We start from the raw sequence: 111,083 nt of genomic DNA, 5'->3' as shown, positions 1-111,083 counted from the left end.
ACCCTTTTAAAAAAACAAGCATATATATATATATATATATATATATATATATATATATATATATATATATATATATATATTGTGACAGGGTCAGACCAGATGGCTACTGGAGAATGCTAGAGGCCAATATATCAGCCCCAGGATCAGTAAGTCCCTTTTCCCCTGGTAGCTGAGCAGGGGTTACTCCCAGTTAATTAACACACCTGGAGCCAATCAAGGCCCTGCCCAGGACTTGTTAAAAAGCCTCCCCTCCTGAGAAAGGGTGTGGCTGGAGTTGTGGGAGTGAGGTGAGCTACCAGAGTGTGTAAGCAGGCAAGATGCTGTCAAGAGTCAGGAGGGTTTAGGAGAAGGAGCAGAACACTGGCAGGAGAGGACCTGTAGGTACAGAGACTTGGGGATGGAAAAACCCTGCCCAAAGAGGGTAAAGGACCTTTCCCAGGCCTGGAAGCCTAAGGGAAAACACCCTGCCAGAAGGGGAAGATAGAACTGGACATTTGGTTCGGCACTACCACACCTAGTGGGGCTGTCAGAGGTCAAGAGCCTTCCCTGGAAAGGAGGCCAGGAAGGGCCCCTCTCTGAGCAGGGTCCAGACATTAAGTCAAGGGGCACGGGGAAGTAACCTAGGGATGTTAGCAGCTTTCCTGAGGCCACCTCCCCCACCCCCCCACCTCCTACCGGCTATTCACTGGAAGGGCAAGAGCCCCAGCAAAGAGGCAAGGGCCTGTGAGAACCAGAGACAGGACTGGGAGTCAGCAGGGAGTGGCCATTTTAAAGAATCTGTATTATCCTCCCCTGACCTACCGCTAGAAGGAAGCACTGTCTCCACTGAAGTAGAGGAAGAGGTTTGTCACTATATATATGTATGTATCACCTGTCTGAATTTCATTTTGTTTGCACACTATAAATATAATCAAGTCATGATCCCTTTGTACCTAAGTTACCAGCAATTTTTAGTTCTATGATCCATTTATCTGTTATGTTGAGGTCTAATATAGAATTGCCCAGTGTTGGAGGCAGCATTTTTTGAGTTAGGAAATTGTCATCTATAAAAAATTTAGAAATTCCAAGAATGCATGAGCCCTCCATCATATAACACTTAAATTAAATGATTACAGGATAGAGAGGTATGTGAGGAGGTGCTTGTCCTGTTCCTTAGTGTGAGTGGATGGTCTGTAGAAGACACCAACTTATACACCATCTTGAGGTTTATCTGTTAGGACACCGGTCCATAAGCAGGCTAGATCATTTTCTTCTGAGTTGTCAGTGACTCAGAAACAGGTAATGCCATTTTTGCCAGAATGCCACTTGATCCTTCCTAGCTAGGTTAGGACCATTGATTTTAACATTTCCATTCATGCGACTCATCCCAGCAGGTTGCAGTAACACCAACCAGGTCAAATTTATGCTCATCAATGAGAAATTTCAATCCCTCTGGTTTGTTACTCAAGCTCTTACCATTGGTATGTAGGGAATTAAATAATTTCTTCTCTTCATGTTCTTTAGTTCCTTGATTAATTTTGTTCTCAACATCTCAGTTTGGTGCTAAATGAGTGCTCATATCTTCCCTCCTTTTACCCTCCCCATTTGGTAGTAGTTTTACACCCTCCTGACTGCTCTAGGCTGCCTGTCCCCAAGAATATTGGCTTCCTTTCTACTGAGGTGGGGACTCACCCTCCTCTCCCCACAGAAGTTGGACCAGAGTTCCACAAAACCAAAACCCTCCGCACTGCACCACTTACCTAGCCAGCGGGTCACTTCTGGAATTTTCTTCCGTCTTTCCTTTGCTCCTGGGACAGGAACAATCTCCAAGAAGATCACTTGGCCATTATTCAGCTCAAAATTCCATTTTCCAGCAAATAAAGTGCTTGTTCTAAAATTTTGGCCCAGCTCATGCCTAAGTATTGTCTGCGCAGTGATTAGGGATGGAGTAATCGAAAGGGCACACCAGCTCAGCACACAGGGCCAGCACAGAACTGCCCAGCTTTGGGCAGCTCCACGGGATACTTAATGAAAATTACCTCAGGAGTTAATGTGCATATTTTCAAATCATTTGCATATAGCTGTAAGTGGCAGCTTTTAAAACAGTGTTGACTTAACATTGGCAAATGGAGTCTCTTGTTCATCTGCAGGGTGGCAGGGAGGCAAGCTGTGTGAGGGTGGCACATGCCCACTGGAGGTGGGATTGTAATAATAGCACCTGCCTCTAACAAACCCCTACTAAGCATGTGTGAACTTGGCCAAATGTAGGCAGAGTTTCATGGGCAGATCAAAAGGCAGGTCCCTGACATCAGAGTATCTGCCCAGGCCAACACCCTCACCCCTCCACACACACACACAAATAGTCCCCACCCCCCAAATTTCAAATCCCTGTGCCAAAGCATGGCAGTGCTAGAGCTTCTCAATGAAATGGCTGCATGGATTTTTTACGATTGGCAAAACCATTTATTTTCCCCTAGCATCATTCTTGGAAATGATCCAACTATTCTAGCTGAACTTTAACCAAAGAAAACCAAAGAGTATCAACCTGAGACAGGTACCCATGAAGGTGCAAGGTCAAGCACTCAGACAATATAATATGCCAGAATTAACGCTGTCTGTGCAACCTTAATCCAGCCCTCTTGTGTGCATGCATTATAACAAAGTCTTTAATTACAGGTTCACATACTGTTTTTCCTTCATGGGTGATCAGCAGGGCTTAAAGCCAGGAGTTCCAAACTTTTCCCACTTGAGTTAAAGGATCAGCTTGTAGCAGAAGTAGACTGTTATCCTCCATTTGGCCTGACTTTACAGAGAGGAACATGACTTTGCCAGTGAGGTAGCTGTAAAATGTTGGGTATGAGGATTTCTCAGCTGCAGCTCTTCACTTCCAAGGCTCTTCCCATCTGATCTCCAGCCTGCATATCATTGCCCATTTACTATTGAACAGTTGATGCTCATCTCCGATTCATTCAGGACACCAGCCTTCATTGTCCACGTGTCAAATTTTCAAACAAGCACTGTCATGCTTGCTCTCATGCTGTCTCTCACACGTCAGCGACTTTCTCACATGCTCCCTCCTCAAAACCATCCTTTGCCACAAGGCTTACAAAACACTAGGGTTTTCTGTTGTGGCTAGGCTGCTGGTGTGCAGAGACCACTGCCAGTCATGCTGATCAACGTTGTTTCCTCCTACTGTCCATCTATCTGAAGCCATTTGTTGTATTTTGTCTTATACTCAGATTGTATGGTCCTTGGGGCAGAGACTGTCTTTTGGTTCTGTGTTTGTACAGCACCTAGCACGATGGGGGTGTCGTCCTTGACACGGGTTCCTAGGTACAGCTGATTGAGCAATTGATTTTTCATTTTGGTTGCTGAACTGAAAAATATGTAAAAAGAATTGGTTCATTTTGAACCAAAATTGAATATTTTATTGAATAACTTTATTGATAAAAGAATCTGTTTGCAGGGGCAGTGTGTGACCCTGACAGAAATACTGTCAGTGTGAGTAGAACCCATGCGCTCCAGGCTGTGTCCAGTGCCCCTCTGCCCAAGGCAGAGAGGCATGTGCAGTGCTCGCTCGCTCCCCACACACGTTGCTTTGACATTCTCCCTGAGTGTAAGAGGACAGCAAGCTGCTGACACTTAGCCCCTCTGCCAGCGTCGGACCAATTAAGTGTCACTTAAGCTTTGAGCTGGACCTCGGTGAAAGGGGGAATTTCACCCACAGTGACTATGAATAAAGCTAATCTCGGGCCGGCTTCTGCACTCAGCCACCCCACTGAAGTCCATGAACATGCTCAGGGTGTAATTCAGAGCAGGGTAGGATCACACAAGAGTAAATGTTATTAAAATAGCTCTGTGCATTTTGGGATGGCAAAGCCAGGAGTCCTAGCAGTAGAGTGCTGGCTCTTCCCATGCAGCTGGGGAGTGAAACACCCATTCACTGAGAAAGGGTCAACAATCAAAGACTGGGACTGGGGGCTAGAGTCACACAGGGACGTAGGTATCTAAATCCCACTGGGATTCACAAAACCCCTGCTCAGTTGCCCGCAAAACCCTGTAGGCGCCTAAAATTCTTTTCACAGTAAAGATTCCCTAGGCGCCTCTGTGCATGTACACTATAGCCCCCTGCCAGGCATTCAGACACCCAAGCCCCAGAGCGATACACGACCTGGGGGAAGACAGGCATTCCTCCGCCTAGCTCATTTCCAGGGCCTGATCCAGGAGGCATGCTCAGAACTCACCTACTGGTTTGGGCCCCATAGGTAAGCTTAGCCCAGTGCTCAGGGCTACTCACCTGAGATGTAGGAGATCCTGGGTCGTGAAGTCCCTGAGACGGTGTGGAAGAAGGGATCAAAACTGGGATCTGACACTGTCATGCTGTCTGGAGTGACTCATGAATGTGGGTGCCAACCTCGGGGCAGGCTGTTACGAGCCAGGGCACAAACCCCAAATTGGCAGTGTGTTCTATGATTAGATTTCACCAGCCAAGGATCAAGTGTGAACTCCTCTGGCACTATAACAACCTTAATATGGACTCACAGACAGCCGCCTTGAGCACTCTCGTCTATCTTGCCACCCAGGCAAGCCTGCCTTTGTCATAGATGGTCCCTTACACCAAAAATTACAACTATATTCAGGTTACTCCCATTCCCAAAGGACCAGTCACTTATCCCAGACCAAGTGCACACTAGATTTCACATCAATCCTATAATAAACTAACTAATAGTTTATTAACTAGGAAAAAGCAATAAGATTGTTATTTGCAAGGTTAAAACAGGCAAATATACAAACACATGAGTTACAGTCTTAGGTTTCAAAAAGTAATAGAGCTGCTGTAACATGGAAGCTCTATGTCCTTTGGGCTAACTCAGTCTAAACAGCTGGGGAGCCTTTGCTTATGCTTACAAATCTTGCCCTCTCCCTGAAGTCTAAGCAGAATAACAATTTATTTTTGTCAGGAATTTTATTCTCTTCCCCCAGAGTTCAAGCTGTGATGCGATGAGCATTTGTGCATGTCCCCTCTTCATGGGTGTGGAAAAAACAAACAGAGTGTTTTGTCCACTGTGTCTAGCCCTGGCTGGTTTTTAAGATCAGTTTCTGGTCAGTGACCTCTCTGAATGGCCCAGTTCAGCCTATCTTGTTCTAGTTTATCTGGGTTCTTATACTACTTTCATCACTGTAGTATCTGAGTGCCTCCAGCAGGGCATTATGCAACATGACTAACATCTGGCATGTGTCTGTTCTCATCCTTCCCCCTGGGGAGAAGGGTGTGCAGGGAGTGGCTTGTTTTGGAATTTATAGATATTCCAAAATGAGACACTCTCTGAACACACAGGTACACGTGTTGCTGTCTGCTAGAGGAGGCAAGGTCAAAGAAATGCAGCTTGCCCTTGGAGGAACGTAGGGATGTTTGTGGTCCTCCTTGATTCCTGGGGAGTTCATTGCACAGCCTTGGGCTGGGTCCCACACAGATGAGCGTTAGCCTTATGGCAGAGACCTCCACTGTGTCAGGGGAGTGAAGCTATTGGCCATGGTCTTCATCCCAGGGCTTTAGGTTCTCTTAAATGCCCTCATCCCAGGCACTCAAACACCTTGAAGATAAGGACAAAGACCTAGCACGTGGTCTGATCTTCTGTGGGACGCCGGCACAGGGAGTGCAGGACACGTCTGGTGTGCACACAGTATCCAGTGCAGCTGAGGAATCATGTTGCAGCATTCTGTGCCAGTTGGAATTTCCTAAGCACGGACAGCGTACTGCCCAGGTATACTGCAGTGTTGTAGCCCAACTGAGAGGTAACGTAGGCATGAATAGTGCAGGACATGTCATTCTTTGCCAGATGGGATGGAGTCTCCTAGTCAACCAGCTGTGGAAAAAGCATTTCTTGTAGATGCTGCTATGTGAGAGTTTGGCATCAGTGAGTAATCCAGGAGCACTTCCAAGCTATGGAGTGAATTGACCAGTTGTGGTTGTGAGCCTTCAACCAGAGGAGGCTGCTCTGTGGCTGAAAATGCTTCACAGTGCTTTCCTCTTCCCACCAGCATAGCATCAGAGAATCATAGCCTATTAGGGATGGAAGGGACCTCAGAAGGTCATCGAATCCAACCCCCTGCTCAAAGCAGGACCAACCCCAACTAAATCATCCCAGCCAGAGCTTTGTCAAGCCGGGCCTTAAAAACCTCTAAGGATGGAGATTCCACCACCTCGGTAACCCATTCCAGTGCTTCACCACCCTCCTAGTGAAAAAGTTTTTCCTAATGTCCAACCTAGACCTCCCCACTGCAACTTGAGACCATTGCTGCTTGTTCTGTCATCTGCCACCACCGAGAACAGCCTTGTTCCACCCTCCTTGGAACCCCCTTTCAGGTAGTTGAAGGCTGCTATCAAATCTCCCCTCATTCTTCTCTTCTGCAGTCTAAACAAGCCTAGTTCCCTCAGCCTCTCCTCATAAGTCTTGTGCTCCAGCCCCCCCATCATTTTTGTTGCCCCCACTGGACTCTCTCCAATTTGTCCACATCCTTCCTGTTGTGGGGGGCCGAAAACTGGACACAATACTCGAAATGTGGCCTGACCAGTGCCAAATAGAATAATCATTTCCCTTGATCTGCTGGCAATGCTCCTACTAATGCAGCCCGATATGCTGTTAGCTTTCTTGGCAACCAGGGCACACTGTTGACTCATAACCAGCTTCTTGTCCATTGTAACCCCCAAGTCCTTTTCTGAAGAATTGCTGCCTATCCAGTTGGTTCCCAGTCTATCTGTGCTTTCAGCCAGCTGGTTTTCATCCCAGAGCTGAGCTCCTCCAATCACTGGTATGTGATGGTGGTGGTGGTTTGGTCCTGTGTGGTGAAGGGTAACTAGAGCTGTGCTTTCTGCATCTTGCTGACATGTGGGTCCATGTCATCTGACCATTCACCTAGGAGCTCTGAGCCCCTAGGAGCAAAGAGAACTTAACCTTGTGGAACTGCAAAGGTGAGGGGTCTAGTGGTGAAGATGCAGTTTCCCCTCCCTACTCATTCTGTCCCTCTCCAGGAAGGAGTCAAACCACTTTCGCACATTACCCTGCATCCCTGCTACCTCTCCCAGGCAAGGTGGTTTTGGCAGCTAGGAATGCCCTCTTACTGACACCCATTGGAGCTCTTCATCATCAGGGGGTCCAGTTCTGCCCTCTGTAACTTCTGTGGGGCTGCATGGATGCAAGAGGACAGAATTGGCCTTCGCAGTCAGTGAGTGATCTGCTACACAGAGACTGCTGTGAGCCACTGTGAACCTCTACACAGCCTTCCGGACAGCCTGAATTTGTGTCCCTGGTTCAGTGGCCCCTACAGAGCTTTGCAGGGCACATTTGGTCATGCGTGGGTTCAAGACATGAGTTTGCAGACCCAGTACAGGCAGCCAGAAAGTGCATCACTGTCATCACTGGCTGGCCCAGCAGAGACAGGGAAGCAAGGGATGCCTTGTGCACACAGGTCCTGCGTCACATTCGGAGAGTTACAGATTCCAAGGCCAGAAGGGAGCATTTTAATCACCTGTTCTGACCCCCAGCACAACACAGGTCAGAAAACTGCCCCCAGATAATTCCTTGAGTGGATCTTTCCGAAAAACTTTCAACCTTGATTTAAAAAGTGTCAGTGATGGAGAATCCACCATGAGTCTTGGTAAATTGCTCCAATGGTTATTTACCCTCACTGTCGAAAATATGTGCCTTATTTCCAGTCTGAATTTGTCTAGCTTCAGCTTCCAGCCTTTAGATCATGTTATATCTCTCTCTGCTAGATGGATCAGCCCGCTATTAAATATTTATTCCTCACATACAGACTGTAATCACGTCACCCTTCAACCTTCTCTTCATTAAGCTAAATAGACTGAGCTCCTTGAATCTATCACCATGAGGCAGGTTTTCTAACCCTTTAATCATTCTCATGGCTCTGCTCTGAACCCTCCCCAATTTATCACCATCCTCCTTGAACTGTGGGCAGCAGAAGTGGACACAGAATTCCAGCAGCAGTTGCACCAGTGCCAAATACAGAGTCAAATTAGCCTCTTAACTCCTCCTTGAGTTTCCCGTGTGCGCGTCCCGTGGGCGCATTGTCTCTTTTGGACACACTGTCTCTTTGGGAGCTCACGTTTAGCTGATTATTCATCATGACCCCCAAATCTTTTTCAACATAACTGCTCCCAGGAGAGAGTCCCCCATCGCGTACGTACGGTCTCCATTCTTTGTTTCTAACTGTGAACATTTACCCTGGGCCGTATTAAAAAGCACATTGTTTGCTTGTGCTAGTTTACCAAGAGACCCAGATCCCTCTGACTCAGTGACCTGTCTTCTTCATTATTTACCCCTCCCCCAATTTTTGTGTCATCTGCAAACTTTATCAATGATTATTTTATGTTTTCTTCCAGGTCATTGTAAAAATGTTAAATAGAGCAGGGCCAAGAACTAAGCCCTTGAGGACCCGCCCGGAAACACACCTGCTTGATGACGATTCCCCATTTATAATTACATTTTGAGACCTACCAGTTTGCTAGTTTTTAATCCATGTAATGTATGCCATGTTAATTTTATATCACTCTAGTTTTTTAATTAATTTATCATGTGGTACCAAATCAAACACTTTACAGAAATCTAAATATATGATGTCAACACTATTCCCATTATCAACCAACCTTCATCAAAAAAATATTGAGTTAGTTTGACAGGATCTATTTTCCATAAACCCATCTTGATTTGCATTAATTACATTACCCTCCCTCGATTCTTTATTAATTGAATCCCATATCAGCTGCTTTTGGGGGGAATGTGTTGCTGTGTAGTGTTGAATTATACATATCTATTTATTCCTCACATATCTATTTGCTATTAAAAGTTTGGATAAAACTTCCTGCCTCTTTCTTGTTCCCCAAGCACTCGCACACTGGTGTAGAGTGACACCAAAATCTTAGTTAATTGATAATAGATTAAGACTAAAACAGTAAGAGAGCCATGGTAACAGTGACGAAAAGTGCAAACTCACAGTGAGGCCAGTCAGTGTGCTCTGACTGGTAGTGGAATTGCACATTGCCAGTGTATCTGTTCTCCTGACCCCATGGAAACAGGGCACCTCTCCCCATGCACCCTTCAATCCCAGGAATACATCGACGACTCGTCACCCACCCCATCTCAGCACTGTCCATCAGCTGCTGGACATGGTAGCACCGGGGAGAGTCCTGTGGTACTGGTGCAGGTCCTGGGGTCTGCAGCCTTCCAGCCATCAGTGCTTCTCAGTGGATATAACACAATTTGGGATCCTTCAGTACAAATAGGGTCAGTAAGGCTCAGCTATGTGACATGAATTGTTCATAACTGAAAAGAAATCAAGTGCAGAGCCAGGCTAAGAACCACCCCTTCCCCTCTCCCCCTGCACCCTCCCCCAACCAGTGTTGGAACTTTTAAAATAATAATGATGATGATAATGCAAGATGTCAGATCACCGGCTCAATCAGAATTATTTAATCAAACATTACTAGTCAAAGATTAATACAGCACAATTCAGAATACAGAAAGGAAGGTTTTGTACATTACCCACCCAATCCGAAGACTGGAGAAATGACTTCAGTTTGATTCACTCCTAAATCCCCAAAACCCTTTCTTTATATTTTGTTCAAGACAAAAATATTCCTTTCCCATGATTGATCTAACTGTGAGTTCTAGCCCAGATACCTCAATATACCCAACCAATAAGCTAAAGACAGCTGAACTGAGCCATTATTACAAAAACCACCTGTGACAAGTGATTCTTCTTGAGCTGGACGTCTATCAATGACTCATTATTTCATCAATCACAGAACACATCTGTGATAATAAATACCTCCTGTCAATCACCACTGGCCCCTCACTGGACATCTAGACTCAATAACTATGGGTCAGTGCAAGGGATTACACATAGTCCATTATTGATTACATAGATTCCAACAGTTGGTTGTCCATTAAGGTACAATCTAAGTATAGAGAACATTTCAGTTTGACAGGTATAGAGCACTAGATTTGTAGCTACAAACCAGTTTGGTTTAGACACAACAAGGATTTTGGTTAATATGTATAAAAAAAGAATTGTAGGGGTTTAATATCTGCTAACATCATGCTCTGTAAAGAGGACCAAACCTTATCCAGAAATCTTCTATCACTCTCCTAAGTAGTGCATACTGCGAAAGTAACACATGCTGTCTCCCTCATGAATCAGAGTAGCTCCAAATCATTTATCTGTGAGACTTCATCTGATTCTGTAACTTGTTAAAGAATCATAGGACTGAAAGAGACTCACAAGATCATCTAGTCCAATCCCCTGCACTTACAGCAGGACGAAACATTATCTAAACCATCCCTGACAGGTGTTTGCCTAACCTGGTCTTAAAAATCTCCAGTGATGAAGATTCCACAACCTTCCTAGGCAATTTATTCCAGTGCTTAACTATCCTGACAGTTAGGAGGTTTTTCCTAATATCCAACCTAAACCGGCATTGCTGTAATTTAAGCTCTTTGCTTCTTGTCCTATGCTCAGAGGTTAAGGAGAACAATTTCTCTCCCTCCTCCTTCAAACAACCTTTTATGTACTTGAAAACTGTTATCATGTCCACCCCTCAGCCTTCTCTTCTCCAGACTAAACAAACACAATTTTTTCAATCTTCCCTCATAGGTTATGTTTTCTAGACTGTCAATCATTTTTGTTGCTCTTCTCTGGACTTTCTCCAGTTTGTCCACATCTTTCCTGAAGTGTGGTGCCCAGAACTGGACACAATACTCCAGCTGAGGCCTAATCAGCGCAGAGTAGAATGGAAGAATTACGTCTTGTGTTTTGCTTTCAACACTCCTGGTAATACATCCCAGAATGGTGTTCATTTTTTTTTTTTTTTGCAACAGTATTACATTGTAGATTCATTTTTAGTCTGGGATCCACTATAAACCCCAGATCCTTTCCTGTAGTACGCCTCTCTCCTTCCTAGGCAATCATTTCCCACTTTGTATTTGTGCAATTGATTGTTGTTTCTTAAGTGTAGTGCTTTACATTTGTCATTACTGAATTTCATCCTACTTATTTCAGACCATTTCTCCAGTTTGTCAAGATCATTTTGAATTGTAATCCCTGTCCTCCAAACACTTGCAAACCCTCCCAGCTTGCTATCGTCCGCAAACTTCGTAAGTGTACTCTCTATGCCATTATCCAAATCATGTATGAAGCTATTGAATAGACCTGAACCCAGGAAAGATCCCTACAGCATCCCACTCAATTTGCCCTTCCAACTAAACTGTGGAACATTGATAACTACTCTCTGAGTACACTTTTCCTAACAGTTGTGTATCCACCTTATGGTAGGTTCTTCTAGGCTATATTTCTCTAGTTTGTTTATGAGTAGGTCATGTGGGACACTATCAAAAGCCTTACTAAGCTGAGATATACAACATCTACTGCTTCCCCCCATCCACAAGGCTTGTTATCCTGTCAAAGAAGGATATCAGGTTGGTCTGACACGATTTGTTCTTGACAAATCCATTCTGTTACTTATCACCTTATTATCTTCTAAGTGTTTGCAAATTGATTGATTAATTAGCTCCATTATCTTTCTGGGTACTGAAGTTAAACTGATTGGTCTGTAATTCCCCTGGTTTTTCTTATTCCCCTTTTAATAGATTGGCACTATATTTTCCCTTTTCCAGTCCTCTGGAATCTCTCCCATCTTCCATGACTTTTTGAAGATAATCACTAATGGCTCAGATATCTCCTAAGTCAGCTTCTTGAGTATTCTAGGATGTATTTCATTAGGCCCTGGTGACTTGAAGACAACTAACTTGTCCAAGTAATTCTTAACTTGTTCTTCCCCTATTTTAGCCTCATATCTTACATCATTTTCACTGGTATTCACTGTGTTAGACGTACAATCGCTACTAACCTTTTCAGTGAAAACTGAAACAAAAAAATCATTTAGCACTTCTGCCATTTCCACATTTTCTGTTATTGTATTTCCCCCTTCATTTAGCAACGGGCCTGTCCTGTCCTTGGCTTTCTTCTTGCTTCTAATATATTTGTAAAATGTTTTCTTGTTACTCTTAATGTGTCTAGCTAGTTTAATCTCATTTTGTCCTTTGGCCTTTCTAATTTTGTCCCTACATATTTGTGTTATTTGTTTATATTCATTCTTTGTCATTTGGCCTTGTTTCCATTTTTTGTAGGACTCTCTTTTGAATTTCAGATCATTGAAGATCTGATAGATAAGCCAGGATGACTTCTTGCCATACTTGCTCTCTTTCCTACACAGTGAGATAGTTTGCTCTTGTGCCCTTGATAATATCTTTTTGAAAAACTGCTAACTCTTTTGAACTTTTTCCCCTTAGATTTGCTTTCCATGGGATCTTACCTACCAACTCCCTGAGTTTGCTAAAGTCTGCCTTCTTGAATTCAATTATCTTTAGTGTGCTGTTTTCCCTCCTACCTTTCCTTAAATCATGAACTCTCATTTCACGACCACTTTAATCCAAGCTGCCTTCCACTTTCAAATTCTCAAGCAGTTCCTCCCTATTTGTCAAAATCAAATCTAGAACAGCCTCACCCCAGTAGCTTTCTCCACCTTCTGAAATAAAAAATTGCCTGCAATACATTCCAAGAATTTGTTGGATAATCTGTGCCAAGCTGTGTTATTTTCCCAACAGGTGTCTGGGTAATCAAAGTCTCCCATCACCATGAAGTCCTTTGCTTTGGATGATTTTGTTAGTTATTTAAAAAAAGCCTCATCCAACTCTTCCCATGGAGAAGAAATATACAGACTACTTAAAAAACAAACTGCTAAAGCCACCAAGTAGAAAGTAAATGTTACTTTTGCTACAAACAAATGCCAAAGGCTAATGTCCCATTTTTCATCCCTAGATCATATGATAAAATCATAGAATCATAGGACTGGAAGGGACCTTGAGAGGTCATCTAGTCTAGTTCCCTGCACTTATGGCAGGATCAAGCAATGTCACTCTGCCCCAAGATATATGTTGTTTTTAAACCAAGAAGCACATGTATTCAATATTTTCACAGTGTCTTCATTATAATGCTCTCGTAGACCTGGTAAAGAACAAACTCTTAACAAACCCAACAACCACTACCAGAAAGGTGATTTCTCCTTTATCAGGCTGCTCTTGAGACATTGGCAGCTTACATGCATACACATCCACATGCATCGCTCTATGGCCAATTAATTTCCCCTCCATCATAACTGTAGTCCATAATGTTTAACATTATAACGCATATCCTTTAAAAGCTCAGACACTGCCATCGTTGGAGTCTCTCTCTTAGGAAGCAGCTGGTGAACAACCAATGTGCACATAAATTTTCCAATATGACTAGAAATCTAGTCACATTTCTCTCGTTATACACGTGGTGGGTAGAGGTGGGCAAATAACTGATTTTTTGGTTTGCTGGAAGTTGTAAATTATTTTTAATTGTGTTGAATTGACCTAAAAACAGTTATTTGATATTTTTGACAAATTGAGAGGCTAAAAAAAACCATTTAGCCTCAGACAAAACATTTCACTTTGATTTTGAGCATTTTTATAAAACTTCTTAAAACATAAAATTGAAGGAAATTTGGTAACAAAAGAGTTATGTTTGAATAAAAAACCTGAAATATTTTCTTCTGCAAGTGTCTAAACAAAATGTTTTGATCTGTTTGGAATTTGTTGGGCTTTGTTTTCAACATGAAACTGACACAAATTGGTGCTATTACCTCACCCAACATGTCTCACTGAGGTGATGGGGGATCCTGCATTGGTGCATTGGCTTGAATAAAGAATCACATGCTTGCTCTCTTCCTTCCACACATAGGCCAGGGGAGGCTAAACTGACGACGATCCACCGCCGGACACCGGGGCCGTGGTGCCCCTGCCTCTTCCCATCTCTCCTGGGTGGTGGGGAATGGAGGCTGGAGGACCTGGCCGTGGCAGGACTTGGAGCTCCTCCAGACTGCTCTGGGTGCCAGCAGGCTGGCCAGGGTTCGGGGCTGTGCCAGTGGGCTGGCTGGTGGGAGTTGGGGAAGGGGAGGATTGGGACGGGGCCTTGTGTGGAAGGGGCGGGGCAGGGGGCTAGCCTTTCCGAAGAGGGAGTGCACATGCTGCCCATGGTTTAGTTGGGGCCCTACCCAGGCTCCTTAGGAAAGCAGAGGAGTGAAGAAGCATAAAGTTGCTCAAGTCTTTATATTCTCCCTATGGCTCAGTTTGCATTTTAGGTGCTGTCATCCCTAGAGGCTGAAAATAAAAGAATCAATTTTCAATGACTGAAATGTGATTGTCTTTGGACAGATGCCTTCCACCTGCTGCTGCCTGGAGTGCTCTGCAGAGGCTGCATCCCTGTCACTTGGAAAAATCAAAAGAACACAAACAAAAACGAACAGCCGCGTGTCTGACTGACCCTGCCGGGCTGTTCTGCTCCTGCAGAGGCCATGTCAGTGTGTTCGCTGACAAACCCTTTCATGGAACCATGCTGATACCGGTGGATATGCCTTAAGAAAGAAAGGCGCAAGTCTTACATTGCCATGTTGGCCCCTTGAGGACAAAGGATACCAGCATTTGCCAAACAGAAAGAGATAAAATCAAGAGAGGAGTAAATGCTATTTTCAAGATTCTACAAGTTCGGCAAACAACAGACAGTAAATATCAGCCCTTGTAAGCGTTAACGTATCGAACTCCATCTTTTTATAGCTACCTGGGGCCAGCCTTGCTTAAGCCCGTGTGTCAAACCTTCGTGTAGAGACACACCCATAAATAGGAACGGGGCAGGGGAGTTTGCTATCTACCACCTGACATGTGTCAGTGTAAGGGTCAAAAAGCACCATGTTGGGGACAGCCACATTCCCCTTTCTCTGTCCAAGGAGATAAATTCGGCCATTGACAGTGCTGCAGCCCATGAAGAACTTCTGAGTCAAGCACTCTTCATCCACTTGGGTCCATTCATCTGTGTCCATATCAAAGCGAAAGGCTCCACCTCCTATGGTGTAGAGAGCTCCATTCAGAGCTGTCACACAGAGGTCATACCTAGGGAGAAGGAAAACTGGTGAGCTCAGCAGGACACAAAAAGGAAGTTCAGCCGCCCTCTCATGCCTCCAGATTCCTCTAAACCGTAAACTACTGAACAATTTTTATGGATGTTGAAAATAGCTCAGTTTGATGGTGGTGAGTGGGGATCTCAGGCCCCTTCTGCAATATTCGTACTACAACTCTTTGGTTTATTTGCATCAGAAGTTAATTGAAATGTTGCTGTTCTTTAGCTTTCAATAGTGACCATCCATGTCTGGGAAAAAAATCACCTCTTCTAAATAGTCATTAATCTTTCACGGGACACTGTCAGGTAATTTAGGGCCTGGGATTTAATATGAATTGCCTATCTTTTCTTCTTTAATTCAATGTATACATTTTTTATTTTGCATTTAACTATCCCCCTCCCGCACTGTGGCCCCAAACAACAAGAATGAATGCTATGGCAAGAGAACTAGACAATGAAAGTGACTAGAACTGAGCAGTCCAGTGTCACTGTTCAAGCCCAGTGAAAGTAAAAAGTAAACAGTATAAATAAGCCAGGCTTTGGTGACTATATTTTAGTGTGTGGAGATTGTCCAAAATAGTAATTTTGTAAAAATAGCACAGTCTTTCTCAACAGATCTGCTCTCAGAGTGAAATTCACTTGTACAGAGGACAGTACAGGGCCTTCACAGCAGTGCATCAGCTTTGTGCTGGCCCTGCATAGGGATGAATTTCACCTTTTGTCATCAGATTTAAGGGGCAGCTGAGCACAGAGAAAACACTGTCTTTGTGACACCCTGTGGACTGTTTGGGTTTGCTGCAGAATGCCTTTCTGACTCATGAAGGCACCAGGGACATTTCAGAGGGCAGCAAATGATCTAACCCAAGTTTTGATAACTGAAGACATACCTGCATACTGAGATGACTTCATTTGTTCTCACAAAACGTGAAAGGAACATCTGGTAGGAGTGGAAAGGATCCTAAAGCCTTTTAAGGAGTCAGGGTTTAAACTTCTGAGAAACAAACATCAGTTTGCAAGAAGTCACATCACCTTCCCAGGACATTTAGTTAGTAAGGAAGGGTTAGCTCTCAGTGTACTGCTGGCCTGTGGCTGCTCATAATTGGTGGCCAGTCTTTCTGCCTCCACAGCCCAACCCTGGGGGAACCTTTCCCTCTTCACTTCACACACATTATGAGTGCTTTGATCCAGGTGGGCTTTGAGGGGTAAATTGCAGGGGTGGGGCTTTGAGGGGTAATTGCAGGGGTGGGGCAACTGCCCCAGCCTTATAGAAAGCAGCCAGTTGCGAAGCCACTGAGCGGCTAACAGAAGGAGGGAGTTTGCCTGAGATCTGTCTGAGAGAAGCCCAGGTGAGTGCTACATGAGGGGAGCTGTGGGGTGTGCGCGTGCGTGCACGTGCGCGCTAGCTAGAGGGGGGAGTATCTGAGAGACCAGTTGTGTGACTGGTGCAAGTTACAGCTGACTGTGTGGGTATGCTTGTGACTGGTGCAGTTACAGGGACTGTTTGGCAGTTGAGGGTGTGTCTGATTCGTTGTCAAGAAGGCTAATAGCATATTGGGCTGCATTAGGAGGGGCATTGCCAGCAGGATGCGGGAAGTGATCATTCCCCTCTATTCGGTATTGGTAAGGCTGCATTTAGAGTATTGTGTCCAGTTTTGGGCCCCCCACTACAAAAAGGATGTAGACAAGTTGGAGAGAGTACAGCGGAGGGCAACAAAAATGATTAGGGGCTGGAGCACAGGACTTATGAGGAGAGGCTGAGGGAACTGGGCTTGTTTAGTCTGCAAAAGAGAAGAATGAGGGGGGATTTGATAGCAGCCTTTAACTACCTGAAAGGGGGTTCCAGGAAGGATGGGGCTAGGCTGTTCTCGGTGGTGGCAGATGACAGAACAAGGAGCAATGGTCTCAAGTTGCAGTTGGGGAGGTCTAGGTTGGACATTAGGAAAAAGTTTTTCACTAGAAGGGTGGTGAAGCACTGGAATGGGTTACCTAGGGAGGTGGTGGAATCTCCATCTTTACAGGTTTTTAAGTTGAGGCTTGACAAAGCCCTGGCTGGGATGATATAGCTGAGGTTAGTCCTGCTTTGAGCAGGGGGTTGGACTAGATGACCTCCTGAGGTCCCTTCCAACTCTAATATTCTATTCTATGAATACAGCACGCAGATATCGCCAAAAGGAGGTTCTTCTCACTCATGTCCAGCCTAGTCAGGAGACTCCTCCATCTATCCTTTAAACACCCAAAGCACATTCTACAACCATTCTGCAACTGCTTAACCTCTTATTAAAACACTCCTTGTCGCTGTCAAGGTGACCAGTGTACGGTTTCATTAGCCAAGGGAGCAAGGGGTAAGCAGGATCCCCCAGGATCACTATGGGCATTTCCACACCTCCGATGTGATTTGTTGGTCAGGGAAGAAAGTGCCTGCCTGCATCTTACAGAACAGCCCTGAGTTACGAAACACACGAGCATCATGCACCTTCCCAGACCACCCCACACTGATGTCTGTGAAACGACCCCTGTGATCCACAAGCCCCTGCAGGACCATGGAAAATTAACCCTTGCGGTTTATGTACTCGGTTGCCAAGTGTGCAGGTGTTAAGATGGGGATGTGCATCCCATCAATGGTCCCCCTGCAGTTTGGGAACCCCATCGTAGCAAACCCCTCCACTATGTCCTGCACATTTCCCAAAGTCGCTATCCTTCGTAGTAGAAGTCTATTGATGGCCCTGCATACTTGAATTATGGCGGTGCCCACTGTAGATTTACCGACTCCAAACTGATTCCCAGGCAGGCTATATATCCCTCTCCCCTCCCCCCCACCAACCATTCCTCCCCTCACCACCTGGACAAAGAAGGTGGTAAAAGGGTGTTCTCTCTTCTTTCCCAGGCAGCATGTCTGTTAGGGAAGGCTCGGGATCTCTCCCCCTAGTTCTTCCCTTGTTGCTTGTTCGTTAAGTGACTTCATAGTCACTCCTGCTGTTAAAACAAATGTTTACCTTACATAAGTTTTGTGGGAAGTAATGAACAGGGGCGGGTATAATTATACGCCTCCTCTAGCCATTAATATTAATTTTATAACCATTTATATCACCAGATAGGGGTTTCATGGGGAGTTGTAGAAGTGTGTATTTATATATTATTTTAAATAAAAAGTTGTAAAGTAGTAAACTCAGGACTCACTTTGTTGGTCACAAGGCAAAGGAAACACGTGAACTAGAAGCTGTAACTGAATAAACGCTCCTTATCATTCCACCCAGCTCAATCTCTCTCTTCAACCGACCCTGCAACAAATACCTAGCTCTTTTATAGCACTTGTCATCAGCAAACCTTAGAGCACTTTACAAGGAAGTCAGAATATAATAAATTATCATAAAGTTAATTCTGCCTTTTAAAAAGAGAAACAGCTGTGATCCCAGGAAATACAGGCCAATCCACGTACTGCTGGGGAAAGTACCCTGGACATCAGCCTAACCCTTGAAGAAATGGACCGGATGGAACCGCTTGAAATGACATGGGTTACAAACAGAGACCAGCATGATCAAATGGATCACACCAGGCCAACCAGAGATGAAATACTAGCCCTACTGAAGGAGTTTTGCCCATTGACGTCAATAGGGCCAGGATTTCACCCCAGATCTCTTGGTTGGTGGGGCTGTGCATCTGAGTCTGTCTCTGTGAAATCATTTTCAGGGAGTCCCATCCCAGAGCAAGTTCCTCACCTGGGAAGCAGTGAGAAGGAGATGACATCCCAAACATCCTTCTCCATGTCCAACCTCTGCACGCCACCATACACATCTCCATTTTCATCCAGGCCACAGACCACATAAATCCTGGTCCCCACACTGGTGGCACCGGCTCGTTCCACAGGCCGAACCATGGGGCTCATGCTTTGCCACTGGGAGTCCATGAATGCCAGGCGCTCCACATCTGGGATTATTCCCTCATCTGTGCTCCCTCCAAGCACATACAGATGGAGCCCAGCCCCTATGGCACAATGGCTGTTGCGAGACTGCTTCATAGGAGGTCCTTCCAGCCAGTTGTTGTCCCAGCAATTATAGATCAGCACCCAGTCCACGCTGTACCACACAAACTCATCTCGGAAATAACCTCCCGTCACAAAAAGGAAGTTCCCTGGGGAAAGAATGGGAAGACATGTCAGGCAAAGACATCTCTCAGCCATCCTCATGCATATCCTGCTGCCCACTTTCCCTCAAGCAATTTGCACATTTAGGCTTCCTTCTTGCACTCTGATCTGTGTGGAGTCCCTTGCATCTGAGCAAGGTCTCCTTGGAGGTGTAGGGGTCTGCCCGTGGAGGTCAGAGTGCAGGCCTGGGGCCTTAATCTCTCCTTCAGCTTCTAATATGGATGAGTCATGAACCGTTTGCTGTAAATATGTGACACTCAGTATTTGAAATTTAGCTGCATTGCCTAGCTGTGGTTGATCACGTAATTTATATGGCCTTGTTTCTCTTCCCCGATAGGAGGAAGATAATTCTTAAAATCAGATTTTCTATGTCAGTACTGGAGTACTAATCTTAAAATGTGCATTCGATGAATATTCATTCCATTAAAACTTGATCACCCAAAAGCCATCACAAAATGGCTGCAAAAATAGACAGAGCTAATCTGTCCTTTAATTTGCACTAAACATCACACCAATTTACAATATTTGTTTCAGTATTTGCCTAGATGTGCTATGCTAACAGAACACAGTGACTCTCCCGTAAGAGCCTGCTTCTGCACTCAGTGACAACAGGGTAAATCAGAGGTCCGTGCAGTTAATCCAGAAGATCATCACTGTGACAGAGAAAGCTCTGGCTCTAAGATGGGAGCTACAGAACCATCCAGTCAATGAAGTTACTCTGTCCAGCTGGTGTAAGTGGGAGTAGAGTCAGAGCTTTAATGTTATGCCACATGGTCATCAAATCAGAAAGACTGAATATTCCCTATTTTCAGTAAAGTCCCTGTACACACCCCTAGCAGCCAGACCATGAAGATTAACAGTTCTTTGAACCAAAGAGAACTCTAGGTCTGAGTTAAATCACAAACAGCACTGGAGATTTTATAGGGGGAGAATCTGAGCCCACTGCAATTGCACTCCAAACCCTGACTTCCTCGGAGTTTGCCCAGTTCTTGCTAGGTACCATCTGAACTATTTTCTGCAGAGTTCTCCTGAGTACATGTGCATCTGCGGGAGAGTTACCTACTGCTGCCACTGCATACTGGGTGAGGTTTCTGCGCTGCAGTGGGGAGCAAAGATGCCAGGTGCCAGTTTTAGGCTGAAACTGAAACAGTTCTTGCTGCTCCTTGTCACGTTTCCCTCCCAGAACATATAGGGTCTCATAGCTCCTGCTGGTGTGAGGAGACAGCTCCATGTTCCTCCAGCTGAGTGGAGGGTGGCTGTTTAACTTCTTTATTAGCCTAGCAGAGGTATCTTTCTCTCCTGGGCACTTGCTGTGTTTCACCAAAACATCAAGGAAGGAAAGACTCAGGAAGGTAACCCTGACCTGCCCCACCAAGTCCAAGAAGTCCTTCTCCCTAGTTGCTGAGTCCTGCATTATCCACTTCATCACAGTATCAAAAACCACATCCTCTCGGGGAACAAAGAGTTCATCGTTTTGCAGAAGCTGCATCAGCATTTCTTTGGGAAGCTTCTTGAATTCTTCCTGAGACGTCACTTCCACCCAGTGCGTGAGAGCCACGCTGAGAGCTGCTGCAAGAAGCTCTGGACAGGTGAAATATTGGGCATAGGCCATCAGGCTCAAACAATTGGAAATGTGCAGCTCCCTCTCCAGGAACTTCTCACACATCCTTTTCACACCTTCAAACTGGAGGAAGTCAGCTGTTTCCAGCAGGCTGGTGACATTGTGCGGAGTTAAGATCACCTTGCCTGTGTGAGTGAACTCGAGAAGGGCTTGGAAAGTCTCTGCATCTACTCCTCGGATCACTATGTGGTTTTCGGAGCTCTCTCTAGTGCCCCCAAAAAACATGGCCTCAAAATACCGACTCTGGCATGATAGTGCACCACGGCTGACCTGGAAAAGTCTTTCTCCAATCTCAAGAATGGTGTCGGCAACTGGTTCTGCCTGAAGTCCCAGTCCTTCTGGCTCCTGTGTACAGTCCATGTTAGTTGTCGGCTGGAGAAGTTAAAATTAACACAGCCCTTCGTCACCCTTTGCTCATGTGAGGGAACTGGAACTGTAGCTGGGATAAATATGGGATATGCCAGGCTTGTCCTAAAAATAGACCATGCTTTCTACGCTCCTGTCTGGCTCCCCTGTCTTTCCTGCTCTCACTGAGCTTATTCTGCCACTACAATTTTCTCCTCTGAGACCCCTCAGCAGCTGCAGCAGTATGGCTGCAAATCAATACTGAGGTTTTGTGGATAGTTTATAAACCTAAAGAGCAAGGGGTAATTTCAGAAGCCTTAATGGTGAGTGACTGAGTGGAAAAACCCTCACCCCTAGACAAATTCCATAACAAAATACTTAATAAATACTTGGCAGTTACACAGCGGTTTTCATTCAAGGTTTTACAAAAATCCACTTAGCTGCCCGAACAGCTCCCTGCGTGCAGACAGACAACTGATCTCAACGCCCGATTATAGGCAAGGAGACTGAAGCACAGAGAGGAGAGGGGATTTGACCTGTGTCCCAGGGTAAATCTGAGACGTGGCGATGGATCAGGACTCCCACTCCCTGTTTTCAGAACAATGAAGTTAAAGGGTTTGACTAAACTACAGCGGAAGAGTTGTGTGTTTTTAAACCATCACTGTGAGGTGTCAGATCTCTCTGCAGTTCTGGGCAGCAGAACTGGGGTGAGCGTCGTTAAGTAAAAGCAAAAGGAGCCAGCCAGTGTTCTCAACGGCAGGAGGTCTGTTGTAAAACAGGAAATAGAACCCAGGAGTCATGACCCCCAGCCCTTTCTCTGAATGAAGAAGTTCAATCTGCAAGTCCATACTGGATAAACACAAGCAACCCACTAAACTGAGGCACAAATGAAGGTGCCTTGGAACGGCTCCAGAACCCACCAGTACCACCCTACTCCCTGAGAACAGTGTGAGCGTAGCTGCCCTCTTGCTGTCAGAACATGCTGTTGCTAGCTGTTCCATTAGCTAGGCTTTCATGGACAGGGGTATTTCTGCAAAGTGAATGTGGTCCAGACAGCCAGTTGCAGTAGAAAGTCCCCCTCTGTTCCTCCAGTCCAGGAGAAATAGTCTCCTAGCATAAGGTTCGCAATGTTTCTTTAGCTGTTAGGAGCCCTTTTCTGAAGACGCTGGTCCAGGAAGGCACTAGAGACTCAGCTGTCTCCTACTCTGAACCTCACCCTAATCAACCTGCCATTACGGACTGAAATGACCACGGGTGCTCTGATGTGAGTCTGCCTCCAGGAGGAGATTTGGTACCAATCCTTGAGACTGAGCTCTGCAGAACTGGTTCCAGGCTGTTACAGTTTGGAGAGATGGGGCTTCTGCACTTTCGCATTGACATGATCCTCTTCTATCCACCCAAACCCGCATTAATAACACAGGGGCTGCTCCAGATAGCAGTTGTAATTTGCCAGTCAATTTATGTAAAGAGCACAAGTCCCCAGCTGATATGGTCAGATTCTAAGATATGTGACCTGAGGTAGATTTGGCTGTTGCCAGTAGCACTGCCAAAGGCAATGCTATTCTCTCGGAGTGCTCAAGGGGCACCAAATTGATGGTCTATTAAGTAGGCCATACTATCCCTCTCTCTAAATACTTATACTGGGGCTCATGACCATGGCATCTGAGAACCTTGCAAAAGAAACAGAACCAGGTAGTTCTCCACACACTGATCCGCTCTCTTACCCTATCCATGTCAAAGGATCCATGTTGGATAGTGAGTACAGCTGGTTGGAAAACATGATTTCTGTTCTCTGGTCAATTCCACTACTTCATCATTTGTTTTCATCCAGAATTGGGACAAAGTTAATCAAAACTTTTAGCAGAAGAAGTTCATAAAAAAAATTGGCAATATGACTATTGAGTCAATATTAACCTGTGCCTGCCTGAGGTATCCTGGTACCTCCTAGGAACTTGTAGTTCATCTGGCTCATGTGCCCATTCTTCTGTAACTCTCCCATGATGCACCATGATGACTCAGAAGATCACAATTTCTCATGGGAGATGTAGTCTTGCAAAGGAGACTGGCCTATAGGAGAGACTAGGCAAATGATATTCCCAAACTACAACACCGCTGAAGTGCTGTAATAACTTTAACAGATATAGAATAATGTGGAACCTCCCTGAAACTAAATGTGGTGTTTCAATTTTTCATTAGAAAAATTGATACTTTTAGGGAAAACTGACATTTTCTGTGGCAAATGTTGATTTTCCAGAAACCACATTTTCCATCAATAAAACAGAGTTAAGGTCATGGAGCAGCAGTGATTCTTGTTCTTTCACTCACTCCCATAAATGTAGACTGAAGATAGGGGCAGAGGAAGTCTCATTTCCGGGAGTTTTCTCAGCAAACATAGGAGCCATCCTTACTGACTTCCATCTCCAACTGGAGTGGTGGCCCTACCTCAGGGCCTATATCTACATCTGATTTGGTCTTCTTTCACCTTCTCTCCCATGGTCCCTGCTCCACTAATTGTGCCATCCTTATAGCCCCTTCACCTCTCCTCATAAACATCTCTATACCTTCTTCACCACTACCATATATGGTTGAAATGCTCTTCCAACATCTATGTAGATTGGGCAGAGTTAAGGTTCTGCTGCACAATCCGCAGGATAGGGTTACTGAGATAATGGCAAGGTGCTTGCTTGTAGTTGGAAAAGGTATGTACTGTAAAGTAGCTTAACTTTTCATTTCCTTGCTTTGGTGGATTTACATCAGGTATATTTCCAAACAGGTTTTTTTTGTGTGTGTGTGTGTATTAGTCTATGTAAATCTGTAGGACAGAATCTGTCCTGTGGGTTTTCTGCAGAAACCCCTGTACATTGGTGAGTCCTATAAAACAGCATGTTATAAAGGTAAAATGCCTGTCAACTACTTAAAAGTATTACAATTACAGAAAAGAAGAACTTAGATGGCACAGCTTTGATCAAGAACTAGCAAAAGTTTATGAAAACTATAATCCAACACCTTACCTTATTTTATTCCTCTGCAAATAGCTGTTTAGTGGTATACCAAAAGGGAATTTCCCCTCCCTGAAGTTTTACTTATATAAAGACACTCCTGAATTAATCTGCCGCTTCACCTATATATATTTAGACTGTCAAAACTGACAAAAAAGGGACATTTAAAAGCCCCCACTCTTCAAAACAGAATCCATGCACCTAAAAACAAACAAACAAAAAAAACCCCAGACCAATTCAGAGTAATTTCAGTTCCTGCCTTAGCAAGGCTATGTAACCAAGTTCCAATTAAAGAACAAAGTTTACCTTCAGAGCCATGCAAATTCAACGTTTTCAAGGGAGCTGCTCCGACCTAGCTGTGCTTTCACATGTATGGGCAGCATAGTTATTACTGATTGCTGCATGAGTAAGAAAGAACTCTGGCTGACTTTTATATGCTATGTTGAGTTTACAAGACTGGCCTTTAAGAAATTACCTTTTAGTTATGAAATGAGCAAATTTCCTTTGAATTCACAAACAGTGAAACACTTCATAATACTATTTGTAAAGCAGCTTTTCAGGTTAAAATGGACAGGAGAGGCACAAGAGCAGCAAACGCACCTGTTAAGAGCTTTTATGTATTCCCATGCATTATGTATAAAAGTCTAGAACTACATAGTTACAAGTCAACAAGAAGAATCACAAGTGGCAATAGGAGTATGTGTGCAAGGTGAACAGTAGCCTAGGACTACCCAAGTGTCTGCATTTTAAAATAAGCATACAGGACAAAACAAACATTCTTTCCCCATTGTCCCATCTACCCTACAGAAGAAACCAGGTAACTTCGTTAGGTTTTAGGTGACTCAGCCAAGACTGAAATTTTCAGGGGCTGCTCTTAACACAGATGTCTCTAAGGAAGACTGACTTTACAAATTCCACCAAAGGCAAGGTTTGGGACAAGAGACAGAAACTGTATGATTCCCTTCTTAGCTCTGGAGTTTTTAAAAGAACAGTAACAAGTCCATATATAGTGAAATGAATTTCAGTGTAAGTATCAGAACAGGCAGGCAGATAAGAAATCACTAGTACGGAGTCTATGATGCTCTATGAAATGGTCCCTGCCTAGGAATTCCAGTGCTGAGAGGAAAGAAAACAGTATGGAAAACAGACCTGGCGAAGAGCTGTGTGAACTCAAAAGCTTGTTAGTAAGAGAGACAGACATTTGTCTAATAAAGGTCCACCTTGTCTCCCTACTATGAAAACTTGTTGGGTTTTTTGGGTTTTTAATTAGTCTCACACCCAATTGTGATGCATGCCTGCTGGCTACCACTACTGTTAGTTCCAAGCAGTCATTTTAAACCCAGAGAAAAGAAAGGGATCCTTGTACCATTTAAGACTTCAGTCTGGACAGTGACCACACAGCAGTAATGAAGTTTTTCTTTATTGAACAAAATTAGAACTTATTTTGTAGTTGTCATTCTGTGTTCCTGCTATCACCGATGGGAAACGGCAAAGTGAAAAGGTCAAGGTCCTTCTGTCCTTTATAAAATGAACATTAAAAAACCAAACAATCTATTCCCCAAAATGGGAAGGTTTCTCATACACAGTATATTATCTCCAATGATTGCAATCTTGAGGCTTCAGCAACAGTCCCAAGAAAACATTAGCCATCCTGCTGCTGAATGAAAGGGTTTGGAATAGCTTCCATTCCATCCTGTGGACAAATAAGAACCACAGATGTTCCTCTGCAAACCACCAGTCCCAGCTGACGGGTGTCCTCTGTTAGTTTGTATTGGTCATCTGGATCTGCAAGAAAACCATGCAGGGGGGACTCAGGGTTACAATGACAGCATAAAGAAAAAACAGAATTCAACCAGCTTGAAAGAAAGACTTACACAGCTCCCTCCACCCTCATCCCTGGGTTTCTCTGAACTATTTTACAGAGCATAGGTTAAATTTCTCTATCACTCTTCTAAGGTTTGATTTCTATGTGTACCTCTTAAAACACTCACTTTGTTACTCTTTTCTTTTTATATTAACTCATTTGCATATTAACTATTCTCCAAAAATCTTTACAATATTAGCAAGAGTGTGTTTAAATTTTAAGGCCCAGAGTGTTGGTTTTTAATCTGAGAGTGACATGAATTCAGGAATTTCATGTGATTGAGGGCTGGGCTGTATCTAATTATCCTCAGGATCTCTAGGTGTGTGGAAATCTAGATGTCCACAAAAAGATACCTCAAGCTAATAAAAAAATATCTGGAGAAGGATGTTATAAAAAAAAAAACACACCTTGGTGATTAATTAAGAATACTTGTTATGGCAGATGGGTTTTGTAATGAAGGAAATAATGACCACTAGAAGAGTAACTCATTAAGAACTATCGATTGTCAGGGCTGGTAGTAATAGTGACCAGACCAGAGATTCCTTTTTAGTCAGTCAGGTAAACTGAGGACTACAAAAGAAATTCCATCAGTAATCAGAATACATGGTAAAATTATTCATGGGAAAGTATTTTTCCCCTTTAATAATGAGTTTTTGATCTCATAACCCATACAAACCACCGCCCTGCCCCCCTCCCCCCTTCTCCAATGAAGATTGGATATTTTTCTAAAAGATTTGCTCTAGGAATTGTTTTGGGGAAGTTCTATAATACTATGTTCTACAGGAGGTCAGACTAGATGATCACAAGGATCTCTTCTGGCCTTGTAATCTACGAACTTTACTTTGAAGGACATGTTCAGATTCTTCAGATGGTAGAAAAAGCTCTTGTGAAACAAGGCACCTAAGAACTGATGTTCAGATGACAAAACAGCCCCCCCAATCCCTAGTTCAAAACCCTCTTCCAGACAGATTCTAGGACCAAATCTAGAATAGTCCAAAAACTACAGGAAGACAGATTTTTCCATACAAATTCCTCATTTACCCACCGTGAGTTATACCTGCACATCCCTAGCCTTTAGCCATAATGGACAGGCAGGGGGACAGTCTCTTGTCTGGATATTGCAACATCAAATGCTACTCTTTTCGTAGTCACCACACTTAGCAATTATTTTTAGCATTCCACAGATTTTTTTTAATCTACTTTTGAAAAATAAAATTTTAGCCTAGAACTATGGCCAATGGGACAGATGATATCTTGCGGCAACAAATGACTGTTCATATATTCTTTTGACCTTGTGTACACCCCCAGAAGTTAGGTAGGTCATGAGCATCACGCTGTATCAGAGGATATGCTAAAAAACAAAGGTAAAGATCATAACATAGCAGGAGTTTTATTTTAAAACAAAAAGGGGAGATCAGGTCAGCTGTTCACTTCCATAGGTAGTGGATCACCTGTTTGTGCTGATGGTAATTTTACAAGAGTGCCCCTGGGTTCATAAGACACCTACGACTGGAATTTTCACAGAAAACTAATGGGATCTCAGTAGGTACTGGACGTTTAACTCCATTAGGCTTCTTTGAAAATCTGAGCCTGTGGTGTTAATGGCATTTGGGACAGGAAGTGATGTCAGGCAATTTGCTGATGTGAATCAGTGTCACAGGTAGGAGGATGATCTGCCACTTACCAGTGACTCCTGGTTCTTCGGTTTTGAGACTAGTGTGTATTATCAATAAGTGAATCCTTAACACAAAATCAGCTTCTATAGTTACTCTAAGCTTTTAAATAGCATGGTACATACCTCTCATATATTCAATAGTACCATCAAGTACAAGGTTTAGAAGAGGGTCAAATCCTTTCAAGACTCCGCTAGCTAAAGACCACACACAAAAACAAACAAAAAAACAAAAACACACAATTAGAAATCAAAATACACATAACTTTTTACAAAAGACTGAAGCAACTGTGTCAAACATGACTGACAAGTTAAGGAGGAAGTACAGAGTCCTGGTTCTGAGCTTTGGCTAGGAAAAAAATCATTAGAGATTTTGGTGAGAGCACTTAGTTGAGTGCAAGGGGTGGAAACCAGATTGATGAGAATCTTGGGTTGAATTGGAGAAGAGGAACTTCAGACAGCAATTGTAGATAGGCATTCCATGAGCTTAGAGATGAGAGAAAGAAGGGAAATGGAGCAATAGTTGGAGAGGCAAGTGGGGACAAGGCTGTGTTTTTTAAGAAGGGAGAAACTGAGATTTGTTTTTTGAGGCAAAAGAACCAGATAGTGAGAGGTTAAGTAGAAGAATAAGGGAAAGGGGAGATAAGAAGTGATCTCCCAGGTGCTCAAAGATGCACTGGTGTTACTGGATCACGTGGAGGGATTATAACAGGAGAGCAGACAAGAAATACCTGCATCTGTGATAAGGAGAAGGAGGAGAAAGTTATAGAAGGAAAAAGGAAGGCAAGTGGAGCAGAGGGAGGTCACATAGGATTTCATTAATTTTCTGAAAAGAAATTGGCTAGAACCTGTGTGCATAAGAATGGCCATACTTGGTCAGACCAATGGTCCATCTAGCCCAGTATCTTGTCTCCGACAGTGGCCAACGCCAAGTACTTCAGAGGAAACGAACAGAAAATGTTGCCCATTCCCTTGGCAAACAGAGGCCAGGGACACTTCAGAGCATGGTTTGCATCCCTGCGCATCCTGGCTAATAGACCATGATGAATCTATCCTCCATGAACTTATCTAATTCTTTTTTTAACCCTGTTACAGTCTTGGCCTTCACAACATCCTCTGGCAAAGAGTTCCACAAGTTGACTGTGCATTGAAGAAAATGAAGTATTTCTTCACACATTTTAAACCTGCTGCCTATTAATTTCATTTGGAGACCTCTAGTTTGTGTGTTAAGAGAAGGAGTAAATAACACAGTCTCTCTTACTTTCTCCACACCAATCATGATTTTATAGACCTCTATCACCTCCCCCCTTAGTCATCTCTTTTCCAAGATGAAAACTCCCCATCTTATTAATCTCTCATCATATGGAAGCTATTCCATACCCCTAATAATTTTCATTGTCCTTTTCTGTACCTCTTCCAATCTGAATATATCTTTTTTGAAATGGGGCGACCAGATCTGCATGCAGTATTCAAGATGTGGGCATACCATGGATTTATAACAAGGCAATATGTGTGGAGAGTGCAGTGAAAGGAAACAGTTGAGAAGTGAGTCAACCATGGCAAAAAAGCAGTTAGGATGGTGGATGTGGGATTCGTTATACTGCAAATGCACAATGATCTGCACACCAGCACAGTTCAGTTTGAAACTTACCTTCCCTACCACCTTGAAATTTTACTCGAATTGTTTTGTCTATGTATTTCGAGAGATCCAAGATGCTCTCTTTCTTCTTCTTCTCTTTATCCTAGGAAAAAGAAAGGAAATGGAGTTAACATAGCCAAAAAGTAAACCGGAACCATCTCTTGGTTACATGTTTGAACAGTGCTTGCCACAGTGAGGTTCTGCAATGTAAATAATTAATAATACATTAATAGTTAGAAGAAGAATGGTGAAAATGTCTCTCGCTTAATTGCAAGGGAGTTCTTCAGTGTAAACTACAGTTGCCTGCAAATATGGATTAGCCCATAGTAACTAAAAGTCCCCATAAACAAACACACCTTTCTTTGGATCCAGATGGACAGCTGCATGAATGTTAGGCCATGCACCATGCGACCTGCTTCATTAAGTAGGCGCTTTGAATACAAGGCAGGCTAGGAAAAGCCCCACCCGACCCTGGACTCATCCCAACACAGAACACACCTGCCAAACGGAGGAAGTGTTAGAGAAACAGCTTCATCTCCAAACTGAGCCATGAAATGCCCACGCCTCGAGGCGCGAGCTTCAGGAATGACAGCAGTGACCTGCAGCGAGCCCCCACCTAGCATGTGCGGAACGTAGGCAGGGCCTTTCCGTGTCCTGCCCCCAGCAGCACAGCTGGGGACAGCGCGCCCTCCCCTCACCACCACCCCGCCCCACGGCGCAACAGGGGCGTCGTCACGGCACGGCCCCGCCGCGGCTCTCCAGGCGGACGCGCCTCCGCTCGCCCCCTGCGCCACCCGGGGAGAGCGCGCGCAGCCGAGCGCCTCAGGGGCTTGGCCAAACCCCCGCATCTCGCGCGCCGGACCGTCGGGGGGGAGCAGGGCACCTAGCGGGGAGCGGCCCGGCTCAGGCCGCGGGGCAAACAGAGGCGAGAAGGGCAGGTCCCTTCCCCGGGACCGCTCCTCCCGCTACTCACCGCCATCTTGCGCGCACCGGGCAGCTCTCCCCGGCGCTGCTCTTTCACCCGCCACTTCCGGAGTTCAACTCCCAGCCCCGCCCTCTGATTGGCCGCTTCGCCCGCTAGCCCGCCCCCCCCCCTTGCAGAGGCGGGACTTCCGGGCCGAGACCGGGTTGCTGAGTAACCTCTCCGGGGGGATCCGGAGCGGTGCTAGTCCCGGCTCTGCTCTGGAGCGGTAGGCGCTGCGGCGGCGCTCGGGATGGTGGCGGCACTGACGAGCCGGGGCCAGCCTGGCCTGTTCTTGTTCCTGCTCCTTGTCGCCCAGGTGAGTCACCCGCTCCGTCTGTCTGCTCGGGGCGCGCCTGGGGCCCGCTCCCCCTTCCTGGGCCCCCAGCGGCAGCCCCCGGCCCCTTCCCGCCGCCCCCCGCTCCGTCCCTCAGCCAGCCGTTGTGCGTGCCGCGCGCCCGGGGTTGGTGCTGTCGCTGCGGGACACCGCCTTCCGGCGGGCTCCCGGCCTGGCTAAGCGCCTCGCTCTTGGCCATGTCCGGCCCTCGGAGCCTTCGCGCGGGCTCTAGCTGCTGCCTCTGGCGCTGAGGCCCCGCGCCAAGGGGGCGGGCGGGTCCCCAGCTCGGCCCCGGGAACGACGAGCTCTTTGGCTTACGGCCTGCGCCCCGCTCCCCGCCAGCGGCGGGCTGTGCACGCCGCGGAAGGCCCTGTCCGAAGGTAGCCGGGCTTTGCGCCTCCAAACCAGGGGGGCTTGTCAGCGACCTGCTCCCGCTGCCACAGCTGGTAGCACTGGGCGCCTCCTGAGCAAGAGACTCCCCGGCGACAGACCCGTTCGGTGCCCAGGGTCTGTTCCAGACCCGTCAAAGCGGGCAGGACCTTGGTTTGTAGCGAGCCAAGAAAACCATATCCTAGCACTCCCCGGAGAGAGAAAGTAAACTCGTTGGCAGCCGCAAAACGGGGTTCGGGTGCAAAGACCGGCTTCTTCACTAGACTGCAATAATAAAACTGCGGTAAGGCTGTGGCTACACGGCCACTTGGGCCAGTGTAACTTATCTCACTCAGGGTGTGAATAAGCCACACCCGAGCAGTATAAGTTACACCAACCTAAGCGCCAGTGTGGACAGCGCTATGGCAGTAGGACTGGTTCTTCTGCCATTATAGCTAGCACCACTTGTTGGGGGTGCCTTAGTTAAGTTGACAGGAGAGCTCTTTCCCTTTAGCTTAGAGCAGCTATACTAGAGAGTTTACAGCAGTGCAGCTGCAAGGTCTCCAGTGTAGCCATAGCATTGGGGGTGGGGGGCAAACTGGGACTTCAGTGAGTTTTGCCCATCATGCCATATATGTTTTGAGGTTTCCCTGTTTTCTTAGTGTTGACAAAACCATGACTTTCTCATAGTTCCTGAAAACATAGTCTTCCCTTCCCACTTATGGGAGTCTTGTCCAGGTACTTAAGGGAAAATGGGGACTAAAATATTTAATCATGCATAAATACACCAGTGCAAATTTTTTCTTGGCATTATTATGTGTCCTGGAATTCTCAGCCTTTGTTTAATTTTCTAACAAGCACTTTGTTGCTTTCTCCCATGCTATTGCTCACATTTGGGAAGAGCTCTTGTCTGCACAACAAACTGGTTATCCTCCTACAAAACCATCTTAAAAATTCTCCTTTGCTATGATGCCAACAAAAAAATTTTTTGACAAGGTTGCTGGTGTGCTGAGACCATTGCTTATCATTCTGATCATAAGAATGGCCGTAGTGGATCAGACCAATGGTCTATCTAGCTCAGTATCCTGTCTTTTGTCATTGGCCAATGCCAGGTGCTTCAGAGGAAATAAATAGAACAGGTAATCATCAAGTGATCCATTCTGTTGCACATTCCCTGTCTCTGGCAAACAGCAATCCTTGCCTATGCTGGATAATAGCCATTGACGGACCTATCCTCCATGAACTTATCTAGTTGAACCCTGTTATAGTCCTGGCCTCCACAAGATGAGCTGTCAAGCAGTTCCACAGGTTGACTGTGCATTGTGTGAAAAAATACTTGCTTTTCCTCATTTTAAACCTGCTGCCTATTAATTTCATTTGGTGACCCCTAGTTTTTGTGTTATGAGAAGGAGTAAATAACACTTCCTTATTTACTTTCTCCACACCAGTCATGATTTGATAGATATTTATTAGTCATCCCTTAGTCATCTCTTTTCCAAGCTGAAAAGTCCCAGTCTTATTAATCTCTCCTCATATGGAAGCTGTTCCATACCCCTAATCATTTGGTTGCCCTTTTCTGTACCTTTTCCAATTAGAATATATCTTTTTTGAGATGGGGCAACCAGATCTGCATGCAGTATTCAAGATGTGGGCATACTATGGGTTTATAAAGAGGCAATATAATATTATCTGTCTTATTATCTATCCCTTTTCTAATGATTCCCAATATTCTGTTAGCTTTTTTGACTGCTACTGCACATGGATGTTTTCAAAGAACTATTCACAATGACTCCAAGATCTTTCTTGAGTGGTAACAACTAATTTAGACTTTCATTTTATATGTATAGTTGGATTTATGTTTTCCAATATGCATTAGTTTGCATTTATCAACATTGAATTTCATCTTCCATTTTGTAGTAGTCACCCAGTTCAGTGAGATCCCTTTGTAACTCTTCACAGTCTGCTTTAGACTTAACAATCTTGAATAGTTTTGTATCATCTGCAAATTTCTTTTTCTTTCGCCTTTCTGACTGGAGTATTTCCAGGCTGCACAGTTTCCTGCCTACAGTGTGTATTTTCCAGAAGACAGGTTGCCCAAGGACACTGTTTGTTTTCTCTTTAGTGACTGTTAATAGTGTAATTGCAACAGGTATGTTACCACACAGCACTTCCTATGCAAGTCTACTTTGTTCCTAAGGTGAAAAGCATTACGGAGAAAACGTTAAAATCAATACAAAAGCCTAAGCATGTATTAATAAACATATCAGAATTACCTCCAACACTAACATAGATTTTGGCAGGAACAGTCCTTCAAACTCCCACCCAAAGGAATTCCTTATGGTTACTAGTTCATCACAGTTTCAGCTCAGAACAAGCACTCAGTCCTTCTAACCCATCCCTGAGGATTGTCCTCTGTGAACCAGGGGTCCTGGTCATTTGCTGAGTCAAAAAGAGGGCCATGAGCTGGTTTAAAACCAACTTATTTATCCAAAAACACGCTTTCTTTTGTCTTTTGATCTCTAGTTGAACTAGTTATATGCATATCTTTCCTGGGTGGGGGGATGGGGTGACTTCAAAGGCTTGATAATGGAGGAAGTACATTAGCATCCACTCTCTCTACTAGATAAGGTACATACAGTGTGACAATAACACCTACAGTTGCATTTTGAATACAAAGATATTAACCCAAATTCAGTAAGATTCCCATGAGCTAATGATTCACTGTGCTGAAGCACTTAGGGCAAGTCAGTTTCATAGTCAACAGTGCACAAGGGAGTGATGTGCTCAGCCTCACATCTAACTAACTTTTACTGGGCCCCTTTTGCAGCTGGGTGAACTGGAGGGGGGCCCTTCACTGTGAGATCAAGTGTCACTTGAACCCACAACCATCACGATGGTTGTCAAGCACCTTAACCACTCAGCCACTGCACCTCAAAGGTGCTGCCCCCCTGGGGACTTGAACCCTAGCTCCTCAGATTAAAAGTCTGATGATATACCAGCTGAGCCAGACTTGTTAATGCAATAAAGTTTATCTGAATTCCATAAGTTTTGTTCAGGAAATTACATGATATTGTCAGTGTGTCACAGGGTCTTGTTATGGGTATTCAGAGAATAGTACAAAGTAGAATAGATATTGGTTTTAATTTAGCTAGTGTCAGAAGATCAAGACATAGCAGCAAGCCATTGAGAAGAGCAGCTGAAGATAAAAGTAAAAGGATGTTTTTTCTAACTACCAGCCTTGCAAATTCTCCCTGGGGTCCTAGAATCAAGCCCAATTCTTACCTTTTTATGCATCATCACTAGTTATAAATTCTGAAGAGTAAATTATGCTGTCATTAACTCAGTGCCTTCAGCAAGTAAACACACACATGTGATGTCAGCAGATTTGACTCAATGGATTTACTGAGTAAGATGATGCTGGGTTTTTTTTTAACATAGCCACTTTTTAGAAAGACCTGCACTTTAAAACTTGCTATGGTTGTGTCAACATGACCTGGGCTATACTTTTAGTGTTAGTAGTGCAAAGTTCCTCTTCATTCATTTTTTTTCATAACTTCCTCTCCCCTACCTTTTGTTCAATAGTTGTCAATCTGTCCTTCCAGGTATTTACAGAATGTCAATCAATACATTAATGAGATGCCATTAAAAATAAGTTTCTCTACTTAGCAGCTTCTGTACTAAGTTCTCAAAATGCCTTACAAACATTACTGAATTAAACTTCAAAATGACTGAATGTTCTCATTTTTCAAAGATGGGGAAAACAGGCACAAAGAGATGAAATTATTTGCCCCAGCCCCACAAGAAGCTTGTGGCAGAACTAAACATAGAACCCTAATCTTATTCATTCTAATCCTTTGTTTTTACTACAAGACTGTTGTCCCCAGTGAGTCTTCAATGGTTGTGCACCAATTCAAGATTTGAAATGGAACTTCTTTCAACTTCTGTTTGTTATTCTGTTTTGAAGCCTGAGACCTTGGACTTTGTCTGAGCTGAATTTTTAATAAATTCTGAAGCAATTTCTTCACCTTAATGCATCCTTAACTGAAATTTGCTGAAGACCATGCACAACAGCTAAGGACCAAATCATGGAAATAGTCCAAAACTTGTTATGGAGCAGTCTAGCTGTGTACCTTACCTCTGTCACACATGTGGGTGCGTGCACACTCCTTGCAACCCTTTCTTACTGTCCCTTTTGGCATCTCAAAGAATATTAATTATAGATGGCATGTGTATATTTCTTCCTTCTTTTAAACAGTGTGATAAGTCTCACTAACCTCTCAAACTGCAATTTGAGTGGTTTGATTAATATCAGCTAGAAATCAAGTACTATTGATTAACTGAAAGCATCAGAAATACTATATGGAAATAGGTTAAAAAGGAACAATAAATTAAACTCAACTCCATGAGTTATGGTAGGCCTTGGAGTACTTCTCAGCATGGGGATATGGCTTCAGTTAGGACAGACCTTTATGGAAATGGCCATTAAACCCTTTCTTACCTCATTGGAACAATGGAGGTAGCCCTTCCTATTGATGTACTCTGTGGCAAGATGGGCTGGTGCCAAAACAGGGATATGTGTGCTGTCTGTCACCCCACTGCAGTTTGGAAATCCCATTGTTTCAAAGCCATCTATGGTCCTGCAGGTTGCCAAGAGTCACAGCCCTCCATAGCAGGAAATAATTATTAGCCCTGCATACTTCCATGACAGCGGCCTCGCTCTGATTTCTCCAAATTGATTTCCCACTGATCGGTAGCAATGTGATGTTGCAAGTTTCCAGAGAGCCATCACCACTTGCTTCTCCACTGTCAGTGCAGCTCTCATTTTGGTGTCCCTGGAAGTCTGGGGTGAGCTCAGCGCACAGATCCAGGAATGTGGTCTTGCGTTTCTGAAAGTTCTTCAGCCACTGTTTGTCATCCCAAACCTGCATTACGATGCAATTCCCACCAGTCAGTGCTTGTTTCTCAGGCCCAGAAGCTGTGCTCCACCATCTGCAGCTGCTCCATGAATGCCACCAACAACCTTGAATTGGTTTTTGCTGTGTCCAACAGCAATCTGTCCTCCAAGGAATTGTCATGTTCTTGACTCATTCAGTTCTTGTGGCTCTGTAAATACTACAGGATTGTGCGCCCTGTGCTTGCATTGCTCATGACAGTCATGCACAGCTATGCAGGCTCCATGTTTCTGTCAGAGATGGCAGACAGTGAAGAGGGCCTCGCAGGTTTGTGGGATTTTGGGGGGGGGGAAACAAAAAGGTGTGAAAATTATGGGATATAGTTGCAAACTGGGAAATTGACCCCATACTCTCACCCCTGCCTGACTTGTTTTGGCCCCATCATGCACTGCCAAAACTTTGCAAAAGGCAGTGCACTAGATGATGGTGAGTTTCACAGGCGGATACCTATCCGAGGTGCACCACACTATGCATCGATACTCCTCAGGAATGCTTGTATGCATGCTGCTAACACAAGGAGCCAAGTATGCATTTGCACAAGCGTTGTACTAACTGCAGCAGCTGTATGCTGACATAGCTTAAGTCAATATAACTTTGTAGTGTAGATATGATCTTAGGCTTCGTGAATCTCCATGATCCAGGCATGGCAATATTCAGTGTCACCATGCCTAAATTGCTTTGTGAATCTCCTAATTTCTGCAGGGTGTTGTGAGGATAAATACATTTAAAAATTATGAGGGCATTCAGATACTACAGAGGATGCAGGAAGAGGGAATTAGACCCCTCCTCCCAGTCTCTCCCCTACTTATCCCAGCTCACATGGAGGAGAGGTGTGGAGCAGAGTACCTCCCGTCACCAATCCTGGTACACACACTGAGAGACCACGGGTCTGGAGCCCTGGTCCATAGGGCTCCAGGCATTAGTAAATTCCAGCTTGCCACCAAGTGACCTGCTAATAGTTGCCAGAACTAGAATATCAAGTCCACCCTAGCCCTACAGTCATGGGATTTGATTGGTGGAATTCGGGGAGGGTCCTAATAGGTTCCCTGCTTCTAGTTAAATGGAACACAGGGCCAGGAAGTTGTCCATGTGACTGCGCTTCCCCTGTTTAGGACTGCTTCCCTTGCACTACCTGCTCCTACAGCCTGAGTCTTGTCGACTGGTAACCTCATGGGATGTGCCTTACTGCTGACACCTGACTCTTAGTCTGCCTTCAGGCATATCTCAGACTTGATTTCCTGGGATCTTACCTGGCCTGACTTCCAACTCCTGTTCCAACCACTTGATAAGATGCCCATGTCCTGGTCATGACCATTTGCATAGACCACTTATACCGCAGGAGTAAGCCCAGTGCCAGCAGAATGGACCTGGTTAACCCTACGGGAGCACCGAACACATTTGAGTGGGCTGTCTGCCTTCGGGTGGACAACCCAGGTCTTGCAGAAATGGGTTGTCCAGCTGACCTCAGAGAGCCATCTATTGCAGGAGAAAGTCAGACAGTTGCATGCTGAAAATGCTGCACTCCAGACATGGTTCACGGAGCCCTGCTCCCCATACATCTGCTGGAACAGTTTGATGGTAACTGCCAGTGATTCTGGAGTTTTATAAACCAGGGCCGCTTCCTGTTCATGATGCATCCTCAATCCTATGCTACTATTGTGTAAAGATGAGCCTGGTTACCAGACAGCTGATAGGGGAAGCATAAGACTGGGCCTTCCCCTTTTTGGAGTGCAACAGACTGCTACTATAGAACTAGGAGGTCTTCCTGTACTTTAAAACCCTGCACTCTTTTTTTTTTTTTTTTTTCCCCCCCAGGGGATAAGGCAATACGCTGCGTTTATTGTAAATACAAAAATTGTAAAAAGCTATTACATTTACACAACCATTTACACCCAAAAGTTTTGCAAGCTGGTATAATATGAATTACCAGTTCTTATTATGCGTTACTCGAGTCAGCCCAGTGGCCAGCTGGACCTTTGTCGGTAAGCAATCTGATGCTCCTCAATGATAATTGCAGAACAAAAATATTAATTCTTTGGGTTTACCTTGTTTTTTATAGTGGTTAGTTTCCATACAATCCTATGAGTCTTGCCGTGTCACGCTGCCTCTGGATTTTGTATGCTAGTTAATTATCAGTCAATTGCAAGCAGGCATGACCTTTCCTCCTTTTATTTTTTACTTTATTTCATCCTCAGGGTGGATTTTTTTGTGCTTTTGTGCTGTTTATTTGCATTTTTTGGCCTTTATAGTCAGGATGATAGCTGCAGCTGGCATCTTTTTTTCCCTTTTTGTTGTCCGAACAGTTTAGGCTGGCATTTCTCCTTATTTATTTACACTCTACACACACATTTTGTACTTGTAACCAAAAAGCAGTTAAGATGTTTTTAGGTTTAATAGTTCAAAGTTTAGAAAAATAGCAAAAATGAAAAAACCTAACAAAATGGAGTTTACTTATGTCAAGCAATATTATACTCTAAGCAATAACCATTATTATATTTTATCTTTATTTTTAATTTACTTAAACAATTAAACAAGAAATTTGATTTGCCTATATGATTTTTAATGTTGGCTCACATTCCTCCCAGCCAAGTTAATGCTATTCAATGATCCGCACTGAGCTCAAATGATGAAGGCTACTACCCTAAGAAAGCTCTGAGAGAGGCAGAGTACTGTAGCCTCCTATGCAGTGCCACCTCACATCTGATACTGATTGCAATGGGGTGGTGCATCTGTATCAGTTCTGATGGGTCTGCAAGAAGAAATTAAAGATGAATTGGCTCAGTTGGAGACGCCTACGACTCTGAACGCCCTCATGTACCTGACCATACATATAGACCAGTGGTTTTCAACCTTTTTTTCATTTGTGGAACCTACAAAATTTCAAATGGAGGTGTGGAGCCCTTTGGAAATGTTAGACATAATCTGCGAACCCCAGGTTGAAAACCACTTTTGTGGTAATGACAACCTTTTGTGGATCCCTTAGACAGTCTTCAGACCCCAAGGAGTCTGTGGACCACAAATTGAAAACTACTGGTATAGACAATCGGTTACAGGAACAAAGGGAGGCAAAAAGAGTGCTGCAACTCTCCTATTCATGTAATGTTACCTCTTCATCGTATCTTCTGCCAAGCCAATGCAAGTGAATGTGAGCTGTTCACAGCTCACTGCTATAGAGCGAGAAAGACAATGCCAGCACCATCTTTGCTTCTGAGTCGAATCACTCTTATCTCTGCTTGTGCAACCGGGATATAAGCCAGCCCAGGTATGTTCAGGAAGACTGACCTGGGCCTTGTATTTAAAAAAAAAAAAAAAAAAAAGAGAGAGAGAGAGTTCCCCCGTGCCTTGGTCTTGACTAGAATGCACTCTGAGCTTCACCTGAGGGCTCCCCACTTGCAGGAGCTAGCCCAGCTGCACATCCCATGGCACTCTGGCAAATTCCTGTCCTGCCAGCTCTTATTGACTTGGGTGCAGCTGACTGTTACATAGATGAAGCAGTAGCTTGGATCCTGCAGATTCTCCTGCAACGCAAGGCCACTTATGACCTCGTAGTGACTGTTAATACATCCATTTTGTCTCCGAGTCCAGTAGCAGAGGAAACTACTCCCCTGGAGGCTATGATTCAGGGGCACTGAGAAACATTATAATTCAACATGATTCACACCCCACACTTTCCTCTGATCCTCGGTATCTTCTTGTTTACTTTCTACAATCTGCTCAGTTGTTGGCAAGTACAGGAAGGCTGTGTCTTGTTGGAATTTTTTATGCAGCACTGTTGGGGACTGGTAGATCCTGTCACGTTTGAATCCCGAGAGGCTCAGGTGAGGGCAGCCATCCAGGCAAAACCCTCCATCAGAGCTACATTGGCACTCCCCTTAAAATACAAACATTACGCTGATGTTTCTGAAAAGAGGGATGTAGAAACCCTGCCTCTGACCCAAGACTACGACTGGCCAATAGAACTGTAGTCAGAAACAAAAATACCATTTGAACGAATTTATGGCATGTCAGAACCCAAGCTAACAGTGCTCTGAGAATATCTTAAGAAGAACTATGCCTGAGGATTCAACCTTCACAGCCGCTGCACCAGTCTTTTTCGTCAAGAAGAAAAATGGCAGTCTTTGGCTCTGCATCAGCTATTGCGCATTGAATCAGATAACTATCAGGAACCCATATCCACTGCCCCTGATTCTTGAATAGCTGGGTCATGCAGGGGCTGCCTATATATTCACTAAGTTGGACATCCAGGGGCCATAAAACCTTGTACAAATCAGGGAAGGGGATGAGTGGAAGAGTGCCTTCCAAGCCTGATATGGCCACTACAAGTATTTGGAAATGCCTCTGGGCTGACCAATGCCCTGACAGCCTTCCAACATTTTATAAATTATGTATTCCAAGACCCATTGGATCACTTTTTAGTGGTTTAGTTGGATGACACATTTATCTTCTCCCACAATTCTGAACAGTGTACTGATCATGTCCAAAGGGTCCTGGGTGTAGCCTGACTATTTAGTGGTTATTGATTTCAGTCAATTCTGATTTAAAGAGCTGGGGGATTGTAGGGTCCTAGTTCCAGAATCAGGCACAACAGAATCAGTCTGTTAGAGCTTGACTTGTATTATTTTTAAGTATTAACCTGAAAGAAGAGTATGTTCTGTATAGTTTTCTTAACGAACTACCTTCTGGCTGAAGGCCTAAATTATCTCGGGGAGAGGTGGGTGATAGAAGCTGGAATGAGTTTAATCTGTACCAGTTGTTGAAGAGTTGTTTGCTTCAATGTTTGTGCTATGTACCCATATTTAAGATGCAGCTTGACAAAACCCTGGCTGGGATGGTTTAGTTGGGGTTGGTCCTACTCTGAGCAGGGGTTGGAGTAGATGACCTCCTGAGGTACTTCAACCCTAATCTTCTATGATTATAGTGGGTGCAGTATATACAAATGGTACTGTTTTGAGTCTCTCTGATTTCAGCCACTTTTTTTTTTTTTTAAACTAATTTGGTTCAACTTCTAAAAATCGCTTATTGACACTGAGAATTGTAGGGAATTGCTTCCCACTCCCCCTGTCGCCCATCCCAGTTGGTTTGGCGTAGGTGTTAGCAGTGGTGGAAGTATATTGTAAGAAGCAGGTGTTTTCAGTACTGTTTAAACCTGCTGCAAATCGGGTTGGACAATACATTGATAAAAGAACTCTCCAACCATTGCTGTTGGAGCCGCAGCAGTACTAGAATGGTGGGAGAATTGTGTAAAAGTCTCAGTATAGACAGCCTCCAAAACTCAAGTGGCTTAATCAGAGAAACTAATGCTAGTTTTGTTTATATATTGTACCCCTTTGTAATATTTGGGTGCCACAGCAGCTACCTTATTAAACGACTCTTTACAGATCCAAAGATAAGCATTTCCTCCTGCCCCCTTCTCTCTCTCTCTCTCTCTCTCACACACACACACACACACACACACACACACACACACACACACAAAATGAGGAGCTTTTTTCCATAAAGAGTGATTTTTTTCATTGGCAAGAAAATTCAGTTATTTACAGCTGAGTCATAAATTACTGGTTAGGGATGTGGGTGGCTTTTGTATACTTTATTAACCTGCAGTAGTAATCTGGCTTTGGCTCTTTGTCAATCTAAGCTGCTTTGTCAAGCTGCTTTCACATTTGGTTTCATACAAAAGATTCTCAAAACACAGGAAACATCTTCTTTAGCAGGTATTTACAATCCAGTGGACCTTCCAAAGTTGCTTCTTTCAAAAAGAAATAGTGGTTTTTTTATGATCACTCAACTCACATAGAAAATCGGATTTTCCACTTTGTGGACCTTACTACACTCCTTGACTTTTTCCCCCAGTCCACATTGCTGACTTCTTTCCTTGATGTTGTGAAGCAGAATCATATGACTCCCTCCTGCTTCTCTTCCTTACACGTATACCCTGTTTTCATCTGTTACTTTCCCCCTAAATAAAAAATTGAAGTCCTTTCTTCTTTGTTGCTGCTCCCACATGCCTAAAGTGACATAAGTCTTTTCTCATTAAGGCCATTTTAAGTCCCTTCCATTGTCTGTAGTCTCTGCCAGTGGAACCTCAGTTATTCAAACTCTGCATAAGCAAAAGTTTGATTATGTCTGCAGCATGAGGCTTCACTTGCCTGGTGTTGTCTGCATAGAAAATATTACATGCTGAAGTCCAAAAGAGGGCAGAAATTTTAAACAGCTGGAAAGCAGTTCCCTCCTGCAGAATGTAAAAATCCTGCAGTCTTCTAGCCTTTTGCAATATCTGATTCTCCAGATGAATTTTCTCTCTCGTTTTATTTTATCATTTAAAATTAGGGGAAGAGGGAAAACATGTGGAAGAAGTTGCCATCGTGTTCCCTGGAATCTTTATTGTTTGTTTTTTACAAGAGTGAGTCAGATTGCCTGGCACATCCCTTAGTGTGTAAATATATTTATAAATTTTTATGCGGTAGAGCTTCCTGTGAACCAGTTCTCCTCCTCCTCCTCCACTTTCAGATCCTTGCTTAAGCCTTACTACTTTTACCAAAAACAACAAGAGTCCTGTAACATCTGACGAAGTGGGTTATATATAGCCCACGAAAGCTTATGCCTGCAGAAATTAAATTTGTTAGTCTTTAAAGTGCTACAGGATTCTTTTTTTTTGCTGTAGACAGATTAACACGGCTACCCCTCTGGTACTTCTACCAAGTCTTCCAAGATTGACTGACTACAGCTCTGTCTCCTCCCACCCACTTACTTAATTCTTTGTTTATATTTTATCTGTTCAGCTTAGTTTGTAAATGCCTTGGCTCAGGAACCTGTCTGCATTGTTTTGTATTGCAGTACATAAGGAATAAATAATACTTGTAAATTGCACTGTTCATACTAACGAATTACATTAATATAAATTACCTTAATTGTAGCTGATCTTACTGGAACTGTGGTGGTGGTGGTGGTAACGGTCATCAAGTATAAGGCCAGAAGGGACACCTATATCATCTAGTCTGCCCTTCTGTATGACACAGGCCTGTATAACATTACCCAGCACCAGCACACTGAACCCAAGAACCTGAAATGAGACCAAGGTGTTCTAAGTGCAATTAGGGATGTAAAAATTCATTTAATTAAGAATCCTTTACATGTTCTAAAAATAGAACGTTTAAACAGTTAAAAGCTAGGGAAGTGCAGAACTGTAGTTGGGCAGCTCTCCATTGCAGGGAGCTCTCAATTGCAGGGAGCTGAGTCAAGCCCAGCTGTGGCTTTCCGCCGCCCTGGGTTCTCTGCCTCCCCGCGAGCAAGAGCTGCCTAGCTGCTCTCACTCAGGGGGAGCCAAGCCCAGCTGCGGTTCCCTTCCACTCTGCGAATGTGAGGGGGGCTTGCAATGGGCTCCACACCTCCCCCTGAGCAACAGCTGCCCATCTGCTCTTGTTTGTGGGGAGCCAAACCCAGCTCCCCTCTAGTTTAAACAGTAATCAGCTGTTTAAAAGGTTTAAATGTTTAAGCTTTTAAATCTGTAAGTGCAATGGGGCCCTGGTCCATGACCGGGACTTCTAGTTGCTATGATGATGATGTAAAAATCCAGATTTGTAATTTGCCAAGCATACATTGTGTGGTTGGCTAGAGTATAAGATTGAAATTGGAGAAATAGTTTACAAATCATTCATCTATATGTGGCTCTTAGCTGGGAGTCCTTATTTATTATCCTCATTAAACACATATTAGTCTGTTGACCAATGCCCTCAGTGTGATTGGCTTCAGCCTGTTAAAATGCCATTTTTTCACTCTCTTGGCCAGTGTTTACTGGAAGGACACAACAATGAAAACCTAGAAAAATTGTGTATCATGATCTCGGGGAAAACAGACATCTTTGCCTGCCATGTGAAAGTGACTGCTGCTGAAATCTGTAGGCATTAATGCAGAGCCAGTTTCTGGTGCATGAAGAAATTTCTCTGCCCCCCCACCAACATTATAAAACTAGGCATTATAAAATTAGGCAAAACCTAATCTCTAGTCCATTACAACTCTAGTTTATTTTATGTATGACTATTTTACATTAGGCGTGAGATTACTAATATACATTGACTGAAAAAGAAAAGGTCTGTTGTTTTCTTGCAAGTGTCAAATATAAACAAAATGGTTGGGCTGTCTCACTTTAATCTTGTGAACAGAGGTGTGATATATAGCATTCCTAGCTGTCCCTGAAATGGTGCAAAGGTTTGTACTCTGCACTAAAAGTGAAAAGGTTGCCATGGTTACAGTTTTATTGTTATTCTGCATAATTAAGTACCTCATGTAGCCATAGCTCTTTTCCTGTAGATAATCTTGAATGCAGAAGGTGTATAATGTCCAATAGACAACTCCAAGGCTCTATGGCAGTACCTACAAAGCCTCCATAGAAATCTATAGCCTGAACTGAGTAAGATAAGTGAAAACTATTAAGGCCCAGTAGGCACAAAATGGTATATAATGTGACTGCTGGTGGCTTCTTGGTTTAATTCTGTCTTGAGTTTCTTCTCCTCAGATGGAAGGTTTACACTTAGTTATGAAAAGGGTAAGGTGAATATTTGGTTGCACTTGGGGTATTGAAATCAAGGATGGTTTCTGGAACAGTGTCTTAGAGTGTCATATGGCAATACTGCTGATTTTGTTGGTGGTGATATTTGACACTAGGAGGTATTTGGGGGAAGACACTGTCATCTTGGAAGGTGCTGGAGGAAGGATTGGTGAGGTTGCAGGGTGGGAGAAGGTAGAACTGGCAGTTGATACCATTGTGGATTAAGGTTATTTTGAAATGGGGAGGAAAAATGTGAAAACTGCACTGTGTGGTGGGAAGAGCTGAGGAATTGTAAAACTCAACCCTTTCCAGAGTGGCTGTGAAAGGCTTTTGGGCTACCAGAAAAAGGGAGGCAAACTAGTGGAAACAAAGTCATTAGAAATTAATCCAGACAAGAGGAGAGCAGCAGGCTGGGTTCAGGGTGTTGCCCTGTGGAGCTGGGGGTGGTTTAGTTAGCCCACCTCAATGACCAATGGCTGAGATTATTTGCAGACTAACAGTGTAACTGGTGAGGAGCAGGTGTCAGCCCCTGTAATTTGCTGAAATGCATGGTTAGGCACATCCATAGGCTGGTCAATTGACCACTAGTTCAGATTGTATCCAAGCGCTGTTAGTGATGGGGCTGAGAAAACTCAAAGGCCTAGATGCTCGTTGGGGTCATTATCTGCAAACACAATATTCATGTTAATTGTATTAATTTCATGTGAATTGACAAATGACTTTCTATCCATGAAAACTCAGGCACTGGCTCTTATAACAACAAGCAAATGCCCTGGACGTACAGAAAACCTAGTGGTGGGAGGGTCCCAGTAAATTGGTTAATATTCAGTAGTGCCAGGAAGTGCTAAACATTTCCTTATCGAACTCCCAGCATGATCGGACTAAAAGAATGTTCTCTGAACCTTACTCACAAGGAGCATTTGACATAAACAAACCTCTTTCCCAGGAGCTTTTAGGACTCTATCTTGACCAGTTTGCTCAAAGTGGTCTAACTACTAATACAATTTGCAACTACCATAATCCTCTCTCCATCAAAATATTAGGAGCCACTACTAATGGGAGGATTTTGCTGTTTTTCAGATAGAGAAACTACAAAATTAATACCTACCTTTATAGGGGTATTGTGAGGCTTAATATTAGTAAAGAACTTTGGATTCTTCAAATGGAGGGTTCTGCAGAAGCCTAATGTTCTCATGGGAGCTTCATGATATTTCATAAAGGCTTAAAAGGCACTTGTAGAAAGTGGCCAATCCAAATGCTTACAGAAAAAAAGGCTATTTAAATATTGTTTTGGGGGTGGAGTAGAGGTGTGGAGGAGGGCGTATGTCAGGGATCAGATGGACAACAAGCACTGTGTTTTCATATAGTGGAGAGCCAAATAGCAGAAACTAACCTATTCTTTTTTTTCTCTTTCCGACCCATGTTTGCTTGACTGTATTTTTGTTCATGCTTCTGTTGGCTTTTTAAAATTATCATAGTTTTACTGAACAGTCCAAGAAAATTAGTGAAACAAAGTGTATCATGAGTCCTTAAGAGTAAGTGTCATTGTTAGCTAACATGTAGACCAGTATTTTGGTCTTGCTTGAAACGTCTTTTTAAATATTTTACAGACCTGTTTTTGTTCATATTGCCTGTGGGGAACTTTCTTATACTAACCTGAGTCATTGTCTTTTCAGAAAAGTTCTGAACTAATTTAGTAGATCTCTTACTGCAGGAGTACTTCCGGGCTCTTGAGGCAGAGACAATAGATTCTGGGTAATGTAAGGGGACGAACAAGATATTTCAGCTATCTATCACTTAGGGCACAAAGAGAACACCACCCGTTGATTCTGAGAATGTTGGGCCCCTGTCCTGGAGGGCTGGAGATGCTGGTAACTTGATGTGAGTAAGAAAACTGCTTAGGCAAAGATTGTAACTTCCTAAGATTGTGTTAGTCTTTAGAGAGCATGTTTTGTTTTGTTTGTAACCATACCTGTCTCTTTTTCTCTTGCTTAGTATCACTTGCATCTCTGTTGTTGTTTTATTACAAAACCATCTCAGTACTGTGCATTAAAGTGAAGTTGAGTCTTCAGCTAACTTAACAGGCTGATATTTGCTGCCTCCAAAGAGACGGTGCACCTATAATAATTTTTATGAGTGTCCAGGCAGAGGGACTGGAAACTGCAGGAATATGTCTCTGGGGAACTTGGGAACTGGGGTTCACTGATTATTACTTGCCAGGGAAGGTTTAGACTAGCAGTCTTGAAGAGTTTGCTGGCAAGGCAGACAGGCTGGTGTGTCTGTGAGCTGGCACACAGCTTAGCAGCAGCAAAGCTGTCACTCTTGCTAAGGCAGAAGGGTAACACAGCAGTTCACAGTTCTGAGAGTCCTGAACAGGGCATCACAGAACCCTATAAGTGTTGGGATTTGTTTACATCTTTTTCTTCCAGCGTGCATTACTCTAATTTATCAACATTGAACTTCACCTTCCATTGTGTTGCCCATTCTTCTAGCTTGGTTAGATATGTCCAGAGTTCCTCAGTCCTCTCTGATCTTAACTAATCTAAATAACTTTTAAGGTAGATGAGGTAATATCTTTTACTGGACCAACTTCTGTTAGTGGAAGATGAGCTTTCAAGCTACACAGAGCTCTTCTTCATGGCCCAGGGCCCAGACCCACCTTGTCTTTCTGCTCAATTCGTCATCTGGTTGGATGCTTTCTCCTTAGACAAGGCAAGTTTGGATGAATGCAGTATGACTTCAGGTTTCCATGAAAGGCCAGAGAGTGAGATAGGATAAGAGGAAAGAAATAGTGGGGTGGAAAAGAACACAGCAAGGGAAGGGAATAAAATACAGGCTCTTACATGCCTTTCTGATATTGGTAATTAGGTGTCCCCACTAGTGGCTGATGACTGAATGTCATGATAATGTGATGACTTTCAGCACTCACAGGTGAAAACAAAGTTCCTTAAGCAAGAACACAAGGCCAGCTGGCCGCCTTTTCAGAAGGAAAGACCTTTAGATAAGTCAAAATGTGTTGCAGTACTGACAGGTCAGGGGATGAGCTGAGGGAAGATGATTCTTTTCCTCCTCCTCCCCATCTCCAAGTCTCTTTTTAAGAACCCCTAAAAGTAGGTGGCATATTTTAGCCTCATTATTTTGTCCACCAATTAAATCAATTTCCATATGGTCAGCTTTGGCAAAGATAACTTTATTCCCACGTTTTCTTGTTTACCAAGTATGATCTCCCCACAGTCCTTGATTTATATCATTAGGCTATTTTGTGTGGACTTATATAGTTTCTCAGTCTGGTTTTCTTTTACCTCTTATAACCATTCATTGTCATAAACAATTTGACCTATTTTTTTCATGGCTATTGTAACATCTCATGAACGTTCACATATTTTTTTACAACTGAGCTTTAGGGTAGCTTTGTAGGTCCAGTAATTGCAACATAGGTATTTTCCCAAGCATCCTCTGCAATGAAGACTGGCTCGGATAAATCATTCAGCTCCTCAGCAATGTTTTATTTTCCTTATTTGCTTCCTTTAACATCAAATCTCAAAACTTAATTCTCCATGTTGTTTGTTTTATTGCTGATCAGTTTAGCAGAAATATCCCGCTAATGTGATTCTTCCAAAGTGTCCCCCATGCTTCCATAAGTTCTGAAAGCTCCAACAGCCCATTGGGCATTGAAAAAATCTCCATCTTCTTCATTATAATTTCTGTTACGTTGTGAATTATCAATACTAAATCTGTAGCCTGGAGAACATTGAATAAAAGCAGTGTAAAACCTGATTTAATGTTAATGAATTACAAGGCAGCAATTGTTCTTATTTTATTATTTGTTTTATAAACTAAATACAAATTTCCCTCTTTTTTAATGTAAATGAAACTGCTGTAAAATTTCCAGTCTTTTCCACCCAACTAGAGCCAACCTTCCTGCAGAATTTAAATCCAACTTCATGGAAAGTATATAGAGCCCTGGCTGTAATTTCTCCAGGTTGAACATTTGTATTAAAGATGAAAGCGACTACAGTCTGCAGAACCATTTTGTGCAAGTTAAATGCAGTTCTCTGGCTCCTGGCAAGTGGTTTTGCTGCCTTGTTTCAATGATTGTAGCTTTGTGTTGAGCTAAATATTCCCCATTTCAATCCAAAGCAGCCTTCTTAAGCCAAACCATTTAAATGAAAGCTACAGTTAGAGCTGAGTGAATTGTTGACTTTTTTTGCTTGGTGGTTTTGAACTGAAACTGAATCTTTTTCCTCACTTTCATGGGTGCAGTCCAGACAAATGGGGGGTTGTCATCACCTGCTCTATAATCTTGGGTATCTCAGATGCTCTGCTGCTGTAGCTCACAACCTGGACACTGTTAGAAATAACCAAAGAGGTTGTCCCGGGGGTGGATTGGTTTATTGGTGGGTTTATTTCCTGCTCGTTCCTCCTCGACGCCGCAAGTGAGCAACGAGGGGTTTCCTTACAATTCTTTTATCCATAACAGTATGTAACTGTATACATTTCCAGCAACTCCCCATAGACCCTTATTTGGTTACATTGACGCCTATAAAATGAATATTAGCAACTACATAATAAATATAATTATACCCGCCCCTGTTTGTTGTTTACAGGATTACCATACAGAGGTCAGGCACATCACCTTAAAACTTATAAATTTTACGCTAACGTTCTTTGAAGTAAATGCATGCCAGAGGGGAAGGAAAATAATGGTTTCTTCCCACCAAGGCCTTGCGCAGGAGTGGTGATAGACTCATCCCCTGCGCAGATGGCCAAAAAGGGAGGAGAAGAAAGATAGCAGACTCTAACTAGAATTCACACCAGTTAACAGAAACAAGGTTTGCGTGTGCCTTAACCCCATTCCCTGTAATTTAGGCCTGGCCACTTGTCCAGCTTTTAACTCTTTACTTTCCTACAGATACCAGCAGCTAAACATGCAGTGTTCTGAATATCTGTGTGCTGTGCAGCCATGGTTCAATGCTCTGACCCCACCAGCCTGCCTACAACACAACAGCCTCACGCTATTCTCTGTAACCAAGTTTCCTTAAGCAGGGGTGACCTAACACACTCCCAGTTCCAAACTTCTCCAAAACTGTCTGCCCTGAAGTGTCCAGCCTTCACCTGGAACACTTTGAGAAATAATAAAGTTTGTTTGCTCCTCTAAACAGACAAAATGCACAGCTTACTGTCTTGGTTTAGATTAAAAGTAAAACAAGTTCATTAACAAAAGAAGATAGGATCTCAAGTATAAAGGATAGAGTTAGAAATGGTTACAAGCAAATAAAAGTGAATAATGCTTTCTAGAGACTAAAACTTAACAAAACTACAATCTTGGTTCAAGGTAAGATTCTTGTCACACTACCTTCCAGCAAGATGGCTGACCACCCCTCTGGTCAGGATCTTCCACAACGTCCAAAGTGCTTGGTTCCTTTATCACCTTAGGTGAAAGATAATTTGGGGTTCTTTGCCCCTCTCTCTTATAGTCCAGTGAATCTTTGAAATGGATTCTTCTGAAGGATACACCCCCAAAGTAAAGTTCATTCAAGCTATATGAGAGGCTCAATGGAGTCTCCTGGTGAAGGAAGTTCTAAACTGATTTCTTCCCCAATGGTGTTGGCTAAAATGTAAATTGAGGTTTCCTGCAATCTCTTCCCCCTGCTGTGATATTTTCTCCCCTTGTTGTCTTGATGGGCCCGTTTACCTTTTATGTAAATTGTATTCCCATTGTCTCTTAATGTACCTTGGAAATACCTTTAAGATGACAGAACCGCATTCCTTTGACTAGAGTGGGTTAACTTCAGCTGTGCCTGGCAGATACACTTTACGACAATAATTTCCATTACGTTTGTAATTTTGAATTTTGTTCTGCATTCACACACCACAAACCAATATTAATGATCGGTATGTAGTTTTCTATTAATAGATTATATGACACCTTTTAGTTACCAGTTTTGACATTAGTAAATTGGAATACACTGAATTGTTCAGGCCAGTTGAAACTTACTACTGGATACCAGTGAGCCCCTGGCCTCTTGCTTTGGGATGCTGTTAGGGTCACATTCACAAAAACAAAACAAACATTTCAGATAGATTCAAAAATTTTGAAAGAAAATGTCATTTAAATTGACATTTTTGAAACCGTTCTAGATTGGCTGTTGAACCATTTGAACCAGATAAAAATAAAAAGTTGTTATCCTTACAAGGCTTCCTCCTTCTTTTTCTTTGTATTTGTAATTGCCACCATCTTCCTTCCTCTGTCCCAATTCTTGTTTCTGCATAGGCTACTGGTATTCAACCCATTTTTGAAGCATGTGTCACACAATGGAGTGTGCAAAAATATCCAAGGGGATTGCTGAGTTTTGAAGGATAAGGTGGCCAATCAAGGAAGGAGAGAGCTCTTATTTTGTATTTATTTAATAGTAATTTTCTAAAAAGCGCTCATGTTTCTCATTACTGTCACTGTGGCAGATTCAGAGAATCAAATTTTTAGGATGTCTTATGTTTCTATATATGGTGGGGTTTTTTAAAAAACCTCCCTAATAATGGGATATTGTGAAATGTAACTTTTTAATTAAATATAGTGACTATATGGTACAGAATTTTAATAATCATTGTAGACAGATATGATGACCTGAAAATAATTGATGTGTGAGAGAACTTATTTTCCAACTGAACAGGAGCCTTAGATAGTTTGCTAAACTACATTGGAAGCCCTTATTGAGCAGTGCAAGTGAGAGGATGGAAAGTTCCACATCGCCACTACAAATATATTGAAATCAAGTGATTTCTTCAGCTTTCTGCTTGAAAGGCTCTTTTTTACTATTAGGGAAATGTAGTGTGTTTACATTCTACTCTGCTCGATACGACCCAAACATACCTTTATCTTCAGGAATACTCATTGTTCTTAATTAAATTATTGGGGGTAAAAGCTGAGAAACTGAGTCACAAATTCACCCAATTTAGGATTAATTAGTTTTTTCCTTTATATGATTTCAGACAGAATTATTGTCCCTTATAGTGTCTGGACATACATTTATGCCAGGCAAATAAAAACAGACACAACACAGTTTATAAACATGCTCAATTTACCACATTCCATGACACCGGCAAGTTTTTCCACCTTCCATGATAGTTCTCACCTTCTCTAATCCTTTGTTCTGGTCTGTGACACTGTCTGGATTAGGGGTGACCATTTATAATTGATATCAGTATTGCAAAATTACGATAATTTGTACGACATACGCCATGTCAGGTACCATTGGAAAGGTTATAATTTGGTAAACATGATATTGTTTGTGTATGTCTCATCTATAACTTCCAGTACAAAGACATGTGTGATACATCTGTATCCAAACACTTGTGTTGTGCTACTGGGTTACACCCCCCCCCAGGCAGATTAGTGTCAGCACTGACAACTCATCGAGGGCCATCACCTATATAATGAGCCCAGTGAGAGAAGCCAGGATGGCACCTATGAGCCATCAGGACATGTAGGGACATGCCTGTGGTCAGGGGGACTGCAAGTGCCTTTTCCTGCCCATGTGCTGTGAGCTTGTGTTTGAAACAAGCCACGTGGCAGACCAGAGACTATAAAATGTAGCTTCACCATCTCCATCTTGTCTTCATTCTTGCTTCCTACCTTGGATCAACTCATCTACAACTGAAGCTATGAAACAAAGGACTGAGACCCATCCAGGTACTGGATGCACATCAGAGGAATTGTACAAGTCTGCAAACTCCACAGTTCTGCTGAGAATCTGATATATATGGACTTTAAAGTAATTTTGTATGTATCTGATTGCTTTGAACATTTAACTTTTTTCATTTGTTTATTTTCTTCTATAATAAACCTTTAGTTTTAGTTACTAAAGGATTGGCTGGCAGCGTGGTATTTTGGGTAAGATCCAAACTCATATTGATCTGATAGTATGGCTGACCCTTTGGGGTCAGGAGAACATTTTGGTAAAGGGAATAGAGTTTTAAATAACTTCTCTTTACTGGACCTAATTGCTGATAGGGAGCCAAAGACTGAAATGCAAGAAAGGAGGCTGTGTATTTTTTGTTGTAGCTTCTTGATAACCAGTGTGTGGCATTAGGCACACTGCAGTGTTAGCCACCAGTTTGGTAGAATCTGCTCTCCTTTTTGCAGCGTGCCCTGACCTTGACTTTTTCAGATTGGGTTACCCTGGGCAGAGATGGGTCACATGATCCATCAGTCCTGTTCTTCAGTTTCTGGTCAGGTGTTTCGCCAGTTTCAGCCCATATTCCGTTAGGTCATTTTATACATTTCTACATTACAGATTATTTAATCTTTTTTCCAGTTGGCTTTTAACACATCAGTGCTTTCAATTTTAGATAAACTGTGCATGATACATATGCAAGCTTCAGTTACCCAACTTCTATATTTTTCCTGCTGGTTTTGCAGTTTTTCAGTCATGTTGTTTTTGTGTCAGCCTGTGTGTTCCCAGAGAGGGGTGGGGGGGGCACTATTTATCATTACATGTTTCTTTATCTTTTACTTACATCTTCAGAAACAATGTTGTCAGCAATATCATTGTGAACAGATTAACAGTTCTATATAAAAGAACTGGCAAAGCCATACTTCTGCCAGCAATGACTTGACCTAAGTGTTGTCCCATCTGTACTCAATCACTATACATAACTACAAATAATTAAGATATAGTTAACAAAGCTTTTAATTTTACCATTAACAATTATTCATTTTATATTTCCGTGTTAAGTCTGTATATGTTTATGACAGGATACCTGGGGTACAACCTAGAACTATGAGACCACTGTGTCCCCTTTTAACTTTCCAGCCTAGGCTGTCTCTCTCAATGTTTTGCCAGTGACAAGCATTAAATCCCTTCAGGCACTGTTATCATTCAGCCACCAGCATGCAGAGGCACACCCAGCTAAGTTGTATGAAAGATCTCCAAGCCACTCATGAACTATGCACAGGGAAACACGAGCAAATCTCCCAAGCTTCTGGCTTTGCACCTCAGAAATATACCATCTTGCACTGTTCAAGAAAACGTCTTGAGCAGTGTAAGCTCATTAATTAGTTCAGCACTTCATCAAAGGGAAGTGGACATGCACCAGCCTTTGTAATCTGAGCAGATTCCCCAAGCACTTTAGATGAAACTTTTCTGGTAAGGATAAAACATTAAAATAAGTTTATTAACTACACAAAGTTAAATTTTAAGTGATTATAAGTGGTAGGCATAAAGGTGAGAGAGAGTTCCCTTAAGAAAATAAAAAGTAAACATGCATTCTAAGTCCTAAACTTTTAGACTAAGCAAGAGTTGAATCAAACAGCTTTTCTCACCCCACTGGATGTTGCAGGTAGGGTACAGTTTTTAATATACAGGCTGAATTTCCTTTTCAGCCTCAGACCAGTCTCCTCAATTCAAGTCTTTGTCTTCCTAGCATGCTTGTTGCCTTCAGCTTAGGTGGAGGAGGAAAGAGGCGATCTCATGGTGCCACTGTCCCTTATTTTACACTCTCAATCCATGGCCCTTGAAAGATAGTGGCCCAGGCATGTCTTGGTGGTCCTTGTTGAGTCACAGCGTTGAGGTGTGGTGTTTGCACAACTGTCTCTTACTGAATTGTAGATTTCTTCTCTACAATTCCTCTGCTCATCAGTGGTTGTTTAATGCCTGCCTGGGTGTGGGTCACCTTCTTTGTTGTCACTGGAGAACTAGTAGTGGGCAACTTCCAAATTCACAACATATTTCAGTAACAACCATACAGCAAAATCTCATATCTTCACATACACTAATGATATACATATTTTGACAGAACAATGGGTTTCAGCAGATCATGACCTTTCCTATGGGCTATGGCTACACTGATAGCAGCAAAGTCGCCGCCGTCAGATCGATTTCTCTGGATCGACTGAGCGGTCAGTGAAGACTCGCTCAGTCGATCCAGAAATCGGCGTACTAAGACCACCTTCACAAGTGATGTAGCACTGCGTTGACAGAAACGCGGTTTCCGTTGGCGCAGTGCAGTGAAGACGGCGTGCAGAAGAGAAGCAGAAAGTCGATGGGAGTTACGCAAGGTTTTTGCATAGCTTGTGTAACTCCCGTCGACTGCTGCCGAATCTCGGAGGTAAGTGTAGACAGGGTCATGGTATCTTGCATGGCATGCTTTGTATGAACTATGAATATGAGGGTTACAGGGTGCTACTTTGAGGTACAGTGAATCTTTTAGTCTATTAGAAAGGGGAGGGGGAGTTATGGGAAACATTCTTTGCCAGCATTTCTCATCTTCTTTAAACATGGGTGTTTCATTCAAAGTCTAGTTCTGTTTGTGAATCATTACAAAGCAACTTCATTAGAGGTTGTCTCAATTTTAGGGCTTTGATATTTAGTTGCTTTTAATGATACCCCAACAAAACATTTTGTGCTTTCAGGTGTATTGCGAGTATGGCATGGTACATGTTCTTTCGGAGAAGGGGAACAGTAAAGGAAAGGACTACTGTATCCTCTTCAACTCTCGGTGGGCCCACTTGCCGCATGACCTGGGAAAAGCTGTAAGTACCTAAATCAAGCAATGAAAGAAGAACATAGTCCAAAGACTCCCATATTTTAGGGAATCCCTTAAATCTCACTTGGCTCTGGTCAGGCTAGCAATGACTAGGATGTTTCTGTTTTATTTCAGAAATATTCTTTAATGATTTAGCCTCATGCACTTTTCCTAAAAGTCATAAATTGAAGTTAACCAGTGTACTATTGTAAGAGAACCTTCCTTTGTATCCCCTAAGCTTTTTAAGAAAGATGAAAATGGCACTCACCCATGGCAAATGGGGTGTTAGGTTCTTATATGTGCAAAGATAACCTTGTTTCTGTGAATTGAATATAAACAAATACTGTATAGCCTTCCTAATGTTTAGATGAAGAACTCTAGTGTGTCTTCAGAGGCTCGTAGTTCTGCTAAGGTGCTGTACAGTGAGACTAGATCAGTCTGGTCAGAGTTTACTGCTTAGAGACCATCAAACATACCTACCTATTGCCCAATTTATAAATATGAAGGAGGAATCACTACAATAAATTCTGCCACTCCTGATGTAGCCATCTGGCTCGATCAACATAAGGTGAAATTGTAGTTGCTGCTCTACACCACCCATACGAAAGAAGAACTGCTTTTTTCAGACCTCTGAGCAGCTTTAGGCTGAGAATCAAGTCAGTTTCACAGTGCTCCCTGAGAAAAACTGAGAGCAATGCTTGAGATTAAAGCATCAAAATGGGGATGGAGGAGCCGTAGATTAGTAGATCCCTCCCCAATGTCACAACTGCCAGGCATCTCCAAGGTGGCAGGAGGAGGGACTGAGCGAGGCTCTAAAATGTATTGTACACCTTCTACTCAGAAGCTCTGGAATATGGAGTATGGAGACCCTTGAGTGGGATCCAAGGACAATATTCTGGTAGGAACTGCAACGCTCCTTTTCCCTTTTCCTAACCACTTTGGTGGGAAGAGGCATAGCACCGGCTAAATTTCCCACCTGATCTTTCATACTGCACTTAGGCTAGTAGGTTTAGGGAGATTGTGATATTAATATTTTTGTGGGAAGAAGTGAAACAGAAAACACTGGAAAAAAAGTCGGAAACGCAGTGTAGGAAAAGATTGAGAGAGATAAGGGAGTGGAGAGGGGGAAGAAAGAAAAGAGGAAGCACCAAAACAAAAATCTATATAATCTGTTTGGGGAGAGGATGGGGCTGGGTGTAGAGGGGATAGGGAAAGGGAGGTGGGGCAGGAAAGGAGGGTATAACAACACCAAGAGACTTAGTGAGTTGGTTTAATTGATACTAAATAGTTGCTTTATATGTTACAATTAAATACAATACTTAACTGGTTTAACCTTTCAATTGCAAGGATGTGTGGTAGTAACAGGATTTTTCAGTCTGTCTAAGTAGGCTTAGCGATTGAGCTAATAAATATTGGCTACACTTTTCAAGCCTTGGAAATACATTAATTTTTTTCTTTAAGCAAAGGCTGCTTCTTGGGAGTCTTAAAATATAACTAAAATAATACCGAAAAGGACATCCTGTCCCAAATATGCCACACAATAGAGCAAAGTGGAAAAAGAAAACTTCTTGATTTTGTGGCTCAGTATTGTCACTGAAATGTATTGTGCTATGCTCTGGGTATAGTTAATATACTTCTCCCTGTGTCTGTAATATTCAATGAAAATAATATTAATGTGCACAGTTCTTAGAGTATATTCCAGATGCTGTTTTTGTTGTGTACCTTGATTTTTTTTTTTTTTTAAGGTATTGTGGAAGTAATTCCTTTTTCAAAAAGGGCACAGAGCAGCATAAATATGTGAATATCTGGGGCTGCTTGGCATAATGGGTAGTTAGAGAATGAACCTTTCGCTGATTGGGACCGAGGTCTGAATTCTCATTTTGTTCACATATGGAAATATTCCTTAGCACTTATCTGGTGCTTGATGGATTCAAAGTATTGTACAGATACTAATACCCACAAATCTCCTGTGATTTGTGTAGAGCAAATGTTATCCTCATAGTACAGATGGATGCACAGCAAGTAAGTGGCAAAGTTGGAACTCGGTGGCTCCTGACTCCCAAAGTTGTGCTCATTCATTTAGATCATGTTGTGTAATAAGTTTACTTGCTTCTTAGTCTTCGTTAATTTATATCACACCACCAGCAAATGGCTATGAAGGCAGCAAGCCTAGGAAAGCAGTGACTGCGCGAAGCAAGATTGTAATGGTTTGGCAAAGCTGTTGTTGAAACCAGTGGCAATCTGCACTGAACCTGCTTCAGGACAGAAATGTGCACATTAAATTTACACTTGGACTTGATTTTGTGTAAAAAAAGGCCCACACGGCAGAGCAGATCTTTGCAACAAAGTCACAGTATCCGCATAACCAATCTTATGTATTTCATTAAGGGTTTAATTTTGTAATCTTTTGAATTACCCAGTTCTAACCCTGTGAATACTGAGAAAGCAGCTTTGAGATTTAATTGGGGATTTCATGTTATTGTGCAGTATGTTGTAATGTGATAGTAATTTGATTTATTGGGATGCTGAAAATTGGAGATTTATTTCTCAAAGGTAACTTCATAAGAACATACATAACATAAGAACTGGCATAGCAGGTCAGACCCTGGTCCATCTTGCCTGGTATCCTATCTCTGACATTGGCCCATATCAGAGCTTCAGGGGGGAGGGGGGAGAACAGAGCAATTATGGAGTGATCCACCCCTCTCTTTCACTCCCAGCTTCTGGTATTCAGAGGTTGCGGGTTGTCCTGAGCTCGGCGTTCCATCCCTGATGAATAGCCATTGATGGACCTATCCTTCATAAACTTATCCAGTTCTTTTTTGAACCCTGTTATCTGGCCATCACCATATCCCATGGCATTGAGTTTCACAGGTTAGTTGTGTGAAAAACTACTTCCTTTTGTTTTTATTAAACCTGCTGCCTATTAATTTCATCAAATCATCCCTGGTTTTTGTATTGTGTGAAAAGGTAACTAATACTTCTCTATTCACTTTTTCCACACCATTCATGATTTTGTAAACCTCTATCGTATCCTCTCTTCGTTGTCTCTTTTCTAAAATGAACAGCCTTAATCTTTTTAATCTCTCCTCATATAGAAGCTGTTCCATACTGTTGATCATCTTTGTTTCCCTTCTCTGAACCTTTTCCAGTTGTGCTTTATCCTTTTTGAGATGGGGCGACCAGAACTGGACTCATGGGCACACTAGGGATTCATATGAGTGGCATTATGATATTTTCTGTCTTCTTTTCTATCTGTTTCCTAATAGTTCTTAACATAGTATTAGCCTTTTTGGCTGCTGATGTTGTGCATTGAACAGACGTTTTCAGAGAACTATACTGGTGACTCCAAGATCTCTCTCGGTTGGTAACAGCTAATTTAGAATCCATCATTGTTTTTTTGTGGGTGTGGGTGGAGATTGTTTTTTCCTATGTGCATTACTTTGCACTTATCAATTTAATCTGCCATTTTGTTGCCAATCTCATTCAGGTGGTGTTTTCTTATATAGTCAATTGTGAAATAGATCTTATTTTCTGTACTCCTAAAGAGTTTGCTGTTTGCTTCCAGTCTCTTGATCTGCACTCATAGTTGTTTTTTCTGGTCAGTTTAAATATTTGATCGGAGACCCCAAATTAAAATATTTGATCAATGCTGACTGTGGAGATTAGCAGGAAATAGGTTGATATATTACTCTGCTTCTTTAATGGTGTGGTTTCTTTGTCAAAGTAATAGCTTACTTTCAGAAGAGTCTTCAGTTCAGACTTAGTGTTCTCAAGGATAATGAAAGTTACCTCATTCACCTGGCCACACTGCATTCACTCAGATTGCAGCCATCTTTTTTTTCAGTTTGGAAGTGTGACTTCATATAGACTGAGTCCCAGAATGCAATACTCCACCCTGTACTGAGAGGGCTGCTTGGTTCAAGGAAGCATTGCATGCTGGGAACTGTAGTCTGTGAGGCGGGCACAACTGGTAAGCAGAACTTTGTGACATTAATTGGGACATACTTAAAAGTGAATCACTTTATTCTGAGTGATACAGCTAAAATGAGTCCTGGTTTATTGCTATTATCACGCCTCACATGAGGTCTTAATGTCCTTTTTTAAACCTTTGAGACTAGTTGACTGAGGCTTGATCCACAGAAGATTGAGGTGATGATGATGGAAACAACTGGCAAAAGTTTTCTTGGCCTCTTGGAGTGTCAGTCATATTTTTGGCTTGTATAACAGTCACTATGGCATTTCAAGATTAGAGTATTGCAGTGTACTGTACATGGTGCTGCACCTTATCAGCCCAAAAGCTGAAGCTGGTGCAGAAGGTGGATGGGGTCTGCTTGTTAAGTGGTGTCTCACCATGGGTAAAGGACACCAGTGCTCTGAAATCTATATTGGTTTCCCATGGGTTTCTGGAAGGAGTTATGGTGCATGTGTTTTATTGTATAGCCTAATAAGTCCTACATAAAATGTGGTCTGTCTCCATGAGATGCTGCCGTGCGTATGTTATGCTGCCACCCTTTAAATCTGTGGTATAGAAGGGAGAGAGCTACTTGGGGATGAGGCCCTTTCTCTAAGGGGGCCTTGACTTTGGGATTCACCCACCACTTGGCCCATAATAGTCCAAATCTCTTGACCTTTAGTGCACACAGTAGGGCTGTGGTTTGGGGATCTCGATAAGAATGTGGGGCATTTTACCGGGGCCATTAGGGTTTAGAAGGAGTCTGTTTTCTATGGGCAGATGCTCTGTGTGGAGAAAGGTCAACCAGTTCCACAGGTTGACTGCATTATATGAAGAAAAGCTTCCTTTTGTTCATTTTAAACCTGCTGCCTATTAATTTAATTTGGTGACCCTTAGTTTTTGTATTATGAGGAGTAAATAACAGTTCCTTATTTACTTTCTCCACACAAGTCACAATTTTTGTCTTCTTTCATATCTTCTTTAGTCATCTCCTTTCCAAGCTGAAGTCCCAGTTTTATTAATATTTCCTCATATGGAAGCTTTTCCATACCCCTAATCATTTTATTTGCCTGTTTCTATACCTTTTCCAATTCAAATATATCTTTTTTTTGAGATGGAGAAACCAGATCTACACATGGTATTCAAGATGTGGGCACACCATTGATCTATAAAGAGGAAATACAATATTTTCTGTCTTATTATCTATCCCTTTTCTATTATTCCCATCATTCTCATTCTGTTAACTTTTTAGACTGCCGCTGCACATTAAATGTATGTTTTCAAAGAACTATCCACAATGACTCCAAGATCTTTCTTGAGTGGTAACAGCTAATTTAGATAATTTCATTATTTTATATGTATAGTTGGGATTATGTTTTCTAATGTACATTACTTTACATTTATCAACATTGAATTTCATCTGCCATTTTGTTGCCCAGGTTATCCAGTTTTGTGAGATCTTTTTGTAACTCTTCGCAGTCTGCTTTGGACTTAATTATCTTGAGTAGTTTTGTATCATCTGCAAATTTTGCCACCTTAGTGTTTACCCCTTTTCCAGATCATTTATGAATATGTTGAAGAGTAAGGTCCCAGTACAGACCCCTAAGGGATACCACTATTTACCTCTCTCCATTCCAAAAACTGACCATTTATTCCTACCTTTTGTTTCCTATCTTTTAACCAGTTACTGATCCTTGAGAGGACCTTCCCTCTTCTCCCATGACAGTTTACTTTGTTTAAGAGCTTTTGGTGAGGGACCTTATCAAAGGTTTTCTGAAAATGTACGTACACTATACTAAGGTAATATCTTTTATTGAACCAACTTCTGTTGAGGTGAGAGAAATCTTTTGAGTTTACACAGAACTCTTTAGACCTGACGAACTTGTCTCTCTATGTTCATATGTTGAAATCAAAAGTAAACAATACATTTTTATGGCCAATACTACTTGTAACTTTCCAATCTTAAAATAAAGATAATCAAATATAATGCTTCTGGATATTAAACTGATCGTCATGAGGGTCAGAATAAAACCCATCTGGTCTAATCCCACCAGACTAGAATAGGTTATATATATATATATGTAATATATTCCAGTCTCTTATTGGATGACTTTTGCAAAAGCTAAACATGTTAAGGGCCTTGTCTCAGATACTACAGTGATGACCATGGTATGAGAATCTATATAGCCTAAAAGACACATGGCATCAACTGTTAGGACAATTATTACTTGAATAAATTAAAAACCTCCAGGAAGAGTGGTGTGACCACATACCTGGTTTAAATGCATTTCCAGTGGGTACCCATCAGTGTTCAGGGCATCACTCAGGAGGTCATCTAGTCCAACCCCCTACTCAGAGCAGGACTAACCTCAGCTAAATCATCCCAGCCAGGGCTTTGTCAAGCCGCATCTTAAAACCTCTAAAGATGGAGATTCCACCAACTCCCTAGGTAACCCATTCCAGTGCTTCACTACCCTAGTGAAAAACATTTTCCTAATGTCCAACCTAGACCTCCCCCACTGCAACTTGAGACCATTGCTCCTTGTTCTGTCATCTACTACCATTGAGAACAGCCTAGCTCCATCCTCCCTGGAACATCCTTTTAGGTAGTTAAAGGCTGCTATCAAATCCTCCCTCATTCTTCTCTTCTGCAGACTAAACAAGTCTAGTTCTCTCAGCCTCTCCTCATAAGTCTTGTGCTCCAGCCCCCTAATCGCTTTTGTTGCTCTCCGCTGGAGACTCTCCATCTTCTCCACATCCTTTTTGTAGTGGGGGGCCCAAAACTGGACACAATACTCCAAATGTGGCCTCACCAATGCTGAATAGAGGGGAATAATCACTTCTCTTGATCTGCTAGCAATGCTCCTACTAATGCAGATTTCTTTTGGCCCAATCCTCCAATTTGTTTAGGTCCATCTGTATCCTATCCCTACCTTCCAGGTATTTACCACTCCCCCAGCTTAGTATCATCTGCAAACTTGTTGAGGGTGCAATCTTCCCCATCCTCCAGATCATTAATGAAGATGTTGAATAAAATTGGCCCCAGGACCAACACTTGGGGCACTCCGCTTGTGACCGGCTGCCAGCTAGACATGGAGTCATTGATCACTACCCATTGAGCCCAATGATCTAGCCAGTTCTCTATCCACTTTATAGTCCATTTATCCAACCCATACTTCTTTAACGTGCTGATAAAAATACTGTGGGAGACTGTATCAAAAGCTTTGCTAAAGTCAAAGTATATCACATCCGCCACTTTCCTCACATCCACAGAGCCAGTCACCTCTTCATAGAAGGCAGTCAGGTTGGTCGGGCATGACTTGCCCTTGATGAATCCATGTTGACTGTTCCCTGATCACCTTCCTCTCTTCCAAGTGCCTTAAAATGGATTCCTTGAGGACCTGCTCCATGATTTTTCCAGGGATTGAGGTGAGACTGACTGGTCTTTGTTCTCTGGATCCTCTTTCTTCCCTTTCTTGAAGATGGGCACTATATTTGCCTTTTTCCAATCATCAGGGACCTCCCCCAATTGCCACGAGCTTTCAAAGATAATAGCCAATGGCTCTGAAATCATATCAGCTAAGTCCCTCAGCACCTTGGGATGCATTGCATCTGGCCCCATGGATTTGTGTATGTCCAATCTTTCTAAATAGTCCTGGACCTGTGCCTTCAGCACTGAGTGATGTTTTCCTACTCCCCATTCTGTGCCGCCCAGTGAACTCATCCATAGTTTTATTGCATGATGAAGAAAGTCGGGTACCAGCAGATGACTCTGAAGTTGTAGACATTGCAGATGATGGATGTTCATAACCCCTTATATGTAAGTTGGACCCTGAACCAAAAGCCACTCTCACTCAGAATATTACTCAATGAACTGCTTTTTAAAAATGAGATTGTAAATGAAAGATTCCTCCTACTGCAGCCGCCTCCAAAAAACAAAAGAACTCACAACAATCCAAGATGTCTGCTTGAGTAACCCACAGGCCTTTTGATCCGCAGTATTTTATTTGTTTAGCGACAGGGAGTCAGTTGCACAATGAATGTATTTCTGTTTATATCTGTCTGTGTACACATGCAAGAAGACAGAGCAAAGCCATTTACCTGAAGTGCCCAGAACCATCCAGAAGCAATAGCTGGTAGTCACTAGGCAGATGAGTGTTTTTTCCATTAGATGGAGAAGTATCAGTGTTGGTGGAATCTCAAATATTCGTAATTTGAGAACTGAGCTAAACATCCCTCAGATAGGGAGAAGCTATAAAATAGGAGTATGAGACCCTCCAGGTGGGCTCAATAGATGATCCTGATGAGATACACACTACATAGAGTATCTCTTGGAGTCAGAATCTGGGTCCCAATGACTGTGATGACTTTGCCCATCTCTTGCACCCAGTAGCAGTGATGGGCAAAGCCAGGCCTTTAATAGATGACCTATTGAGCCATATTTATAAAGCTTGACCTCAAAAGTTAGATGTTTTGTCCCCTGATTCTTTGTGTAGAAAAGCAGCCTTTAACTCAGTGTTTTTAATGGAGGCTCATGGAGTCATATATAGTAAAAATCTTAAATGACTCAAACTGTACCACAGAATCTCTATGAATAGAAATTCCATGCTTGAATAATAACAATACAAATATTTTGCCAACCACCTGACCATTGATGGTGATAGTGACTGTGAAATGCTCAGGGAAATTAGAGATGCTACAAAAAAAAATAATTATGGGAAATCTCAAGTATCCCCCTATTGACTGGGTACATGTTACCTCAGGATGTGATGCAGAGATGAAAAATCTAGACACTATTAATGACTGCTTCTAAGAACAGTTAGTCTTGGAACCCACAAGGGGAGAGGCAATTCTTGATTTAGTCCTAAATGGAGTACAGGATTTGATCCAAGAGGTGAATATAACTGACCCACTTGGTAATAGCAACCATAGTGTAATTAAATTTAACATCCTCATAGGGGGCAAATACCAAAGAAACCCACCACAGTAGCATTTAACTTCAAAAAGGGGAAGTACACAAAAATGAGAGAACTAATTAAATGAAATTTTTTTAAAAAGTCACGAGTGAAATATCTGCAAACTGCATGAAAACTATTTTAAAATACCATAAGAGGCTCAAACTAAATGTATATCCCAAATAATATATATATATATATTTTTAAAGGACCCAAAAAATACCACCATGGCTAACCAAGAGAGTAAAAGGGGTGGTTAGAAGCAAAAAGAAATCCCTTAAAAAGGGGACGTCAGAGCCTTTTGAGAAAAATAGAGATAAGCATAAACTTTGGCAAGAGAAGTATAAAAGTACAATGAGGCAGGCCAAAAAAAGAAGTTGAAGAGCAACTACCAAAGACACACAAATTAACAGCAAAAAAAAATTTAAGTCCATCAGAAGCAGGACACTGTCAAACAATTAGTGGGGTCACTGGACGATTAAGGTGCTAAAGGACCACTCCAGGAAGACAAGGCCATTGCAGAGAAGCTAAATGAATTCTTTGCATCAGTCTTCACTGAAGAAAATGATGTGAGGGAGATTCCTATGCCAGAGCCATTCATTTTAGGTGACATATCTGATTAACTGTCCCAGACTGAGGTGTCAGTAGAGGAGGTATTGGAACAAACTGATAACTTAAACAGTAATAAGTCACCAATAATGGTATTCACCTAAGAATTCTGAAGGAACTCAAATATGAAATTGCAGCACTATTAACTGTGGTATATTACCTATCACTTAAATCAGCCCCTGTAACAGATGAATGGTATATAGCTAATGAAACACTGATTTATAAAAAAAGGCTCCAGAGGCAATCCTAGCAATTACAGGCTGGTAAGCCTAACTTCAGTTGGCACATTGGTTGAAACTGTGGCAAGAACAGAATTTTCAGAAACATAGATGAACACGATATATTGGGGAAGAGTCAAACACCGCATTTGTAAAGGGAAATCATGCCTCACCAATCTATTAGAATTGTTTCAGGGAGTCAACAAGCATGTGAACAAGGGTGATCTAGTTGATATTGTGTACTAGACCTTTGGTAAGGTCCCACACCAAAGGCTCTTAAGTAAATTAAACTGTCATGGAATAAGAGAGACGGTCATCTCATGGATTGGTAATTGGTTAAAAGACAGGAAACAAAGGGTAGGAATAAATGGTCAGTTTTCACAATGAAGAGTGGTAAATAGTGGGATCCTCAAAGGATCTATAGTGGGAACCTGTGCTGTTCAACATATTAACAAATGATCTTGGAGAAGGAGGTGAACAGTGAGGTGGCAAAATTTGCAGATGATACAAAATTACTCAAGATAGCTAAGTCCAAAGCTGACAGTGAAGAGTTACAAAGGGATCTCATTAAACTGGGTTACTGGGCAACAAAGTGACAGGTGTAATTCAATGTTAATAAATGCAAAGTAGTGCACACTGGAAAACAGAATCCCAACTGTACATACCAAATGATGGGACCTAAATTAGCAGTTACCACTCAAGAAAGATCATGGAGTCATTGTGTACTCTGAAAACATCTGCTCAATGTGCACTGGCAGTCAAAAAAGCTAACGAAGTTAGGAGCCATTATGAAAGGGATAGATAGATAGACAGAAAATGTAATGACACTATGTACATCCATGGCACTCCCACACATTGATTACTTTGTGCAGTTCTGGCCGCTCCATAACAAAAAAAGATTCATTAGAATTAGAAAAGGTTTAGAGAAGGGCAATGAACATGAGTATTATGAAACAGCTTCCCTAAAAGGAGATATTAAAAAGACTAGGACTGTTCAGTTTAGAAAAGAGATGATTAAGGGGGGGATATGATAGACCTCTATCAAAGCATGAAAGGTGTGGAGAAAGTGAAGAAGGAAGTGTTATTCAGCCCGTTACATAACACACAAATCAGGAGTCACCCAAAGAAAATTAACAGGTAGGCATCAGGTTTAAAACAAACATAAGAAAGTACTTCTTCACTCAACGCAATGTCAGCTTGTGGAACTCATTGCCAGGGAATGTTGTGACATCCAAATGTATAACTGGGTTCAAAAAAGAAACCCATGCTCCGGGTCTCTCTAAACCTCTGACTTCTTGAAGGTTGGAGTGGATGACGGGGGATTGATCACTCTCTAATTGCTCTGTTCTGTTCATTCTCTCTGAAGCATCGGGCACTGGCCACTATCAGAAGATAGGATGCTGGCTAGATGGACCAATGGTCTGACCCTATATGACAATTCTCATGTTATTTATGTTTTATTTAAATGTTTTAAGGGATTATAAGTAATTTAGGCCTAAACATATTTTGTATTAAATTCAAATTTCATTTCAAATAGGTATATTTTTAAAAGAAAATTCTATTGTAATTTAAATAACAAAATAAAAAAAACAATTTTAAATAAAAATCCAAATTAAATTTACAAAATCCTATTTAAAAAAAAAGTTTTTATCTACTCTGAATTACATGGAAAGTCTTGCTCAGCCCTTGGATCTCTGGGATGGAGGATGTTCAGTACAGATGCAATTACTGGATAATTTAGCTTCTAAGCTCTCAAAGGTATTCACTAATATGTGCAGACTGAGATTTTTCAAAAGTTTACAACTTGTCTCAGTTTGAGCAAATATGCATGGGAATGGCAAAAAGCACATCACTGACACCAAGGCAACCTCCTCCCCCTTGCAAAATTTCAAGTCCCTACATCAAACATGGCATTGCTAATGTTTATCAATAAAACTGTTGTATTATTTTTAATAGTATTTTTTAACCTTATCAAAACATTTCTCCCTAATCTTCTTCTCGAAAATAGTTGAACTATTTTAACTGAAACTTTCCAAAATAATTCAGCCTGGGGCAGATGCTCCCTTTGAAAAATGTCAGACCAAATGGTTTGGCAAAGCTATAAGCAACTGAATACAGGATCTTATAATAGTAAGTGTTGGGCAAAGTTAACTACAGGTAGTGCTAATAGTACTGTCTATAATACAAGATAGGCAGCATGTCAGTTCTCATGCTACTGTGAGAACTCTACAACTTTCGTTTTCTGACTTGAATGTTCAAAGTAACCTTGACATCATGTTAATATAAATGCTGTGTTTTACTACACCTTAAATTCTGAAATTTGTGCCTATTCCTTAGATCCTGTAGTTTGTGTGCGTGCGTGCGCACACGCGCACAGAGGGATGGGGGAATTGTTTGTTTGTTTTGTAAATGGCAATTTTTGCGTAATATAAAGAAATTGAGTCATGTTTTTTCCTAAGACTTCATGTATAGTTTCTGCTCTTGGTTTTTCAATTAATGTTTCTTCCTCTACAGTCCCTCTTGCAGCTTCAGAATCAAACAACGTCTGTCCTGTGTTCTCCTTCTGATGTACCAGATGGGGGATTTAATAACAGAATCCCTATGGTGATGCGGGGAAACTGCACCTTTTATGAGAAAGTGAGACTTGCTCAGATCAATGGAGCACGGGGATTACTGATAGTCAGTAGAGAGAAACTGGTGAGTCTATTCCGAGTTATTGTCTGGCTTATTGATGTATTTCTGATGTCATTCCTGATGAGCTGAATTGTCTCAGTGCTTCCCAGAATTGCTATTTTTAGCTTATGTGTATTTGGGTTTTGTGACCTGAATGCTTTCTTCCAAGAATTAATGTTTCTCTGTGGGCACCTGATGACTTAGCATGCAGTAGTTTGGTCTTATTAGGACCTGTTCGAGGTGCTATGAAACTGCATATAAAGTTGCTGATGTTTGGGATTCCTCTTCTTAGCAGAAAATATATGGTCGTTCCTAATATACTGCCCGAATAATGGCTATTTTGTGAGTAACTTTGTTAAATTTTTTCTTTGAGGCATTTAATGTTTGTTAATTAAGCCAGCGGTTTTATTCGCACAAGTAGTGATGGTTCCCAGTGAGACCTGTGTATATATAATGCCTCTCGGTAGGTGGGTAGAGTCTAATCTATCATAAAACACTTGGCTAAAACAATGAAACTGACTACTTGGACCTCTACAGTATATTGATATTTGTGTTGTGTCTTAGCATTCAAAAAGACTAATTCAACAAAGTACACATCAATATGACTTCTGAGTGTCAGCACTGGAAATACATGGCTGTCATAGAATCACACGCCATTCGTGGAACAGATGTTGCATGAAGAATGAGTGTTGCCTTTTTCTGTTATGCCCTGTAGTGACTGATGTCTGTCTGGTTGCAGAACTACTGGAGTGTGACATTTTGTTAGAAATGCCTTGACATCTTTTTTCAGTTTTATGAGTTAAACTATAAAAAGAGATCCTTTTAATATAGGATTTGACTAGAGAATGGTACCACAATGTGGACATGGATCCATGATAGTTGTCCCTTGTATCATCAGAAAGTTAAATCTGACCTCATCATGGAAAACTTCTTGGAGTTTAAAGCTGTCCTTTTGGGGAAATGCTCATGTGCATCTTTATTGTTTAAAGCAACATATCAGCCTGAGTGCTGGGTCTTAAAACCTTACCATAAAATGCCATTTTGGAAATACATTTTTGTATTTCCAGTGAAATAACCATTTCTTGTTTTCTGAGGCCTTTGTGAGAAATGGCTGTTGTAAACTTGCCCAAGTGAATGTAATAATGAAGGGTTAATTAGCTCTGTAGTTGATTTGGAGAGTAAGGGGGCTACAGGTGCTATTGTAAGATAAATAATGTTCTTAGACGAACAGACAATGGTTTGCACGTCTCTGTAATGGATCTTTTCTGCTTTGGTAAATGTGATACTGAAGTCAGGGTGTAGCCATCTTTTGCATACATAAAACAGTGTGTGATCCTAAATTACGTTATTTTATCTACTGTGAGAGAAAAGGTTTATTAATCTGCGTCTCCTGCCTACACAGAATGGATGTTGGTTTGAGATGCTGGTGTCTCAGACACAGACTGAAGGACACTAGATAGATTTGTATTATTATGGACAGTAAACCAACTTCTTGTAACTTTTACTGTTTTCTGTTAGGCATTTGATTTATTTTCTGCATAATCCTCCTCCTGTTATAATCTCGAATGTTAATATGTCTTGTTCTTTTCAAAAACTTATCAAAATGGTTAGAAATAGACCAATAGACCTTTATCTCTACTAAAGAAATACACCTGGTCTACAAAGACTTCTGTTCTTACCCAGTCTGCTCTGACTTTCAGACTCCCCCAAAAGGTAACTGGAGTCAGTATGAAGAGATTGATATTCCCGTGGCTCTGCTCAGCTACACTGACATGCTAGATATTGGAAAGGTAAATGCTTTATAGAACACGTTCACATATACCTGCTGAAATGTATCATGCCACAGCAATGTGTTTGCAGTGCACTTCAGAAGCTTTTTAAGATGGGCACTTTTCTCAATGAGTGAATGGTTACTGTAAATCAATAAGCTTATTTTTTCTGTCTTAAGTATCCACAAAAATGAAATTTTCTACAGAGAGGTTTATGCTTTATCTTCAGTATGAAACCCAACTGGCACTAAATGTGATGGGTAGTGATCAATGGCTCGATGTCTAGCTAGCAGCCGATAACAAGCGGAGTGCCCCAGGGGCTGGTCCTGGGGTTGGTCCTGGGTCTTCATTAATGATCTGGAGGATGGGGTAGATTGCACCCTCAGCAAGTTTGCAGATGACACTAAGCTAGGGGGAGTGTTAGATACCCTGGAAGGGATAGGATACAGAGTGACCTAGACAAATTGGAGGATTGGGCCAAAAGAAATCTGATGAGGTTCAACAAGGACAAGTGCAGAGTCCTGCACTTAGGACGGAAGAATCCCATGCACTGCTACAAACTGGGGACCGATGGGCGAGGCAGCAGTTCTGCAGAAAAGGACCTGGGGGTAACAGTGGATAAGAAGCTGGATATGAGTCAGCAATGTGCCCTGGTTGCCAAGAAGGCTAATAGCATATTGGGCTGCATTAGTAGAGCATTGCCAGCAGATTGAGAGGGAAGTGATTATTCCCCTCTATTCGGCATTGGTGAGGCTGCATTTGGAGTATTGTGTCCAGTTTTGGGCCCCCCACTACAAAAAGGATGTGAACAAGTTGGAGAGAGTCCCGTGGAGAGCAACAAAACTTATTAGGGGGCTGGAGCATAAGACTTACGAGGAGAGGCTGAGGGAACTAGGATTGTTTAGTCTGCAAAAGAGAAGAATGAGGGGGGATCTGAGAGCAGCCTTTAACTACCTGAAAGGGGGTTCCAGGGAAGATGGAGCTAGGCTGTTCTCAATGGTAGTAGATGCCAGAACAAGGAGCAATGGTCTCAAGTTGCAGTGGGGGAGATCTAGGTTGGATATTAGGAAAAAGTTATTCACTAGGAGGGTGGTGAAGCACTGGAATGGGTGACCTAGGGAGGTGGTGGAATCTCCATCTTTAGAGGATTTTAAGCTGTGGCTTGACAAAGCCCTGGCTGGGATGATTTAGCTGAGGTTAGTCCTGCTTTGAGTAGGGGGTTGGACTAGATGACCTCTGGAGGTGCCTTACAACTGTAATATTCTTTGATTTAGAATGTTTGGTGCTTGACATGAATAAGTAAAACCAGCACTTTGTTCTCAAATATTTTTACTAAGGTTTTGAGTCTGTGGACTTGTCTACACAGGGATTTAGTCCACACTAGGTCAAGTTACTCTTACGCTCCGTGAGAAAAATCCCATAATGCACACTGCTCAGCAGCAAAGTAGAGGATCATGGATACTTTCCCAGAATGCCACAAAATTAGTACGCAACAAGACCCCACCACGTGTAAGCAATGATGCGAAATGAGAGGGCATACCTATCCCATGTGCAAACTGTTAGTTTGGCTTACATAGCATGCATCAACTTGGTGTGAACTAAACCCCCTGTGCAGAGAAGGCCTCAGTTTTTTTTTTCTTTTTTTTTTTTTTGTTTTTTTTTTGGTCCTCTCTACCCTGAGAATGTTTACAGAAACATTTCTCTGGTTACAAGATTGTCATAATAAAATTCTAAATTGAACTAATAGTTCAGTTGAATTGTTTGTTCTCTTTAAGGTCAGCAAGTTAACTTCTTTCAGAAATGTAGCCATCTATAGGGGTACCACTCCATTTCTCTCTGGAGAATCTTACTTTTGGGGAGAGAGAGGATAGGTAAGAGGACATGAAAGGTGGAAATTTTCAAAAGCACTCATTGTTAGTCTAACTTTGAGGCAACTGAGTCAACGTGGAGCAGTTTTGAAAATCCCACCATGATTCTCTTGGAAGCCATGGGTCATGTTGCTAAATGGCCAACTGCAAACACTGGAGCTGTCTACAGCTGATGTCAACATCAGTCTGAAGGCAGAGTGCAGAAGTGACAAAGCGCTTTCACACAGAAATTTAGCACTAAAAATTATCTTACTGGGTTTAAAGAAATAATTGATTCTGATGAGGCTGAAACACTAAACAGTTTGTAACTTTCACATGTTTCCATTACAGAGTTTTGGCAGATCAGTGAAGGTGGCAATGTATGCACCAAATGAGCCTGTTCTTGACTATAACATGGTGATTATCTTTATAATGGCTGTGGGCACTATTGCAATTGGAGGCTATTGGGCAGGAAGCAGAGATGTGAAAAAGTAAGTAGAGCAAATTGAGTGCCATGCTGTGCAGATGTTCTAGAGTTCTGCTATGGTTCAAAGAATGCTTTGCAAGCGTGATTCAGACAAGCCCAAGGCAGCACTGTTCCAGCTGTTGTGGTGGGTGTGCCTATGAATCTGGAATGGGAAAACACTGAAATGAGAAATGTGTATACAGGCAAGCCTAACAAAGACCTTTGGAGTTACTTCAATGTAATTTGCACTTATGGTATTTTGGTGCCTCAATTTACAAAGAAAAAACTTGGAACAGGATTTTAAAATGTTAAAAAGGAGAATCCAGCGGAAATGTTAGTCTTCCTATCTGGGCCTCTGTGTGGGCTCCTTTAGGCTTTTTTTGGGTGTTTGTCAGTTCATAAAAAATATTTTAGGTGACATTTTTTTCTTATTAGTGTAATTTCATTTAGGGAGGGATTTATTTATCCTCTTGATAATTTTAGTGCAAGCAATACAAAAAATATTTTTAAACAAATGTTGATTAAGATGTGAATGTTTTGCATATTTAAAACACTGTTCATTCTGAACCAATTGCTGACAATTTATATATTCCCTTTCCTAAGGAGGGAAAAAGTGATCTGAATAGCTTTACTTTCTAACAGTTAGTTTAGATATCACCTGATTTTTGAGGGCTTTATCAAAGTCAGTAATCACTTATTCCATGATGATTTTTCTGGTTTCTCTTCACTGTGGGTGGTAAGTCGGAAATAATGCTGATGATAAAATCAAGACAGATTCTTTTATACACAGCACATTATACATGTATGTGTTCTAGACCTCGATGCTGCACTCTATACTGCAGAGGCAGATCCCTTGGTGGAGCTCCATTGGCTTTAGTGGGGCTCCATGCAAGCACGGGTGTCATCCCATTCTCATCCTCTTCCTCCCATTGCCCCTCCCTGCTGTGCACCATGCAGGATCAGAGTCCTTGTCTGTTTGCTGCAGGAGGAAGGATCTGATTATAGACATGCTGTTTTCTTCCAGGCGATACATGAAGCACAAACGCGATGATGGGGCAGAAAAACATGATGATGAAACAGTCGATGTCACGCCGATCATGATCTGTGTATTTGTGGTGATGTGCTGCTCTATGCTGGTCCTTCTTTATTTCTTCTATGACCACTTAGGTGCTTTTTTTATTGTATTTCTATAAAATTGTCTTATTTTATACTTAAAGTGCATGCCTAGTTTGAAAAGTGACTGTAAAAATGGCTACCATGTCATAAATAGGTCAGATTCTTTTTTGTTTAGCATTTCATCTACTTATTCCAGTGACAGACATGCTTTTTACTACTTCTGGTAGCTCTGAAGGGCTTGCACACCTCTTTGAGTGTGAACTGGATGAGAACATAAAAACAGCCATACTGGGTCAGACCAATGGTCCATCTGGCCTGGTATCCTGTCTTCCAACAGTGGCCAATGCTATGTGCTTCAGAGGGAATGAACAGAACAGGTAATCATTAAGTGATCCATCCCGTCAGTCATTTTTTTTTCTTACAAACACATCCTTTTTTACTTCCAACCTAAGAAAAGTTGATCTCATCCTATTGATATATAATAGACATGAGGCGTTAATGTGCCATTTCTAGTCACTTCTCAGAGTAGAAATGCATGTCAGAGATCAGTCTCTGAATTAAAATGTGTAATGGCTACTATAGCCTTTCTCAGCAGTGTTTGCTATTCCATTCCTGTGGTCTTCAGCTTTGAATCCATGCCATCAAATGGTCAGAAAAGATTTGAGCTACAGTGTTTCTGTGCAGAAAAGCAGACTATATATTAGTTAACCACTCAGGAACATGCACTAATTGATGTGTTAAAGAACTTATCTCACCAGCAAAAACTGGAGGGGAATATTTTTCTCCTCCAAAAGAACATCATGAAGAAGTTAAGCCCAGAATGTAGAACAAAGATGTTTGTTTTAATATAATCTTTCATTTTCTTCTTCTTGCACCTCAATGAGAGATGACTGGCTCTTCCAATATGATCTTAGGGAAGGACTGGAACTTCCTACTTTGATAATAATCATAGAAACTGAGATGGAAAAAGAACCACAAGGTGTTTATACATCCTCCTTGTCAATGCAAGCTTCCAAAGCTGCCTGGGTCTGATTTACTAGTATCTTAGAAATTAAGTTTAAGAAGCCACATTACACTTCCTCAATTAAAGATTTAAGAAGTTCAATTTATTTAGCTTATGAAAGAGTCTTAAGAGAGAATTTGATCAGTCTATAAGCATGGATGGTGCGTATATGAGGCTGGGAAAGACTTAGCCTCTCCAAAAGGCTGACTATGCATGGATCACCCCTGGGGGGAAGAGGCAGAGAGGAGCAAGTATGGGTGGGCCCAAGGGAGGAGGCAGATCAGGGACTGGAAGAGGTGGAGCAAGGGCATAGGCTCAGGTGAAGAGGTAGAGCAAGGAAGAGCTTGGGGGTGGGGCCATGGTCCGGATGCTATTGATCCCCCCCACTTCTAGGGAGCTTCCAGCACTCGCATGTAAGCCTCCCAAAATGGAAGACTCATGCACTGCCTCTATAAGTACCTCCTTGGGGACAAGATTTCTGATACTAAAGGGCTCTTTAATCTAGCAGACAAAAGCAGAACAAGATCCAGTGCCTGGAAGCTGAAGCTAGATAGATTTAGGGGAGAAATAAGGCATAATTTTTAAACATGGTAATTGGAACAACTTAGTTAGGGATATGGTGGATTCCCCATTGCTTGAAGTTTTTAATCAAGGTTGGGTGTCCCTTTCCAAAATATCTGCTCTAACTTAACCACAAGTTCTGGGTTTGATGCAGGAATTACTGGGTGAAATCTATTGCTGGTATTACGGAAGCATTCAGACTAGATGATCATAATGGTCCCTTCTGGCCTTAAAATCTATGAATCCTCACTTAGATGTGGAACTCAGTGCCCCATGCTCTTGGCCTTCTCTGAAGAAGCCTTAACGTTATTAAAACGTGGAAAGCAGCATCAGGTTTTATACATAATACATTAATTATGTAATTTAATAAATTACTGTTAAACTATATGGTTAATTCAGAAATCATGTAATGTGATCAAGATGGAAATGTAGCTTGAAAGTTTAATATAGCTTGAAAGTTGAAAGTTTAATGTTTAAAGTTTAATGAGCTCCAGCTAACAGCTATTAAAGGCTTTGTAGAGCATCATGTTTTTATGTCCCATCTTTATGTAAGGAATGGAATAAGGAAACCCTGTTACATCAATATATTAATAAAACTGATTAACAAAACCCATATATGTCTATAGTGACCAGACGAATATGTGACCGGTAAAGTGGTAAATATTTGTCCATTTTTTGGTGTAATTTAATGATAGATGTTAAATATTTGCAGGCTACAGCTTATCTATTAATAACTGCATGCAACAAAATCTACCGCATAAGAGCAAATGGGCAGTTAATAGAGGACGAGCTAGATAGAATTCAACAGTATTTGAATAGTAAGAGACCTTAGGTGCAAATAGTAATACTTCAGGATCCCCTTGGGAGCTTAACCTTTTAGCTATAAAATTTTAAACAACCTCTTCCCTGTCTCGCCATCTGACTGTCCACTCACTGTTGTGTTGCATGAACAAGTAACTTTTCATTTATCTGAATAATCCCACTAGATAGCAATGATGGCTTTTAATACACTTTTCAATATGGCTTTGTTTTCTCCAGTTTGGGGATATGGAGAGCAACATGGTTGGAACCTGAGGGACAACATCTGGTACCCTACCATCACTTATTAATTTTTCTCTTTCAGTCTATGTTATTATAGGGATTTTCTGCCTGGCTGCCTCCATCGGTCTCTACAGTTGTCTGTCTCCCTTTGTAAGAAGATTCCCACTGGGGAAATGCAGGTACTTGACCATTTGCATACTTTTGAAAGGAAAAATGTGTTTCATGAAGTCTTAGAAATTGTGATGTTTCCCTTGGATGTTAGGTAGACATTAGACTTGGATTGTTGCTGCATAATAAAAATGTTAAATTGAAAAAGGGTAATTATGCAAAGACCCAGGAGCTGGTCTGAATGGTTGTTTACCAGTATGTCTGTGCTGTACCCCCCCCCCAAAAAAAAAAAAAAAGCTTAACCTAAAGTGTCCTTGTTATTCCTTTTGTCCATTAATGTTTACATGGTATTTTCCACTTTCAGAATTCCCGACAACAACTTACCCTATTTTCACAAGCGTCCGCAGGTCCGGATGTTGCTTCTGGCTGTGTTTTGTATTTCTATTAGTGTGGTCTGGGGAATTTTCAGAAATGAAGATCAGTAAGTCCAGGCTTTACTTTTCACACTGAGAAACTGTAATGTTGAATATTTTGTGTCATCCAATAGAACAAGTTAACAGATGCCTTCAAAACACTGTGTTGATACTGCTCCAGAATTCAGGAAGGGAGGAGGGGCTGCAGAATTTAGGCAGCTAGAAAATGTCAACTGTGCCTTCTAGGGACTGAGTACTTCATCTCTGCACTGTGCTGGGAGCTCACTTACCCATGATTCATAGAACTGTAGCTGCTATCAAGCCCAAGTTTTCATAGGCATTGCACATTGTGCTGCCACTGATCTTACATTTTGCAGGGCTTATGCCTTCCAGAATGGGAATGGAAATTAAGCCATGAGTTCCACTGCTGGGTGGAATCTTCCCTTTCCAGTCTCAGTGCTAGACAGAGCTATAGGACTGGCACATGATTTGGATATGTGGTTCCAAGTATTCGCTAAGAATGGTTCATCTGGGCTGTTATTAAAAACCATTACCTATTTGGTGCAGATAACTTAACTATTTATTCTCCTTTGAATTCTTGTCCATATGCACATTCCACTAATGGTGCAAATGCACCTCATGCACTCAAGTTCAGGATCTTTTGGCCAGCAGTCTCTGTATGGGAGAGCCCTGCAGCCGGACTGGGATCTCGTGAGTCCCACAGGACCCACTGCCATAATAGCAGGAGCGATTAAAATGTACTTTGTTGCGGGAAGGATTGGGTGGGCAAAAAAAACCAGACTGCAGTAATTTGCAGAAAAACACTAAATCTTTCGTCAGTTTACCACGTAAAAATTGTGTCTGAATTCCATTTATATATATATATAATATATTAACTAATCATTGGGCTTTTGTTTTGTTTTGTTTTTAAGTAGCATGAGGGAATCTGTCTTGTGGGATGTAAGGTTTTTGCAGGTGGGAGCAAAATAAAAATGCAAGAAACAATGTGGAAGCGGGTGGGTGTGGGTATTGTGGGGTAGGACAGGAATGGGATTAAAAGAATAATTCTTTGCAGAGTTCTGCTGTATGGTGCAAGGGCACCTTGAGAGAGTCCTCATGCACCACAACTCTCGTCTTCTTATCTGTCGTTTTAGAGTAGTTTCTGTTTTATAGAAGCTGGTTGCCTGTTCCAACCCCTAGATTCTCAGTTTATATCTACAAATCTCAGAATTAAGAGCTCTGTCTTGAGATGGCCTTGTCTAGGTCGTCTGAGTTTAAGCATTGCTCCTCATGCAAAGGAACAATAATGCCCATTAATAATGGACAGTTAAAGTGCCTCTTTTCTCTTGGAATTGCACATTCCCAACAAATGTGCAATCTGCAGGTCCTTCAAGTCCAGCTCCAGGAAGGACATGGAAGCCCACCTGCGCATTTTCCTAATGAGCAAGTAAGTGAGACCAGCCTCCAATGCCAGTTCTCTAGGCCTCTCTGTATGAAGGTCTGTGAGCATGAGTGCGGGCTCTACTCCACAAAGTCCTGGCTCCAGCCACTCAGGCTTCGGCTCTGAAGACAAGGAGATCATCAACACACTTCAGGAAGCAAGACTCCCAAGATGAAGATCTGTACCAATGCTTCCTCAAAGTACAAGTCCACCCCTTGACTACGAAAATCTTCTGAGATTTTGTGGCCCCTGGTGGTTCCCAGCAAAATTCAGTTCTACGCCAGTACTGACATGCCAGAATCTCCTAGATCAGCATCTAAGGCCATGTCTATATTGACGGTGGCAAATTCGCCGCCGCCAGATCGATCTTTCTGGATCGATTGAGCGGTCAGTGTAGACCCACTCAATTGATCAGGAAGTCGACCGAGTAAAACCACCCCCTCAAGTAGTGTAGTGCTGTGGCGCAGCGCAGTGTAGACAGCGCGCAGAAGGAAAGCGGAGCAGTCAACGTGAGTTATGCAAGCTATTCTGCGTAGTTTGCATAACTCCCGTCGATTGCCGCTGAATCGCCAGGTGAGTGTGGACCAAGCCTAAGGCTCCACCCTTTGCCAGGAGCTTGGCAGTGGCCCCCTCTTCTACTCTGATGCTGGAAAAGCGTGCTTCAACACCACAGCTTCCAATACTACATGCCAGAACACCGTCTCTAACTCTGGTGGCCACTCCAAAGCTGATAGGGAAGACTCAGCATTGACTCACTTGGGCATGTCACTGTACCATTGAAGTACCATACAACTTGAGCCCAAATCTCCCGTGCTCAACTTTGATCTAACTGTTGATACTGAGCCTCATCACCAGTGACATGCAGAGTAGTTCCTTAGCCATTGGTGTAGATACTAAGGCTATGACACCACCTGTAGAACTAGACTATGCCTTTTCTTCAGTCTCTTCAATAGTTGAGGGCATGGAGGATCCCAACTGCCAACATCTCTGTTCACCCAGGGAATCTCCACAGGCCTCACCCTCATACAGAAGATTGAGGCACTTTTTTCAACAGAGACACGGGACTCCTCAGAGCCAAGGACAGACTATACCACCCAAAGGCTACTTCCTCAACTGCCCCAGCCATCCAAACCACCCAGCAACCTCCCCCAATCCAACCTCAGGTGAAGGAGGAAGAGACAGGGGGAGCTCCTTTGGCACCAGTGGCCCTTTTGTGATCCTGCCTTTAGTTCCCCTTACTGCCTATATATGGAGGATATCAAAGGATTCCTGGAGTTCGCAAGAGGGTGAAATTGGTGGACATACTGCAGGCTTCATCAGCAAGGAAGATAGTCCTTCAGTCAACAGTTATCACGAATCTGGCCAGAGTACTGTGGCAATCACCAGCCACAGTGGCCCTTTCCTCTTGTAAGGTAGACAGGTAATACCTGGTGATTCTGAAGAGTATGGAATTTTTTATACCCAGCCTGAACTCTTCTTCCTAGTAGTTATGGTGGCCAACGAAAAAGCCAGACAATTTAGGTTCATGCCAAGGGAACAAGAGACAAAGAAACTAGATTTATTTGGCCAAAAGGCCAAGCATGCAGTTCTGTGTGGCCAGTTATCAAGCCTACCTGCCAAGTACAACTTCCACTTCCACAAATGCTTCTCGTCCTTTGCTGACAGATTGCCGGACAATGCACAGGAGGAGTTAGCTTTGCTAATTTCAAAGGTCTGCTAGTATCCAGAACTATTTTAAGGCAGCCCTCCATGTGGTACACTGCTGAAAGATCGATGGCAACAGCAGTGGTCATGTGTTGATCATCATGGTTACAGGAATTGGGCTTTCCCTGAGAAGTCCAGTCAACAGTGGTGAACTTTTCCTTTAAAGGGTCAGAGCTATTCAGCTGAAAGACAGGTGAGGCACTTCACACCCTGAAGAACTCACGTGCCATGCTACAGTCCCTCAGAGTCTATATCCCAGCTCCAAAGAGGAAACATATAAAACAGGCTTATGCTCCTCCGAGATCATCTCTTCCATCATTCTACCAGCAGAGATCTGTGGAACCTCTCAGGAAGAGACAGCACTTCCACAGGAGACGGCAGACCAATGTTCCATGACAAACATCCCAACCCTCTCCCATTTATTTTGATGGGATGGTCAGGAGATATGGACCACCTCCACTGATTCCAGACATGTAGACCCCCTCTTTGGAAATCGCTTAGCCCAGCTCCGGCACATATGATCTCATATCACCATAGACTGATAGGTTATAGGGACAGTAACATCTGCCGAATTCCCTGCTCCCACCCCTTTTTAGGATCCTTTCTCATGAGGACCTTCTACATCAGGAGGTCCTCTTGCTGCTTTCTCTCATAGTAATTAAGGAAGTCCCTCTTCAGTGTGGAGGAAAGGATTTTACAACAAATATTTCCTTATCCCAAAGAAAAAGGGAGGCTGGCAACCCATCCTGGACTTTAGGGAACTCAACACCTTCATGTGCAAGGGGAGGTTCAGGATGAACACTCTTATCAGTAATTCCTGCTCTGGCATTCAGAAGATCATTTCAAATACCTTGACTTTCAGGATACATACTTCCATATATGTATAATCCCACCTGACAGGCAATATCTAAGATTCACGGTGGACCACAACCATTACTACACTTCAGGCCTCTGACTACACCAAGGGTATCCACCAAGGTACTGGCATCCATGCTACTGTAAAGACATGCCTTGCCCTTCTGGGATACGTGGCCTCCTGTACCTTTGTGATGCTGCATGCCTTACTTCACCAGCACTGCCTGCAAGACTGGTTGAGATGGGTCTACACACTCATAGACAACAACTGGACTTGCCTTTCTGCATGTCCCTCTAGTTCTTTTCAGTGTTGTAGCCATGTTAGTCCCAAAATATTAGAGGGACAAGATGAGTGAGGTAATATATTTTGGTGAAAGAGACAAGCTTTCAAGCTACAACACAGAGCTGTTCTTCAGATCTGTGGAAGCTACTCAGTATCACAGCTAAATGCAAGGTGAAACAGTTTGTTTAGCATAAGTAGTTAACACACATTCTAAGGGACCATTCAAGGTGAAGTGGCTCGTTAACATAGTAGTTATCCAGCATCTGTAGTCATAGAATGAAAAAAGGGGGTAGTGATTTACAGATCATTGTAATAAGCCATAAAGCCAGTGTCTTTATTTAGATCATGGTTTTCAGTGCCTAGCAAAGTTCTGAATCTTAGCTCCCACGCTTGTCTTTTGAAGGTATTGTGCAGGTTTCCTTTGAGGATAAGGACTGAGAGGTCAGATATGGAGTGATCATTTTGTGAAAGTGTTCATCCACAGGCGATATGGCATTTTTGTCTTGAACTGTTTTTCTATGCAAGTTCATTCGAGAATGTAGTTAACCATGTGGGTGAAACCAGACAGGCACTGTGTGCTCTCAATGCTCTCCCACAGAAAAATGATAAGACAAAAAAACCAAAAACTTTCTGGGCTTATGCACACTATACAGATCCTGCTGGCCAAATGACTCCAAAACTCAAGTGCATGAGGTATGTGCACATCGTTACTGGAATGTGTACATGGACAACATATCTTGAAGAATTTCAATTACTGTACAGGTAAGTACACTTCTCATTCTAGCAGAACAGTCACTATTGTGCAAATACAAACCAGATCTCCTTTTTCCCATCTTTTCAGGGCACTAGCTAATATTTAGCACTGGGTAGCTGCCAGATGTAAGGACTGCATGGTTTTTGCATTCTAAGCATGCAACAAGGGTTTAACAAGCAGTTGGTCTTATTTAATAGTCCTAATATTTAATAAGGCGAGACATCACAAAATGTCTAATATAGACAAGGTCTCTCATCACAAGTTGCAGCAGGATACCTAAAGCTGATTTTATATCTGTTTAGTTAAACTACTGCAAACCAGTATGGATATGTCTACACAGCAGCTAGACACCTGCAGCTGGCATGGGCCAGCCAACTCGGGCTCGCGGGGCTGTTTCATTGCTGTATAGACCTCAGGACTTTGGGCTCAAGCCCAGAAGTCTACACAGCAATGAAACAGCCCTGCAGCCCAAACCCCAAGGGCCAGCCATGGGTTTTTCTTTGCTGTGTAGACATACCCTAAGTGGGCACTCTTAAATCAGCTTAAACTTGGCTTGTAGCCATTTCCCCTAAATCAGTTCCTTATACACTTAAATTGAATTGGTGTAAGCCAGGTTTAAATGTAAGAGTGCCCCCACAGAGGTTTACAGTGGTTTAACTAAATACATTTAAAATCACATTTTCAGTTAGTGATGTAACAACCTGTAATATAGAGACTGTTCAAGAGATAGGCTCCTATCTATAGAAGGAGCAGATAGAACTCAAAGCAAGAAAAAAGTAAGCAGGATATATTTACTGCTAGCAATGATACTGTCTGCCATTTCTTTGGGGACACATAGTTGGTCTTTTTCCCAAAGTAAAATTATTCTTGGCTACTTAGAAAATTGGAACGTTAACTGAACTGATTTGATCAGATAAAATGAAAATATTTGGCCCGCTCTAAGAATTTAAGCTTTTGTATGCAGAGGAGCCAAGATAAGGTTACCTAAATACAGATTGCAGTAGATAACAGTACACATTCTTTTTAATAGTGGCAAACTTTTGAGCAGTTAATTTAAAATGATCCTAGTTACTACATACAGCTGAACCTCACAAATTGACAAACCACATTATGTCCCTCCACAAGCACCTAGTGGTCTCTCCCTACTTCTCAGCAAATAGCAGATTGTTGTGATGAGGTCTCATGTTACTAAGATTCAATACTGAAGCACATTTACTGTTATTCCTACAAATAAATAAAGCTAAATTGTATCTGCCAAAATAATGAACAAATTACATTTTGTAATACAATGTCCTTTTTATTCTCATGTTTGTTACTTTCTTGCTAGTCTACAATAGATCTCCAGGTAAATTTGCAAAATTGAATTTGGTTTAAATCCACACAGAAATATAAAAGTTTTTTTCTAGATTGTATCCATGTAAGTACGTGAAGTATCCCAACTAGACATCAGAAATGCACAGTATGATGTAATAGTTCACTATATAAATTATAGTTTCTTTTCAGTAGGACTGCAAATAGTAATATCTTTCAAAAAGACACTAACTTCAGTTACTAAAAATGTCAGTGATTTAAAAATTGTGTCCTGGCAACGAATGTTGTATAGTCATTCTTGGTCTGTTTTGATGTCCAGGCTAAAGGGTGCTGGTAGAAAGTGGAGGGGGGATGATGGATAAAAGAGAACTACAGAAGCTAATTGGTTTTCATACATTTAATTGACATACACAAAATGCCATGTGTCTACTAAAGTTATCCTTATTGTTATGACAGAGGAGGCACTAGGTACTAAATTTTACATCTATCTCTGTTTTTTAGCCTATTATACGGGTTAGTTCAAAAGAGAATGTGTGTATGTAGTGTGCTTTCTTTGCCCAAGCTGGTGGTTAGTGGCTATTCCTAACCTGCTTGGGAGAGCCTCATTTGGATTCGCTCTTTTTGTGCCTATGCAGGAAAGTAACATTCTTGCCTCTCTAGGTGGGCATGGGTTCTGCAAGATGCTCTAGGAATCGCCTTCTGCCTTTACATGTTGAAAACAATCCGCCTACCTACATTCAAGGTATGGAAACAATGCAAGTGTCAAAATAAAGAACCTGCTCACATGGGTGTGTATAAAAGGACAGTTTTTGATTAAATACACACTGATTTGGAAACACAATTCTGATTTTAACTGGTGCTATGTGTGAATTGGGTGGGAGGGGATTTAAATAACATACAATGTAGACAAAGAAATTTAAGAAATCAGATGGCTTGCACAAGGTTAGGTAACCTCTCATTCAGTAGAGAGCTGGCTGCTAACAGAAATTAGCCCCTTTCTGAAAGTACTAACTACAGTCATATAAATCTGCGAGAAGACTTTGGTAAAGGGATATGCATATAGGAAAAAGACAAAGGGATCAGAACAAAATGAGCTTGTACCCTTTCCACCAGTGATGCAGTGCTCCTGTTTTGGGCTCTTCCATAGTTTTCTGATTCATAGAGACAAAAAGACACTGAAGGGCCAGAGTATTCATATTGGATCTTGCACTGGCCAAGTACAAAAATGGAGTCAAATTTGTACCTGTTGAAGTTGCTGAATTATCTTTCTAGACAAACATCTAAAAAAGTCTTGAATCTTGATGTATGATAAGGCTGGCCCTTTCCAGAGCCCCCCTCATAGCTCTTTAGGTCTCTCACTGTTGCACCTAGAATAGCTTCTGAAATAGAAAAGAAAAGCGAACCCATCGTTTCGAGGTGCAGTCCTTCATGAGTGTTCTTCCCCATGACCTATCCAATCTTTTCGTTTTTGTGAAATTTATTATTAGAGCTTTCATTTGTCTATGGAGAATTTGCACCAATGATGCAGATTCCCTCTATGATATATCCCTGTTGTACTGCACCTTTTGTATCCTGGCAACATTCTCATTGTTTGGACTACGTAAACAAACATGGTGGTGGAATGTGCTTTGGTTTTTATGGGTCCCACACCTCAGAATTAGGTACTAACTCAGATCTTGACTTTCCTCTTCCTTCCAATGGAATGTTTGTGTCCTCAAGCTGGTCATTCTTGTTCAAACTGACCCCCCTTCCTCCCCCCTCAAATCTCTTATGGTAAGTGGCTGCCACAGCAGAATTTTTCACTGGGCCATGAAGATGGGCAACTTGGCTTTGTGCAAAATTTCTATCAGAGTCCCAGCATGGATTAGCCATAATAGTGTTATAGCCACTGCTATAGCTATCTGTCCTCCAGAGCTTTCCCGCAATTCCTAACAACTCAAAATTACAGCATAGAGCAAGTATATTTCATGGCAAGAATTCTGCTGAGAGGTAGTGTAGTGTTGTATCTGAAGGATAACACAGTTATACTTGTGTGCAGGGACAGATCTTTCCATGTGATATACCTGTGCAGAGTTGAATTCAGGAAAATATATGGGTATATTGAATAGTTCTTGGAAATTGAATACTCTTGAACTGCTAACTATAAATTTATTTCCATTTAGCTAGCACAGAGTACATAAAATATCCACTGACGCTCTCATCTTTCCCCCAGGGTTGCACCTTGCTCCTGATGGTTCTTTTTGTGTATGATGTGTTCTTCGTATTCATCACACCTTTTCTAACAAAGGTATGTACAGTGTGTCTCCAGTGCTTGCTGTTCAAAATAGACTGTAACTCAACAGAATATTTCTGTGTGTGTTAAATTATCCAGACATGCTGACTGAAGTGCTGGTTTACAATTTCCCCTCTTTTCTTTAGACAGGGCAGAGTATAATGGTGGAGGTGGCCGCGGGCCCGACTGACTCTGCCACTCATGAAAAGGTACTGTATGCGTTTTGAAAAAATGAGACTAACTCCCAGCTATTAACCTCTGAGGCTTTCAACTTCTCAAAAGGTCAGACCACAAAGAGCTGCTGAAATGGCCTGGCATGTCTAGGTCTACTAGTCTCAAGAGCATTTGGAGTGAAAATATAAAGCACTGCAGAGCTCCATGGGAATCCACAGCATTCTCAGAAGCAGAATTTTAAGTAACTTTCTGCAGTAGGTCCAATCTTGTCACATCTTGAATTGTAAGTTTTCAGTGCAGGGAAATTTATGTGCTGTATAGTATTTGTAAAGAACCATGTAAATGATCATTTTTAATATTAACTTCTTCTGAGGTATGTGTGTTTCTTCCATTTGCATGGTAAGAACAATATGCATACTACCATGACATGAAAAAGGGCGTTGTAGTGAGGAAGATATGGCTACTGGTTGCTCAGCTCATTGCTCTGCACAACTATTCAGCACTTACACAGTCCATTTAAGTAAAAATCATTTAAGTTTAAAAAAAAAAAAAAAAAACTTCAAGCAGTACATGTTTTCTTCCAAAGATTTAAAGAAAGTCAAACCACTGAACTGGTGAAAGTAACTGGTTAAGCACCTCCTAGAATCAAAGTTTGCTGAAGTGCTAAACCCACTTTTGAGAGGAGTAGCCTCCTCTACAAGTGCAGAAGAGCGTTTTCTCATTTCAGTTTATTTGACTGGTTCAGTTCAATGACTAGTTAAAATTCAAAGCTAAGAAACCAAATGGGAGTTGAAAAAGCAGGAAAACTTGTTTTCTTCTTCTCATCTATGAATAAAAATCAGATGTGAGAGGATGAGATCTACCAGTTCTAAAATCTTGAAGGGACATGGTGACCAGAAACAATCAGTTAAATTCACTAACCACAGATAATGCTTCCTTTGTTTAATAAATGAGTTAGTTTTAAATGCAAAACATGTTTTGTTAAGGGAAAAAAAGTAAGTTTCAATATCCAGCTCATTTGAGGTAGTTTTATTTAACTAGTTAAAACATATTTAAAGTGCTTGGTTTTTTGCATTTTAATTGAATTCCAATTTCCATGCAAATGCAGCTTGACACAAATTCCAAGATTAAAAAAAATTGTCTAGTCAATAAGAAATGCATTATTCACCATTTTCTAACATAATAAACAAATGTAAAAAATAAAAAAAACTTAAGAATCTGAATAAATGTATGTTAAGCAATATAATTCTTATACTGTATCTATACATAGTTATTTATCTTCCTGGTTAGCAAAAAGTCCCAAATTATATGAACCATTGAAAACAACTTTTCTTTAGGAAAATAATTACAAAGTACAAATGCTTAACAGGATTAAAACAAGATTTTCTGCTTGCTGATTTAAATTATTAAAAATCGGCTATTTTAATCAATCCACCCTGTTTGAGAGCTCAGTAAAATAAAAACTAATGCTCAGATAATATTCTTAAGTATAATACTTGTATATGTAGGTTTCATTTGTTTAAAGTCTACACACCCAGTATGACAAGAGGGACATGTATTTGGTACTGTTAGTACATGGGTGAAACCTTTCTTCTTTATAAAACATGTCTTCTCTCATTTCCTAGCTGCCCATGGTCCTGAAGGTTCCAAGACTGAACTCTTCACCATTGGCTCTCTGTGACAGGCCTTTTTCCCTCCTAGGATTTGGCGACATCTTAGTTCCAGGTATTTCTGATTGTTTGCCCAAGCACTAAATGTAAAGTAAAGTTCTTACTGACTCGATGTCTCTCTCCCCCAGTTCACATGTCAAGTGGTAAATTTGACTATGCCCCCCAAGATGTTGGATTTATAAACAGACCAGTTTTTCCTTTGTCTCTGCTCTGTTTGTTTTTTTTAACAGACCAATTAAATTAGAAGAATCTACGTTAATTTAATATTGTTGTAAGAATTGTAAGGAAGTCAAAAAATTTAAAGGGATGCAGGTGGTGATTGGCTTATGTCCTGAAGCATGAGCGTTTATACTCTTACATTTTGTATCCTATCTAACGAAACTGGATGTTTTTAATAACCATATAAATAGCTAACCTTTTAATGAGAGCCTACAAATCCACTCTGTCTTATTTCTTGTTCAGCCAATTGCTAAGACAAGAAAGTTTGTTTACATTTATAGGAGACAATGCTGCCTGCTTCTTATATGCTGCTTATTTACAATGTCACCTGAAAGTGAGAACAGGAGTTCTTATGGTACTGTTATAGCTGGTGTTGCAAGGTATTATGCGCCAGATACACTAAACATTCATATGCCCCTTCATGCTTCGATTTATAGGTAGCATCATCTTTTTTACAGTACAGATATTTGCAATAAAAATATTTATAATAAATTTAAATTGGTATTCTGTTATTGTTTAACAGTGTGATTAAAACTGCAATTAATCGGGACTATTTTTTTAATCTCATGAATCATTGCAGTTATTTTTTTGTAATCGTTTGACAGCCCTAATAGAAATCTACAAGAGTGTAAAGGCACAGTTTATGGTTGCTGTCAGTGTTAATGTTACTTGTATGCATTTCTTTACATTGCATATGGAGTGTCTGTTTTTTTCTGGAGTGGTGGTTAATGTAAGCCCAATACAGAAGTGCATATCTTCTGTTCTATGAGTCATGCACTCTCATGAATCATTTCAGCCTTTTAAGTGGGTAATCTAACAAGGTGGGCCATCTTATAAGCACCTATATAGAGCATTACTATCTGAGCATCTTACAATTAGTGTGTATGTGTTTAAAAACTGCTTAACTTTTCTTTACTTCCCTAGGGTTGCTGGTAGCCTACTGCCATAGATTTGATATTCAGGTGCAATCCTCCAGAATCTATTTTGTAGCCTGCACTATAGGTATGTATTTCCTGGTATTTCTCCACAACAGTTAGTGCAGTCACTGCCTAGAAAAGCAAAGCTGTAGTTCTTATATTACATACCTTGTTTTTCAACTCTTACCTAGCTTTCAACAACCGAGCAGTGAGGCAGTATAAAATAAATACATAAAAGCTGTGCTACTTTTGAGGTTGGACATTCCATCTTTCGCTCATCCAGCATAACACATGTCTGAGGTGCTTTGTCTGTCCAAACTAGAAAGTAAGCTCTTTGTTGTGGTTTACACCATCGCCAGAACCCTTTGGTTGAATTACAGTGGCTTTATGTATGCTTGGGATACACTTGGGTTGATTGAATTTGGCTTTATTACGGTTAAATTAAATGTACTGAATAACTGATGACATCAAGAAAGCTGAGGTGCTTAATGCCTATCTTACTTCAGTCTGCACTAAAAAGGTTGATGATGACCAGGGGGAAGGATTGCAAGCCAAAATAGGGAAAGAACAAGTTAAACAATATTTAGATAAGTTTAGATGTATTCACGTCAAAAGAGCTTGATGAAATTCCTCCTATGGTACTTAAGGAACTAGCTGAAGCATTCTTGGAGCTGTCCGCGATTATCTTGAGAATTCCTGGAGGATGGGAGAGGTTCCAGAAGACTGGTGATAGGCAAACATAGTATCTATCTTTAAAAAGGGGAACAAGGAGGAACTGGAGAATTATAGACCAGTCAGCCTGACTTCAGTACCTGGAAGGATACTGGAGCAAATTATGAAATAATCAATTTGTAAGCACCTGGATGTTAATAGGGTTATAAGGAATAGTCGGTGTGGATTTGTCAAGAACAAATAATGCCAAATCAACTTAATTTCCTTCTTTGATAGGATTACTGACCTAATGGATAGGGGAGAAGTAATAGTAATATACCTTGACTTTATAAGACTTTTGACACAGTTCCACATGACATTCTCATAAGCAAACTAGGGAAATGTGGTCTAGATGAAATTACTATAAAGTGGGTACATAACTGGTTGAAAGATCGTACTCAGAGAGTAGTTATCAGTGGTTTGCTGTCAAATTGGGAGGGTATATCTAGTGGGGTCCTGCAGGAGTTGGTCCTGGGTCCAATGCTATTCAATATTTTCATTAATGACTTGGATAATGGAGTAAAGAGTATGCTTATAAAATTTGCACATGACACCAAGCTGGGAGGGGTTGCAAGCACTTTGGAGGACAGGTTTAAAATTCAAAATGACTTTGACAAATTGGAGAATTGGTCTGAATTCAACATGATGAAAGTCAATAAAGACAAGTGCAGAGTACTTCACTTAGAAAGGAAAAATCAAATGCCCAATTACAAAATGGGGAACACCTATATGGAGGTTATAGAGGACCACAAACTGAATATGAGTCATCAATGTGATCCAGCTACAAAAAAGGCTAATATGATTCTGGGGTATATTAACAGGAGTGTTGTATGTAAGACACAGGAGATAATTGTCACGCTCTACTCAACGCTGGTGAGGCTCAGCTGGAGTACTGTGTCCAATTCTGGGCACCACAATGTAGGAAAGTTGTGGACAACAGTAAAATACTTGCCTTGTATGGGTTGAATTTTGCATATCTGCTTTAAGTTAATGATTAGTATTTATAACCTTAACTTTGAGTGGTTGAAGCTTTTTCTCTTTGCTGTTGCGTGTGGTACTGCAATCCTTTTCCCACTCTTGGCGTCCCCTGTAGGTTGTTGACCTCGTTGGTGGGTCTTCAATGCCTTGGCCCTTCAGCAGGCTCACAAAGTCAAAATGAACCCATTCCAGGGTAGCAAAAGTGTTAGTTTTTATTAAAAACAAAAAAACAAAACAAAAAAAAGTCTGCCCCCACCAGGGTCTTCAGCCCTGGCTCTGGGCCCTTTAAATTCAGTCCTTTGCTCAGGCCTCCAAACAAACTTTGTTGCCTTCTCAGGGTTTACACCACTTAGTTGGTGATCGGTGCAGGAACCCAAGCCTGCCCACTATGCCGGGTTCCAACCCAGGGGCCTATAAACAGCAGCTGTTCACTTCTATTTGTTGCTTCTACTTCCCTGGGCCTCTTCACACCTGGTCCCTTTATCGTCACTCCTTACCTCAGGTTTAAGTTCTCAGGTCCTCTCTTTCCTGGCTTATGTAAATGCAGCCAGAACCAAACTCTGGTTATCTCTCAAGTTCCTTTGGCCAAAGAGGAGAACCCATCCTTGCACCTCTGGTCTCAGCCAGGAACTCTCCTGCCAAGGTCCTGCAGCACCTTTTATCTGAGCCTGCTGGACTCTGGCTGCTTCTGTGAGACCTGTGTACGCAGGCCTGGAAGACCCAAGTTCTGTTCCTTTCCTATGGTAGGGTATAGTAGAATTGCAGGGCCTCCAGCAAGGGGCCACAAAGGGCCCGGTCTATCCTATCACAAACACACAGCTAGTTATGTGTTTAATGCAGTTGCAATGGTGCCCAAGAACATGAGTGAAAAGCCAAGCACTTCCAAATCACAAGAAGTGCTGGTTATAGTGGTCAGACAGTATTTATTTGTTTTCATTAAAAACACTGTGTTATTTAAATACAAGAGTTTTTTAACACTCAAGTGATTAATAAAATGTTTCCTCAGTTTATTTTGCATCTGTGAATTTGCTCTAGATATTGAGTTAATCATGCTGGACAAGTGGATCACTTTTTTTCGTCCTGTTTCACTGAAAGATAACATCTCATAAATGGACACTCTAGTCTAGCAGATAATCTTTTCATGTTTAGCAAAGGCTAATCCTGAGTGAATGTTGGACATGGAGTGATGGTATTTAATGAAGCCTGCAAAAACACTATAAAAGCAGCTTTATGCTACAAACCGAAGGAAGTTATCATTAGAAGGTTTTTCTAGATTGTGCTGCCATTATTGAGCAGAACTGTATCTGAATTATTTTCTTTTGCTATTTTTCTCTCCTTTTAGCATATGGCATTGGCCTTCTGGTGACCTTTGTTGCCTTGGCATTGATGCAGAAGGGTCAGCCAGCTCTGCTCTACTTGGTGCCCTGTACCCTTATCACTAGCTTTGCTGTGGCTCTTTGGCGTAAGGAGCTTGCAATGTTCTGGACGGGCAGCGGCTTTGCGGTGAATACCAGTTTGATATGAGTGTCTTCAAGAAATACTAATATTATAAACCCTAAATAGAATTCAAGTTGAGTAAAATATTGTAGTACTATCCAACAAAACAAAGACCTTGATATTGTGCATTCATTTAATGTTCATGTTTTGATCCTAAAGACTCTTTTACAGGTTTTAGTAATTGTATAACATGGGCCTTAGAATTTTCTGCTTTAATGTTTGTATCCGTGGAAACTGACCAGTATTAAGTAGACCAGTCCCTGTCTACCCGCCCTGACCCTGCTGTAAGTCTTGGTAGTTGTGACGGACAGTTTTATTTAACCTTTTATTAATTATAACTTCAGCAAATAATTTCCATGAATATGAAGAATTGTAAAGATCTTCTTGCAGGCTAACTCTTGGGGAAGTAGGGCGTGAATTTAGGATCTTAAATTGTCACTTTTAGGCTAATCTGTTAAATTATTTGTTGCAAGTTAAATGCATCCAGTTTGAAGGGAATAGGTACCTCATAATAAGGGATAATTCACTGAACAGATGTTTAATATAGGGTAAAGATGCAGCAAACCAATTCATGACTCTGAATAAAGAGACTAGGTTTTTCATGTGGTGTCCCACAAGCTTTTTTTAGGACTCCTGAATCGTCCTGTTTTTTCACTTCAGTTGAAACGCTTGTGGGTTGGTTGGTTTGTTTTAGAACTACAATTTTTTTTTTTGTTCAAAATGCATTGCCACACTGCGTATAATTTGTTGCATGTTCCCCAGCAAACACTGTCCAGTGGAATGAGAGTTAAGTTTAATAAATGCTGTTTGGAGTGAAGAAAAGTTCACTATCAAAGCAGTTCTTTTGCTCAGAGTGAATGTTAGTCAAGTGATCAGTGTTTCATGGTAAACTCGGGCCTTGTCTACACTAGAAAAGGTTTGCCAATATAACTATATCATCATAACTATACTGGCAAACCCACCTAGTGGAGATGTAGCTTATACTGATGAGTTCTTTTGCTGGTATAGCTTACTTCATTCAGGGAACTGGTATAAGATATCTGTATAACTATATCTACACTTGGGTTTTTGCCAGCATAGCTATGTCAATAAGAGTTGTGATTTTTTTCGTATACCCAACTGACATAGTTATACTGGCAAAAATTTTAAGTGTACACCCAGGCCTCACTCAGAACACTGAAGTTACGGGAAAAAAATCCTCCCCACAGAGAACTCTGCAGCTATTGGGTCAGAAGTGGGCAGTAGTAACACCAGCACACTTTTAAAAAAAAAAAAAAAAAAAAAGGCACTTTAGTCCTTGATTATTTCATGGCCCCAGAATGTTTCTACCAAAGTCTCCCTGGTTTTCGATTTTTAAAATATAGTCAGTCACCTTATTCTGTAGGCAGTTCAAGTTATGAGAATGGGGACAAAATGAGTACCATAAAGATACATTGTGGAATGAAAAAAGGTCTCCTCCTTTGTTTAAATCCTGCTAATGCACACAATTTGTATCTAGTATCTATTTCCCATTGATAGCTTTCTTTTACACAAATCAGCTGCAGTTTTGCTCCTAGCAAGTTTCCATTCTGGCCTTCAGCTAGGAAAAGTTTGGCTATCACTAACATCCTTAGAAAAGAGGTACAGTCCATTGCAGATCAATGCAGCCTGCATGTTCAGATGAAGATGATGATTTGTTCTGTGCTAGAATCTGTATTCTCTACATTAAGGTTAATGGTGGCTATGGACTGGGCTTTCCCCACTTCTGGCCTACACAAATGCCAAGCACAGAGCTAATAGGCAGGTTGAGTTTGAGTTAATAATGCATGGAAAGCTTGACCTGTAAGTTTGAAGAAGCTTCTTGGAATGAAATGTACAAATCGAGTGGCAATTCAGATAGCAACAGCATATATGGAAATGATAGAGAAGGGCTGAAGGAAGAAAAGGTCACTTTCTATTTAAGAGAACATACTCCAGGAACCAAACTGACCCCTCATGATGCAAATGGAAAAAATGAAACATTGTGGAGAAAAGCAATAGACCTAGAGACACCTAATCACCAGGGCAAATCACTGGTAAAGGAACTAAAACAAATGGCTTCGGCTATCCAGATGTTTGGGACGTTATCTGGGTTGAATGTGTAGCCCTTAAATTTGATTACTCTCCATCAGAAAGGAAAGGTTAGAGATAGGAACTTTGTGAAATAGGAGGGGAGTAGGACCTAATGGGTAGAGCTGGAGGGTGGAGGGCTAATTTCTCAGCTCTAGTACTTCATAGACCTTGGGTCAAGTCATTTAACATTTCTTGTACCTCAGTTCCTTAACTCTCAAATAAGAATAAAACCTTATAGGGGGATTGTGGAGCATAATTTATGTTAAAATACTTTGAGATCCAGTGAAATGTGCCTGAAAAGTGCCAGCCTTTATTTATTACTAGTGAGGATGGGCAGCAAATGTCATTATGGCAGGTAAACAGGAAGAGACCTGAGATTGCTTCCCACATCAGTCAAAGATAATGAGCCTATAGTCTTTAAGCATGTAATTAGATTCCCGCAGGCAGCATTCTCCTTTTGTGCTTGTGACCCAGTGGGATCTTCCCAGAGAAAAGATGTTAAAATCTTTCATCCATTATGGATGGTTTGAATTAACTGCGGTTGCACAGCAAGTAATCCTTCTCCCTTCAGTGTGTTTCAGTTCATATTTTTGAACTCCTTCACCAGCAGGTCATTGTGTGATTGATAATGGCCATTCCATATAATGATTAGTCACCTGTAAAAACTAGCATGTTTTGAGCAATTATTGTGCAAGTTGCCCTTAGTAACAGTAGTGGCTCTTGTTTGTCACTTCACAGCATCCTAAAAATGATTTTTCTTTTATAGAAAGACCTACCTCATCCTCCCTTGGTATTGGCTCCTGTCAGCTGCCCCGATCCCTCCAAAGATACAAATGCACCAACATCTCCACAAGAAGCAGAGCAACAATTGACGAACCCCACGCTCCATGCAGACGATCGAAATAACCCCACCCTGTGTGCAGAGGAGCTGACCAATCCCAGCATGCGAACAGAACAGCCACAACTTTCCATCCCACAAATAGAACAACAAACCAGTCAGAACAAGGATGACCATGAAAGCAAGAACCTAAAAGTAGAAAAGAACTAGCTGGACTAGATGATATAATAGGCAATCCCTTTTCCCCCTCCCCACCTCCAAACTGACCCATGTAAAACCAGAAAACCAGTATGTAATTAGACTGGTTCATTAGTGTTCACGTTCATTGAGGAACCTCACTGGGAATCTGATCAAGTGCAAGAATGTTCTGCCTTTGACTTCAGATACAGCTCTACATTTCAAACAGCTTTCTGAAATATGGTGCTTTACAAAAGTACTGATGGTTTTATTAGTGGGATGCCTTTTACCTTTCCTATTTCAGTATACCAGGGGAGTATTACGAATTTGTATTTATACAGTACTCGGGGCTTGTGTGGCTGTTGTGCTGCTTTAGTGTAGTGTAGATTAATGTGGAGGAAAAGCATTGGACAAGTCTGCTACAATGCTAAGGAGGAAGAAATACTGTAGTTTTGTAGATCTTTCCCTCCTTGATACTTTTACATTTCTGCTTGTAAAAGCCATTGATGCAAGTGAATGGTTTAGTATAAACTGAGACTCAAGAAACGCTGAGAATTGGTTAAATTATCAGCCTTCTGAAAGGATTTGTTTTACCATGTGCATTAAATGCATCTTTCCTCAACATTTTTTTTCCCACTTCTAGGTGGGCTGGATGATGGTGGCCTGGGCTGGATGATATTCTAGATTAAAAGGCAGGGTGCATGGCTCTACAGGAAGCACTCTGAGCATTCCTGTGAATTCTAGGGGCTGTCTTTGAAAGAAAATGTTCACTGAGTGGACCTTGCAGGATAATACACAGTAGACAAGCTTACTCTAAGTATCTTTGATGCTTTTAGTTTTTAAGAAAAAGCGCCCTACACTCTTATTTGCCGGATAAAATCATATCATACATAATAGCATTCTGCACAGCTTAGTGGTCAGGCAGAATAGTCTGCAGGAGACTTTAAGGACTGATTTTGATATAGGAAGTTCAGCTGATTTCTTTGAATCTCTACTTACTATTACTTTTAAGAATATAACTTTCATTTCCGTGGGTTCATCTACATTACAAATATTTTGCTGGTATTGCGGTACTAGTATAGCTATGCTGACAAAACCCTCTAGAGTGCATGCAGCATATGCCAACAGAAGGGTTTTTTCTGTTGGCATAGTATCACCACCTCCCCAAATGATGTAACCTGCAAGGTTCTAGAATGAGGCCATAGCCACCTTCACTTGTGCTAGAACTGCAGAATTGATGTCCTGCCATGCAACGGGAGGGCTGCATCTCCACAATGAAGTTTAGGGAGAGTACAGTTTATTCAGCTTTAACCAGATTAGGTGCAGCTGCTCTTAATAAGGAGCCAGTGCAACTTTTCAGTATCCAAAATGTGGGTATCTCTTGTGTATTCTGACTTGTTTCTTTGCACACCTGTGTTGCACATGCAGAGGGGCAAAGTAGTCAGATTAACTTTTGTTAATTATAAATATTATGTAGGATCTATTCTGTTTGAAAATTTACTGATCAGAGCCATTTGATTTATTTTTCAAATGTGCGCATTCTTTATTACATTTATAAACATTCCAATCCATTAAAAAAACTTGCATTATGAATGCAATGAATAAGGTTTTCAGGAACCAGTCAATATCCTGGAAATAGAATATAATCTTCAGCTCAATGGGGAGGGCCATCCCTCTGCCACTCAGTAAATACTGTTCTTCTGAGAGAAGAATTATTGTAAGACATATAATGTAACATTTTCAAGAGTACAGTCTCAATGGACCAAAAGAAATGCGTTAATATTAAGCTCCAGTTGGCCTTTTGGATCAAGTTCTGAAAGGCTTTCAGTTGGCAACTGTACATCATGATTCTGTTTCTGTTTTCCTTCCTTTGACTAGGCCTTCTGAAAGTTTGTGTTATGTCTTTTAGACTGTAACCTCTTTATCTCTACTGTTTCATGTTAAGTGGACAATATTCGTTTTCCATTGTATTAGAGGCTTTCTGTAAAACTACATTATGGGTTCACAAGTTACCAGCTTCTGCCTAAGCCCTGGTGACCTAACTGGGCTCTGTCTGCCCTGACTGCTCTGGCTGAAATGATGGTGAGTTTCTTGAAAGGTTTCCTGAGTACTAAAGTCTGCAATGTGTTTAGATTTAGTTTTCAAATGAGCTGAATGCAATATGTTGAACGGTTCTAAAGAGACTTTACCTACTTTTATTTCCTCTTCTCCTTTATGGGCAATGTTGCTTTTGCTGAGGGTAATCTGAACCAGCCCTCAATCATGCAGAGTGACAGAGATGATTTTGTTGGACACTTCAGCCAGCTGGATTATGCCTTAATTTAAGCCATTTTATAAATATGTAAATTAAACATTTATAAAAAACTGTTTAAATAATAAACTTGATGGACAAATGCCAGGAAATTCACAGTTGAGGCTGATGTAATGACATTTGAATTTCCTTTCGCCTTGATTCTCTTTCAACCATAACATTAAGCATAATTTTTTATATATTTAATATTCAACCTGTTTTATGTGGTGATAAAGCATTAAGTTTTATCAAACTTCCTGAAACATACACTTCTTCTGTTTTGCTGTCGTATCGCTTCCAGAGGTGAAACAGAGGTATGAATGGAGAACGTAGACTATCATGTTATCTGTAACTAAATTGAAAAGGAAGAATTCAGAATATAACTAACTTGTAGTAGGAATTTAAAATCACTTTTATTGTTTAGTCTTCTTGGCTAATCTGTTCCGGGGAGAGAATTTGTCTTTGTTTTTGTGAATTATCCCCACAAATGTCGTGCCCATTTCACTTCCTACAAAGACTGATGTGAGGAAATGAATACAGCTAGCATACTAATGCAATACCTCTGGTTCCAACAGGTGAATTGGAGATGCATCCCATACTCTAACCATTACAGTATCGCTTAGATCAAGTGACCCTAATACTTCTGTGTGGCTGAGACAATCTGGACTCAGTCTCTTTGCAGTGCAGCAACGCTGTCCATCATGAAAAACCAGTCTTTTAAATGTTTCATTATAAGGCTACATTTTTTAAAATCTTTTTTAAAGAACCTCCTTGATGTGTTTTAATAATGTAAAACTCAATATTGCATTGAAAAGAGCTAACAGTATTTTCATAAGTTTCATTTTTTATTTGATAGCAAACTTGTCAGTCCAATTCCAAACTATTATTGAAATGCACTTTTTAGGCAGCATATAATTCTAATTAACTCACAAAATCCTGTCTTCAGTTCCTCTTGTCTGTCCCATTGAACACAGAGAGGTTGCACAGATGGAATTAAGGATAGAATCTGGCCAGCAGAATTTGGAATAGTGATGGTGCATGAGTCAGAAACATTCAGAACACTATTTTAAATTATACTTTTCTTTCTTTAGTTGTATTACACATGAAGAGCATTCTTAAGTGCAATCCATTATAGCATGAGAAAACGTATCCTGTTTTTTAAGATAGCAGTGAAAGATAAAACAATTTCACGAGATGTAGGAATTAAACCCATGAAACCATTTATCATTGACTGAAAGTGAATCTGTAATCTAGTCAATCAATGAAGTTCATAAAAAAATGGAGAGGGAAAAATCAGCAGCATGCATTCAGTTTTTTCTGCATCCTTTCCACTGGACTCATTAATATATATGTAGAAGATTGCCAGTTTACATTACTTTTGACTCCATTGTTTTTTCCTTTCTCTGTATTAACCCCTTCTGATCTGGTTGTTCTTGTAGCTTATTTCTTCACCTCTCAGCTGAACTTTCAAGCCTTTCCTTTAGACTTTGCATCTCTCTCTGTTACTATTGCCCTCAGTCTCTCCCTGACGTTATACTGCCTTACAAGCCTTGACAGCATTTTTCTCAGCAGTGCAGTTTCGTGACCCAAGTTTGTTTCTGCACCCGTGAGCCATGTATCTGAGATTGAGAGCTCTTTGTGGGGGATGGCAGTACCTTGGGAAAGGTAGCAGTGACCAAGAGGTGGCAGAGAGGGACCAAGCGTTGTTACTTTGGTCCACAGTACTGAGGCAGCAGGAGGAGCTCTGAGGTAGTAGCTGCATTCTTTGGGCAGCTGATAGGAAGATGGTGAATTGCCATCTGCTTGTGATTCTGACTGCTGTCTCGTGTACTCTTCTTGAAGCTCTCATAGTCCTTATAGTGGCGTGAGACTTTAAAGGCTGTTTTCTACTTTAAAACCCCAAAACCCCGTTCTTCCATAACTCAGTCCATGTTGAAGCAATCTTTCAAAATAAAATGACAGAGCAGACGTGCATGTTGAATCTCTCATCTCTGTTGAACTTTCTCTGTAGATTATGGAAACCTCTTCTGTTCCTTTTGCTGCTTGCTTGTAAGTGTTCATACCAGGAATATATCTGGGTTGAATCTCCTTAACTACCATACTTTCTATTAAACTCCTCTCGGGTAGAGGGATTCCTTGACTCTCTGATGTAACTCCTCTTACGGCCTCTTTGGTTTGACCACAGAATCATTTTCTCAGTTCTTGTCACTCCTGCATTGGGTGTCTGGAAATGAAAATGCTGCACGGAGTGGACTCTGTATGCAAATATCTAATATGAGGCAACAGTCAAGTTTGTTCTTTCCACCTTTCAGCTTTTGCCTCATTCGTGGATGGATTGTTGGATGTATTACTGTGGGGTTAATTATTTTATGCACTAAAGTTAAGGTCTAGGAAGTAAAGCTCCAGTAACTATCTTTTTCTGCAGCTTTATTCATGAATAGTTAACAAAGCCAAATATCTTGGCTATGCCTTTAATCAATTGCAAGTTTTTTAGTATAATTTTTATTGAAGTAAACAAGCTAGTGACTAACTTTAGCAGCTCCGAGAAATGTAACCGCTACTTTGGCAGCTCAGAGAAATGTTGTACTACAAGCTTTAGAGTGCTAAAGTTAAGCATACAGCTTATGAGCCTTAGCATTCTGTTTGCATTTCAGATACCATGATGATGAATAACATAAATGCCTCAGTAGATTCTGTTTGAGCCATTAAAAGATGTAGCGTAGATGTCAGCTTAGCCAGTTTTCCTGTTGCTTGTATTACAGAAGTGACTAAAGACCCCAGTCAGGATCAGGGTTGGGTGCTGTACAGACACAGCTGTTCCGGCATAGTTTCCATTTTCTGTGTATATTATTATAGCTTGTCAGATATCAACATCTGCCTCCTCTCCGTATTCATGCTGTTCTGTATGAAACCACAATCCTTTACGTAGTGTTTCAGCAAAGAGAGTAGAAGCTTCTCATCATCTATGGCTATTGAGGGGGCAAGTATAGCAGCTTTTCGTACTTTTGTCATTTCTGAAGCCCTTATTTTTCCTATTAAAAACTCCCTTTTCTGGGAGTCACGACTGGGACAAGGGCAGTCAGACCTACTGGTCGGAGCAGGAGGCAGGCAGGGTCAGGTACCGAGAGATCAGAGCACAAGGCAGGCCAGGGGGCAAACAGAGAGTCGGGCATCAGGAGGCAGGCAGAGTCAGGTTACCAGGAGATTGGGGTCGGGCACCAGGTTACAGATAGCAATCGAAGAGTGAAGCTGAGGACAAACCAGGATCGGAAGCTAGAGTCCAGAGTCAGTTGCAAGAAGGGTCTGGAGCAGACAGAGGCAGGCAGTCTGTCTTGTTGCTCAGACAGCTCCCCTTTATAGCTTCCTGGTTTCAATGTTGGTACCCGCCAATCAGTGGGCTTTGAGGTGCCCACTCACATTCTGCTGGGTAGTACTCCTGCTGAGCCCAGCCTCCGTGTCCCCTTGTTGGGGGCACACCTAAGCCTCCAATGGTGGCGCAGAGGTGGCAGCAGCCCAGAGCCTCCCAGGGTCCAGCCCTGCAGGTTTTCACAATGCGGGGATTCCTGTCAACACTGATATTACTGGAAAAACTTCAGTCCAAAACGTCTGTATTTTTAAACACATCCTACACATGCTACTACGGTAGAATGAATGGATTTATAAAACCAGAGTAGTATTTTGTATAATTTATTAATTCAGACTTAATTTTGGGCATTGAGATTGCTGACTCCAATTATCATCCAATCATTTCTCTCTGATTCTATTTCCCTATCAACCCACTGGCCTTCTCTGTCTGTCTTGGCTTCCCGAACTCTGATTTAGCATCTTTGTATATCAGAGAAGCTGAATCCCTGCCACCTCTTCTTGATTAACTGAATCCTCGTCTCTTTCCAAGGAATAGAGCCACAGAATTGCCCCAAATTTGATTTTATTTGTTAATAAAAATAATCATTTTGGAGAGTTTCTTTTTCTATCATTGTCCAAAAAACATTAGGACAGGGAAGATGGTCTTGTGGTTAAGGCCGTGGACTGAGAGTCAAGAGAGCTGGGCTCACGTGCCAGCTCAACCACAGATTTCCATTGTGACCTAGTGCAAATCTCAGTTCTCCATTTGGGAAATGGAGATAATTCTGCCTTTCTCCTATCCTTTGTCTAACCTGTCTGTTTTAGTATAAGCTCTTCGAGTGTTTGTTCAGCACTTCGCACAGCGGTGCCCTATCTTGATTGGGATTTCTAGGCATGGCTGTAATACAAATAATCAATACTAGACACATCCACTGAGACAGAACATCTTGAACAGAATCACTGTCCCCATAAATACGCTCATTGTTTCCAGGATCACTTACATAAGTTACCCACCCTGGCCATGCTACCACATGCTATGTACCAGTACATCTGTGTTCCAAAAGAAGTTGTCAGGCCAAATTTTGGTAGAACTGTGCCCAACAGCCTCTTTCCAATAGGTTTGTACCACAGCTGGCCTGACTTACTTTTATTACCAAGCGAGCACGGCTTTATTTCAGGTTTCTGCTCCTCCTATACTACCCTTCTAGATTTTCTAGCAAGCAAACTTTCTTCAGTGTTGAATGTGGACACAAATTCTATTAAGTGTGTCAGAATTCTTTCAGACTTGGATATAAGCCGTAGTGTGGAGTGGCCTCAGTGACATTATTGCTGATCAAAATCTTCAGTTACTCTGTTCACTGGTCTATTTTATCCAGCTTTATTTTACATGAGTATGAAAACTAATATGCCTCCCAATTTCTATGAAGCCAGCATCTCAGTGTGCTGATCTTTAAAGAAGGACATTCATTTTCCTCAGGCCACCAGTATAAATGATCACAGAGACACACTCATGACCTGCTTATAGCTTCGCTTTGTTCCTGAGTTCTCTTTTGCCCTTGGTATTTCTGAACCCAGTCCTGTAGGCAGCTGCCTTGCTGGAAATACAATTTCACTGTATTTAAAAACAAAATATTTCGTGAAGCTCCTTTTTAATGCTTGTTAGAGCAGTTTGGAAAATGCTTTAGGAATCCGCCCCAGGAAGCACTTGTACCATCTGGGTCACAAACAACATCAGTCTTCAGCAAGCCAGCATCTTCAGAAGTAGGCACAGAAGTGCCAAATGTAACTGAGTACTTGTGGTGAAAAAGAGATTTCACGGGTTATTTAGGGTCCCCAGTTGTTCTTACCCTGTCAATACTGGGTGCTTAGTGTCACATACATCCCTCTATTTCAACAATCACCTTGCTATGATGAATATTGGGGGAAATACAGCAAGATTGGCTTGTAGAGCCATTCATTCCCTTGAAAAGGGGTTTGGGGATCATTCTGGCCGCTGCGAAGAAGCTAAGAGAGGCGTGTTGGGCCCACCTGAGTGACTTTGTCCCTCTCTGGAGGTGAGCACTGACCTTTTGGGAGTGATCCCTGCACTGAGATTTCTTTAGTCTCATGATTGAATGCCACTGTGGTGAACTTGCAGTACTCAACAGCCCGTTACGGTACTTGTTTGAGCTAAGTAAAATGGAATTTGCAAGGTTGTAAATGGTGACGTGGAAAGCACAGAATCGTGTGTACAATTGAATAGAAACCAAGTTTCTCTTTGCCCTTTTTTAGACTTACAGGATTTCATAAACCATCTGGAAAGAGCTCTCCAAAATGTGTGTATGTTTGCTCTAGTATCTCCAACAGTAGCCAGTCCCTTAGAAACTAGTGGCTGATGCTTATGAGCCTGTGTCTTACTCTCAGACCAGAATAGCTGTATGAGGTACAAGGGGTGTCTCTGGACATTGAAACAAGAGATTTGGCTCTTTGCTGAGCATTTCTAAGTTTAACATGCACATTGCATGGTATCTGAGTACAGAACGCAGTGAAAATAAAGCAAACATTCATCTAAGACTCCTTTCTTCTCTGTGTTCCTCATGCAATTTCACAGACGAGTAGGGGGAGGGTTGTTGCCATCTGTACATTATTTATTGGGAAGAGACAAAAGGATGGTAAACATACGGGCCTTGCATTTAAGTATGAACCAATGGTCATGTTGATATCTGGAAAAAAGGAGTTTAACAACTGGGCCAGCTGCTGAGACATCACCAGATTCCCCAGCACATGCAAGTTTCAGCCTAGATGTCATCACCAGCCCAGGATCTCTGCTGAACGCAGCTGTCATGGGGTTGGGGTTACAGATGATGTAGCCAGGACACTGTCTGTTGAAGGCCTTGAAGTTCAAGATCTGGACCTTCAATGGGATCCTGTATTGGATCAGGAACATTGTGCACAGCAGTGTGGTAACTTTATTTTGTGTATGTGTTAATCTAACTTGCAGCAGCTCTTCTAAATACCTAAACCTTCCTCTTGGCCTGTACTTTCAACTGTAATCAAGCCTAGGGATGACGAATGCGTGAATCATGGCAGACAGGCCCACATCCCACAGTCTTCTGGCCAGCCAAATGCATAGAAGGTGTTTTTGGCCATTGATCATGTAGTAGATCTAAGATCAGCAGAGGGTCCCAGAAATCCCCCAGCAATGCACAGTACCCAATGCTTAGTGGACAGATGCCCTTTCCTGAGGACAATGTTATGATTTTAGCAAGTTCTTCCAACTGTTTTCCTCTGCCCACTAGCATCACCTGCATCTTGCACACATTTAGTTGCAGCTGGCGCTACTCTTGCTCAGGCTTTGGGAGAGCTGTGTGATCTTGCTCTCTCTTCGTAGGGTAGGAATGTAGAGTTGGTTGCCCTCTAAATTCCGCTGGCACTGAAGTCTTCTGGGTCTTGTGATCTTCCCTGCAGACTTAATATGCGTGTTGACTGGGATGGAGAGATGACCAGTTAAACTTTGCAGTGGAATGCTGTCTAGGTATATGAGCAGTTGCCCATCACAACCTGTCAGAGAGGAAGGGGTAGAGCCAGCAGAGTGTAAGACTGCCCTGTCCTGCCGTATCAATAGCATCTACTAGCCCATACTGCTGACAAGGATAGTGTGAATACAGGCATTTGTCAGTTTTCAGTTACTAAAGAGAGATCCATCAATGCTATCGCCTGTCTAGTGTGTTGGCAGGAGATTAGCTATCACTTTGTTCAAGAATGGTAGATTATAGGCAAGGCAGTAATTGGTGAGATTATTCCCAATGCAATATTTTTTAATTTGGTCTTTCGTCAAATAATATCTTACCAGAGAGGAAAACATCTATTGTTTTAAAAGTGTGGTTGTGGTCAGAACAATGGTACAAAACCAGCAAATCCTCCCTCGCCATGGACCCAAATTTAAGATGCTTAAGTGTGTGCACAACAATGGTTAACAAAAGGAGTAGAGACCCTGATTCTGAAGACTGCACACACACCCTGTATGCAATGGTGATCCTTTGAGAGCTCAAAGAGGATCCACAGCTCAAAGTAGAGGTTTTGAAAAATGGGCATGCTATAGATGTGACCAGTGAACCTATGTGGTACCAGCCCACTTAGCAACAAACTTGCGTGTGAAGATAGCAGTGGGCTGTCTGTTTCTGATTTCCTCGCTCCCTCCATTACCAGCTGAAGCTGGTGGCTGTGTGTGTGACTGCTTTGTTTTCAGTTTGGGGGCAAAGATTCTGATTTAGACCCCTTGTAGTTCGTGCAAATAGAGCTCTTTATTTCAAAGCCTTGGTAAGGATGCTCTTTCTGTGTCTTGTTTGTCTTCAGGGCACACCTGCTCACTTACCTACAAGCTTTTATTCCTCACACTGCTACAGAGCCAACACCGCTGTGGGAGAGCAAATGAATTCTCTTCTGCATAGTGCATTAGCAGTAGCGTTGTCAGCTAAGTTCATCACCATTAATAAAGGGTTTACAGGTGGAAGTCCGTCAGCAAAAGCCCAGCTTGCTGATTAGATCACAGGTTAGGGTCACTGTTGGCATTGGGATAATACCTTGAGTTTTCAAATGAGCAAATTTGATCCTGGAAATAACTGACAGAATAAATACGGGATCCAACAATTTCATTCTGGTCACATATGAATGCAACAACACCTTAAGGAAAAGTCTCGCTGCACTAGTGCAGATTGCTATACGGGGAGGGAGGGGGGTGGTGGATTTTTTTAGCCTTTTGATGTGGATGATCTGTTCAGTATGTGTAGGTTAGTCATATCCCTACTGATTCACTGCAACTACCATGGTGAAGGAAGTGGAGCCAGACATAGTTGTGCATGAGTGCTGATTGAACAAAACCAGTGCTGCTTTATCAAAAGAAAACTGGTGGAATTGCCATCCATGGGGGGTTTAAAGGCCTGACTTGACACAGCCCTGGCTGGGATGATTTAGTTGGGGTTGGTCCTGCCTTGAGCAGAGAGTGGACTAGATCAGTGTTTCTCAACCTTTTAAGCAGCAAGTACCCTCTAACTTCTGAAGATTTGAATAAGTACCCAACGCTCCATTTTCCACTCTGAGGAATACAATCTTTTTCCTCTTTACCACTGGACGACTGTATTTCTCGTAAAGCAGGAGAGTTCTGAGTTCTGCAGTGCTGTGTGGCTGTGGCAGATCACAAAACCCCCGGCTGTTTCTCCCTTCCTTCCTCCATATAGGAGCAAAGGTCAATGCCAGCCAATCACTATGGCCTGATGGCAGGGTCATGTGCTGTTCTCCTCACACTGGTGGGAACTTGTGAGGTATGAACAGGCACTAGCGGCCCACTGGAGTAGATAGCAGTGCTCCCCATGGCCTTCCCTGGCGGGGCGGGACTGGGGCAAATGAAACTATAACGTTTTTATACTGGTAAAATCGGGGGCTGCCCTGCTAGAGCAGTAAAATTGACAAGTAAGCCTGCGGGTAGAGTCTGGCTCCAGGAATGGGCAAGCTGTTGGGCTCTCTGCCTGGCTTTCTGGGCACTGGGCTTTGAGCTGGGTAAGGGAGCTGCCACCTGGGCAAGTAGCAGGCGGCTGCCGCCTGGCTGCCAGCCCGGGAGGTGGGCCACTGCCACCTGCTCTGACCTGGGGCGGAGGAGGCTTCCACGCAAGCTGCTGCCTGTCTTCAAGCCGGGGCATGGGAGGCTGTCTCTTGGCTCAGAGCCGGTGTGCGGGTGGCAGCCACCCAACTGAGCGCCCAGCTCGCAGTGCGCAGGAGGCTGCCGCTGGGATCCCACTTGGGAGCTGGGACCGGGCGGAACGCAGGCAGCTGCCGCCCAGATTCCCAAAATGCCAGCGGCTGCTGCCCAAGCCAACAGCTGCCACCCAGCATTCCAATCAGCTGGCAGCTGCCGCCCGGCTTCCCAGGACTGGGGTGGTTGTTATCTACCTCCCAACTAGGAGGTGGGACCGGGTGGGAAGCCAGCAGCTGCCACCTGCCTCCCAGCTGGGAGCTGGGACCAGCTGGGAAGCAGGAGGCTGCTGCCTGGCTTCCCCGGAAGTCTGCGGCTGTCGCCCACTTCCCTTCACTGGGTTTTTTGTCACGTCCCCCCTGCCTGCATCTCATGTAGCTTCAGGGTAGGTGTACCACAGGTTGAGGAACTATGGACTAGACGACTTCTTGAGGTCCCTTCCAACCCTAAGATTCTATTATTCTAACTGGTGCTGCTTCACCTGTGGAACAAATGGAACATTTAGACCAAATAACAGAGCGTTCCACACATTATGTAGAACATTTAGGAGGTGATACAGGAACACGTTTATTAAAAATTGGTGTATATTAAATGCTCAACAGAAGCTGCTTTTGGGAGAGAGGCTTAGCCTTGGAATGCATAATCTACAGAACAGTTCTAATGGTCTGTCTTTGTGGAAGGGCTTTGTAATAATGTGTTTAAAATAGTATGTCCATCAGTATTATGAAGAGAGTAAACATTAACAAGGTGTTAATCTTAGTTCCTGGGGATTCATATATTTAACTCTGCGTATGTAGACCTGAACTGAACCCTATAAAGTGGCATTTCATGCTATATAGTCTGGTAGCCAAATGCAAGATTTTGGTTCTGTTTTAGTGTCCATACAATATTGTTGCTTTTATGTGGATTCTGAATTTCAGTATCCTAAATTCCAAACACCTTGTCACTGTTGAGCATTTTGAAATATGAGCACTTATTACCACCTCCCTCTGGATTCACAAGCCAGGTGACCGTGAAATCACTTTAATTGAATTTCAATTATTTTTTAATGAAAGCTGCACACTAATATTTTGTTATGGAACATAAATAGCTAAGAGCTACATATGTGAGGTCTGAATTAGCAGTATATCGTGCTAGTACACTACCACTCCCCTACTGAGCCATATTCTTCCTGTACTCGCAAAGCATGCTATCAATACATTCTTGTATATTCATTCATGAGCATTAATTTTCTTATATTGGACAATTATAGGCATTAACAGATTATAAACATAACCGAGATTCAGCTGCTTTCCTCATTCACCTTTCATTCGCTGATCCCTTAGACCCCACTAAGCACTCAGAAACAACAGTAAACATTGTCAGTGGTAGAGTGGCACCACCATCAATCAGATTACAACTGGAATTCAACAAATGCAAGAATTTGAACATAGCTGGCCCACATGATTTTGTGATATAATACCATGGGTAGTAGAGACAGTGACAAGAAAGCAAGTACAGGTTGGTCCCACAAAGGTATTTAACACTAACCTTCACTATTCAAGAGTGACAGGCCTACAAACAAGTTCAGGAGAGGTTGACATTAAGAATATTTTGTCATATGTGTTGGTTCCTGTACGAGTGTCCATGTTCACTAACTCTGGTTACATGAGGTTTACTAAGGCTAAGTCTAACCTAAAGAAGCAGCTGCAGACAGAGGTGTCAACTAAACATACTTTCTAAGACATCTCCTGCACGGTCCTTGGTGGTTCAAGTTTCTTGGGTTACGACCCAAGGGGGCAAGCAAGGGGCATCATCAAGGGCTTTGTGACTAATTTCAGAGCCTAGAGTGAACACAAGCTAGCAGCAGATGAGGTATATCTTGTCTTTTCAGGTACAAAGATTTCAGCATGAAGAGTGTCACAAGATATAGCAGAGCTGCAGAAGCAAGCTGAGTGCATCAGTTGAGTGCAAGTACCCAGGTATCTCCACAGGAAGCTGCCTTGGCAGTAACAGAACATAAGAAACAGTTGATTGCCATCATTTGTACAGAACTTATTCAAGACGAGAAGTTTGACCAGTGACGCACATTAAAGCACAAGCTGGTCATCACTGGCAGAGACAGTACCCAGTGGACATAAACCAGTGCGGTGTGGTGAGCAACAGAGAAAATAAGGCCACCTCAAATGAGAGCCAACAACAGCTTCATACAACAAATGGTTATGTTGCAAACGAGAGATCAGTGGGGAATGTCAGTATTCTCAAATGACACCAATGTATTTGTCTTATTCTTGCACTGTTGTTTTGAACAGGGACTAACACCTGTAGTGATTATGGAACCCCAGTCAAAGAACGATCTGTAATAAGCGTCCGTGCAACTGCAGAGCCTGTGCACTCTCAGGCTGTGATACAGTCACTTCCTAATTTGAGCTCCACAAAGGAATTGTGTTGATGAGCAAGATCCTTCCTCTCTGCTGGGTAACATCAATGCCTGCTATCATTGAACAAGCAGCCAAATTCATGGTAGCATGCTACGGACAATCAAATTGTGCCACCATGTCAGAAGAATGGCAGAAATCATGAGCAGTGAAAACAGGCAAAGATACCACAACACCACCAGAGCTAAGCTCCTTACCACCAACAACTGAAGTATTCATAGAAAACATAAAACATCTTCAGGTACATGTGTGGAAAAGTGCTTTGGATCCAGATGCACCACCACTTGATCCACTTAATTATGGATGGATACGTGATGATTGTTCCAAGTCTGTTCCCAAAAACTGTACCAGACAATGTCATGTCCAGATATTTAGAAGTTAATCTAGTGCTCTTTTGAGAGTTATTCACCTTGTAAATTGGAGAGATGCGGATCTAACAGTGCCAAACTGCCATGTACCATATTCTCTCCATGTCAGGGAAGAGTTGGTGTGTTGCAATGAAATGACAAACTCAGCTTTAGCATGTGCAGATGAAAAGAATGAAGACAAGTAGGGACCTGGTTATTTATATTAGGACACTCAACTGTAGTTTGAATGAGAGAGAACACTAGTAATCATTTACAATGATTCTAAAGTATTTGGTTCAAATTATTTTGTTGAATATTTTTCACAGTAGAGCGGGCAACGTATGGAATGAAAACTGAGGTCTGTGCCTATACACTCAACCTCCACTCTTGCAGGGCCCCATTATTCAAATATGTATTATTATTATTGATTGTCATTGCAAATGTTAAATACATGCTTTTCATATATTAAAATTCCTTTGACTTGATTTTGTGTGCCCCAAATCATGCAAACTTTTACTAATGGGGGGTGGGAATGTCGCAAGGGTGAGATGAAATGTCAATATTTCAAATGCTCCACAGTGACAGTGTCATCAGACAGATATTTAAAATGTATAGTCCTGAGACACAGAATCCACAAAAAAAACCTTGTCTACACTGACAGCGACAAATTCGCCAACGTCAGATCGATTTATCCAGATCGATTGAGCGGAAGTGAAGACCCACTCAATTGATCCAGAAGTGGATTTAATAAACCACCTCCCCAGAAAGCGTAGCACAGCGTCAACAGGCATGCGTTTCCCGTCGGCACAGCACAGGAGCCGGTGCGCTAAATGGAAGTTACGAAGTCGACGGACATTACACAAGCTACGCAGAGTAACTTGCGTAACTCCTGTTTGCTGCTGAATTTTGCCAGCAGTGTAGACCAGGCCTAATGTAAGGTTGACCAGAGTGGTTGCCAGACTAATGCTGAAGGAAGCTGTCATGGTCCGAAAACTACACTATATTTTTCTGTTCTGATCAAACACATTCTATATAATTCTTCTTTGTATAAAGATGTTTTTAAAAGAGTTGGCCAATGTGGGCAGAGTGCAACATTAAAATTCTGTTAAAAAGTGGTGCTTTCTCCACTCTGGCTGGCACTACCATGTTAACGAACACTGTGAAAATGGAGCATAGATGGGGCCTAAAAGAACTAGAGTTTCTCTGAGAAGATATAGCTGGTTATCAATAAGGTGCATTTGTTGATGCTCTGAAGGCATGGTGGTAAAATTAATACCCATGCCTGATTTGTACTCACACAGATCTGATTAGCTAACTGGCTGTCAAAGCCAATCACTCTGCACACAATTCCAGACAAAAAGAAGATCTAGGCAACTTCGTAGTGTAACTGGGTAATTTCTTTTCTACTCACTAAGAGATTTAGAATTTCTTGGACAAGGCATTACAAGGTCATTGAATGACTAGTAAAATTATCTACAATGGTAGGCTTCATCTGAAACAACAAAGACCGGTATTGTATAATTATACAAGTAACTTTTTTTAATTGCATTATATAATATCCTCCACTGTTGACAGTAGGACACAGCCTCTGCAAAAAGACAGAGTAAAACTGGTGTTTTATCCAAGTGGGGAAAACCGCTTCCCTCTTCACTAAACAGCTCTCCTAGAGCATATACAGCAGAATCCCATTTATCCGATCTAATTGGGACTGGGGCCATATCGGATAATCAAAAATTCGGATAATCCATAGAATGGGAATGTGCGAGGCTGCTGCGCCACCTAGCGGTCACAGGAGTGATCGCCTGTTTCTGGACCTGTGTGCGCTGGTTGTTCGATTAATAAAGAGAATCAGATAATGGAGGGTTAGATAAATGGGGTTCTACTGTATTCCAAATATCTGCTACTCTAGGTCTTAATCGCATTAGTGGCATCAAATCGGTAATTCTGTCTAGGTGGGCTCTTTCTGCCATATGAGTGTTCTCGGTGCTCAATTTATCTTCTCAAGCTTTCAGTGTCCTCCACCTTCACTGACTGAATTACAGCCTTGTATTCAATTGCACAGTATATCATAAGATATATTTGTATATATGTAAATACATTGTAATTTATAACATTTCCACTGACCAAATGTAGCTTCAGTTCCTCCTGTGATGTTACCATGGGAAATGCCCTGTTTCAGAACTAACAGTGGGGGATTGGAAGGTTGGGCAATAGATTAAAAATGTCCTGAGGTTTTCTGCAGACTGACTCTTATTCCTCGGAAGTAAATGATTAGGTTTGTTTTAGGCACACAATGACGGGTGAAATTAAACACAAACTTGAAAAATGACTTGATGCTTATCTGTGCCGATCCAAATGAAATTGTAGGAGTTTTGTTTTTGAAAGAAAATTGGAATTTACTTTCCATTAGCCTATTTTATGTCATAAATTCAAACATTTTTTAAAACCTGTTAAATAAAGATACTTAATTTTTAAGTGGAATTTGTTCATTTCTTTCTATGTCACTGTATGGTTTGAAATCCAGTTGTTTGCCCTTTGTTCTTTACACTGTGACATTACAGGAAAGTTTCCCTGAATTAAAGGGTCATTGCCATGGAGTTTAGCCTTGAATGAAACCTAGCTTAAAATTATTCGAACCGGTGTATGATATCCTTACTTCCAGTTACTTGTTCATAAATGATCCATTATCCCATGATAAAGAATTATTCTGTATTTCCATGTGGATCCACACAAATTTCTGTGGGGATCTCTGTTTTCCTCTATCTCCTGAAACTTTGGTAGCAATAGTACCAAAGTAACCAGCTATGACAATTCAGGCCCATTTTGTGATATGCCATATCATTTCCTTTTTTTCGTTTAGTTTTCTGAAAGGCAAATTTCTGAAGGGAATAAATCTCCACTGAAAGCCAAGGCAAATCATAGATGCAGTTAAAAGAAATGTTCCCTGCTGTACTCAGTGTTTCCTAGTGGGTGCGAGTGATATTAAATAGTGTATGTACCCATTTCCGGCCCCTTGTTTTTCAGTACACAGTGGCCTTTCCTTTTGCAGATACAAAGCAATACAGTAAGTCAAAAATTAGAAATGTCGTTACCTGCTTTTTTAAAAGAAACTAACAAAGCAACAGCTCTGTTCAGACTGTTACAGAGGGACTGAGAGACAACTACTTCCATTCACAGAAAGAGGACTCTAAACCAGAAAGGCCGGTTTTGTGGAAATAAAGGATAGTAAATATTAAGATGCAATCTGTCCACAAAGCCCAACTCGGGATCTCTGTAGTTGTATTAGTGGCAGGATTATCACAGTAAGGATTCATGTGGATTGTATAAT

The 111,083-nt window shown here is 41.9% G+C and overlaps 2 protein-coding genes and 1 pseudogene across 4 annotated transcripts; 1 reads left to right on the top strand and 2 right to left on the bottom strand.

Moving 5' to 3' along the window:
* Positions 1 to 14,233: 14,233 nt before the first annotated feature.
* On the bottom strand, positions 14,234 to 21,155 carry LOC137162291 (kelch-like protein 23; annotated as a pseudogene).
* A 3,739-nt stretch (positions 21,156 to 24,894) lies between these two features.
* LSM7 (LSM7 homolog, U6 small nuclear RNA and mRNA degradation associated) lies at positions 24,895 to 30,352 on the bottom strand. Its single transcript, XM_067556987.1, has 4 exons — positions 30,288 to 30,352; positions 29,327 to 29,417; positions 27,802 to 27,873; positions 24,895 to 25,924 (listed from the first exon to the last, which is right to left on the bottom strand). Exons 1-4 carry the CDS (start codon positions 30,291 to 30,293, stop codon positions 25,782 to 25,784), a joined length of 312 nt encoding a protein of 103 aa, XP_067413088.1. The 5' UTR covers positions 30,294 to 30,352; the 3' UTR covers positions 24,895 to 25,781.
* Positions 30,353 to 30,453: 101 nt separating this feature from the next.
* SPPL2B (signal peptide peptidase like 2B) lies at positions 30,454 to 97,103 on the top strand. Of its 3 annotated transcripts, none has more exons than XM_067556957.1 (15): positions 30,454 to 30,594; positions 54,890 to 55,009; positions 67,254 to 67,436; positions 69,113 to 69,202; positions 71,380 to 71,519; positions 72,519 to 72,661; positions 75,298 to 75,394; positions 75,688 to 75,804; positions 82,745 to 82,826; positions 84,297 to 84,371; positions 84,503 to 84,565; positions 86,156 to 86,255; positions 87,344 to 87,421; positions 90,368 to 90,528; positions 93,380 to 97,103. In XM_067556957.1, the coding sequence occupies exons 1-15, from the start codon at positions 30,529 to 30,531 to the stop codon at positions 93,659 to 93,661; spliced, it is 1,797 nt and encodes a 598-aa protein (XP_067413058.1). In that variant the 5' UTR covers positions 30,454 to 30,528; the 3' UTR covers positions 93,662 to 97,103. The 3 variants fall into 3 exon arrangements, with proteins under 3 accessions (XP_067413058.1, XP_067413075.1, XP_067413067.1); XM_067556974.1 differs by having other exon boundaries at positions 90,368 to 90,595; positions 93,380 to 93,518; XM_067556966.1 differs by lacking the exon at positions 30,454 to 30,594 and adding an exon at positions 62,231 to 62,386 and having other exon boundaries at positions 54,939 to 55,009.
* Positions 97,104 to 111,083: the final 13,980 nt, after the last annotated feature.

Source organism: Emydura macquarii, unplaced genomic scaffold (genome assembly GCF_026122565.2).
Source record: "Emydura macquarii macquarii isolate MOO-44397 ecotype Brisbane River unplaced genomic scaffold, CSIRO-AGI_Emac_v2 contig_306, whole genome shotgun sequence".
Lineage (NCBI taxonomy): Eukaryota > Metazoa > Chordata > Testudines > Chelidae > Emydura > Emydura macquarii.
This window is presented reverse-complemented; position numbering and strand designations above follow the sequence as displayed.

What these genes read in the sequence shown, in the direction of transcription:
- SPPL2B (XM_067556957.1), top strand. Translation starts at nt 30,529, where the DNA reads ATGGTGGCGGCACTGACGAGCCGGGGCCAGCCTGGCCTGTTCTTGTTC. An exon ending in ACATGCTAGATATTGGAAAG is followed by an intron (nt 69,203 to 71,379) that starts GTAAATGCTTTA and finishes TTTCCATTACAG; the next exon opens with AGTTTTGGCAGATCAGTGAA. An exon ending in TTTTGTAGCCTGCACTATAG is followed by an intron (nt 87,422 to 90,367) that starts GTATGTATTTCC and finishes CTCTCCTTTTAG; the next exon opens with CATATGGCATTGGCCTTCTG.
- LSM7 (XM_067556987.1), bottom strand. An exon ending in ATTTCAAGGTGGTAGGGAAG is followed by an intron (nt 27,874 to 29,326) that starts GTAAGTTTCAAA and finishes TGTGGTCTTTAG; the next exon opens with CTAGCGGAGTCTTGAAAGGA. An exon ending in TACTATTGAATATATGAGAG is followed by an intron (nt 25,925 to 27,801) that starts GTATGTACCATG and finishes GTTTTCTTGCAG; the next exon opens with ATCCAGATGACCAATACAAA.